This window comes from Hemibagrus wyckioides, unplaced genomic scaffold (assembly GCF_019097595.1).
Source record: "Hemibagrus wyckioides isolate EC202008001 unplaced genomic scaffold, SWU_Hwy_1.0 Contig10, whole genome shotgun sequence".
Classification (NCBI taxonomy): Eukaryota; Metazoa; Chordata; class Actinopteri; order Siluriformes; family Bagridae; genus Hemibagrus; species Hemibagrus wyckioides.
The window spans coordinates 360,539-504,717 of NW_026690770.1; the positions used below are offsets into that span (position 1 = coordinate 360,539).

Below are 144,179 nucleotides of genomic sequence, written 5' to 3' on the forward strand. Positions count from 1 at the left end.
TATCCATGGTCTCTGCTATTTGTGTCCCTAAATTAGTGTTAGAGTGAATGAGTACAAAGGTTACTGTGAAGACAGAAGAGAGAAAGGAGAAATGTGAAAAGAACTCCACACAAATCTCATGCTTACTCTCCCCATCTGGGAAGCATCCGATCTTGAATGGGAAAAAACATGTATTGTGGAGCTGCATCTGTAATATGTATATAAAATGGGACATTGATATATTACAGAAAGTATTCAAAACCGTTCGTTTCCTTGTTTTTTTGATAGGTTACACCCTTATTCTGAAATTAAATAAATTCTCCAAAAAACACCATAACAAAAAGTATAGTTTTTCACATACTGTATGAGTGTAACTTATAAGTATATGTTTTGTAACTGTTTCACATTTCTCTTCATTCCTCCTCCCAGTCCCTGCTATGTACAAACATCCCACTGTGTTATTAGGGGTTACAACCGGCCAGATGATGAGCAGTGCCTTGTTTCCTCCAGAGGTATGAATATCAGTACCTATAAATGTCATCTACACCTCTATTAGTTCATTAGTAGCTGCTGAGAATATGCTCCTTGTAAGGTTGTGACTGAAATGTTGTGCGGTCTGTGTCTTATTATTTTGCATGTTTATATTTGCAGCCTGGCTAGCTAAGCATTTAACTCACTGGTTCGTGTGAGTTTTCCTTCACATCAGGACAATTGTATATAAAGACAAATAGGGTTATGACCAACTGATCCATTTTAATTTTTATAGACCTAAATGCAAAATGTTTACTATTTTTTTAAACTGGTTGCCTACAAGCTATATGGTTGATATGAGGTGTGATATGATGTGTTGTGTGAGTGACTTTCCTGTTCCCAGTATCTTAAACTCTGAAGGTGAATAAAGTGTTGTTGTTGCTTGTAGATTGAACTAAATGTAAAAGAAGACATGATAGAAGACTGGTGATAAACCAAGCTAAACATGTGGTGCTAAAAATATAGCTTAGGTACATGTGATTTCCACTGATCACACTTGAGATTTTTCTAAAACATCATTAACAGTCATAGCAAAAACACGTCATAGCTTGTAGCCCTAAGAGGCAAGATTCTGCTGAGGCACAGATCTGAGTATTTTCATCATCTTTGAAGGTCCCTGTGACTTAAATACACAAACCTAAACAAAGCACAGGGGACACCTATTAGACATAATGACAGAGACTGGACACCAACAAAAAGGCAGTGGGGGTCTCTAGTGGCCAGAAAACAGTCCACAACCCTGACAGGAAACCAGTAGATATCAGTTTATATTCCTTTTTCATTATAAAATGGACATAATAAAGTCATAATGGACAAATCATTGTGTATAAATTACACCAAAATATGGATTTTAATTAAAACACTTAAGAGAAACATTATTACAGACTTTTGCATAACATCTGGATAGACTTTTATTTGATAATTATGTGCAGTATTGACATTAAAATTTATACTTGATTTGGATTGGTCAGAAGGTGTTCAGCATGGTCCTGATAACAGTTCAGGTTTCAAATCAAATCTCTCTTTTTTAAGAATGTCTTCTTTCTGATTATTGTTTCTCTAAAAACAGTTAAATCAAAGTATTTGGCAAACTCCAATCATTTAACCCTCCTGTTAACTTCGGGTCAATTTGACCAGCTGTAAAAAGTACTCAAAAATGAGGTATAATTTTATATAAATGAGATTTATAATACCAAATATTTAAAAAAAAGTGCAAAATATATGTTAATGTGTTGGAAACAACCTTTATCTGAAAGTACTTCAAGAATTTGATCTAGATGGGATTTTTGTGGAAGATTCGAAAAGTTGGGAAATGAGTTTTTAACAAAGTTTTGGAACTGAAAATATCTAAAAACATGAATGGAAGGGGGAATTTTTGTGTTAGAAAAGCTAGGAAAAATATTATCAATGTAGATATCATTGACAGAGCAAGAAGTATTTCTTACATATAGAAAATTAAGTAATAAATACAAAGACTAGTCTTACTTGAACTACATAATTATTTTTATTAGGTAGATCAGGCTGAATATTTTTATTAGAGCAGACTGGTTAAAAATAATTTTAAAAATAATAGTAATAATAATATAGTCACCTTTAGAAAATGTGGATTCAAACACATTTCTTATTCTTCTTTAAGCAGAAGCGTTCCTTCCGCCCATGGCTACAGGGGTGGCGGTTGACCACGGGGCCTTAAGCCGAGACCATTCAAGGTCAGTGACCTGCCGTGAGCCAAGGCCGAGCTCCCTCCTTCCTTTGGAACGGTTAGATGTCTCCTGTAGAGCTGGTGAAGTGGAAGGCGTGTTAGTCACACGGCAGACCATTTGTAGTGCCCGTGCCAGGCTTCCTCCTTGTCTGGCCGAATGACTCGGTCAACTTCTTACCACGCACGCGTAACCCCACCGGCGCCCTCAGGTAGCGTGGGATTTGAGTGGTGTAAGGCAACCATGCCTTCTGTCTATGCCCTTAAGGAAAAAGCTCTACCGCTTTCAAAAGAAGTTTGCCTCTCCGGTCTGGACGTGGTGCGCAGTCGTGCCGACAAAAACCTGATCACTCACACGTACGGGAGAGCCCTGGCAGAGGTGCCGAAATAGCTCAGTTGGGAGAGCGTTAGACTGAAGATCTAAAGGTCCCTGGTTCAATCCCGGGTTTCGGCAGCTGGAGGCAGTGTAGTCAACCAGCGCAGTTCTGCAACTTATGCCTCAGACTTGAAAACAGCAAAACGTGGAAATAGTGCAGGATAAAGGTGTGAAAGCCCCCTGGTCTGAGACGAGAGCAAAAAAACTAGGATGCTACAGAACTCTTAGGTTCTCGTTGAATGCTTAGCCTGCACCCTTCAGTTTACGTGACCGCATGCCTCAATACCTGCCTACAAATCATTGAAAGGTAGCCTCCTAGCCTGCATGCCATTAGAAAACCCCTGCTTTTGACAAGGCTCCTTGGAAGCGCTGCCACCTGACGAGGTGGCTGAGAGGTTAAGGCGATGGACTGCTAATCCGTTGTGCTCTGCATGTGTGGGTTCCAGTCCCACCCTTGTCGTCCGTGTGCTTCCTCTTTACTGCTATGTGCCACACAGCGGCAACTGAATGCTCCCCCAGACAGTCGTGCAGCGTGAAAACAACAGTGATCCGACTACTTTGAAAATCGTGCAGTGTGAACTTGGCATAAGTGTTTCACAACCTTGGGCTGCATTCCCATGCTGGTTGGACACACATGCTGTAAGTTCATATGAACAAGCCACTTCAACAGGAGGTGGAGGATATGGACAGCCAATCCACATTTCAACTCTTTGGAGGTGTGGGTTCAAATCCCACCGCTGCCAGGGTGGCCTTTTGTTCTTAATATTCTCCTAGTGCATGTTCCCGCTCAGTGCTTAATTAGTAAATGAATAATTTCCGGAACAAAACCAGCAGTCTCTCGCCGCTGTGACAAAACGGTGGTAGCACAATTATAAAGATTATAAAGATTCGTTGCTGAATGGTCTCATGTATTATCCTGTTCCATATCCATGCCAATCGTGAATTTAAAAAAATAAATTCTCTCTCTCTCTCTCTCTCTCTCTCTCTCTCTCTCTCTCTCTCTCTATATATATATATATATATATATATATATATATATATATATATATATATATATATATATATACACTATATTGCCAAAAGTATTCGCTCACCTGCCTTGACTCGCATATGAACTTAAGTGACATCCCATTCCTAATCCATAGGGTTCAATATGACGTCGGTCCACCCTTTGCAGCTATAACAGCTTCAGCTCTTCTGGGAAGGCTGTCCACAAGGTTTAGGAGTGTGTTTATGGGAATTTTTGACCATTCTTCCAGAAGCGCATTTGTGAGGTCACACACTGATGTTGGACGAGAAGGCCTGGCTCTCAGTCTCCGCTCTAATTCATCCCAAAGGTGTTCTATCGGGTTGAGGTCAGGACTCTGTGCAGGCCAGTCAAGTTCATCCACACCAGACTCTGTCATCCATGTCTTTATGGACCTTGCTTTATGCACTGGTGCACAGTCATGTTGGAAGAGGAAGGGGCCAGCTCCAAACTGTTCCCACAAAGTTGGGAGCATGGAATTGTCCAAAATGTCTTGGTATGCTGAAGCATTCAGAGTTCCTTTCACTGGAACTAAGGGGCCAAGCCCAGCTCCTGAGAAACAACCCCACACCATAATCCCCCCTCCACCAAACTTTACACTTGGCACAATGCAGTCAGACAAGTACCGTTCTCCTGACAACCGCCAAACCCAGACTCGTCCATCAGATTGCCAGATGAAGAAGCGCGATTCGTCACTCCAGAGAACGCGTCTCCACTGCGCTAGAGTCCAGTGGCGGCGTGCTTTACACCACTGCATCCGACGCTTTTCATTGCACTTAGTGATGTATGGCTTGGATGCAGCTGCTCGGCCATGGAAACCCATTCCATGAAGCTCTCTGCGCACTGTTCTTGAGCTAATCTGAAGGCCACATGAAGTTTGGAGGTCTGTAGCGATTGACTGCAGAAAGTTGGCAACCTCTTCGCACTATGTGCCTCAGCATCCTCTGACCCCGCTCCGTCAGTTTACGTAGCCTACCACTTCGTGGCTGAGTTGCTGTCCTTCCCAAACACTTCCACGTTCTTATAATACAGCTGACAGTTGACTGTGGAATATTTAGGAGCGAGGAAATTTCACGACTGGATTTGTTGCACAGGTGGCATCCTATCACAGTTCCACGCTGGAATTCACTGAGCTCCTGAGAGCGACCCATTCTTTCACAAATGTTTGTAAAAACAGTCTGCATGCCTAGGTGCTTGATTTTATACACCTGTGGCCATGGAAGTGACTGGAACACCTGATTCTGATTATTTGGATGGGTGAGCGAATACTTTTGGCAATATAGTGTATATATATATATCTCTATCTCTCTCTCTCTCTCTCTCTCTCTCTCATATATATATATATATATAATGAGTAAAACCATCATGGCTTCTCTATTGTTAGCAAAACATCTTGAGGCACCTCATCCTCTGCAACCCCGCAACCATTTAAGGGCAGTTGTGGTAAAGAGAACTTTAAATATCTCTTATGAATTTAATATTAATTTCAAATTTCCTAAATGTTGATATTTTGCTTTATGATTTGTTTCATTGTAGACAATCAGCAAGTGTGAAAAAAAGCTTTAGTAAAGGTTAGGGTGACAAAGTTCAGGGAAAAATTCTACAGAAACCCAGAACTGCTGGAGGAGTACAGAAGAGGGAGGTTAGGAGAGAGAGAGAGAGGTTAGGTTTGGAGATGTTACAGCAGGTGTAATTAGCAATAAACACCCTACAGTGTTAGGAAATGTACATGAGAGTACACACACACACACACACACACACACAACCCTTTAGCCACTACTATAACAGGACTTTGGTGCTGGACTGAGTGGACTGTTCATACTGGGGGAAATTCCCGCCACACTAAAGCATGGAGGTCGTGTGATTCTTAAAGTGACAGCAGCCTAATAAATTTGCTGCACAATTTTGTTATAATTTAGTAATTTAATTACATAATAAATAAACAGTTATTTGTTCTTCTGTTAGTAATTTGTTTGTTTTTTTTATTTTCTTTTTTACTTTACTTTTCAATTCATTTCAAAGACTAAAATTAAGCTCTACCCCACCCCACAACTTCAGGACCAGTATAGAACACACACACACACACACACTCTCACACACACACACACACACACACACACACACACAGAGTAAGCATCAAGTCTATACTATATGATGATGTATACATAAAATGTTTTTTCCCCATGTTATGAGACTAATTTAATGTAATGCTTTCTTTCCGCTTCCAGGAATCAAAAACGAAAACAAACTGGAAAAATAAAGAAAACTGAAGAGCTGACTAAGAAGCAACATGAAAAGAAAAAAAGACAGTGGTCAGTTATTTTTTAGTGCCATGGTAAAATGCTTCATGTTTTTTAGGTAAACGTTGAAATGTTGTCCTGTTTATTCCTGTTTTAATGTTTTTCTTATACAAGGTATAAGAAAAAGTATACAAGGCTCAGTATAAATCTCAGACTAGTATACTTATTATCATTACCCAAATAATTAACCTCATTACTGAAACCTATATATCATTACTGAAACTCATGATTATTAGATGTTAATTTAATTAATAGAGATATAGTACTTTGATTTTAAATGCATGTGCAGAATCTTAAAATGATGTTCTCTCAGGTTTGTCACGTCATTTTGAAAAAATGTCAGGTGTCTTCAAAATATAAAGAAAAAATGTTTGTAAATTGTGGACGGTGTTGCGGTAATGAGAGAAATCAGTCAAAATTTAAAAAACTGTTAAATTAAAAATAAATATTATTTCAGAACTTGAAGTAACTGTGCATGACTATTAATAATCCATTTTTAAAACTGTGAAAATGTATTTGCTTTTCTATCAGTGTTAATGTTTTCACAGTGTTGCAGTAATGAGATTTTTTAGGACTTATTTTGGAAATTATGTTCAAAAAGGTGTTAAATGGTAAGTAAAAGTTTTTAAATTAATGTTCACAAACACTCCAGACTTTGTTGCTAATGTCTAAAAAAAAAAAAAGTTAATTTAAGCATTTTTAAAATTTTCATGTTTGAAATTTTTAAAACCAAGATTTCATGAGAATCACCCAGATATGTGTGTAAATGTTTGTAGAGGAAGTGTTGGAGTATGCTGTAAAAACATCGATTTTAAAGTACTATCCGCTGTCGTCTGCACTCTGCATGCTAATCTTTGTTTTAAAATTGTTCTTCTGATGTCTGAAGGTCCAGAGAGTGCTGAGGGTAAACCCATGGGCTTGGAATCGAAGTACAAGTGGGTTTTTAGAACAGAATGCACTCTTTATATGAGGTGTCTGCTAAGACCTATATTTTGTAAAGGTGTATGATGTATTCTGTGTGTGTGTGTGTGTGTGTGTATGATGTATTCTGTGTGTGTGTGTGTGTGTGTGTGTGCTTGATGTATTCTGTGTGTGTGTGTGTGTGTGTGTGTGTATGATGTATTCTGTGTGTGTGTGTGTGTGTGTGTGTGTATGATGTATTCTGTGTGTGTGTGTGTGTTAGGCACCTGTTGGAGCTGTTAAGGAGGACAGCGGTTCACGGTGAGAGTAACTCTTTGCATATCATCGGTCCATGTGGATCTGTTAAAAACATGGTACGAAGCTGTCTGTGTGCTACTTCTATTAGGTTAGGATACACACATGTACTTTACACTAAGCTGTTGTGTGTGTGTGTGTGTGTGTGTGTGTGTAGCTGCTACGTTGTGCTCTGAGAGAGCTGCTGGACTTGCAGGAGGTGAAGATGAATGTCCTGCAGGTTCACCTGAGCAGTGAGTGTTGTGTAAAAGAGCGTGTGTTTAAAAGAGGCTGCTGGTTTAAGTCACGGCTCCGTTCATGGCCGCGTGTCTCGTGCAGGTCTGCTGCAGATGGACGACCGGATCGCTCTGAGAGAGATCACACGCCAGCTTCAACTGGAGAACGTCGTAGGAGACAAAGTGTTGGTGAGTGTGTTCCAGTATTCCTGGAATTCTCGAGTCGTGTATACAGCTGGGACGTTACAGGAGCGGCAACATCACATGATTCAAAAGAAGTGAATGTGAGAGAAACTTGGGAGTGATATTACTGTAACTGATAACCCAGTCTGTCTGTCTGTCAGCCTGCCTGCCTACCTACCTGTCTGTCTGTCTTCTTGCCTGCCTGTCTGTCTGTGCACCTGTCTGTCTGTCTGTCTGCCTACCTACCTACCTACCTGTCTTTCTTCCTGTCTGTCTTCCTGCCTGCCTACCTGTTTGTCTGTCTGTCTTCCTGTCTGCCTGTCTGTGCACCTGCCTGTCTGTCTTTCTGTCTGTCTTCCTGCCTGCCTTCCTGTCTGTCTGCCTGCCTGTCTTCCTGTCTGTCTGCCTACCTGTCTGTCTTTCTGTCTGTCTGCCTACCTGTCTGTCTATCTTCCTGCCTGTCTGTCTGTCTGCCATTACCTGTTTGCCTGTCTTCCTGCCTGTCTTCCTTCCTTTCTTTCTTCCTGCCTGTCTGCCTTCTTGCCTGCCTGTCTTCCTGCCTGCCTCCCTGCCTGCCTGTCTGTGCACCTGTCTGTCTGCCTGCCTACCTACCTACCTGTTTGTCTGTCTTCTTGCCTGCCTGCCTGTCTGTGCACCTGTCTGTCTGCCTGCCTATCTGTCTGTTTCTCTGTTTGTCTGCCTGCCTACCTCTCTGCCTACCTGCCTGCCCACATGCTTGCCTATCTGACTGCCCGTCTATCTGCCTGTCTACCTGGCTGTCTTCCTCCCTGTCTGTCTGTCTGCAGGTGATAAAAGCAGCAGTCAGCCAGTGTTCTTCATCCTGGAAGAGTTTGATCTGTTTGCTCATCATAAGAACCAGACGCTGCTGTACAACCTGCTGGATGTTTCTCAGTCTGCTCAGGCTCCTGTAGCTGTGGTGGGACTCACCTGCAGACTAGTATGTACACACACACACACACACACACACACACTTAATATACCTGTCACCAAAAAACGCCGCATGTTTATAAAATCTCTGTATTTTTTTCCTGTTTGTTTATTGCAGGACGTTCTTGAGCTCTTGGAAAAGTGTGTGAAGTCTCGTTTTTCCCACAGACAGATTCACCTGTTGAGTTCTCTGACTTTCCGTCAGTATCGAGACGCCTTTCGGTCCGAGCTCACGCTGCAGGATGACTTCCCCGACAGCAAGTTCTCTCAGGAGTGGAACCTCTGTGTCTCGGTACGACACACCGCATCACGAACCTGAACTGAAGTGTTACACTGCTCACATGTGAACATACACACTGCTGGAGGAAGCTCACGTGTTTTCCTCGATTGTACATAGCACGTGTTCTCTCTCCTCGTCTTCCTCACCACTGATGATGATGATGATGATGAGGGAGTAATTATAATGATCCAATTCTAACCATGACCACCATGATTTGACCAAGCATGACCAATTAGAGTAAAATAAAAATATCTAAAGGCTTTATATATATATATATATATATACAGGTGCAAAGTTGATTTATTTCAGTAATTCAATTTAACAAGTGAAACTGCTGTATTATATAGAGCCATTACACACAGACTGATATATCTCAAGTGTTTATTTCTTTTAATTTGGACGATTATGGCTTACAGCTAATGAAAACCCAAACTTCAGTATCTCAGAAAATTTAAATATTGTGAAAAAGTTCAATATTGGAGACTCATGGTGTCGCACTCTAATCAGCTAATTAACTTAAAATACCTGCAAAGGTTTCCTGAGCCTTTAAATGTCTCTCAGTCTGGTCCAGTAGGCTACACAGTCATGGGGAAGACTGCTGACTTGACAGACATCCAGAAGACGGTCATTGAGACCCTGCACATGGAGGGTAAGACACAAAAGGTCATTGCTGAAGAAGCTGGATGTTCACAGAGTGCTGTGTCCAAGCACGTTAATGAAATTTTAATGGAAAGAAAGTGTGATAGAAAAGGTGCAGAAACAACAGGGATAACCGCAGCCTTGAGAGGATTGTGAAACGAAGCCCCTTCAAGAATCTGGGGAGATTCACAAGGAGTGGACTGCAGGTGGAGTCAGTCGCATTCCTTGTGTCAAGCCAGTCCTGAACCAGAGACGATATCAGAGGTGTCTTACCTGGGCTAAGGACAAAAAGGACTGGACTGTTGCTCTGTGGGCCAAAGTCCTCTTTTCAGATGAAAATAAATTTTCCATTTCATTTGGAAATCAAGATCCCAGACTTTGAAGGAAGAGAGGAGAGGCAAAAATCCAAAGTTGCTTGAGGTCCAGGGTAAAGTTTGGGGAGTGGTTTGGGGAGCCGTATCATCTGCTGGTGTTGGTCCACTGTGTTTTATCAGGTCCACAGTCATCTACCAGGAGGTTTTAGAGCACTTCATGCTTCATTCTGCTGACCAGCTTTATGGAGATGCTGATTTCATTTTCCAGCAGGACTTGGCACCTGCCCACACTGCCAAAAGTACTAATATCTGGTTTAAGGAGCATGGTGTCCATGTGCTTGATTGGCCAGCAAACCCTGTGAAATCCCATAGAAATCCCATAGAGAATCAGTGGGGTACTGTGAAGAGGAAGATGCGAGACACCAGACCCAACAACGCAGAAGAGCTGAAGGACGCTATCAGAGTAACCTGGGCTTCCATAACACCTCAGCAGTGCCACAGACTGACCGTCTCCATGCCACGCCGCATTGCTGCAGTAATTCATGCAAAGGGAACTCCGACCAAGTATTGAGTGCTGTACATGTTCATACTTTTCAGTAGTCCAACATTTCTGTGTTGAAAATCATTTTTTTAATTAGCTTTTTATTGGTGTAATATTCTAGTATTCTGAATTTTGGGTTTTCATTAGATGCAAGCCATAATCATCAAAATTAAAAAAATTAAACACTTAAAATATATAAAAATATATCAGTCTGTGTGTAATGAATCTGTATACTATAGAGTTTCACTTGTTGAATTGAATTACTGAAATAAATCAACTTTTCGATGATATTCTAATTTATTCAAATACACCTGTGTATATATGGTGGGGGGACAAAATCTCTGCTGCCCTCTAGTGGACAACTCTGAACATAACCATGACGACCACGATTTGACCAAGCAGGAGTAAAATAAAAATATATAAAGGCTAAAAATATACATTATAGAAATATAACATACATATAATAATAAAAATGCTTTTATTACAAAAGTACAGCTTTTGTATAAATATATAATCACTGCCCGATGCCTGTGGGTCATTATACACAGAATCGAACTGAGCAATTATTTTCTTTACCCGTGTCACGAAAACTGAAGGACGTCATAGTACGGGTTTTTAAACTGTGGTCAGCCCTGAATAGGGGACAATGTCATTTATTTGTTGCTGCTGTTTCTTCTTCTTCTGGTGTCCTTATCCATGAGAGACAGAGAGAGAGAAAGAGAGAGACTTTGACTTTTACAATCCTTTTATTTACACATAAGTCACATAATATGTGGTAAAATCAGGGTGACTCAGTAATTCAATAAATACATTTTAAAATATTTCAATAAATTAAGTTAAGACACATCAGTGAATGGTGGATTTAGTTTAGCTCTGGTGCAAAGCAGGGTTTCTCTTCTGCTACAGAGCACAGAGCATTAGCATGACACCACACTGTCTCAAACATCTTCACATCATTCATCTTTCTGTAGAAATTAAAATCAATTAAAATTCTTGATTTAACAAGTCTGAGGAAAATTCTCTTTGCATCAGTCTGTGTTTTGTGCAAACACAGGTATATCGCCATTTTGCCTGACCAAATATAAAATTGATCAACTGGCATTTGAAACTGTTCCTCCTGACGTACTTAAAACATACTGAGAGAGAGACAGAGAAAAAGATCTTTATGTGGTGGGTATGAGAACCCTGATTTGGCTGATGTGATAATTATAGCATCATTACAAATAATACAGTCTATCTGTGTAAACTGTGTGTGACGGATAAAAAGTGCAGCTTTGTTCCAGAGCTACAGTATCCTATAGTAATGTTGTAAATGCTTGATTCTGATTGGTCAGATTCATTCGTTAATAAAAAGGGTGTGGCTGGTGATATGTTGAAGCTTTTCATGAGGAAATGTGTAATATATTTGGAAGGAGTCTCCAGTTTTAGTGTTTTTCTAATAAGGTTTGTTTGTGTTATTTTCAGTAACAGGATACGTTTTAGATTTTGGTCTAAAACTTTAAGAGCAAAAAATCAAGAGTTTGGTGAGATCATGATCCTTTATAACTGGAATAATGTGGATAATTTGCTTCGGTGATGTTCCACGATATTGGATGCAACTCAACAACAAAAGATGTTCATTAATTAGTAAAAAATTCTACACCAATTACCCATAACATCATGACCACCTGCCTAATATTGTTTTGGTCATCCTTTTGCTGCCAAAACAGCCCTGACCTGTCAAGGCATGGACTCTGCTAGATCCCTGAAGGTGTGCTGTGGTATCTGGCACCAAGATGTTAGCAGCAGATCCTTTAAAGGAGAAGTTCACTTCCAGAACAAAAATCTACTGATAATTTCCTCACCCCCTGGTCATCCAAGATGTTCATGTCTTTCTTTCTTCATTAAAGAAATGATGTTTTTTTAAGAAAACATTTCAGATTTTTCTCCATATAGTGACCTTCAATGGTGTCCTGGAGTTTGACCTTCCAAAATGCAGTTTAAATGAAGCTTGAAAGAGTAGTGTTTACGTTAGGTTAATATCTATGCATTGAAAATATAGTCAGTGAATGTTTTTTGGGGATTAATTGCAGCTCAGCCTCTTTCCTGTCCAGGCCTATACAGTGTTTCTATATTAATATTAAAAGCCATTTTGAATTGGATTCATTATTGGGGTTTGGAACTTAACTGTTTAATGGTAACTGCTTACATGATGTCATGAGGTCATGTGACCAACTGGCATCATGTAGAATTCTGAATTCTGTTCTGAACATCACCTGATGACGTACATAGCAACCATCCTCAGACCACCTTTAGCTATCGACAGAGAAACAGTGCCCCTTGTGTAACAGCGATTTTACACCATTTAGCAGTATTTTTACAGCATTTAGCAGCGGTTTCACTGAGTTTAGCAGCATTTTACACCATTTAGCAGCATTTCACCACTTTTAACTGTTTTATACAATGGCTGCACTGTTTGTGAAAGATCTTCACCCTGAAGTATCAGAGGTGATACTTTCTAATAGATTTAGACCTGCAGGACACGTCCAATCTGTCCACATTTGCAGGGACAGGAAGACCGGCTCTCCTCTCGGATACGCGTACGTCAACTTTCGCTATCGAGATGACGGTAAAACAAACCTTTTCTTTTTTCTACACTGTTTCTTACCTGTTTTTGCAGCAGATTTAAGGCTACATGTGTAACTTCTGTAGTATTTTATAGTTTTACTATATGGATATGGTCATGTTTTAAATGGTACTAAAAAGATATGAAAAGATATTTGGATGAGTTATATATAGACTATAATAGACTTTAATTAAAAATGAATGGTTTATTTCTGTTCCCTCAGCTGAGAGAGCCATTGACATGTTCAGTTTTGAAATCCTCCTGGGGAGACCCATGCGTGTCATGTGGTCAAACTGGGAACCCACCGCCAAGCCCATCAAGGGAGGGAACATATTCATCAGGAACCTTGATTGGTCCATTGACTGCACCTCCCTGTTTGACACTTTCTCTGTGTTCGGGAGGATCGTGTCATGCAAGGTTCGAGCTTTGAGCTGTTATATATGAATATATATATCTGAATAGCTGAATATCTGTGTTTCATGATTAGTGTGTTGTTGTGTGTTGACACGCTGTGTTTCTCCTGAAGGTTGTGGAATCAAAAGGTTATGGGTACGTTCAGTACGAGTCAGCGGAGGCGGCGGAACGGCTGAACGGAAAACTCCCGAACGACCGCCAAGTGTAAGTCACATGTAAATTAGTGTCTTTTTACCAGCCAGGGTTCAAATGTCAGGATTTTTTAAACTTTTTTAAACATTCCTTTTTAAACTAATTGCATTGAACTCTTTATATTGTCGAAACAGAGATTTGTTTGGTCTTATGAGGGTATTTCAGTCAGCATCTGGTGGTAATTTTGCTGTCGAGGACATAACTTTTAACAGCAGGGTTTAGGAGCCCAAGGTGGAGGCACGCAGGGCCGAGGAGCCCAAGGTGGAGGCACACAAGGCTGAGGAGCCCAAGGTCGAGGCACACAAGGCTGAGGAGCCCAAGGTCGAGGCACGCAGGGCCGAGGAGCCCAAGGTGGAGGCACACAAGGCTGAGGAGCCCAAGGTCGAGGCACACAAGGCTGAGGAGCCCAAGGTCGAGGCACGCAGGGCCGAGGAGCCCAAGGTGGAGGCACACAAGGCTGAGGAGCCCAAGGTCGAGGCACGCAAATTTATCAAGAAGATTGACCACACCATCCACAGAAAGTGCCTGCGTAGAGCCCCACCATTACTGTACAATGTACCACCAAAACTGCGCCAACCAGTGCTGCCTCCCTGGTTCGAAAGGAGCACCCTTAAGACACCTTGCACAAAGGACACTGTCCAAAGCACCAAGGCATCTGCCTCAGAGGACATCAGCCAGATTGTCTACTCTGCTGCCTCACAGATGGTCCAAGCCGCTGGATCCCCTGCCCCAGTAAACAATGTGGAAGCTGTTGAAACTGCTGGCCCAGAGAACTCTGAGGAATCTGTTGAGACAGCTGCCTCAGAGGGATCTGTGGAAGCTATGAAGACAGTGGCCTCAGATGACAGGGTGGAAGCAGTAGAAGCAACTGCACCAGTGGAAGCTACTGAGACAGCTGCCCCAGAGCTGTCTCAGAAATCAGAGTTCCGGCTCCACTTCAGGTCCAAAACACAACAAAAAGCACACACACACAACAATAACAATATTCTGCATGCTTAATATTACATGCTAAAGATAGTGTATGAAGGATTATGGTCTAATCTAATTGTGTGATTATTATATTGTTATTAATAATAATAATAATAATAATAATAATATCCTGTGTTCCCAGGATGTACCTAAATTTCCACCACCCCAGAAGAGGCTGACGATGTATATGTTAGAGTTAGCAGATTTAGATGACCAGATCACGATGGCCTGTGAATTTCACACACACACACACACACATCCGGCTCGTATACACTCCTGCTCTCCAGCTTAGCATTTTATTCCACTTTTATCATCACATGTCCACTGAAAACATCTACAAACTCGTGCTTTCAACTGCATTTGTTTTTAGTACTTGATATCAGTTCATAGAGAGTCTGAGCCCCACCACCCATGCTACCTGATCAGATGCCTCTGTTTCTGTTCTCTCTCACTCTTTCACACACCTCACACACTTTCTCTCTCTCTTTGCAGATGATTACTTGCTTCCACTGGTAGCAGAAATCCACCCTGCTGATGCAAAACAAATCACTCTGATGCTTGTGCAAGGAGAAAACAATTTCAAGATCATGAACATGATTAGTGATCCCGAGCACTTGCAAGCCAAGGTAAGTGTACACACACACACACACACACACACACAGTCAAGAAATAGACATTCAAGCAACATGGCAAGTGTTTCATATCAGATTCGTAAATATCTTTAACATGTTAGCTTTGGTCATTTGGAAAACAAAGCCCCACCCACTACTCCCTCAGTCCTCATGTGTGTGTGTGTGTGTGTGTGTGTGTGTGTGTGTACGTTTGTAGGTGGATAAAATGGACACCTTACTGCGGGCAAGAGAAGCTGGTGTGAAGTTGGTGAGGATCTTTAATTAAAATTTCTGATATTGATTCATATTTAAATGGATCATTACAAAGGCGGACAGACAGACAGATACTAGTGAGTATAGATGGTGACATAATGAAGTTAGTGCCTCCACAGGAGCAGTCTGACACTTTCACGGTTGGCAAAAGGCAAGCTGTCAAGAACAAAGACAACAAATCACCTAAATTTATTGTAACTGCAGGTATAAATGAACTGCAACACTCAGGGTTTCATAAGATCATACCTTGTTCATGGGTACTATAGCCATCCTCACTTCTGATGCTGTGAGTGGATGGAGAAATGGCTTTGAAAAACCCATCAATCTCACTATTCCTATTGTGGAGAGGCTGTTTTTTGTGATGCAGGACATCACAGTCTCCACAGAACCACTCATCAGGAAGACACTCTCTGCACCTACGGAGGAAATCCAAAATTAAGTAATGAATTTGTTGTTAACTGAAAGACTTTAAGTTTTTGTTTTATCGGCATCATAGTCAACAACAAATCCGAAATGTCCCCACACCACAGATTTGACTAATATCTCCTGCCATTAGCACTTCTTAAGCCAGCATTTTCAGAAGCTCTACACAAAGTATTATTTAGAGTCATGACATACCGAGTCTCTCCATTGTATTTACTATTAATTCACAAGTATGACCCTTGCTGAGTTTGTTCTCGATTCTGCTCTGTGGTTTTGTGTCCTTGTACCGTTTCTGCACTGACTGTCTTTGCTAAATTTTTTGATTACTCTGCCTGTTTATTTTGACTCAGATTTTTGCCTACTGATGTGGATTTAATAAACTACCACTTATGGATTCTACACCTTCTGCCTGTAGGAGTTCATCACAATTAGATAGATAGACACAGTTTTCCACACGTTCAGACAAAGCTTTCATGTCGAAACATGGGTGCAGATTCCATAGAAAGAAATTACATATTTTTGTGTCTTCATTGGTAGGAGTTTAAAATTCAATTCAACTTTTTTCTGCAAAAAAGCAGAAAAACATCACAAATTTTGACATTTGACATTTTTGGCCACAACAATCACAAAAAAACTTTGTGAAGGCCTGAAAGAACTGAATATTTAAGTGACATGTAAGTTGACATCTGTAAACAGGATGCATTTGACCATAGGGTCAGATTTTGGACAAGCCTGACCTCAGTAGACGTGTTATTTAATAAAGTAACAATAATGACCAATATTTCATTTCAAATTGTTTATTTCATTTATTCAGCAAATGAGTTTATGCTAAGATTTAAAGCTGAAGATGATCGAGTTTTTGTTATTAAGATTGTTTTAGATTTCTGACAAAACTAGCATGCTACTGGTCAATTAGAGAAATTATTCTCAGATTTTTAAAGACATCATTTGAAGAATATTTCCTGAAGCCTTAGCAATCCTGAGCAGCAGGTAAGTAAAACATTGCCAGTGAGATTGTGTCTGGATGAAGCAGAGCAGTTAATGCTAGAATCCCTGCAACAGCAGGAGCTTTGTTCTTTATGTAACTTACATTTACATCTTGATCCTCTTAATAGAAAGAAGTTTTCACTCTGTGGTGTTAATTTGTTGTTGTCTTTTTGAAAATTTTCCTCACAGACTTTCTTTCATGAATATAAACCCCCATTAATTCCTATTATTACTATTCTATATTTAAGGTATAATTAATACCTTAAATATTTTTATTTAGATTTTTTAGAATGTTAGATTTATTAGATTATAAGATTCAAACACTCTTATGTCATAAATAAATAAATGTACACAAAAGGTTCTTTTTAAATTTTAATTAAAATGCCAATCATAATATGAAATTATTATTGGAGGGTGTGGGGCTTATTCATTCCTTTTATTGTTTTTTTTCTTAATCTTGCTGATGTTTTTGCATGATTGCAAAATATCATCTTCAGGGTTTCCTAAAAGAGAAGTGCAGGAGAAAATGACGTCTGTCCACAGCTGGATGTTGCACTTCCACATCAGATCCGGATGGGGCTCCAACTTCTGGCTTGGTGTCTGTATCACAGACGTTATTTCATCTGTTCTCCCTGATCACAGGTGGTGTTGCTGTCTATCTAGCAATAGCCTCTTGTGGAAATTTGGGGCAGAAGTGTAATGCCTACCTCAGGAACGAAGTTCTTCATTAGGCAGGGAGGCAACATGGGCTGGCAGAATTTCTGAGGAATATAAAACTGCATCCTCTGCATTCTCTGACAAGCAAGGAAACCATGACCTCATTCACGGAGCCGAACCCCCCAGAGCGGCCGTTCTCTATCATCACCTTTATGTTTTTGATTATTCCAAATTGCACAAAGAACAAGCGCGGACCCTCATAACCCAGGTTCTCATCCACGTTCTTAATGTAGAGATTCAGACCCTGGAGCAGAAGAGGCAGAGTTAGCATTCCTTTTGTGTGTGTGTGTACACATGTGTTTACCTGCTCAGTCTTCTGACTGAGCCCAGTCTGCCTCTCTACACTTGTCTGCCCCTCTACACTTGTCTCACTTTGCAGTTGTTTAACAGTTTTTCATTTAGCTGCTTGATGGCCATCTCCGCTGCCTCCACCTACTCATCCTGGGTGTCGTCCAGCACAGTGCCATGCGTGTGTCCATCTAGTGAGATAAAAATCACTGAAAAGAAGTTGGACTACTGATCGGAAGGTTGTGAGTTCAAATCCCAGGTCCATGAAGCTGCTACTCATGAACCCCTGAGCAAGGCCCTTAACCCTCAATTTCTCAGTTGTCTAAAATGAGATAAAATGTTGCTCTGGATAAGGGCATCTGCCAAATGCCAGAAATGTAAATGAAAATATCTGAAACCTCCCTCTTCTCTCCTCACAATAATCTCGTGTCACAATATTCAAAACTCATGTCACTAAGACCTATCGTAAACATCCATCCATCCATTTTCTAAACCTGCTTTATTCTTAATTGGGGTCACGGGGATCTGCTGGAGCCTATCTTAGCACACATTGAAAGGCAGGGGTAGACCCTGGACAGGTCACCAGTCCATCACAGGGCCACATATAGACAGACAACCACACACACTCACACCTACTGTATGAGGATTTAAGAATTACCTAATTACTCCTATTTAGAATTACCAGTCAGCCTATTGTACATGTGTTTAGACTGTCATTGGTCTAGGAGTATGATTCTCGCTTCATTGCGAGAGGTCCCAGGCTCAGATCCCGGATGAGCCCCCAATTTCATGTTACACCCCGTCTAGGGAAAAGGCGAAACAAGAAAGAGTCGATGACACAGGACAGTGTGGAAAAAAGGCATTAAAGTGGCATTTTAATGAAAACCTAGGGGTTTAGAGTACTACGGGGGAGTGTAGCTTTGGAAGCCGGCAAGGCCAAAATAACAAACAAAAACCCACAACCGTCCAGGATCTAAATACCCTGCTTCACAAAACAAAAATAAATATAAAAGACAAGTTCCTTCCCTAACTCCCTATCCAAAACAATCAATGAAGGATCCAATAAAGAAAATGGCATAAGTCTCCCTACATCCCCAAAATCCCTTGTAGAACTATGTACAGTATTAAGAACAATTTTACAACAGGGAAATCCAGAGTCAAGGCCTGAAAACAGGCAGCAGGCTGTACTATAAAGAGTTGAGCTAATCACATTAGCAAACAGTCGGTTCCTTACCCTCAAACATTCAAACAAACACACGCTGTCTTAGCATATACCTAGATAGCTATTAGACAAGGCAGGGCAAATACAGAAAGCCAGCACAGGACAGAGCAAACACAGCAAGTGAGCACAAGGCTGAAGAGAGGAAGTGATGAAGGAGACTTCTTATAGGTTGCATGGAGACTGGGGGAACCAATTAGGCTTCTTCCTAGACAGAAGACACAAACAACTTCCCAAACAAAAGAAAACACAGAAGTAATACCAAACAGGACATTATTGGGAGGAAACCAGAGTAAACCCACACAAGCACAGGGAGAACATACAAACTCCACACAGAATGACCCCTGGATCTTCTTGTAGTGAGAAAACAGTGCTAACCACTAGGCCACCGTACTGCCCCCAGTGTAATTTTAAAAACCTTTTTTTAGTGTTTTTTTTACTTTAATTTGAGACTTGAGTACATTTTGGATGGATTCCTCTTTTAGTAAAGATTTTCACATTGACTATAATTTTTAAAGTCTACTTTAAATTATAGTTTTTTAAACTTTTTTTTTTAACTATACTTTTTTTTTAAAAATACGTTCTGACCACATCCTACATATTCCTCAGACTTTACCACTGTATCTGCTGATGCTGATTGGACACTGCAAGGCTCCCAGGCTGAGACCCGCCCAAAGTGACATCATCACCCAGGGTCACGTTTGGCACATGTGTCTGCTGTTGAGACATGGTGCCATTATGCAGGTGCAGCCTGTAGATCTCCCAGTGCTACTGTAAATACACAAAGAACATCAACTGTCAAAATACACTCGTTGTGTGTAGTACCCTATACTACAAATGGGTAGGGTTTCTCTTTGCTCTCAAAACAGCCTTCCATGGTAGATTCTGTTCCATGTTGATGTGACTGCATCATGTAATTCCTGCAGGTCCTTCAGGTGCATGCTGTGAATCTCCTGTTCTACTACATCCAAGTCCACATTCTACTGGATTCAGATCTGGTGACTAAAAACCAATAAAGAACCCTGAACTCATTGCCATGCTCATGAAACCAGTTTGAGACAACTTTAACTTTCTGAGGCTGTGGCATTTAAGCAGCCCAGCAGGCCCAATGTGCCATAAAAACATTTCCCACACCGTTGCACCACCTCCACCAGCCTGGACTGTTTTAAATAGTAGATTATAGAAATGATTTTAAACCTCTCTTTTCTCTCTCTTGAAGTGAACATGATTGCATGTAGCCAGTTCACCTGATTGCATGTTTTGGGGAGCAGGGAGGAGGAAGAAACTGACACAAACATGATCATGTAGATCATGTAGAGTGGGATTACATTTTTTTATGTGCTACAGAAATTTGGTTTTGGCAACACATTCATTTCCTGGATTAAAATTTTATATTCCTTCCCAGTCTCCTCAGTTTGGACAAATGGAGTATCTTCCTCTTATTTCCCCTTGAAACGCGGCACAAGACAGGGCTGCCCACTTTCACCTTTGCTTTTTGCATTGGTAATTGAACCCTTAGCAATTGCCATTCATACTGAACAATTGGGAGAGCTGGTACAGTTCACAAAATCTCAGAATGATTTTGCTCGCTGGTCAGCTCTCCCCATTTCTCTGGCTGGTCGTTTAAACTCAGTAAAGATGAACATTTTGCCTAGATTTCTGTATTTATTTCAGTGTGTTCCAATTTTTATATCTAAAACTTTCTTTAAGACTTTAAAACAACACATCTCATCTTTTATTTGGAACAAATGACCAGCCAGAATCCGTGGGGAAATACTTTTAAAACCAAATTGCCATCTCAAAACTAATTTCCCAACTTTTCGAATCTTCCACAAAAAATCCCATCTAGATCAAATTCTTGAAGTACCTTTAGATAAAGTTTGTTTCCAACACATTAACATATATTTTGCACTTAAAAAAAAAAGTACTTGAGTACTTTTTACAGCGGATCAAATTGACCCGAAGATAACAGGAGGGTTAAATGATTGGAGTTTTTAGAGAAACAATAATCAGAAAGAGGACATTCTTAAAAAAGAGAGATTTGATTTGAAACCTGAACTGTTATCAGGACCATGCTGAACACCTTCTGACCAATCCAAATCAAGTATAAATTTTAATGTCAATACTGCACATAATTATCAAATAAAAGTCTATCCAGCTGTTATGCAAAAGTCTGTAATAATGTTTCTCTTAAGCGTTTTAATTAAAATCCATATTTTGGTGTAATTTATACACATTGATTTGTCCATCATGACTTTTGGAGGCTTTATTATGTCCATTTTATAATGAAACAGCAAAAGACTTTGAAAATCATCTGTCATTTTCTGATCATGATAAATATCAACACAACTAGACTGAAATATACAGGAAAAATATCTACTAGTTTCCTGTCAGGGTTGTGACTTTTTCTGGCCACTAGAGACCCCCACTGCCTTTTTGTTGGTTTTCAGTCTCTGTCATTATGTCTAATAGGTGTCACCTGTGCTTTGTTTAGGTTTGTGTATTTAAGTACAGAGTAATGAGAGTGTTTCTGCATGAGTGTGTGATGCAGAGAGCAGTGTGGTGTCCTTGGCTTATGGCTGCATGTAGCCCTACAGTAGGGTCTGATTGGTTTTCTTTAAAACAATTCTCCAAAGAAGAGTTGACCACATTTTCTCTACAGTGATGTGAAAGACTCCTTGCCAGTTATCATTTATGCTCAATTGCAGTTGTTGCTGCTGAAGGTGGCATAGCCAGTTATTAGTGTGGGGGAAATTACTTTTTTACATAGGCAAACCAGGCAGGTTTGGACAGCTTTTTTCCCTTAAGAAATGATATAATTTAAAAACTGCATTTTGTATTTACTTGGGTTATCCTTGTATAAAAAATAATTTGCTTGATGAGCTGAATCATTTAAGTGTGACAAATGTGGAAAAAAAAATCAGGAAGGAGCAAATTATGGTTCATTGTGACCACCTGCTGAAACAGCCCTGACCTGTCATCCACTGACACCTTTCTATCAGAACCAGCATTAACTTCAGCAAGGTGAGCAACAGTAGCTCGTCTTTGGGATGGGATCAGATGGGCCAGCCTTCGCTCCTCATGTGCATCAATGAGCCTTGGCTGCCCATGACCCTGTCTGTTCCCCACTGTTCCTTCCTTGGACCACTTTAGATACTGACCACTGCAGACCTGGAACACCCCACAAGAGCTGCGGTTTTGGAGATTCTCTGATCCAGTCGTTTAGCTGTCACAATTTGACCCTTGTCAAGTTGCCCAAATGTCTACACTCGCCCATTTTTCTGCATCTAACACATCAACTTTGAGGACAAAATGTTCACTTACTGTCTAATATATATCCCACCCACAAAGAGGTGCCATGATGACAAGATAATCAGTTCAGATAATTATTCACTTCATCTGTCATATATATATATATATATATATATATATACTTTACTATTCAAAACTCATACAATATGTGTGCATGTATAAAAATAAAAACAAGAAAAAAAGCTCAGACATTTAGAAACACCTTTTTTTATTTATATATCTATTCGTCAGTATGAGTGAGGGGAATCACGGAGGTCTGCGCATGCGCTTGTCACGCTGCAGCGTCACGTGATCTAATTTCTGTGGAGTGTTTACTTTTAAATCCTAAAGTGTTGCGGTTCTGAAGGTCGCAAGATTTGGATTATCTTTTGGCATTTTTGCTTCACACCTTTCGGATTTCTCTTTACTCCACTACTGGATTTGACTCCTACACCGACTCTACAGCGCAGCGATGATGAACTTCGGGGGAGGAGCCGAGCCTCAGCACCAGGATGTGGATCCCGAGCCCGGATGGAGCGGACTGTACGACCCCTGGAACGGTGAGTTACTGAGTTTCCTCTTTTTCACTTAAGTATAAAGTCTTTTAAACACCGCCTTATTACAAAAAACCGCAATCAGGAATATCGTTTTATATGATTAGATGGTTTGAGAAATTCTGTTCGGCTAATCTTTATTTGGCTAATCGTTTTACGGACATGATCAGTATGCTAAAGCTAGCGGACAAAGCGGCAGACTCCAGTGAAACGAGCAGGGAAGAAGAAAACAGTGTTCATGTTTTCAGATATGTTAACATCAGCTTTTCATAAAAGTCCCAATGTTTATTTAACGTTTGCTAAAGTTTACTAAGTCAAGTCGAGGAGTGTTAGTAAACATTAGCTAGACGGCTAGTTAGCATGTAGCTAAGTAATTGTTTTTCAGTGTTCATAGTTTGTTTTTTGATGGAGTGAATAGAATGAGTTAAAATGCTTATAATAACATGAAGTAACATATTATTTTAAGGATTTTTCATTGTCCGTGTTTGTCGAGTTGTTAAAGCGGAGAGAGAAAGGGGCTGTGAGGAAAGGCAGCTAGCTGAACAAAACCAATCGGTACAAATAAATGGAGCTAGTGTGGCAATGTAGAGTGCAGCTTAGGCAAAAATATCAAGCTGTTTGTTTCAGTTCTGTTCAGCAAGGCTTTGTTTCTAGCTGTCGTGAATAAAATAGTTAGGAGTAGTGTAATTTATGATAAAGGGCGAATTTTTGAGAGGAGACACGATATTTTTAAGCATTGAAATAAATGCCCAGTGTGACTAACAGTGAAGCCGTGATACTGGAAGAGCCCTGTATAACACCTATAAATGCAGCTTAAATGTAAATACTGAGTTTTTAATGCACTTTTACAGGAAGATTACAGTAATATAACTTGTGTAAATACTTCTTGTTTTGATAGTGAGGCTTTCCTGCTTTATAAAACATACACAGTGCTATTAAAATGAAGGTTTCTGCTTTCTTTTATGAGATGTTAATAGATGTGTTGCATTGTCTGTTCATCTTCTTTGACACAGGGAGTCGGAGGGAGACGTTTGTGTTTCCGCAAGATGAGCTCAACTACAACAGAGAGCTCAGCGATTACGAGGACGATGACAGCCGGCCTGCTCAGCAGAATGAAGCTGGAGATGGTGGTGAATATGAGGTTTCGACGAGGAACCCGTCCCTTGATAGAAGTCCATCCCCACCGATGAGAGGCCTCTCTCCTATATGGAGCCCATCCCCTGTGAGGAGCCCATCCCCTGTCAGGACCCCATCCCCTCTCAGGACCCCACCCCCTGTGAGGAGCCCATCCCCTGTGAGAAATCCATCCCCTGTCAGGACCCCACCCCCTGTGAGGAGCCCATCCCCTGTCAGGATCCCACCCCCTGTGAGGAGACCATCCCCTCTCAGGACCCCATCCCCTGTGAGGAGTCCATCCCTTGTCAGGACCTTACCCTTGACAAGATATCATTTGCTGCCTTATTATGAAATCAGCCTCAACAACATTGTGGATGATAGGGGCTATGTTCCTGCCACAATGATGACTCCTTTCCGACGCGGGGGCATAAGGAGGAGGCGGGACGAAGAGGATGGCTATCAAGAAGCCCCTCTGAGTAGACGGCAGCGTGTGGAACCTGATGGGGATGTGGATTTCATCGGGAGGGATGTCCTAGTCCCCAGTAGGTTTGTAAGGTTTTATGTGAGTGAGATGTAACTTTAAAAAGCTCAGTCTTCACCTCATATTCATCACCTCGTATTCATGATGTAAGGTATGTATCTGTGGTAAGTATGTGTGGTAAGTATTTCACCCCTAGATTTCAGCATTAGTCTTATCCCTAGTATAATCTATAAATGTAAACCATTTTAGTGATATAACTGTGGCATCATTGAAGTAGTCATGGCATCTAGTTAAAATAAAATGTCTGCTGGTTTTTGTATTTTTCATATGTATTTTGATTTTGTTAAATGTTTAGAATTTTTAGATTATTAATGTTGTTTTTTATTGTTCTGTTGTTAATTTGTTGTTAAATTATACATTGCTGTAAATATGTAAATATTACATTTTTAAGATTAAGATCTTTTTAAGTTATACAAATGTAGTGTACTCCCACCCCCCAAACCCCCCTCTCTTCCCCTTCTAAACCCCCTAAACACCCCCACCAGCAAGTTTAGAGATTATTAAGATATTTATACCACAGCGATTTTTTTTGTTTTATTTATTAAACATTAATGTTAAATAAGCATTTCATAAAAAATTGTCACAACACTTTATTAAACGATAATCAGTTTTTAAATTCATTCATAGTCTCTGATTATGTCTGGCATACACGTCCCTGTGAATGCACTTTTATTATGGAAATAATTAATATTAATCTTAACATATAATAAATGCTGCTAAAATAATGCTAAGTAAGGAATCGTACTAAAATATTTTAAAATTATGCACACCTTATTTCAATTAGATTCGGGCATTTCGTTGTGGTATAAAATATATTATCTGTAATAAGTTTATAGTTCATCATTGCTTGTAAATAGTTCTAAATAGTTAATAAATTATTTATTTGTTCAATACTCGTGTCTCAAGTGTCTTCTTTTTTTTTTATAACACGTCATAAGCATTTCTCATTTATTTCTCATATAATTACACTGTAGAAATTCTCCCACAGCTGGAACCTTGGTGTTCAGAAGTAATTACACTGTTTTTCTCTCACAAGCAAATACTTTCTAGCCAACAGTCTAAACCTGTTAAATCTGTATAACATGTTCAAGTTAATTCACAAAGGTGATCAAGTGATTAGTTCATAGATGAGACTTAGGAACTAACGCACCATGAGGAAGAAACTTCAGAGTTCAAAGCAGCATCAGCTCTAAATATGGAGGAAAAGCTGTCAGAGAGATGCTGTGGTCAGATAGACACCAGGGTTTGGATAACAAGTTTGCATTTCCTTACAACTCTTAATAATTATCCACAACACTTCTTTTTTTCTTTCACACAGATTTTGTTTTACATTATGCGTTATTTTTATTTTAGATTATGCATTATTAAAAACAAACTGGTCCATCTGTGGTGAAAAACACTGGTAGCTGTGGTTGCTAGAACTTTCCAAAAATGATTGTTACTGTTTATATATATATATATATATACAGTATATCACTCATGGGATCAATAAAGTCTATCTATCTATCTATCTATCTATCTATCTATCTATCTATCTATCTATCTATCTATCTATCTATCTATCTATCGTGTTTCTATTCTCTTGTGTCATTATCCTTTTATTATTATAAAAGTTCAATAAACAGGTTCAGCAAAAGAAAAAAAACAACAGAAAATGACTGAAATAAAGGAATGAAAGTTACATAGTGTTATTGGAATCTCCTTCAGTATATGTTAAACATTCTCCTTACAGAAAGTTTCAGCATTACAGTAGTTCTATTTATTATTAATAAATTATATTATAAATATATAAATAATATAAATATTATTATTAGTATTTCTTTACATCACTGCATTTAAAAAGTATAAATTTTAATGTCAATACTGCACATAATTCTCAAATAAAAGTCTATCCAGCTGTTATGCAGAAGTCTGTAATAATGTTTCTCTTAAGCGTTTTAATTAAAATCTATATTTTGGTGTGATTTATACACATGGGTTTGTACATCATGACTATTGGACGCTTTATTATGTCCATTTTATGATGAAACAGCAAAAGAGTTTGAAAATCATTTGTCATTTTCTGATCATGATAAATATCAACACAACTAGACTGAAATATACAGGAAAAATATCTACTAGTTTCCTGTCAGGGTTGTGGACTGTTTTCTGGCCACTAGAGACCCCCACTGCCTTTTTGTTGGTTTCCAGTCTGTCATTATGTCTAATAGGTGTCACCTGTGCTTTGTTTAGGTTTGTGTATTTAAGTCACGTGCTTGATTCACAAGTAAGGGATGAATAATTATTTCAATTAATGGCTCTATAATTTATCGCTTGTTATAATACTACTTCAAAACAGATCAAATAAATAAATAATACAATGCAGATATTATATTTCTCTGATCCACCAGTGTGTCTCCACATCCTTATTCGACAAAAAAAAAGGCCATTATATATTTACACCACACTGTCTGGGAGCCAAAGTCAAAACATTGCATGCAAAGGACTGGCTTACATGGAAATCTGGTGACCAGCTAGAAGGGAAGATGCTTCCCTTCTTCATAATCTTCATGAATGTGTCCTTTGAGTGGTACAAATCATGGACTGGCTGCGTTCATGTTCTATTCAATTCAATTCAATTCATTTTTTTTTGTATAGCACTTTTAACAATGAACATTGTCTCAAAGCAGATTTACAGAACATAAGAAACAAAAAACATAGTGTAAAAAGTCCTAGATGTTAGACAAAATCATCCCTAGTGAGTAAGCCTGTGGAGACATGTGGCAAGGAAAAACTCCCTTAGATGGTATGAGGAAGAAACCTTGGGAGGAACCAGACTCTAAAGGGAACCCATCCTCATTTGGATGACACCGGAGAGTGTGATTATAAATTATTCTAATCACCGAAGAGTGTGATATGAACAATGTCCTTTCTGCAGTTATGTACAGTCTACAGTGTGATGTAGAATGTTAGTGTGTGTATTAATTAGGAGGTTGTTGTCGTCCTCAAAGTCCACATAGGGCTGGCAGCATTGCTTTGATATACCCAAATCCTCACGAAGCAGAATCCAGCTGAGGTTGGTCCATCTCTGGATGCCTCATGATCCTCGCAGGGTTGGCCTCTGTCTACTGGAGCTGGCACAATCTCCAGATGCCTTTAGCATTCATAATATTAGCAGGACTAGATGATAATGTGCATTTGATCAGATGTACTGGAGTACAAGGTTATTGGGTGTGTTATGTGTATGCCAGGCTAAAGAGATACGTCTTTAATCTACTTTTAAATTGTGAGAATGTGTCTGAGCCCAAAATTTGGGCGCTGAATACGAAAACGCTCTACCTTCTTTTGTAGACTTTAATATTCTGGGAACTACCAGAAGTCCCGAGTTTTGTGATCTTGAAGAGCGTGGTGGATTGTAGCGTGTCAGAAGACTGGTTAGATACGTGGGAGCTAAATCATTTAGAGCCTTGTATGTAAGTAGTACTAGTTTGTAATCAATTCTAGACTTAACAGGTAGCCAGTGCAGGGATAATAATATTGGGGTTTTATGATCATATTTTCTTGATCTGGTAAGAACTCTGGCAGCTGCATTCTTCAAACTTGTTTATTGAAGATGCAGGACAACCACCTAGTAATGCATTACAATAGTCCAGTCTGGAGGTCATGAATGCATGAACTAGCTTTTCTGCATCAGATACAGATAAAATGTTCCTAAGCTTGACAATATTTCTAAGGGGGAAGGCTGTTTTAGTAATAGTGGAAATATGATTTCAAAGGACAAGTTGCTGTCTAATATTACACCCAGGTCTCTCACTGCCGAGCTAGCCATAACAGTACATCCTTCTAAATGCAAGCTAAATTCTAATGGAGGGTAATGTAACTTCAAACAGGCTTCTTCAAGGTGAGTTGTTTTATTATGGTTTGACATAATAGGCTTGCTTAGTCATATCCATGGTCTCTGCTATTTGTGTCCCTAAATTAGTGTTAGAGTGAATGAGTACAAAGGTTACTGTGAAGACAGAAGAGAGAAAGGAGAAATGTGAAAAGAACTCCACACAAATCTCATGCTTACTCTCCCCATCTGGGAAGCATCCAATCTTGAATGGGCAAAAACATGTATTGTGGAGCTGCATCTGTAATATGTATATAAAATGGGACATTGATATATTGTAGAAAGTATTCAAAACCGTTCGTTTCCTTGTTTTTTAATAGGTTACACCCTTATTCTGAAATTAAATAAATTCTCCAAAAAACACCATAACAAAAAGTATAGTTTTTCACATACTGTATGAGTGTAACTTATAAGTATATGTTTTGTAACTGTTTCACATTTCTCTTCATTCCTCCTCCCAGTCCCTGCTATGTACAAACATCCCACTGTGTTATTAGGGGTCACAACCGGCCAGATGATGAGCAGTGCCTTGTTTCCTCCAGAGGTATGAATATCAGTACCTATAAATGTCATCTACACCTCTATTAGTTCATTAGTAGCTGCTGAGAATATGCTCCTTGTAAGGTTGTGACTGAAATGTTGTGCGGTCTGTGTCTTATTATTTTGCATGTTTATATTTGCAGCCTGGCTAGCTAAGCATTTAACTCACTGGTTCGTGTGAGTTTTCCTTCACATCAGGACAATTGTATATAAAGAGTTCCCAGTATCTTAAACTCTAAAGGTGAATAGAGTGTTGTTGTTGCTTGTAGATTGAACTAAATGTAAAAGAAGACATGATAGAAGACTGGTGATAAACCAAGCTAAACATTAGTTGATGAATGGATGAATAGCTTGTAGCTGCCTTTAGCACTATAGGTGTTCAGAGTACTGTGACATTTGCATGAAAGTAATATAATAAAAAAAATTTATAAAATCATATCCATTTCATTTCATCGCTTTTCATCAAATGGTTGTTTTAGTGCAATGAATAAAGCAGACATGTACACTAATACATTTACATATATACATGTGACTTAATTGTTATGTATAAAGTGAATGAATGAATGAATGAATGAACTAATTTCTTTAGCTTCCTGTTAAACTCATCTGTATCATAAATGGCATGTGGAATAAACAGTGACTTTTCTGCCTGATGCATTGTTCAGACTCGGTGGAATTTGATGCCCATCATTGTGTTGTGGCCTCGAGTGTCAAGTTTTAAATGGTGATTGGATGTTGGAGGATTATTGAGCATTCTGCAGCTGTCAGTGACTGTCTTACCATTATAATGAAAAGGTACAGTGAATTCAGAAAGTAAACAGACCCCTTGATTTTTCACTCATTTTATAACATTCATACTCTAAAATGGATTGAACTCAAACAGGTTTTCATAAGGTTTTGGAATAACACATTTAAGTAGGTAAGTTAATTAAAGAAAGTTAATTATCTGTGGTGCTAAAATTATAGCTTAGGTACATGTGATTTCCACTGATCACACTTGAGATTTTTCTAAAACATCATTAACAGTCATAACAAAAACACATCATAGCTTGTAGACCTAAGAGGCAAGATTCTGCTGAGGCACAGATCTGAGTATTTTCATCATCTTTGAAGGTCCCTGTGACTTAAATACACAAACCTAAACAAAGCACAGGGGACACCTATTAGACATAATGACAGAGACTGGACACCAACAAAAAGGCAGTGGGGGTCTCTAGTGGCCAGAAAACAGTCCACAACCCTGACAGGAAACCAGTAGATATCTTACCTGTATATTTCAGTCTAGTTGTGTTGATATTTAACATGATCAGAAAATGACAGATGATTTTCAAAGTCTTTTGCTGTTTCATTATAAAATGGACATAATAAAGCCTCCAAAAGTCATGATGGACAAATCAATGTGTATAAATTACACCACAATATGGATTTTAATTAAAACGCTTAAGAGAAACATTATTACAGATTTTTGCATAACAGCTGGATAGACTTTTATTTGATAATTATGTGCAGTATTGACATTAAAATTTATACTTGATTTGGGTTGGTCAGAAGGTGTTCAGCATGGCCCTGATAACAGTTCAGGTTTCAAATCAAATCTCTCTTTTTTAAGAATGTCTTCTTTCTGATTATTGTTTCTCTAAAAACAGTTAAATCAAAGTATTTGGCAAACTCCAATCATTTAACCCTCCTGTTATCTAAGGGGTCAATTTGACCAGCTGTAAAAAGTACTCAAAAATGAGGTCTAATTGTATATAAATGAGATTTATAATACCAAATATTAAAAAAAAGTGCAAAATATATGTTAATGTGTTGGAAACAACCTTTATCTAAAGGTACTTCAGGAATTTGATCTAGATGGGATTTTTGTGGAAGATTCGAAAAGTTGGGAAATGAGTCTTTAACAAAGTTTTGGAACTGAAAATATCTAAAAACATGAATGGAAGGGGGAATTTTTGTGTCAGAAAAGCTAGGAAAAATATTATCAATGTAGATATCACTGACAACTGTACAAATAATTGCCGGACAATGGAATTACTGTTAGGAAAACGTGAGATGGCAGTAAGAGGACCACACAGTAGTGCAGCTGGTCAGGATGGTGAGACTGGGGAGCAAGAACCCTCTTCAGTACTGACTCAATCTGGGACCCAATCACAGAGTCCAAAATGACTCTGAAACCAGAGATGTGTTGGTTTGAAGTCTTAAAGATATAAAAAAAATTGGAACACACTGAAATAAATACAGAAATCTAGGCAAAATGTTCATCTTTACTGAGTTTAAACAACCAGCCAGAGAAATGGGGAGAGCTGACCAGCGAGCAAAATCATTCTGAGATTTTGTGAACTGTACCAGCTCTCCCAATTGTTCAGTATGAATGGCAATTGCTAAGGGTTCAATTACCAATGCAAAAAGCAAAGGTGAAAGCTGGGGGCAGTACGGTGGCCTAGTGGTTAGCACTGTTACCTCACAACAAGAAGATCCTGGATTCACATCCTGGGTTTAAACAGGCAGGGGTCATTCTGTGTGGAGTTTGCATGTTCTCCCTGTGCTTGTGTGGGTTTACTCTGGTTTCCTCCTTACTCTTGGTATTACTTCTGTGTTTTCTTTTGTTTGTGGAGATGTTTGTGTCTTCTGTCTAGGAAGAAGCCTAATTGGTTCCCCCAGTCTACTTGGTGCCACGCCCTGCCTGGTCAGCTGACTCCATGCAACCTATAAGAAGACTCCTTCATCACTTCCTGCCTTCAGCCTTGTGCTCACTTGAAAGCCCTTTACCCCTTAACTGCTCAGCTGTGTAAATGTGAGTTGCTCTGGATAAAAGTATCTGATAAATCTTGTAAATGTAAATGCTACTGTTTGTTTGCAGTCAAATAAATCTGTAGATGCCCTAGTTAACACGATACTTATGTAGCAGTTCCAATCAGTACAATGAAGTACATCTTGCTTTCTGCTGGACAGGACCACACTCTAACCTCTGTCATGCGTGGCCTTAAAGGGTAATTAGTGTGAGGTTGGGGCTGTGGGATGGCCCAGTTGGCAGTAAGACTGTTTTGATGCTCCCTAGGAACGTGCACAGGTCCTGTTTGGACCTAAGAGGGCATTGATATATTCTATAGCTCGGCACGCTCTGTCTTGGGCTGACTGCGGCCCTTGGCTGAGGGTGTGTCACCATTTGTTCATGACCTCATTTTATTACCGTGATATTCTTTGTTTTGTCCTAGAAGTTCTTTCTGTTCCGTTTGGACAACATGTGCTGAACACAGACACTCAGTGACAGTCTTCTGTATCTTAGATAGGCCTTGTCGTAGTAAACTCGCAAAATTTCCAGTGAACACGTCAACCACCACGTCTGATTCTGCTGACGTCTTTTGTTTACCTATAGATAATAATGAAGATTATACCTTTCTTCTGTATAAATACTCCCTGTTCATCTCATTAAATTTCAAAGAGTTCTGCTATTTAATCACTGTCTCTGCGTAGTTCTTTAGCATCTCTTCCCTGAATTCAGCGCGACTCAGGAATTTTCTCAGAGTGAACACAAAAATTCTAACACTAGATTTCCATGTTCTCCATGTATTTTGTTAATCATGTTCTATTTGTCCCATGTGTTGTGTTAGTTTTGTTTGATTCATGTTAATAAAGCAACGCTTTAATTGTTCAGCATGTGGGTCTGTTACACTGTGTGCGGGAGTTCGCGACTATCACAGAGATCTGGGTTTGGTCCCCGCTTCCAGTGAAGTCTCCCGATTATTACACACAAACTTAGTTAAATGAATGTGATTTCTATTTCTATGCTCTGTTGCAATCATATGCACATGTTATACATGATCACACTGTAACACACACTGCACTGTTATACATGATCACACTGTAACACACACTGCACTGTTATACATGATCACACTGTAACACACACTGCACTGTTATACATGATCACACTGTAACACACACTGCACTGTTATACATGATCACACTGTAACACACACTGCACTGTTATACATGATCACACTGTAACACACACTGCACTGTTATACATGATCACACTGTAACACACACTGCACTGTTATACATGATCACACTAACACACACTGCACTGTTATACATGATCACACTAACACACACTGCACTGTTATACATGATCACACTGTAACACACACTGCACTGTTATACATGATCACACTGTAACACACTGCACTGTTATACATGATCACACTGTAACACACACTGCACTGTTATACATGATCACACTGTAACACACACTGCACTGTTATACATGATCACACTGTAACACACACTGCACTGTTATACATGATCACACTGTAACACACACTGCACTGTTATACATGATCACACTAACACACACTGCACTGTTATACATGATCACACTAACACACACTGCACTGTTATACATGATCACACTGTAACACACACTGCACTGTTATACATGATCACACTGTAACACACTGCACTGTTATACATGATCACACTGTAACACACTGCACTGTTATACATGATCACACTAACACACACTGCACTGTTATACATGATCACACTAACACACTGCACTGTTATACATGATCACACTGTAACACACACTGCACTGTTATACATGATCACACTGTAACACACACTGCACTGTTATACATGATCACACTGTAACACACACTGCACTGTTATACATGATCACACTGTAACACACACTGCACTGTTATACATGATCACACTGTAACACACACTGCACTGTTATACATGATCACACTGTGACACACACTGCACTGTTATACATGATCACACTGTAACACACACTGCACTGTTATACATGATCACACTGTAACACACACTGCACTGTTATACATGATCACACTGTAACACACACTGCACTGTTATACATGATCACACTGTAACACACACTGCACTGTTATACATGATCACACTGTAATATACTGTGCCATGTCTACTGTGTATACTCTATAATAATGTATCATATGTCATTACCATACTGTTTATCCAAGTATATGTTTAGATTGCAATTTAGACTGTACAGGCTGATTACAGACTATATATAGAAGTATTTAAATTTGTACATTACATATTCTACTGCAATGTCTGGAGCTGTACTCAAGAATTTCACTCACTTCTACATGTGTGGATTGTGATGTGACAATAAAGTGATTTGATCTGATCTGAGTTAAAACTACAGACAGCTGTTTACAGACACCAAACTCCTGAAATATCACCTGTGTGCTGTTTATTTTGTGGGCATGTACTCCAATAATACAGCATAAATATTTTAGTTTGTAGTGTTTCAATTAGAACTCCATCACCATATCATACAAAAATATTAATGAACATAATTTATTTAGAGTAAGCGCTCTGTGTGCTGCCATTGTCCAGTATAAAGTCCACTATGATTAACTCATGTTAATAATAAGAATATGAACAATAAAATAATTACAACACAGGACAGCTGTTCTAACTGTTAGATAAGCTTTATTTCAACTCCACTGATCAAAATGTTTGCTTACAGTTGCCCTTTAGTCCTACTGCCAACACGATTTTTCCATTTTCAGACAGTTCACATTTATCTATGACAAGAAGCAAGATATGCCACAAATGATCTAAAAGCACACCATCAGACTGAGCTTTGTCCAGCAACTTCCATGTACATTAGTGTCTTAAAAATCAATTTTAGACACAGCAGTATGTCAGAGCTTGAGATGCATTTCCTCAAAACACCTGGAATCAGTTATAAATGTTGCCTGCACAGACAAAACAAGGACATTTTAAGACACATTGAGGCCATTTCTGTCAAAAATGAACACACTTAAATTAATACACTAGCCTTCAAAATAAGGGATGTACAAAACAGAAAAGAAATATATAAAAGGTGGACACCTTATAGCCTTGCTAAGGCCATAATATATATAGTGGGGTCCAAATGCCATTTTTTTTTATTTAATACATTAATTTGTTTTACAGATTATATTATTTGACAACAACCTGAAGTCAAATCTTTGAAATTTATGCTTTCTGAGTTTCTAGCATTTAGCATGTTGCCTTTTTTGCTTTAAATGAGTGTGTGCATGTGAGCTGCATGGACACCACAAGTTTATGCAAAACCTTACAAGTCATTTTAGATCAAATGCATCAGTGTGTCACTTGAACACATGCTTCAGTAAAAAAGATCAGACATGAGGAAAATCTGACCTTTAAATAGACACCTAGAAAGAGTACAGAATCTTAAATTAACTATTGTTTACTTTCTATATTTTAAATAGGAAAAAGTGCAGTTGAAGAAAAATCCCAGATTATTAATGTGGTCCCAGAATTTGTTGTTTTACCCGAGTTGGTTTCTTCAAGTCTTTTGTTTTGCGGTGATTGAATGAATCTGACATTTGACAAATTCAGACTTTCAGCATGTGAAATGTTAATAAACAAAAAAACCTGTGAGGGTGGACTAATGTAAATTTTGTTTGTCCAAAATTAAGAGATGACTAGAGCACAAGCCTCCATTTAAGAATATTGAGGATTAATATTATTATAATTATTATATATATTATAAAATTGTCGTCTAGATACTTGTCATGAAAACCAGTCGGGAGTTTGTGAGAATGATGTCTAATGTCACGCGCTTTGGTGCCTTTTTGTAACATTGCTAATGAATAAATAGCATATTTTATACGCCAATCGCGTTAGCAGCTAATCGCTAATGCTAATCGCTAGCTTGGTCTGTGCCATTACTAAGCCTGTGATTGGCACAAATAATTGATAAGTGGTATTGGAAAAAGAATTGGTTTTGAATTAAAATGAATTAACCACAACTTATTGGAAGCCGTACGAGATATTGGGCTACTTTTCTTGCCGAAAGCCCGGTGAGTGTATAGCATGTTCACCTTTAGCTCGTAGCTGTGGCTAATATGCTAACAAGAAATGACACCACACTTGATATTGTTGTCTAGATACTTGTCATGAAAACCAGTCGGGAGTTTGTGAGAATGATGTCTAATGTCACGCGCTTTGATGCCTTTTTGTAACATTGCTAATGAATAAATGACATATTCTACGCGCCAATCGCGTTAGCTCTAGCAGCTAATGCTAATCGCTAATGCCAATAGCTAGCTTGGTCCTGCTGACTGAAACTTTCTGTTGGTGTTGACTTGTTAGTTCAATTATTATCTTGATGTGTGGTTTGCGGGCATTCCAGTTTCGGGGTGCAGCTAAATATATATATATTTTTCTTTTTTTACTTTTGGGTACTGATGGACAGACAAGCAGAGAGTCGAACTGCTTCTTCTTCTCTTGTTTAATGGTGAATAACTCCTTAGGATCATTATCGCCACCTACTGTACTGGATGTGAAGTAAGTTGACATAGGTGATGAGTCTGAAATTTGAGAAGGGGATATTTTGGTGGATGTTCCGTTTTCCTTCCAATCTATGGCGCACTCAGTTCACATGCTCATGCTAGCGCTGCGTGTTTAGCTCCTCTAACACTCACCATTAGCTCTTCATGCCCCAGATTAGGTAGAATACATATATATAGGTAGGTAGATAGGTAGAATATATATATATAGTGCTTAATTTGTAATTGAATAATTTCCGGAACAAAACCAGCAGTCTCTCACCGCTGTGACCGACACCAACCACACAACTTAAGTTTTCCCGGAACATGACGTCACTAAACTGTGGTAGCGCAATTATAAACATTAACTTCTTCTTTCGGCTTTACCCTTCAGGGGTCGCCACAGCGAATCATCTCTCTCCACCTATCCCTATCTTCTGCATCCTCAACACTTACACCCACTAGCTTCATATCCTCATTTATTACATCCATATACCTCCTCTTTGGCCTTCCTCTTTTCCTCCTGCCTGGCAGCGCCATGTCCAACATTCTCCTACCAATATACTCACTCTCCCTCCTCTGGACATGTCCAAACCATCTTAACCTGGCCTCTCTAACTTTGTCCCCCAAACGTCCAACATGAGCTGTCCCTCTGATGTACTCATTCCTAATCCTGTCCAACTTTGTCACTCCCAAAGAGCATGAAGCCATACTGCTGCTCACAAATTTCCACTACCTTCCTTAACCTAGCTTCCACTACTCTTTCCCATAGATCCTTGTATGGCTCATCAACTTTATCCCCCTATAGTTGCTGCAACTCTGCACATCATCCTTATTCTTAAAGATCGGCACTAATACCCTTCTCCATTCCTCAGGCATCTTCTCACTCTCTAAAACCCTGTTAAACAACAGTAACAAAGTTAAAATTCCACTGCTGCCTCTCCTAGACACTTCTAGACCTCCACCGGAATGTCGTCAGGACCAACTGCCTTTCCACTTTTCATCCTCTTCAAAGCATTCCTGACTGCATCCTTTCTAATCTTATCTACTTTCTGTTACACAGAGTTCACCCCTTCAACTCTTTGTTCCCTCTCATTTTCCTTATTCATCAGTTCTTCAAAGTACTCCTTCCATCTCCTCCGTACACTCTCCTCACTTGTGAGCACCTTTCCATCTCTATCCTTAATAACTCTAACTTGCTGCACATCCTCCCCATCTCGAATCCTCTGCCTAGCTAACCTGTACAAGTCCTTCTCTCCATCTCTAGTGTCTAACCTAGTGTACAACTCGTCATACGCCTTCTGCTTGGCCTTAAACACCTCCCTCTTCACTTTGCGCTGTAACTCCTTGTATTCCTGTCTATTCTCTTCAGTCCTGTCCATGTCCCACTTCTTCTTGGCTAACCTCTTCCTCTGAATACTATCCTGAACTTCCTCATTCCACCACCAAGTCTCCTTATCTTCCTTCCTCCTTCCAGATGACACACCCAGCACCTTTCTTCCTGTCTCCCTGATCACTTCTGCTGTAGTTTCCCAGTCATCTGGCAGCACTACCTGACCACCCAGAGCCTGCCTCAACTTCTGTCTAAATTCCTCACAACATTCCTCCTTTTTCAGCTTCCACCACTTGGTTTTCTTCTCTGTCTCTATCTTTGACCTCTTCTTACAGACCTTCAAAGTCGTCCTACACACCACCATCCTATGCTGTCTGGCTACACTCTCTCCCACTACCACTTTACAGTCACTAATCTCTTTCAGATTGCCTCTTCTACATAGGATGTAGTCTACCTGTGTGCTCCTACCTCCACTCCTGTAAGTCACTCTATGCTCCTCCCTCTTCTGAAAATAAGTGTTAACCACAGCCATGTCCATCCTCCTAGCAAAGTCCACTACCATCTGTCCTCCAAGGTTCCTTTCCTTAACTCCAAACTTGCCCATCACCTCCTCATCACCTGTGTTCCCCTCACCAACATGTCCATTAAAATCTGCTCCTATCACCACTCTCTCACCCGTGGGAATAGTCTCTATCACCTCATCTAATTCACTCCAGAATCTCTCTTTCTCCTCTAACTCACAACCTACCTGTGGGGCATAACCACTAACAACATTCAGCATCACCCCTTCAATCTCTAACTTCAGACTCATCACCCTGTCTGACACTCTCTTCACCTCCAGAACATTCCTCACAAACTCCTCCTTCAGGATCACACCTACCCCATTTCTCTTACTATCCATACCATAAAATCCTGCTCCTATACTACGAGCCTTGCTACCCTTCCACCTGGTCTCCTGTACACACAGTATATCCACCTTCCTTCTGTCCATCATATCAGCCAGATCTCTACCTTTCCCTGTCATAGTGCCAACATTCAGAGTTCCTAATCTCAGTCCTACACTCTTACCTTTCCTCTTCTCTCTCTGTCTGCACACTCTCCTCCCTCCTCTACTTCTTCGACCAACAGTAGCCCAATTTCCACCAGCACCCTGTAGGTCAATGGCGCTGATGGCGGTCGTTGTTAACCTGGTTTTACACTAAATCATACTTTGCCTTGTGATTCTCCAGCTAGAGCGCTAACAGACTTTAGCCAATTTTTACCGATTTAAATGACACTGTAATAGTTGGACTAATCATATCTACAGCTTATCATATTCTCAAGCTCTAGAGAACCTGTCTATTTGTTGTAATTATTACAAAATTAATTGGTAAATATAATATAAATATAATGTTTAGCCTAATGTTAGTTAAGCTGCTAGCGAACTTGGCTGTTGGTTTAAATGACACTAAAATCCTGAACCGAGTTGATGAGCTTGAACAAGGAGAATTTCATTTATTTCTACAATATAATATTCATTATTAAAAAGTGAAAAATTAAAAAGTCTAATCAGTAGACTACTGATTAATCAGCTCTCCTAAAGAGCTTGGTTACAGGTGTATGTTATCTACCTAGAGAACTTCACTAATCATTTTATTTACACAATATCATAGTGAGTATAAAGCTAGTTAGCTTGATGAACTCAGTTTTAATAATTACACAGTATAATATTTGTATAGATTTGGGTGGTGGACAGGGGCAGGAGGTTTTAGAGAGTTACATCTCTTCTTTCTTAGCTGCCATCTTTCAGAAAGAGGGGTGACTGACATCGGCCTGAAGGTGCCCGCTCTCCGTGAGGCATTCGCTGTGAGTAAAACCTTTCTTCAGCTGCTGTTATTGCGCAGGTAAAGTCCACTCTTCTTTAATGTATATTGTGTGCTGTCTTATATTCAGACTCTGCTTGCCAGCATCCACAACCAGGACTTCTTGTTCGTGGTGGGAAAAAGGATTGTCATGCGACTGGCAGCAGCTAACAACCAGGTGACTTCAGAATGATGAAAGACTGTTTGATTTTTGTGATGAAAATCCTTTCAGTTACTCAGTCATAGCCAAAGTTAGTTACAGAGATTTTTTTGTTTGTTTGAACAGGATGTAGTTGGTGTGCTGTTGGCCTACGAGGCCCTGATTCGATTCCTGAGGACGTCTTCCAATCAGGAATCGATTAAAGCAGACCTCAGCTCCTGTGTAAGCTAACAAACGCCTGTGTGAAATGGCAGATGTTTAAACATAACAGATTTTGCTAATAAAGAAAACAGGAGTCCAATATGTAAAGCTAATTTATTTTTGTAATTTTTCTGCTCTGTGCAGGATCACCACTACAACTTCCTGGATGTTTTTTATGAGCTGATTCTCTTCGGCTGCTTTATAAATGGCTCAAAACCTCAGCCAGTAAGTGTCTTATCAGGAGATTTCTAGGCAATGTTTGAGTTTCAGAACATGGTCTATTTGATCCCCTTTTCCTTTTTCCATATTTTTAAAACCTGATAAGACATGGCATTAATGAAGCTTGTCTTTCTTTCCAAAAGTTTAAGGGAGGATTCTTGGAGCGCCTGCTTGCGCTCTTCAGCATGTGGGACGTGGACGTGTGGGAGCCTGCAGCAGAGCTGTACTTCACAGTGCTTATTGTAAGTGTTGAATATCTTCTGATGCCACGATACACAAATTCTCGGGATTGTATCTTAAACTCAGTGACACTATGTTGGATGTGTGTGTCATTTGTCAATAGGATTACCTTACAGAGCTTGTTGAAGTACTGTTCACTCAGCCTCTGGAGCTGACCAGTGACCCAGCAGCCTTAGCCACCACAGTTCAGCGACTCCTCAAGCTGCACGTCCAGCTGATGATGGACATTTTGGAGGAGCTCTGAGCAATGTCTTTCCCCTTACCCACTTCATCTTTTCTTCCACTTCATTTCATGTTCTTTTCTCTCACTTCTTTTTCCTACATTGCTCAGACTCCACATGTAAGTATGAATTAATTTTATTTCTATTTTTGATTAAATTAATATTTTAAAAATCTCTTCTCCTTTTTTACAGGTTTGTACAGTGAACCCCAGGACCTGAAGAAGGGCTTAGCCCTTAAGATCATTCTTCCCTTATTAATCTATCCCTTTTTAATCAGTCCCTCTGTTCCTATCCCTCTCCCCCTATTCCCATAAGTTATTATTATAGATAATATATAGATAAATAGAATTGTTTATGAATAAACTTATTTGTATAATGATTATATACTTTACCATTTTATGATATTACCTTCATCTCGATTTATCACTTCAATGTGGAGATCCTTTCTTTTCTGCCATTGTGTTTCTGTCTTTCTGTTATATACGTAATGTCATATACACATATGCTATAATGTTATTTGTTATTTTTCCACGTTTTAGTAAACCATTTAAAAGTTGTGAAATTCTTTAAAAATGATCTGTATATGAGTGAAACATTCTGTTTGTGTTTAAAGGAAAATTTTATACATATACTGATGACTAAAAATAATCAGAATGAGGCTCTAATAGGAACAAATATAAATATTTATTTAAGTAATCATAGTAATGTAAATAATAGGATAAAGCCTTCAACCCTCCCTTTGCTTAGTGCCAAGCTGTTCCCCACCCCTTCTACATGAGGTATCATGCTGACCAGAGTAGGGGTCAGTCTACTGATCATGATTTTTGACTCAGTGGTAAACACAAGTCTCTTTCTGTTCCCATCCTTTCCTGTCTTCTCTACAGCCATGTAAGTTAAATGCTCTATCTCTCTCTCACTCTCCCTCATTGCCAAAGCAGAAAAATATATACTACAAAGTATAATTCATCACCTGCTACATTAATCACACAAAATACATTGAAATGTGAATTAAATTAAATTATAGGTTTGTGTGATTTTGTGTTCAAAATGTTTGACATTGATTTTCACAGATCTAATTGGTACTGCAGCCGCACCCTCATTGCCTGACACCCCAACTTCCTGGCCTGCCCTTTAGATACACCTCTACTGTTTAGTTTGTGTAATACTTTATAATCTGTGTAATACTCTGTAATCTGTACAGATTGATTAGTTGGCATGTCATGCTAAGGAGGAGTCTTCATCTTACAGTGCAGTCCAAACCCTGAAGAAATAAAACCAGGGGCAACAATCACTTCTGTATTATGTGGAAGAAACTCTTACTCAGATCATAAAAAGGAAATGTTTGTGACATGTAATCCATGTAAGTATCCATGTTTAACGTAATGGATATTCTCCAGCCAGCAGTTACTGCTCATTGAAATTAAAACAGAATCCGGAGTGGGTGGAATAATCAACCCATTTGCTCATATTTCTTAAACCACATCCATAACCAAACCAATAATTCCATCTAAAACTCTATCTATCCATCTATCTATCCATCCATCCATCTATCTATCCATCTATCCATCCATCTATCTATCCATCTATCTCCAAGTAGCTATCTTATTCCTTAGAATTCACCTCATCTAAAGGCAAAAGAAAAGTAATTCCCAAATGAATTGTGTATCTGTAAAAAGGTATAAGTCTTTCCTTTCCCTTTCTATACATCTCATACTAAATTAACTTAAAAGCTCTCAGATAAACACTTTTTCACTTTCTGCAATTTTCATTACAGCAGGTCTGAGGTCTTGAGGAACCATCCCACCCCCGTACCACAGTGTTGCTGTAATTATAAAAAATCTAATAATGTTTTCTATTACATTTTCTTCACTTTCAAGGGCATTTGCTCACAGCAAATGTATCCCCAAATCAAACTTAAATATAGTGCTTGGCTTCAACAGCTTTACTTTTGGCAGCAGAACGTCCAGCTGAACGATGATGGTCCATTTAACAAGCATACCTGAATGCAACATGTCTTCTAGTCTTTCAGCAGGAACTGAATTGTTAACTTTAGTAGTTGTGAATGTTGCAACCTTAAAATATACAAGCCTGACATTAAAATAAATAATGAGTTCATTAAAATAAAAGTAAAAAATGATCAGGCAGTTACAGAACCATATGTGTTTAACCCTCAGACAGATATTATGGACTCATTACATTGAGAAGGATACCAAAGAGCTGTACCACTCCCTCACTCATGCTGTTTAGGAGCCAAGGGAAGCACCAATTCTGTTTTTGGTGCTAGCCATGGACCTGATGCAGCAAACCCTTTTTGCTTTAGAAAGAGCTGAGTCCGGACTAAAATATGTTGCAGAGCTCCAAATCATGTCCCTGGTCTCCAGGGTGACACTATATGAGCTGACACAAAGTCATACTTGCAAGACCCAAAGGTTAAGGATGAAGTCCTGTTAGAGAAAGTGACTGAACACAGTAAAACACACAAGCATGATACACTGATGGACAAGGTGGACCAAGGCATCAAAGCTATATCTATCTATATCTATCTCTCATCTATCTCTCTCTCTCTCTCTCATTATATATATATATATATATATGATATGCTATGGTGCTATGTGGTAAGGTGCTATGTGGTATAGAAGTGTACTATAGTGTTATATAGTATAGTGTAGTATAGTGTGGTAAAGTATAGCGTAGAATATTATATCGTAATATAGTGCAGTATCTATTTTATTTTATTTTATTCATATTTTATATTTATAAACAAGATCTGCTATGAACCCTCTGGTTTTGGTAGAAGTAAATGTTGCTGAGACAAAAGTGTTCAGCAATGATAGATTAAAATGCTTAAAAAAACGATTAAAAAAGTTTTCATCATTATTATTTAAGTATAGTTTAGTGTTATATTGTATTGTAGTGTAGCAGTGAAGTATAGTATACTTTAATACAGTATAATAGTGGGTGTAGTATGGAATAGTGTAGTATGGTATTTTGACATAGTGTTCTAGTATATTTCTGAAATATTTATTATGCGTTAAAAGTCATTGTATATTTCTTTTATTGCTAAATTGATCTTAATTCATTTTATTTCGGCTTTGTGTATATGTTTGATTGGGGGACTACAGTAATGCTGATAAAGAAACCGCCTGCTGTAACACAAAAATTCCCTTATGGGATCAATAAAGTCCGTCCGTCCGTCTATCCATCCATCCATCTATACTCACACGAGTATCTGTCTGTCTATCCATCTATCCTCACTAGTATCTGTCCGTCTATCCGTCTATCCTCACTAGTATATTTTTATTTTATTTTTATTAGATTATAAGATTTATTAGATGATTATAGTAGTAGATTTAAATGTTCTTGGAAATAAATAAACATACACAAAGTTGATTTTGAAAATTTAATGAAAATACAAATGAGGTAAAATAAAATCAGGTCTAATATTATTTACAATAATGTCAGTGTAAGTGATTATTATTTACAATAATGTCAGTGAATAATGAAGTGAATTACAATAAAGGTTTAATATTAAGAATAAGAATAAGAATAATACGAATAAGAATTAAAAATATAATAATAACAATAATATAACAATATAACAATAAGAAGAGGAATAAAAAAATAACAATAATAGTAATAATAAAAAGAAGAAGAATGATGGGGTTTATAAATTCTTCCTCTTATTCTTCTTCTTTCTCTTCCGGTTTCCATCTCTAAAAGTCCTCTTGAAGACAGAAGTCAGAAATTCATTTTATTTCCTGTGTTCACTGTGATGTGATGTAATGATCCATTTAAATATGAATCAATATCAGAAACATAATCATACACTATCTTTAACATGTAATATTTAGCATGCAGAATATTGTTATTGTTGTGTGTTTGCTTTTTGTTGTGTTTCGGACCTGAAGTGGAGCTGGAACTCTGATTTCTGAGACACTTGTGTCAACAGCTGTGTCCTTACGGACAGCTGTCTCCACGGCTTCCAGAGTTTCCTCTGGGGCAGCTGTCTCAGTAGCTTCCACCCTGTCATCTGAGGCCGTTGTCTCCACTGCTTCCACATGTCCCTCTGAGACCGGTGTCTCCACTACTTCCACAGTTTCCACCGAGGAAGCTGTCTCCACAGCTTCCACAGTTCCCTCTGAGGCAGCTGTCTTCACAGCTTCCTCAGAGTCCTCTGGGCCAGCTGTTTGAACAGCTTCCACATTGTCTACTGGGGCAGGGGACTCGGCGGGACGGACATTCTGTGAGGCAGCAGTGTTGACAATGTCCTCTGAGGCAGATGCCTCGGCGGTTTGGACAGTGTCCTTTGCACAAGGTGTCTCAACAGCCGGGGTGCTCCTTTCAAACCAGGGAGGCAGCACTGGTTGGAGCAGTTTTGGTGGTACATTGTGCAGTGTTGCACAATGCTCGGTGCTCTCTGCAGGCACTTTCTGTGGATGGTGTGGCCAATCTTCTTGATAAATTTTCTATTGCCCTGGTGTTGGGAACTGGGGCGTGCCTCCACTTTGGGCTCCTCTGCCTTGCGTGCCTCCACCTTGGGCTCCTCGGCCCTGTGTACCTCCACCTTGGGTTCCTCGGCCCTGCGCACCTCCACCTTGCGCTCCTCCCAAGACCTGAAGTACTCGATGGTGCTGTAACACAACAGAGAAGCTGCACTTAGAATCTAAACCCTGCTGTTAAAAGTTATGTCCTCAGCAGCGGAATTACCACCTGATGTTGACTGAAATACCCTCATAAGACCAAACATATCTCTGTTTCGACAATATAAAGAGTTCAATGCAATTAGTTTAAAAAGGAATGTAAAAAATCCTGATATTTGAACCCTGGCTGGTAAAAAGACACTAATTTACACGTGACTTACACTTGCCGGTCGTTCAGGAGTTTTCCGTTCAGCCGTTCGATGGCCAGCGCCGCCGCCTCCGCTGACTCGTACTGAACGTACCCGAAACCTTTTGATTCCACAACCTTCAGGAGAAACACAGCGTGTCAACACACAACACCACACTAATCATGAAACACAGATATTCAGCTATTCATATATATATATATTCATATATAACAGCTCAAAGCTCGAACCTTGCATGACACGATCCTCCCGAACACAGAGAAAGTGTCAAACAGGGAGGTGCAGTCAATGGACCAATCAAGGTTCCTGATGAATATGTTCCCTCCCTTGATGGGCTTGGCGGTGGGTTCCCAGTTAGACCACATGACACGCATGGGTCTCTCCAGGAGGAGTTCAAAATTGAACATATCGATGGCTCTCTCAGCTGAGGGAACAGAAATAAACCATTCATTTTTAATTAAAGTCTATTATAGTCTATATATAACTCATCCAAATATCTTTTCATATCTTTTTAGTACCATTTAAAACATGACCATATCCATATAGTAAAACTATAAAATACTACAGAAGTTACACATGTAGCCTTAAATCTGCTGCAAAAACAGGTAAGAAACAGTGTAGAAAAAAGAAAAGGTTTGTTTTACCGTCATCTCGATAGCGAAAGTTGACGTACGCGTATCCGAGAGGAGAGCCGGTCTTCCTGTCCCTGCAAATGTGGACAGATTGGACGTGTCCTGCAGGTCTAAATCTATTAGAAAGTATCACCTCTGATACTTCAGGGTGAAGATCTTTCACAAACAGTGCAGCCATTGTATAAAACAGTTAAAAGTGGTGAAATGCTGCTAAACGCTGTAAAATGCTGCTAAATGGTGTAAAATCGCTGCTACACAAGGGGCACTGTTTCTCTGTCGATAGCTAAAGGTGGTCTGAGGATGGTTGCTATGTACGTCATCAGGTGATGTTCAGAACAGAATTCGGAATTCTACATGATGCCAGTTGGTCACATGACCTCATGACATCATGTAAGCAGTTAACATTAAGCAGTTAAGTTCCAAACCCCAATAATGAATCCAATTCAAAATGGCTTTTAATATTAATATAGAAACACTGTATATATATATATATATATATATATATATATATATATATATATATATATATATATATATATATATATATATATATATATATAGAGAGAGAGAGAGAGAGAGAGAGAGAGAGAGAGATTTATTTTATTTTTTTAAATTCATGATTGGCATGGATATGGAACAGGATAATACATGAGACCATTCAGCAACGAATCTTTATAATCTTTATAATTGCGCTACCACCGTTTTGTCACAGCGGCGAGAGACTGCTGGTTTTGTTCCGGAAATTATTCATTTACTAATTAAGCACTGAGCGGGAACATGCACTAGGAGAATATTAAGAACAAAAGGCCACCCTGGCAGCAGTGGGATTTGAACCCACGCCTCCAAAGAGTTGAAATGTGGATTGGCTGTCCATATCCTCCACCTCCTGTTGAAGTGGCTTGTTCATATGAACTTACAGCATGTGTGTCCAACCAGCATGGGAATGCAGCCCAAGGTTGTGGAACACTTATGCCGAGTTCACACTGCACGATTTTCAAAGTAGTCGGATCACTGTTGTTTTCACGCTGCACGACTGTCTGGGGGAGCATTCAGTTGCTGCTGTGTGGCACACAGCGGTAAATGGGAAGCACACGCACGACAAGGGTGGGACTCGACCCCACGCGTGCAGAGCACAACAGATTAGCAGTCCATCGCCTTAACCTCTCAGCCACCTCATCAGGTGGCAGCGCTTCCAAGGAGCCTTGTCAAAAGCAGGGGTTTTCTAATGGCATGCAGGCTAGGAGGCTACCTTGCCAATGATTTGTAGGCAGGTATTGAGGCATGCGGTCACGTAAACTGAAGGGTGCAGGCTAAGCGTTCAACAAGAACCTAAGAGTTCTGTAGCATCCTAGTTTTTTGCTCTCGCCTCAGACCAGGGGGCTTTCAGACCTTTATCCTGCGCTATTTCCACGTTTTGCTGTTTTCAAGTCTGAGGCATAAGTTGCAGAACTGTGCTGGGGGACTACACTACCTCCAGCTGCCGAAACCCGGGATTGAACCAGGGACCTTTAGATCTTCAGTCTAACGCTCTCCCAACTGAGCTATTTCGGCACCTCTGCCAGGGCTCTCTCGTATGTGTGAGTGAGCAGGTTTTTGTCGGCACGACTGCGCACCACATCCAGACCGGAGAGGCAAACTTCTTCAGAAAGCGGTAGAGCTTTTTCCTTAAGGGCATAGACAGAAGGCATGGTTGCCTTACACCATTCAAATCCCACGCTACCTGAGGGCGCCGGTGGGGTTACGCGTGCGTGGTAAGAAGATGACCAAGTCATTCGGCCAGACAAGGAGGAAGCCTGGCACGGGCACTACAAATGATCTGCCGTGCGACTAACACGCCTTCCGCTTCACCAGCTCTACAGGAGACATCTAACCATTCCCAAGGAAGGAGGGAGCTCGGCCTTGGCTCGCGGCCGGTCACTGACCTTGAATGGTCTCGGCTTAAGGCCCCGTGGTCAACCGCCACCCCTGTAGCCATGGGCGGAAGGAACGCTTCTGCTTAAAGAAGAATAAGAAATGTGTTTGAATCCACATTTTCTAAAGGTGGCTATATTATTATTACTATTATTTTTTAAATTATTTTTTAACCAGTCTGCTCTGATAAAAATATTCAGCCTGATCTACCTAATAAAAATAATTATGTAGTTCAAGTAAGACTAGTCTTTGTATTTATTACTTAATTTTCTATATGTAAGAAATACTTCTTGCTCTAAATTTCTGCATTTCCTTAGTCATTGTTTTGGGTTTGCTCTACTTAACTTTGAGAGTTTTAAAAGTGTATTTTTATTGAAACTTAAACCTAATTTTTTTTAAAGCTTCCATATTACTTAACTTTGAGTGGACCCTACTTTGTTTTTCTAAATGTACTAGTCACATTTGAAAGTTACATTTACTCCCATTTTCTGGTCAGGAACTAGGCATTTCCTATGCATTACAGGTAAAATATGAATTGTGTAATTATGCATTTTGAAATGCAACTTCACCCAGCACAAGAATAAAAGGAAGGAGATTTTTTATTATATGCACACACTCATGAACAGTCAGTTCTTCCAAAATGCACTTGGTCCTGAATTTACACAACATGAAATAAAGTAAATACCAGATTTAACAAAACAACAACCACAGAGTAGTGCGACATGCATTGGGAGAACCTGAGAAAATGCTGTTTAACATGAACAACTGTAAAACAGGGAGCTTACTGTGACTACCTTCACTGCCATCTGTATGGCTTTTAGGTTTGCAAGCTGACCTTGAGACTATGTACCTTAGAGGAAATGTTTTGTTCACATCCTGATTTTAGCACAGGGTTCTCAATCGTGGAGATCAAGGACCCCTGCCCTGCCCACTACAGATGACATAAACCAGGAGTCTTCAGTGAATCAGAAGCATGAAGACACCATCTGAGTCTCACTTCCACCATGAGAGTGAAGTGGGGAAAGACAACGTGAACAGGTATACAGAGCACTGATTAAATACAGTATATATTTATGACCCAGGTTTAGGATCTAGATGATAATATGTGTGGATGGGAGTATTCTACCTAATCTGGGGCATGAAGAGCTAATTGTGAGTGTTAGAGGAGCTAAACACGCAGCGCTAGCATGAGCATGTGAACTGAGTGCGCCATAGATTGGAAGGAAAACGGAACATCCACCAAAATATCCCCTTCTCAAATTTCAGACTCATCACCTATGTCAACTTACTTCACATCCAGTACAGTAGGTGGCGATAATGATCCTAAGGAGTTATTCACCATTAAACAAGAAGAAGAAGAAGCAGCTCGACTCTCTGCTTGTCCGTCCATCAGTACCCAAAAGTAAAAAAAGAAAAATATATATATTTAGCTGCACCCCGAAACTGGAATGCCCGCAAACCACACATCAAGATAATAATTGAACTAACAAGTCAACACCAACAGAAAGTTTCAGTCAGCAGGACCAAGCTAGCCATTGGCATTAGCGATTAGCATTAGCTGCTAGAGCTAACGCGATTGGCGCATAGAATATGTCATTTATTCATTAGCAATATTACAAAAAGGCATCAAAGCGCGTGACATTAGACATCATTCTCACAAACTCCCGACTGGTTTTCATGACAAGTATCTAGACAACAATATCAAGTGTGGTGTCATTTCTTGTTAGCATATTAGCCACAGCTACGAGCTAAAGGTGAACATGCTATACACTCACCGGGCTTTCGGCAAGAAAAGTAGCCCAGTATCTCGTACGGCTTCCAATAAGTTGTGGTTAATTCATTTTAATTCAAAACCAATTCTTTATCCAATACCACTTATCAATTATTTGTACCAATCACAGGCTTAGTAATGGCACAGACCAAGCTAGCGATTAGCATTAGCGATTAGCTGCTAACGCGATTGGCGTATAAAATATGCCATTTATTCATTAGCAATGTTACAAAAAGGCACCAAAGCGCGTGACATTAGACATCATTCTCACAAACTCCCGACTGGTTTTCATGACAAGTATCTAGACGACAATTTTATAATATATATAATAATTATAATAATATTAATCCTCAATATTCTTGAATGGAGGCTTGTGCTCTAGTCATCTCTTAATTTTGCAAATTTATCAAAATTTGCATTAGTCCACCCTCACAGGTTTTTTTTTTAACATTTCACATGCTGAAAGTCTGAATTTGTCAAATGTCAGATTCATTCAATCACCGCAAAACAAAAGACTTGAAGAAACCAACTCGGGTAAAACAACAAATTCTGTGACCACATTAATAATCTGGGATTTTTCTTCAACTGCATTTTTTCCTATTTAAAATATAGAAAGTAAACAGTAGTTAATTTAAGATTCTGTACTCTTTCTAGGTGTCTATTTAAAGGTCAGATTTTCCTCATGTCTGATCTTTTTTACTGAAGCATGTGTTCAAGTGACACACTGATGCATTTGATCTAAAATGACTTGTAAGGTTTTGCATAAACTTGTGGTGTCCATGCAGCTCACATGCACACACTCATTTAAAGCAAAAAAGGCAACATGCTAAATGCTAGAAACTCAGAAAGCATAAATTTCAAAGATTTGACTTCAAGTTGTTGTCAAATAATATAATCTGTAAAACAAATTAATGTATTAAATAAAAAAAATGGCATTTGGACCCCACTATATATATTATGGCCTTAGCAAGGCTATAAAGTGTCCACCTTTTATATATTTCTTTTCTGTTTTGTACATCCCTTATTTTGAAGGCTAGTGTATTAATTTAAGTGTGTTCATTTTTGACAGAAATGGCCTCAATGTGTCTTAAAATGTCCTTGTTTTGTCTGTGCAGGCAACATTTATAACTGATTCCAGGTGTTTTGAGGAAATGCATCTCAAGCTCTGACATACTGCTGTGGCTAAAATTGATTTTTAAGACACTAATGTACATGGAAGTTGCTGGACAAAGCTCAGTCTGATGGTGTGCTTTTAGATCATTTGTGGCATATCTTGCTTCTTGTCATAGATAAATGTGAACTGTCTGAAAATGGAAAAATCGTGTTGGCAGTAGGACTAAAAGGCAACTGTAAGCAAACATTTTGATCAGTGGAGTTGAAATAAAGCTTATCTAACAGTTAGAACAGCTGTCCTGTGTTGTAATTATTTTATTGTTCATATTCTTATTATTAACATGAGTTAATCATAGTGGACTTTATACTGGACAATGGCAGCACACAGAGCGCTTACTCTAAATAAATTATGTTCATTATTATTTTTGTATGATATGGTGATGGAGTTCTAATTGAAACACTACAAACTAAAATATTTATGCTGTATTATTGGAGTACATGCCCACAAAATAAACAGCACACAGGTGATATTTCAGGAGTTTGGTGTCTGTAAACAGCTGTCTGTAGTTTTAACTCAGATCAGATCAAATCACTTTATTGTCACATCACCATCCACACATGTAGAAGTGAGTGAAATTCTTGAGTACAGCTCCAGACATTGCAGTAGAATATGTAATGTACAAATTTAAATACTTCTATATATAGTCTGTAATCAGCCTGTACAGTCTAAATTGCAATCTAAACATATACTTGGATAAACAGTATGGTAATGACATATGATACATTATTATAGAGTATACACAGTAGACATGGCACAGTATATTACAGTGTGATCATGTATAACAGTGCAGTGTGTGTTACAGTGTGATCATCTATAACAGTGCAGTGTGTGTTAGTGTGATCATGTATAACAGTGCAGTGTGTGTTACAGTGTGATCATGTATAACAGTGCAGTGTGTGTTACAGTGTGATCATGTATAACAGTGCAGTGTGTGTTACAGTGTGATCATGTATAACAGTGCAGTGTGTCACAGTGTGATCATGTATAACAGTGCAGTGTGTGTTACAGTGTGATCATGTATAACAGTGCAGTGTGTGTTAGTGTGATCATGTATAACAGTGCAGTGTGTGTTACAGTGTGATCATGTATAACAGTGCAGTGTGTGTTAGTGTGATCATGTATAACAGTGCAGTGTGTGTTACAGTGTGATCATCTATAACAGTGCAGTGTGTGTTAGTGTGATCATGTATAACAGTGCAGTGTGTGTTACAGTGTGATCATGTATAACAGTGCAGTGTGTGTTACAGTGTGATCATGTATAACAGTGCAGTGTGTGTTACAGTGTGATCATGTATAACAGTGCAGTGTGTGTTACAGTGTGATCATGTATAACAGTGCAGTGTGTGTTACAGTGTGATCATGTATAACAGTGCAGTGTGTGTTAGTGTGATCATGTATAACAGTGCAGTGTGTGTTACAGTGTGATCATGTATAACAGTGCAGTGTGTGTTAGTGTGATCATGTATAACAGTGCAGTGTGTGTTACAGTGTGATCATGTATAACAGTGCAGTGTGTTACAGTGTGATCATGTATAACAGTGCAGTGTGTGTTACAGTGTGATCATGTATAACAGTGCAGTGTGTGTTACAGTGTGATCATGTATAACAGTGCAGTATGTGTTACAGTGTGATCATGTATAACAGTGCAGTGTGTGTTACAGTGTGATCATGTATAACAGTGCAGTGTGTGTTAGTGTGTGATCATGTATAACAGTGCAGTGTGTTACAGTGTGATCATGTATAACAGTGCAGTGTGTGTTACAGTGTGATCATGTATAACAGTGCAGTGTGTGTTAGTGTGTGATCATGTATAACAGTGCAGTGTGTTAGTGTGATCATGTATAACAGTGCAGTGTGTGTTAGTGTGATCATGTATAACAGTGCAGTGTGTGTTACAGTGTGATCATGTATAACAGTGCAGTGTGTGTTACAGTGTGATCATGTATAACAGTGCAGTGTGTGTTAGTGTGTGATCATGTATAACAGTGCAGTGTGTTACAGTGTGATCATGTATAACAGTGCAGTGTGTGTTAGTGTGTGATCATGTATAACAGTGCAGTGTGTTAGTGTGATCATGTATAACAGTGCAGTGTGTGTTAGTGTGATCATGTATAACAGTGCAGTGTGTGTTACAGTGTGATCATGTATAACAGTGCAGTGTGTGTTAGTGTGATCATGTATAACAGTGCAGTGTGTTACAGTGTGATCATGTATAACAGTGCAGTGTGTGTTACAGTGTGATCATGTATAACGGTGCAGTGTGTTACAGTGTGATCATGTATAACAGTGCAGTGTGTTACAGTGTGATCATGTATAACAGTGCAGTGTGTGTTAGTGTGATCATGTATAACAGTGCAGTGTGTGTTACAGTGTGATCATGTATAACAGTGCAGTGTGTGTTAGTGTGATCATGTATAACAGTGCAGTGTGTGTTACAGTGTGATCATGTATAACAGTGCAGTGTGTGTTACAGTGTGATCATGTATAACTGTGCAGTGTGTTACAGTGTGATCATGTATAACAGTGCAGTGTGTGTTACAGTGTGATCATGTATAACAGTGCAGTGTGTGTTACAGTGTGATCATGTATAACTGTGCAGTGTGTGTTACAGTGTGATCATGTATAACAGTGCAGTGTGTTACATTGTGATCATGTATAACAGTGCAGTGTGTGTTAGTGTGATCATGTATAACAGTGCAGTGTGTTACAGTGTGATCATGTATAACAGTGCAGTGTGTGTTACAGTGTGATCATGTATAACAGTGCAGTGTGTTACAGTGTGATCATGTATAACAGTGCAGTGTGTGTTACAGTGTGATCATGTATAACAGTGCAGTGTGTGTTAGTGTGATCATGTATAACAGTGCAGTGTGTTACATTGTGATCATGTATAACAGTGCAGTGTGTGTTAGTGTGATCATGTATAACAGTGCAGTGTGTGTCACAGTGTGATCATGTATAACAGTGCAGTGTGTGTTACAGTGTGATCATGTATAACAGTGCAGTGTGTTACATTGTGATCATGTATAACAGTGCAGTGTGTGTTAGTGTGATCATGTATAACAGTGCAGTGTGTTACAGTGTGATCATGTATAACAGTGCAGTGTGTGTTACAGTGTGATCATGTATAACAGTGCAGTGTGTGTTAGTGTGATCATGTATAACAGTGCAGTGTGTGTTACAGTGTGATCATGTATAACAGTGCAGTGTGTGTTACAGTGTGATCATGTATAACAGTGCAGTGTGTGTTACAGTGTGATCATGTATAACAGTGCAGTGTGTGTTACAGTGTGATCATGTATAACAGTGCAGTGTGTGTTACAGTGTGATCATGTATAACAGTGCAGTGTGTGTTACAGTGTGATCATGTATAACTGTGCAGTGTGTTACAGTGTGATCATGTATAACAGTGCAGTGTGTGTTAGTGTGATCATGTATAACAGTGCAGTGTGTGTTACAGTGTGATCATGTATAACAGTGCAGTGTGTGTTACAGTGTGATCATGTATAACTGTGCAGTGTGTTACAGTGTGATCATGTATAACAGTGCAGTGTGTGTTACAGTGTGATCATGTATAACAGTGCAGTGTGTGTTACAGTGTGATCATGTATAACAGTGCAGTGTGTGTTACAGTGTGATCATGTATAACAGTGCAGTGTGTTACATTGTGATCATGTATAACAGTGCAGTGTGTGTTAGTGTGATCATGTATAACAGTGCAGTGTGTGTCACAGTGTGATCATGTATAACAGTGCAGTGTGTGTTACAGTGTGATCATGTATAACAGTGCAGTGTGTTACATTGTGATCATGTATAACAGTGCAGTGTGTGTTAGTGTGATCATGTATAACAGTGCAGTGTGTTACAGTGTGATCATGTATAACAGTGCAGTGTGTGTTACAGTGTGATCATGTATAACAGTGCAGTGTGTGTTAGTGTGATCATGTATAACAGTGCAGTGTGTGTTACAGTGTGATCATGTATAACAGTGCAGTGTGTGTTACAGTGTGATCATGTATAACAGTGCAGTGTGTGTTACAGTGTGATCATGTATAACAGTGCAGTGTGTGTTACAGTGTGATCATGTATAACAGTGCAGTGTGTTACAGTGTGATCATGTATAACAGTGCAGTGTGTGTCACAGTGTGATCATGTATAACAGTGCAGTGTGTGTTACAGTGTGATCATGTATAACAGTGCAGTGTGTTACATTGTGATCATGTATAACAGTGCAGTGTGTGTTAGTGTGATCATGTATAACAGTGCAGTGTGTTACAGTGTGATCATGTATAACAGTGCAGTGTGTGTTACAGTGTGATCATGTATAACAGTGCAGTGTGTGTTAGTGTGATCATGTATAACAGTGCAGTGTGTGTTACAGTGTGATCATGTATAACAGTGCAGTGTGTGTTACAGTGTGATCATGTATAACAGTGCAGTGTGTGTTACAGTGTGATCATGTATAACAGTGCAGTGTGTGTTACAGTGTGATCATGTATAACAGTGCAGTGTGTGTTACAGTGTGATCATGTATAACAGTGCAGTGTGTGTTACAGTGTGATCATGTATAACTGTGCAGTGTGTTACAGTGTGATCATGTATAACAGTGCAGTGTGTGTTAGTGTGATCATGTATAACAGTGCAGTGTGTGTTACAGTGTGATCATGTATAACAGTGCAGTGTGTGTTACAGTGTGATCATGTATAACTGTGCAGTGTGTTACAGTGTGATCATGTATAACAGTGCAGTGTGTGTTACAGTGTGATCATGTATAACAGTGCAGTGTGTGTTACAGTGTGATCATGTATAACTGTGCAGTGTGTGTTACAGTGTGATCATGTATAACAGTGCAGTGTGTTACATTGTGATCATGTATAACAGTGCAGTGTGTGTTAGTGTGATCATGTATAACAGTGCAGTGTGTGTCACAGTGTGATCATGTATAACAGTGCAGTGTGTGTTACAGTGTGATCATGTATAACAGTGCAGTGTGTTACATTGTGATCATGTATAACAGTGCAGTGTGTGTTAGTGTGATCATGTATAACAGTGCAGTGTGTTACAGTGTGATCATGTATAACAGTGCAGTGTGTGTTACAGTGTGATCATGTATAACAGTGCAGTGTGTGTTAGTGTGATCATGTATAACAGTGCAGTGTGTGTTACAGTGTGATCATGTATAACAGTGCAGTGTGTGTTACAGTGTGATCATGTATAACAGTGCAGTGTGTGTTACAGTGTGATCATGTATAACAGTGCAGTGTGTGTTACAGTGTGATCATGTATAACAGTGCAGTGTGTGTTACAGTGTGATCATGTATAACAGTGCAGTGTGTGTTACAGTGTGATCATGTATAACAGTGCAGTGTGTTAGTGTGATCATGTATAACAGTGCAGTGTGTGTTACAGTGTGATCATGTATAACAGTGCAGTGTGTTAGTGTGATCATGTATAACAGTGCAGTGTGTTACAGTGTGATCATGTATAACAGTGCAGTGTGTGTTACAGTGTGATCATGTATAACAGTGCAGTGTGTGTTACAGTGTGATCATGTATAACAGTGCAGTGTGTGTTACAGTGTGATCATGTATAACAGTGCAGTGTGTTACAGTGTGATCATGTATAACAGTGCAGTGTGTTACAGTGTGATCATGTATAACAGTGCAGTGTGTGTTACAGTGTGATCATGTATAACAGTGCAGTGTGTGTTACAGTGTGATCATGTATAACAGTGCAGTGTGTGTTACAGTGTGATCATGTATAACAGTGCAGTGTGTGTTACAGTGTGATCATGTATAACAGTGCAGTGTGTGTTAGTGTGATCATGTATAACAGTGCAGTGTGTGTTACAGTGTGATCATGTATAACAGTGCAGTGTGTGTTACAGTGTGATCATGTATAACAGTGCAGTGTGTGTTAGTGTGATCATGTATAACAGTGCAGTGTGTGTTAGTGTGATCATGTATAACAGTGCAGTGTGTGTTAGTGTGATCATGTATAACAGTGCAGTGTGTGTTACAGTGTGATCATGTATAACAGTGCAGTGTGTGTTACAGTGTGATCATGTATAACAGTGCAGTGTGTGTTACAGTGTGATCATGTATAACAGTGCAGTGTGTGTTACAGTGTGATCATGTATAACAGTGCAGTGTGTGTTACAGTGTGATCATGTATAACAGTGCAGTGTGTGTTAGTGTGATCATGTATAACAGTGCAGTGTGTGTTAGTGTGATCATGTATAACAGTGCAGTGTGTGTTACAGTGTGATCATGTATAACAGTGCAGTGTGTGTTAGTGTGATCATGTATAACAGTGCAGTGTGTGTTAGTGTGATCATGTATAACAGTGCAGTGTGTGTTACAGTGTGATCATGTATAACAGTGCAGTGTGTGTTACAGTGTGATCATGTATAACAGTGCAGTGTGTGTTACAGTGTGATCATGTATAACAGTGCAGTGTGTGTTAGTGTGATCATGTATAACAGTGCAGTGTGTGTTACAGTGTGATCATGTATAACAGTGCAGTGTGTGTTTCAGTGTGATCATGTATAACAGTGCAGTGTGTGTTACAGTGTGATCATGTATAACAGTGCAGTGTGTGTTACAGTGTGATCATGTATAACAGTGCAGTGTGTGTTACAGTGTGATCATGTATAACAGTGCAGTGTGTGTTACAGTGTGATCATGTATAACAGTGCAGTGTGTGTTACAGTGTGATCATGTATAACAGTGCAGTGTGTGTTACAGTGTGATCATGTATAACAGTGCAGTGTGTGTTACAGTGTGATCATGTATAACAGTGCAGTGTGTGTTACAGTGTGATCATGTATAACAGTGCACAGGTATAAATGTGATTCACAGGATGAATGTCATGTCATATGCACAGACAGTGTACAATGCACAGTGTGTTCACAGCCTGTGCATATGATTGCAACAGAGCATAGAAATAGAAATCACATTCATTTAACTAAGTTTGTGTGTAATAATCGGGAGACTTCACTGGAAGCGGGGACCAAACCCAGATCTCTGTGGTAGTCGCGAACTCCTGCACACAGTGTAACAGACCCACATGCTGAACAATTAAAGCGTTGCTTTATTAACATGAATCAAACGAAACCAACACAAGACACGGGACAAATAGAACATGATTAACAAAATACAAGGAGAACATGGAAACCTAGTTTTAGAATTTTTGTGTTCACTCTGAGAAAATTCCTGAGTCGCGCTGAATTCAGGGAAGAGATGCTAAAGAACTACGCAGAAACAGTGATTAAATAGCAGAACTTTTCGAAATTTAATGAGATGAACAGGGAGTATTTATACAGAAGAAAGGTATAATCTTCATTATTATCTATAGGTAAACAAAAGACGTCAGCAGAATCAGACGTGGTGGTTGACCTGTTCACTGGCAATTTTGCGAGTTTACTACGACAAGGCCTATCTAAGATACAGAAGACTGTCACTGAGTGTCTGTGTTCAGCACATGTTGTCCAAACAGAACAGAAAGAACTTCTAGGACAAAACAAAGAATATCACGGTAATAAGATGAGGTCATGAACAAATGGTGACACACCCTCAGCCAAGGGCCACAGTCAGCCCAAGACAGAGCGTGCCGAGATACAGAATATATCAATGCCCTCTTAGGTCCAAACAGGACCTGTGCACGTTCCTAGGGAGCATCAAAACAGTCTTACTGCCAACTGGGCCATCCCACAGCCCCAACCTCACACTAATTACCCTTTAAGGCCACGCATGACAGAGGTTAGAGTGTGGTCCTGTCCAGCAGAAAGCAAGATGTACTTCATTGTACTGATTGGAACTGCTACATAAGTATCGTGTTAACTAGGGCATCTACAGATTTATTTGACTGCAAACAAACAGTAGCATTTACATTTACTAGATTTATCAGATACTTTTATCCAGAGCAACTCACATTTACACAGCTGAGCAGTTAAGGGGTAAAGGGCTTTCAAGTGAGCAAAAGGGTGAAGCAAGTGAGCACAAGGCTGAAGGCAGGAAGTGATGAAGGAGTCTTCTTATAGGTTGCATGGAGTCAGCTGACCAGGCTGGCACCAAGTAGACTGGGGGAACCAATTAGGCTTCTTCCTAGACAGAAGACACAAACATCTCCACAAACAAAAGAAAACACAGACGTAATACCAAGAGTAGGGAGGAAACCAGAGTAAACCCACACAAGCACAGGGAGAACATGCAAACTCCACACAGAATGACCCCTGCCTGTTTAAACCCAGGATCTTCTTGTTGTGAGGTAACAGTGCTAACCACTAGGCCACCGTACTGCCCCCAGCTTTCACCTTTGCTTTTTGCATTGGTAATTGAACCCTTAGCAATTGCCATTCATACTGAACAATTGGGAGAGCTGGTACAGTTCACAAAATCTCAGAATGATTTTGCTCGCTGGTCAGCTCTCCCCATTTCTCTGGCTGGTTGTTTAAACTCAGTAAAGATGAACATTTTGCTGATATTTCTGTATTTATTTCAGTGTGTTCCAATTTTTATATCTAAAACTTTCTTTAAGACTTCAAACCAACACATCTCATCTTTTATTTGGAACAAATGACCAGCCAGAATCCCCAGGGAAATACTTTAAAAACCAAACTGCCCTTCAAAATTTCTTATTTTACAACTGGGCGACAAATATACAATCTACACTGTTCTGGTTTCAGAGTCATTTCGGACTCTGTGATTGGGTCCCAGATTGAGTCAGTGTTGAAGAGGGTTCTTGCTCCCCAGTCTCACCATCCTGACCAGCTGCACTACTGTGTGGTCCTCTTACTGCCATCTCACGTGTTCCTAACAGTAATTCCATTGTCCGGCAATTATTTGTACAATTGTCAATGATATCTACATTGATAATATTTTTCCTAGCTTTTCTAACACAAAAATTCCCCCTTCCATTCATGTTTTTAGATATTTTCAGTTCCAAAACTTTGTTAAAAACTCATTTCCCAACTTTTCGGATCTTCCACAAAAATCCCATCTAGATCAAATTCTTGAAGTACTTTCAGATAAAGGTTGTTTCCAACACATTAACATATATTTTGCACTTTTTTTTAATATTTGGTATTATAAATCTCATTTATATAAAATTATACCTCATTTTTGAGTACTTTTTACAGCGGGTCAAATTGACCCAAAGATAACAGGAGGGTTAAATGATTGGAGTTTGCCATATACTTTGATTTAACTGTTTTTAGAGAAACAATAATCAGAAAGAAGACATTCTTAAAAAAGAGAGATTTGATTTGAAACCTGAACTGCTATCAGGACCATGCTGAACACCTTCTGACCAATCCAAATCAAGTATAAATTTTAATGTCAATACTGCACATAATTATCAAATAAAAGTCTATCCAGCTGTTATGCAAAAGTCTGTAATAATGTTTCTCTTAAGCGTTTTAATTAAAATCCATATTGTGGTGTAATTTATACACATTGATTTGTCCATCATGACTTTTGGAGGCTTTATTATGTCCATTTTATGATGAAAAATGAATATAAACTGATATCTACTGGTTTCCTGTCAGGGTTGTGGACTGTTTTCTGGCCACTAGAGGCCCCCACTGCCTTTTTGTTGGTGTCCAGTCTCTGTCATTATGTCTAACAGGTGTCCCCTGTGCTTTGTTTAGGTTTGTGTATTTAAGTCACAGGGACCTTCAAAGATGATGAAAATACTCAGATCTGTGTCTCAGCAGAATCTTGCCTCTTAGGGCTACAAGCTATGACGTGTTTTTGCTATGACTGTTAATGATGTTTTAGAAAAATCTCAAGTGAGATCAGTGGAAATCACATGTACCTAAGCTATATTTTTAGCACCACATGTTTAGCTTGGTTTATCACCAGTCTTCTATCATGTCTTCTTTTACATTTAGTTCAATCTACAAGCAACAACAACACTTTATTCACCTTCAGAGTTTAAGATACTGGGAACAAGAAAGTCACTCACACAACACATCATATCACACCTCATATCAACCATATAGCTTGTAGGCAACCAGTTTAAAAAAATAGTAAACATTTTGCATTTAGGTCTATAAAAATTAAAATGGATCAGTTGGTCATAACCCTATTTGTCTTTATATACAATTGTCCTGATGTGAAGGAAAACTCACACGAACCAGTGAGTTAAATGCTTAGCTAGCCAGGCTGCAAATATAAACATGCAAAATAATAAGACACAGACCGCACAACATTTCAGTCACAACCTTACAAGGAGCATATTCTCAGCAGCTACTAATGAACTAATAGAGGTGTAGATGACATTTATAGGTACTGATATTCATACCTCTGGAGGAAACAAGGCACTGCTCATCATCTGGCCGGTTGTGACCCCTAATAACACAGTGGGATGTTTGTACATAGCAGGGACTGGGAGGAGGAATGAAGAGAAATGTGAAACAGTTACAAAACATATACTTATAAGTTACACTCATACAGTATGTGAAAAACTATACTTTTTGTTATGGTGTTTTTTGGAGAATTTATTTAATTTCAGAATAAGGGTGTAACCTATTAAAAAACAAGGAAACGAACGGTTTTGAATACTTTCTACAATATATCAATGTCCCATTTTATATACATATTACAGATGCAGCTCCACAATACATGTTTTTTCCCATTCAAGATTGGATGCTTCCCAGATGGGGAGAGTAAGCATGAGATTTGTGTGGAGTTCTTTTCACATTTCTCCTTTCTCTCTTCTGTCTTCACAGTAACCTTTGTACTCATTCACTCTAACACTAATTTAGGGACACAAATAGCAGAGACCATGGATATGACTAAGCAAGCCTATTATGTCAAACCATAATAAAACAACTCACCTTGAAGAAGCCTGTTTGAAGTTACATTACCCTCCATTAGAATTTAGCTTGCATTTAGAAGGATGTACTGTTATGGCTAGCTCGGCAGTGAAAGACCTGGGTGTAATATTAGACAGTTAGACAGCAACTTGTCCTTTGAAATCATATTTCCACTATTACTAAAACAGCCTTCCACCTTAGAAATATTGTCAAGCTTAGGAACATTTTGTCTGTATCTGATGCAGAAAAGCTAGTTCATGCATTCATGACCTCCAGACTGGACTATTGTAATGCATTACTAGGTGGTTGTCCTGCATCTTCAATAAACAAGTTTGAAGAATGCAGCTGCCAGAGTTCTTACCAGATCAAGAAAATATGATCATAAAACCCCAATATTATTATCCCTGCACTGGCTACCTGTTAAGTCTAGAATTGATTACAAACTAGCACTACTTACATACAAGGCTCTAAATGGTTTAGCTCCCACGTATCTAACCAGTCTTCTGACATGCTACAATCCACCACGCTCTTCAAGATCACAAAACTCTGGACTTCTGGTAGTTCCCAGAATATTAAAGTCTACAAAAGAAGGTAGAGCATTTTCGTATTCAGCTCCCAAATTTTGGAGTAGTCTTCCTGACAGTGTTTGGGGCTCAGACACATTCTCCCAATTTAAAAGTAGATTAAAGACATATCTCTTTAGCCTGGCATACACATAACACACCCAATAACCTTGTACTCCAGTACATCTGATCAAATGCACATTATCATCTAGTCCTGCTAATATTACGAATGCTAATTCCTTTCCACCTGTTCCTTTTTTTACCCATCCCGAGGCATCTGGAGATTGTGCCAGCTCCAGTAGACAGAGGCCAACCCTGCGAGGATCCTGAGGCATCCAGAGATGGACCAACCTCAGCTGGATTCTGCTTCGTGAGGATTTGGGTATATCAAAGCAACGCTGCCAGCCCTATGTGGACTTTGAGGACGACAACAACCTCCTAATTAATACACACACTAACATTCTACATCACACTGTAGACTGTACATAACTGCAGAAAGGACATTGTTCATATCACACTCTTCGGTGATTAGAATAATTTATAATCACACTCTCCGGTGTCACTTAAATGAGGATGGGTTCCCTTTAGAGTCTGGTTCCTCCCAAGGTTTCTTCCTCATACCATCTAAGGGAGTTTTTCCTTGCCACATGTCTCCACAGTCTTACTCACTAGGGATGATTTTGTCTAACATCTAGGACTTTTTACACTATGTTTTTTGTTTCTTATGTTCTGTAAATCTGCTTTGAGACAATGTTCATTGTTAAAAGTGCTATACAAAAAAAATGAATTGCATTGAACTGAATAGAATATGAACGCAGCCAGTCCATGATTTGTACCACTCAAAGGACACATTCATGAAGATTATGAAGAAGGGAAGCATCTTCCCTTCTAGCTGGTCACCAGATTTCCATGTAAGCCAGTCCTTTGCATGCAATGTTTTGACTTTGGCTCCCAGACAGTGTGGTGTAAATATATAATGGCCTTTTTTCTTGTCAAATAAGGATGTGGAGACACACTGGTGGATCAGAGAAATATAATATCTGCATTGTATTATTTATTTATTTATTTGATCTGTTTTGAAGTAGTATTATAACAAGCGATAAATTATAGAGCCATTATTTGAAATAATTATTCCTCCCTTACTTGTGAATCAAGCACGTGACTTAAATACACAAACCTAAACAAAGCACAGGTGACACCTATTAGACATAATGACAGACTGGAAACCAACAAAAAGGCAGTGGGGGTCTCTAGTGGCCAGAAAACAGTCCACAACCCTGACAGGAAACCAGTAGATATCTTACCTGTATATTTCAGTCTAGTTGTGTTGATATTTATCATGATCAGAAAATGACAAATGATTTTCAAACTCTTTTGCTGTTTCATCATAAAATGGACATAATAAAGCGTCCAATAGTCATGATGTACAAACCCATGTGTATAAATCACACCAAAATATTAAAACGCTTAAGAGAAACATTATTACAGACTTCTGCATAACAGCTGGATAGACTTTTATTTGAGAATTATGTGCAGTATTGACATTAAAATTTATACTTTTTAAATGCAGTGATGTAAAGAAATACTGAATACATAGAACTACTGTAATGCTGAAACTTTCTGTAAGGAGAATGTTTAACATATACTGAAGGAGATTCCAATAACACTATGTAACTTTCATTCCTTTATTTCAGTCATTTTCTGTTTTTTTTTTCTTTTGCTGAACCTGTTTATTGAACTTTTATAATAATAAAAGAATAATGATACAAGAGAATAGAAACACGATAGATAGATAGATAGATAGATAGATAGATAGATAGATAGATAGATAGATAGATAGATAGATAGACTTTATTGATCCCATGAGTGATATACTGTATATATATATATAAACAGTAACAATAATTTTTGGAAAGTTCTAGCAACCACAGCTACCAGTGTTTTTCACCACAGATGGACCAGTTTGTTTTTAATAATGCATAATCTAAAATAAAAATAACGCATAATGTAAAACAAAATCTGTGTGAAAGAAAAAAAGAAGTGTTGTGGATAATTATTAAGAGTTGTAAGGAAATGCAAACTTGTTATCCAAACCCTGGTGTCTATCTGACCACAGCATCTCTCTGACAGCTTTTCCTCCATATTTAGAGCTGATGCTGCTTTGAACTCTGAAGTTTCTTCCTCATGGTGCGTTAGTTCCTAAGTCTCATCTATGAACTAATCACTTGATCACCTTTGTGAATTAACTTGAACATGTACAATTAAAATCATATCTTGTGCTTCACTTGTTATCAGTTTATTTGACATTACAACAACACCAGATCATTAGTTATACAGATTTAACAGGTTTAGACTGTTGGCTAGAAAGTATTTGCTTGTGAGAGAAAAACAGTGTAATTACTTCTGAACACCAAGGTTCCAGCTGATGGAGAATTTCTACAGTGTAATTATATGAGAAATAAATGAGAAATGCTTATGATGTGTTATAAAAAAAAGAAGACACTTGAGACAAGAGTATTGAACAAATAAATAATTTATTAACTATTTAGAACTATTTACAAGCAATGATGAACTATAAACTTATTACAGATAATATATTTTATACCACAACGAAATGCCCGAATCTAATTGAAATAAGGTGTGCATAATTTTAAAATATTTTAGTACGATTCCTTACTTAGCATTATTTTAGCAGCATTTATTATATGTTAAGATTAATATTAATTATTTCCATAATAAAAGTGCATTCACAGGGACGTGTATGCCAGACATAATCAGAGACTATGAATGAATTTAAAAACTGATTATCGTTTAATAAAGTGTTGTGACAATTTTTTATGAAATGCTTATTTAACATTAATGTTTAATAAATAAAACAAAAACAAATCACTGTGGTATAAATATCTTAATAATCTCTAAACTTGCTGGTGGGGGTGTTTAGGGGGTTTAGAAGGGGAAGAGAGGGGGGTTTGGGGGGTGGGAGTACACTACATTTGTATAACTTAAAAAAATCTTAATCTTAAAAATGTAATATTTACAGCAATGCATAATTTAACAACAAATTAACAACAGAACAATAAAAAACAACATTAATAATCTAAAAATTCTAAACATTTAACAAAATCAAAATACATATGAAAAATACAAAAACCAGCAGACATTTTATTTTAACTAGATGCCATGACTACTTCAATGATGCCACAGTTATATCATTAAAATGGTTTACATTTATAGATTATACTAGGGATAAGACTAATGCTGAAATCTAGGGGTGAAATACTTACCACACATACTTACCACAGATACATACCTTACATCATGAATACGAGGTGATGAATATGAGGTGAAGACTGAGCTTTTTAAAGTTACATCTCACTCACATAAAACCTTACAAACCTACTGGGGACTAGGACATCCCTCCCGATGAAATCCACATCCCCATCAGGTTCCACACGCTGCCGTCTACTCAGAGGGGCTTCTTGATAGCCATCCTCTTCGTCCCGCCTCCTCCTTATGCCCCGGCGTCGGAAAGGAGTCATCATTGTGGCAGGAACATAGCCCCTATCATCCACAATGTTGTTGAGGCTGATTTCATAATAAGGCAGCAAATGATATCTTGTCAAGGGTAAGGTCCTGACAAGGGATGGGGTCCTGAGAGGGGATGGTCTCCTCACAGGGGATGGGGTCCTGACAGGGGATGGTCTCCTCACAGGGGGTGGGGTCCTGACAGGGGATGGTCTCCTCACAGGGGGTGGGGTCCTCACAGGGGATGGGCTCCTCACAGGGGGTGGGGTCCTGACAGGGGATGGGCTCCTCACAGGGGATGGGCTCCTCACAGGGGATGGATTTCTCACAGGGGATGGGGTCGTGAGAGGGGATGGGCTCCTGACAGGGGATGGGGTCCTGAGAGGGGATGGGCTCCTCACAGGGGATGGGGTCCTCACAGGGGGTGGGGTCCATATAGGAGAGAGGCCTCTCATCGGTGGGGATGGACTTCTATCAATGGACGGGTTCCTCGTCGAAACCTCATATTCACCACCATCTCCAGCTTCATTCTGCTGAGCAGGCCGGCTGTCATCGTCCTCGTAATCGCTGAGCTCTCTGTTGTAGTTGAGCTCATCTTGCGGAAACACAAACGTCTCCCTCCGACTCCCTGTGTCAAAGAAGATGAACAGACAATGCAACACATCTATTAACATCTCATAAAAGAAAGCAGAAACCTTCATTTTAATAGCACTGTGTATGTTTTATAAAGCAGGAAAGCCTCACTATCAAAACAAGAAGTATTTACACAAGTTATATTACTGTAATCTTCCTGTAAAAGTGCATTAAAAACTCAGTATTTACATTTAAGCTGCATTTATAGGTGTTATACAGGGCTCTTCCAGTATCACGGCTTCACTGTTAGTCACACTGGGCATTTATTTCAATGCTTAAAAATATCGTGTCTCCTCTCAAAAATTCGCCCTTTATCATAAATTACACTACTCCTAACTATTTTATTCACGACAGCTAGAAACAAAGCCTTGCTGAACAGAACTGAAACAAACAGCTTGATATTTTTGCCTAAGCTGCACTCTACATTGCCACACTAGCTCCATTTATTTGTACCGATTGGTTTTGTTCAGCTAGCTGCCTTTCCTCACAGCCCCTTTCTCTCTCCGCTTTAACAACTCGACAAACACGGACAATGAAAAATCCTTAAAATAATATGTTACTTCATGTTATTATAAGCATTTTAACTCATTCTATTCACTCCATCAAAAAAAAAAATATGAACACTGAAAAACAATTACTTAGCTACATGCTAACTAGCCGTCTAGCTAATCTTTGCTAACTCTCCTCGGCTTGACTTAGTAAACTTTAGCAAACGTTAAATAAACATTGGGACTTTTATGAAAAGCTGATGTTAACATATCTGAAAACATGAACACTGTTTTCTTCTTCCCTGCTCGTTTCACTGGAGTCTGCCGCTTTGTCCGCTAGCTTTAGCATACTGATCATGTCCGTAAAACGATTAGCCAAATAAAGATTAGCCGAACAGAATTTCTCAAACCATCTAATCATATAAAACGATATTCCTGATTGCGGTTTTTTGTAATAAGGCGGTGTTTAAAAGACTTTATACTTAAGTGAAAAAGAGGAAACTCAGTAACTCACCGTTCCAGGGGTCGTACAGTCCGCTCCATCCGGGCTCGGGATCCACATCCTGGTGCTGAGGCTCGGCTCCTCCCCCGAAGTTCATCATCGCTGCGCTGTAGAGTCGGTGTAGGAGTCAAATCCAGTAGTGGAGTAAAGAGAAATCCGAAAGGTGTGAAGCAAAAATGCCAAAAGATAATCCAAATCTTGCGACCTTCAGAACCGCAACACTTTAGGATTTAAAAGTAAACACTCCACAGAAACTAGATCACGTGACGCTGCAGCGTGACAAGCGCATGCGCAGACCTCCGTGATTCCCCTCACTCATACTGACGAATAGATATATAAATAAAAAAGGTCTGTTTCTAAATGTCTGAGCTTTTTTTCTTGTTTTTATTTTTACACATGCACACATATTGTATGGGTTTTGAATAGTAAAGTATATATATATATATATATATATATATATATATACACATAAACTGATATATGCCATAACATTATGACCACTTGCCTAATATTGTGTTGGTCTCCCTTTTGCTGCCAAATCTGCCCTGCAGCCCTGCTCCATAGAGGTGTGGTCTCCTCTAGATACCTATATGTATGTAATTAATTAATTAATATATATATATATATATATATATATATATATATATATATATATATATATATATATATATATATATGACAGATGAAGTGAATAATTATCTGAACTGATTATCTTGTCATCATGGCACCTCTTTGTGGGTGGGATATATATTAGACAGTAAGTGAACATTTTGTACTCAAAGTTGATGTGTTAGATGCAGAAAAATGGGCGAGTGTAGACATTTGGGCAACTTGACAAGGGCCAAATTGTGACAGCTAAACGACTGGATCAGAGAATCTCCAAAATCGCAGCTCTTGTGGGGTGTTCCAGGTCTGCAGTGGTCAGTATCTAAAGTGGTCCAAGGAAGGAACAGTGGGGAACCGACAGGGTCATGGGCAGCCAAGGCTCATTGATTCACATGAGGAGCGAAGGCTGGCCCATCTGATCCGATCCCAAAGACGAGCTACTGTTGCTCACCTTGCTGAAGTTAATGCTGGTTCTGATAGAAAGGTGTCAGTGGATGACGGGTCAGGGCTGTTTCAGCAGGTGGTCACAATGAACCAAAATTTGCTCCTTCCTGATTTTTTTTTCCACATGTCACACTTAAATGATTCAGCTCATCAAGCCAATTATTTTTTATACAAGGATAACCCAAGTAAATACAAAATGCAGTTTTTAAATTATATCATTTCTTAAGGGAAAAAAGCTGTCCAAACCTGCCTGGTTTGCCTATGTAAAAAAGTAATTTCCCCCACACTAATAACTGGCTATGCCACCTTCAGCAGCAACAACTGCAATCGAGCATAAATGATAACTGGCAAGGAGTCTTTCACATCACTGTAGAGAAAATTTGGTCAACTCTTCTTTGGAGAATTGTTTTAAAGAAAACCAATCAGACCCTACTGTAGGTCTACATGCAGCCATAAGCCAAGGATGCCACACTGCTCTCTGCATCACACACTCATGCAGAAACACTCTCATTACTCTGTACTTAAATACACAAACCTAAACAAAGCACAGGTGACACCTATTAGACATAATGACAGAGACTGGAAACCAACAAAAAGGCAGTGGGGGTCTCTAGTGGCCAGAAAAAGTCACAACCCTGACAGGAAACCAGTAGATATTTTTCCTGTATATTTCAGTCTAGTTGTGTTTATATTTATCATGATCAGAAAATGACAGATGATTTTCAAAGTCTTTTGCTGTTTCATTATAAAATGGCCATAATAAAGCCTCCAAAAGTCATGATGGACAAATCAATGTGTATAAATTACACCAAAATATGGATTTTAATTAAAAAGCTTAAGAGAAACATTATTACAGACTTTTGCATAACAGCTGGATAGACTTTTATTTGATAATTATGTGCAGTATTGACATTAAAATTTATACTTGATTTGGATTGGTCAGAAGGTGTTCAGCATGGCCCTGATAGCAGCTCAGGTTTCAAATCAATTCTCTCTTTTTTAAGAATGTCCTCTTTCTGATTATTGTTTCTCTAAAAACTCCAATCATTTAACCCTCCTGTTATCTTCGGGTCAATTTGACCCGCTGTAAAAAGTACTCAAGTACTTTTTTTTTTAAGTGCAAAATATATGTTAATGTGTTGGAAACAAACTTTATCTAAAGGTACTTCAAGAATTTGATCTAGATGGGATTTTTTGTGGAAGATTCGAAAAGTTGGGAAATTAGTTTTGAGATAGCAATTTGGTTTTAAAAGTATTTCCCCGCGGATTCTGGCTGGTCATTTGTTCCAAATAAAAGATGAGATGTGTTGTTTTAAAGTCTTAAAGAAAGTATTAGATATAAAAATTGGAACACACTGAAATAAATACAGAAATCTAGGCAAAATGTTCATCTTTACTGAGTTTAAACGACCAGCCAGAGAAATGGGGAGAGCTGACCAGCGAGCAAAATCATTCTGAGATTTTGTGAACTGTACCAGCTCTCCCAATTGTTCAGTATGAATGGCAATTGCTAAGGGTTCAATTACCAATGCAAAAAGCAAAGGTGAAAGTGGGCAGCCCTGTCTTGTGCCGCGTTTCAAGGGGAAATAAGAGGAAGATACTCCATTTGTCCAAACTGAGGAGACTGGGAAGGAATATAAAATTTTAATCCAGGAAATGAATGTGTTGCCAAAACCAAATTTCTGTAGCACATAAAAAAATGTAATCCCATTCTACATGATTTACATGATCATGTTTGTTTCAGTTTCTTCCTCCTCCCTGCTCCCCAAAACATGCAATCAGGTGAACTGGCTACATGCAATCATGTTCACTTCAAGAGAGAAAAGAGAGGTTTAAAATCATTTCTATAATCTACTATTTAAAACAGTCCAGGCTGGTGGAGGTGGTGCAACGGTGTGGGAAATGTTTTTATGGCACATTGGGCCTGCTGGGCTGCTTAAATACCACAGCCTCAGAAAGTTAAAGTTGTCTCAAACTGGTTTCATGAGCATGGCAATGAGTTCAGGGTTCTTTATTGGTCTTTAGTCACCAGATCTGAATCCAGTAGAATGTGGACTTGGATGTAGTAGAACAGGAGATTCACAGCATGCACCTGAAGGACCTGCAGGAATTACATGATGCAGTCACATCAACATGGAACAGAATCTACCATGGAAGGCTGTTTTGAGAGCAAAGAGAAACCCTACCCATTTGTAGTATAGGGTACTACACACAACGAGTGTATTTTGACAGTTGATGTTCTTTGTGTATTTACAGTAGCACTGGGAGATCTACAGGCTGCACCTGCATAATGGCACCGTGTCTCAACAGCAGACACATGTGCCAAACGTGACCCTGGGTGATGATGTCACTTTGGGCGGGTCTCAGCCTGGGAGCCTTGCAGTGTCCAATCAGCATCAGCAGATACAGTGGTAAAGTCTGAGGAATATGTAGGATGTGGTCAGAACGTATTTTTTTAAAAAAAGTATAGTTAAAAAAAAAAGTTTAAAAAACTATAATTTAAAGTAGACTTTAAAAATTATAGTCAATGTGAAAATCTTTACTAAAAGAGGAATCCATCCAAAATGTACTCAAGTCTCAAATTAAAGTAAAAAAAAAACACTAAAAAAAGGTTTTAAAATTACACTGGGGGCAGTACGGTGGCCTAGTGGTTAGCACTGTTTTCTCACTACAAGAAGATCCAGGGGTCATTCTGTGTGGAGTTTGCATGTTCTCCCTGTGCTTGTGTGGGTTTACTCTGGTTTCCTCCCAATAATGTCCTGTTTGGTATTACTTCTGTGTTTTCTTTTGTTTGGGAAGTTGTTTGTGTCTTCTGTCTAGGAAGAAGCCTAATTGGTTCCCCCAGTGTCCATGCAACCTATAAGAAGTCTCCTTCATCACTTCCTCTCTTCAGCCTTGTGCTCACTTGCTGTGTTTGCTCTGTCCTGTGCTGGCTTTCTGTATTTGCCCTGCCTTGTCTAATAGCTATCTAGGTATATGCTAAGACAGCGTGTGTTTGTTTGAATGTTTGAGGGTAAGGAACCGACTGTTTGCTAATGTGATTAGCTCAACTCTTTATAGTACGGCCTGCTGCCTGTTTTCAGGCCTTGACTCTGGATTTCCCTGTTGTAAAATTGTTCTTAATACTGTACATAGTTCTACAAGGGATTTTGGGGATGTAGGGAGACTTATGCCATTTTCTTTATTGGATCCTTCATTGATTGTTTTGGATAGGGAGTTAGGGAAGGAACTTGTCTTTTATATTTATTTTTGTTTTGTGAAGCAGGGTATTTAGATCCTGGACGGTTGTGGGTTTTTGTTTGTTATTTTGGCCTTGCCGGCTTCCGAAGCTACACTCCCCCGTAGTACTCTAAACCCCTAGGTTTTCATTAAAATGCCACTTTAATGCCTTTTTTCCACACTGTCCTGTGTCATCGACTCTTTCTTGTTTCGCCTTTTCCCTAGACGGGGTGTAACATGAAATTGGGGGCTCATCCGGGATCTGAGCCTGGGACCTCTCGCAATGAAGCGAGAATCATACTCCTAGACCAATGACAGTCTAATCACATGTACAATAGGCTGACTGGTAATTCTAAATAGGAGTAATTAGGTAATTCTTAAATCCTCATACAGTAGGTGTGAGTGTGTGTGGTTGTCTGTCTATATGTGGCCCTGCGATGGACTGGTGACCTGTCCAGGGTCTACCCCTGCCTTTCAATGTGTGCTAAGATAGGCTCCAGCAGATCCCCGTGACCCCAATTAAGAATAAAGCAGGTTTAGAAAATGGATGGATGGATGTTTACGATAGGTCTTAGTGACATGAGTTTTGAATATTGTGACACGAGATTATTGTGAGGAGAGAAGAGGGAGGTTTCAGATATTTTCATTTACATTTCTGGCATTTGGCAGATGCCCTTATCCAGAGCAACATTTTATCTCATTTTAGACAACTGAGAAATTGAGGGTTAAGGGCCTTGCTCAGGGGTTCATGAGTAGCAGCTTCATGGACCTGGGATTTGAACTCACAACCTTCCGACCAGTAGTCCAACTTCTTTTCAGTGATTTTTATCTCACTAGATGGACACACGCATGGCACTGTGCTGGACGACACCCAGGATGAGTAGGCGGAGGCAGCGGAGATGGCCATCAAGCAGCTAAATGAAAAACTGTTAAACAACTGCAAAGTGTAAGCCATGTGTAAAATTGTATGTTTTTACCAGCCAGGGTTAAAGTGTCAGGTTTTTTTGTGCTTTAACTAATTGCATTTGATGTTTATTGAACTCCATATACTGTTGAAACAGAGGGTTCTGTTTGATTTTATGAGAGCGTTTCAGTCAAATTCCTGGTGTAATTTTGCTGGCAAAGATGTCATTCTAACAGCAGGGTTTAGATAAAGACTCTAAGAGCAACGTTTGTTGTGTTACAGCACCATAGAGCACTTCAAATCCTTCAATCATCGTGAGGCAGAGGTGCACAAGAAGCTGGATGTGGGATAAGGGCAGACAAGTGTAGAGAGGCAGACTGGGCTCAGTCAGAAGACTGAGCAGGTAAACACATGTGTACACACACACACAAAAGGAATGCTAACTCTGCCTCTTCTGCTCCAGGGTCTGAATCTCTACGTTAAGAACGTGGATGAGAACCTGGGTTATGAGGGTCCGCGCTTGTTCTTTGTGCAGTTTGGAATAATCAAAAACATAAAGGTGATGATAGAGAACGGCCGCTCTAGGGGGTTCGGCTCCGTGAATGAGGTCATGGTTTCCTTGCTTGTCAGAGAATGCAGAGGATGCAGTTTTATATTCCTCAGAAACTCTGCCAGCCCATGTTGCCTCCCTGCCTAATGAAGAACTTCGTTCCTGAGGTAGGCATTACACTTCTGCCCCAAATTTATGAAACCCTGAGTGTTGCAGTTCATTTATACCTGCAGTTACAATAAATTTAGGTGATTTGTTGTCTTTGTTCTTGACAGCTTGCCTTTTGCCAACCGTGAAAGTGTCAGACTGCTCCTGTGGAGGCACTAACTTCATTATGTCACCATCTATCCTCACTAGTATCTGTCTGTCTGTCCGCCTTTGTAATGATCCATTTAAATATGAATCAATATCAGAAATTTTAATTAAAGATCCTCACCAGCTTGACACCAGCTTCTCTTGCCCGCAGTAAGGTGTCCATTTTATCCACCTACAAACGTACACACACACACACACACACACACATGAGGACTGAGGGAGTAGTGGGTGGGGCTTTGTTTTCCAAATGACCAAAGCTAACATGTCAAAGATATTTACGAATCTGATATGAAACACTTGCCATGTTGCTTGAATGTATATTTCTTGACTGTGTGTGTGTGTGTGTGTGTGTGTGTGTGTGTGTACACTTACCTTGGCTTGCAAGTGCTCGGGATCACTAATCATGTTCATGATCTTGAAATTGTTTTCTCCTTGCACAAGCATCAGAGTGATTTGTTTTGCATCAGCAGGGTGGATTTCTGCTACCAGTGGAAGCAAGTAATCATCTGCAAAGAGAGAGAGAAAGTGTGTGAGGTGTGTGAAAGAGCGAGAGAGAACAGAAACAGAGGCATCTGATCAGGTAGCATGGGTGGTGGGGCTCAGACTCTCTATGAACTGATATCAAGTACTAAAAACAAATGCAGTTGAAAGCAGGAGTTTGTAGATGTTTTCAGTGGACATGTGATGATAAAAGTGGAATAAAATGCTAAGCTGGAGAGCAGGAGTGTATACGAGCCGGATGTGTGTGTGTGTGTGTGTGTGTGTGTGAAATTCACAGGCCATCGTGATCTGGTCATCTAAATCTGCTAACTCTAACATATAGATCGTCAGCCTCTTCTGGGGTGGTGGAAATTTAGGTACATCCTGGGAACACAGGATATTATTATTATTATTATTATTAATAATAATAATAATAATAATAATATTACTACACAATATAATAATCACACAATTAGATTAGTACCATAATCCTTCATACACTATCTTTAGCATGTAATATTAAGCATGCAGAATATTGTTATTGTTGTGTGTGTGTGCTTTTTGTTGTGTTTTGGACCTGAAGTGGAGCCGGAACTCTGATTTCTGAGACAGCTTCCAGAGTTTCCTCTGGGGCAGCTGTCTCAGTAGCTTCCACTGGTGCAGTTGCTTCTACTGCTTCCACCCTGTCATCTGAGGCCACTGTCTTCACTGCTTCCACAGATCCCTCTGAGGCAGCTGTCTCAACAGATTCCTCAGAGTTCTCTGGGCCAGCAGTTTCAACAGCTTCCACATTGTTTACTGGGGCAGGGGATCCAGCGGCTTGGACCATCTGTGAGGCAGCAGTGTAGACAATCTGGCTGATGTCCTCTGAGGCAGATGCCTTGGTGCTTTGGACAGTGTCCTTTGTGCAAGGTGTCTTAAGGGTGCTCCTTTCGAACCAGGGAGGCAGCACTGGTTGGCGCAGTTTTGGTGGTACATTGTACAGTAATGGTGGGGCTCTACGCAGGCACTTTCTGTGGATGGTGTGGTCAATCTTCTTGATAAATTTGCGTGCCTCGACCTTGGGCTCCTCAGCCTTGTGTGCCTCCACCTTGGGCTCCTCGGCCCTGCGTGCCTCGACCTTGGGCTCCTCAGCCTTGTGTGCCTCGACCTTGGGCTCCTCAGCCTTGTGTGCCTCCACCTTGGGCTCCTCGGCCCTGCGTGCCTCGACCTTGGGCTCCTCAGCCTTGTGTGCCTCGACCTTGGGCTCCTCAGCCTTGTGTGCCTCCACCTTGGGCTCCTCGGCCCTGCGTGCCTCCACCTTGGGCTCCTCGGCCCTGCACACCTCCACCTTGGGCTCCTCCCAAGACCTGAAGTACTCGATGGTGCTGTAACACAACAGAGAAGCTGCACTTAGAATCTAAACCCTGCTGTTAAAAGTTATGTCCTCGACAGCAAAATTACCACCAGATGTTGACTGAAATACCCTCATAAGACCAAACAAATCTCTGTTTCGACAATATAAAGAGTTCAATGCAATTAGTTTAAAAAGGAATGTAAAAAATCCTGACATTTGAACCCTGGCTGGTAAAAAGACACTAATTTACATGTGACTTACACTTGGCGGTCGTTCAGGAGTTTTCCGTTCAGCCGTTCCGCCGCCTCCGCTGACTCGTACTGAACGTACCCATAACCTTTTGATTCCACAACCTGCAGGAGAAACACAGCGTGTCAACACACAACAACACACTAATCATGAAACTCAGATATTCAGCTATTCATATATATATATTCATATATAACAGCTCAAAGCTCGAACCTTGCATGACACGATCCTCCCGAACACAGAGAAAGTGTCAAACAGGGAGGTGCAGTCAATGGACCAATCAAGGTTCCTGATGAATATGTTCCCTCCCTTGATGGGCTTGGCGGTGGGTTCCCAGTTAGACCACATGACACGCATGGGTCTCTCCAGGAGGATTTCAAAATTGAACATATCGATGGCTCTCTCAGCTGAGGGAACAGAAATAAACCATTCATTTTTAATTAAAGTCTATTATAGTCTATATATAACTCATCCAAATATCTTTTCATATCTTTTTAGTACCATTTAAAACATGACCATATCCATATAGTAAAACTATAAAATACTACAGAAGTTACACATGTAGCCTTAAATCTGCTGCAAAAACAGGTAAGAAACAGTGTAGAAAAAAGAAAAGGTTTGTTTTACCGTCATCTCGATAGCAAAAGTTGACATACGCGTATCCAAGAGGATACGGTCTTCCTGTCCCTGCAAATGTGGACAGATTGGACGTGTCCTGCAGGTCTAAATCTATTAGAAAGTATCACCTCTGATACTTCAGGGTGAAGATCTTTCACAAACAGTGCAGCCATTGTATGAAACAGTTAAAAGTGGTGAAATGCTGCTAAACGCTGTAAAATACTGCTAAACTCAGTGAAACCGCTGCTAAATGCTGTAAAAATGCTGCTAAATGGTGTAAAATCGCTGCTACACAAGGGGCACTGTTTCTCTGTCAATAGCTAAAGGTGGTCTGAGGATGGTTGCTATGTATGTCGTCAGGTGATGTTCAGAACAGAATTCAGAATTCTACATGATGCCAGTTGGTCACATGACCTCATGACATCATGTAAGCAGTTAACATTAAACAGTTAAGTTCCAAACCCCAATAATGAATCCAATTCAAAATGGCTTTTAATATTAATATAGAAACACTGTATAGGCCTGGACAGGAAAGAGGCTGAGCTGCAATTAATCCCCAAAAAACATTCACTGACTATATTTTCAATGCATAGATATTAACCTAACGTAAACACTACTCTTTCAAGCTGCATTTAAACTGCATTTTGGAAGGTCAAACTCCAGGACACCATTGAAGGTCACTATATGGAGAAAAATCTGAAATCTTTTCTTAAAAAAACATCATTTCTTTAATGAAGAAAGAAAGACATGAACATCTTGGATGACCAGGGGGTGAGGAAATTATCAGTAGATTTTTGTTCTGGAAGTGAACTTCTCCTTTAAAGGATCTGCTGCTAACATCTTGGTGCCAGATACCACAGCACACCTTCAGGGATCTAGTAGAGTCCATGCCTTGACGGGTCAGGGCTGTTTTGGCAGCAAAAGGATGACCAAAACAATATTAGGCAGGTGGTCATGATGTTATGGGTAATTGGTGTAGATTTTTTTACTAATTAATGAACATCTTTTGTTGTTGAGTTGCATCCAATATCGTGGAACATCACCGAAGCAAATTATCCACATTATTCCAGTTATAAAGGATCATGATCTCACCAAACTCTTGATTTTTTGCTCTTAAAGTTTTAGACCAAAATCTAAAACATATCCTGTTACTGAAAATAATACAAACAAACCTTATTAGAAAAACACTAAAACTGGAGACTCCTTCCAAATATATTACACATTTCCTCATGAAAAGCTTCAACATATCACCAGCCACACCCTTTTTATTAACGAATGAATCTGACCAATCAGAATCAAGCATTTACAACATTACTATAGGATACTGTAGCTCTGGAACAAAGCTGCACTTTTTATCCGTCACACACAGTTTACACAGATAGACTGTATTATTTGTAATGATGCTATAATTATCACATCAGCCAAATCAGGGTTCTCATACCCACCACATAAAGATCTTTTTCTCTGTCTCTCTCTCAGTATGTTTTAAGTACGTCAGGAGGAACAGTTTCAAATGATCAATTTTATATTTGGTCAGGCAAAAATGGCGATATACCTGTGTTTGCACAAAACACAGACTGATGCAAAGAGAATTTTCCTCAGACTTGTTAAATCAAGAATTTTAATTGATTTTAATTTCTACAGAAAGATGAATGATGTGAAGATGTTTGAGACAGTGTGGTGTCATGCTAATGCTCTGTGCTCTGTAGCAGAAGAGAAACCCTGCTTTGCACCAGAGCTAAACTAAATCCACCATTCACTGATGTGTCTTAACTTAATTTATTGAAATATTTTAAAATGTATTTATTGAATTACTGAGTCACCCTGATTTTACCACATATTATGTGACTTATGTGTAAATAAAAGGATTGTAAAAGTCAAAGTCTCTCTCTTTCTCTCTCTCTGTCTCTCATGGATAAGGACACCAGAAGAAGAAGAAACAGCAGCAACAAATAAATGACATTGTCCCCTATTCAGGGCTGACCACAGTTTAAAAACCCGTACTATGACGTCCTTCAGTTTTCGTGACACGGGTAAAGAAAATAATTGCTCAGTTCGATTCTGTGTATAATGACCCACAGGCATCGGGCAGTGATTATATATTTATACAAAAGCTGTACTTTTGTAATAAAAAGCATTTTTATTATTATATGTATGTTATATTTCTATAATGTATATTTTTAGCCTTTATATATTTTTATTTTACTCCTGCTTGGTCAAATCGTGGTCGTCATGGATATGTTCAGAGTTGTCCACTAGAGGGCAGCAGAGATTTTGTCCCCCCCACCATATATACACAGGTGTATCTGAATAAATTAGAATATCATCGAAAAGTTGCTTTATTTCAGTAATTCAATTCAACAAGTGAAACTCTATATTATATAGATTCATTACACACAGACTGATATATTTTTTATATATTTTAAGTGTTTAATTTTTTTAAATTTTGATGATTATGGCTTGCATCTAATGAAAACCCAAAATTCAGAAAACTAGAATATTACACCAATAAAAAGCTAATTAAAAAAATGATTTTCAACACAGAAATGTTGGACTACTGAAAAGTATGAACATGTACAGCACTCAATACTTGGTCGGAGTTCCCTTTGCATGAATTACTGCAGCAATGCGGCGTGGCATGGAGACGGTCAGTCTGTGGCACTGCTGAGGTGTTATGGAAGCCCAGGTTGCTCTGATAGCGTCCTTCAGCTCTTCTGCGTTGTTGGGTCTGGTGTCTCGCATCTTCCTCTTCACAGTACCCCATTGATTCTCTATGGGATTTCTATGGGATTTCACAGGGTTTGCTGGCCAATCAAGCACATGGACACCATGCTCCTTAAACCAGATATTAGTACTTTTGGCAGTGTGGGCAGGTGCCAAGTCCTGCTGGAAAATGAAATCAGCATCTCCATAAAGCTGGTCAGCAGAATGAAGCATGAAGTGCTCTAAAACCTCCTGGTAGATGACTGTGGACCTGATAAAACACAGTGGACCAACACCAGCAGATGATACGGCTCCCCAAACCACTCCCCAAACTTTACACTGGACCTCAAGCAACTTTGGATTTTTTGCCTCTCCTCTCTTCCTTCAAAGTCTGGGATCTTGATTTCCAAATGAAATGGAAAATTTATTTTCATCTGAAAAGAGGACTTTGGCCCACAGAGCAACAGTCCAGTCCTTTTTGTCCTTAGCCCAGGTAAGACACCTCTGATATCGTCTCTGGTTCAGGACTGGCTTGACACAAGGAATGCGACTGACTCCAGCTGCAGTCCACTCCTTGTGAATCTCCCCCAGATTCTTGAAGGGGCTTCGTTTCACAATCCTCTCAAGGCTGCGGTTATCCCTGTTGTTTCTGCACCTTTTCTATCACACTTTCTTTCCATTAAAATTTTATTAACGTGCTTGGACACAGCACTCTGTGAACATCCAGCTTCTTCAGCAATGACCTTTTGTGTCTTACCCTCCATGTGCAGGGTCTCAATGACCGTCTTCTGGATGTCTGTCAAGTCAGCAGTCTTCCCCATGACTGTGTAGCCTACTGGACCAGACTGAGAGACATTTAAAGGCTCAGGAAACCTTTGCAGGTATTTTAAGTTAATTAGCTGATTAGAGTGCGACACCATGAGTCTCCAATATTGAACTTTTTCACAATATTTAAATTTTCTGAGATACTGAAGTTTGGGTTTTCATTAGCTGTAAGCCATAATCGTCCAAATTAAAAGAAATAAACACTTGAGATATATCAGTCTGTGTGTAATGGCTCTATATAATACAGCAGTTTCACTTGTTGAATTGAATTACTGAAATAAATCAACTTTGCACCTGTATATATATATATATATATATATATATATATATATATATATATATATATATATATTAAGCCATTAGATATTTTTATTTTACTCTAATTGGTCATGCTTGGTCAAATCATGGTTGTCATGGTTAGAATTGGATCATTATAATTACTCCCTCATCATCATCATCATCATCAGTGGTGAGGAAGACGAGGAGAGAGAACACGTGCTATGTACAATCGAGGAAAACACGTGAGCTTCCTCCAGCAGTGTGTATGTTCACATGTGAGCAGTGTAACACTTCAGTTCAGGTTCGTGATGCGGTGTGTCGTACCGAGACGCAGAGGTTCCACTCTTGAGAGAACTTGCTGTCGGGGAAGTCATCCTGCAGCGTGAGCTCGGACCGAAAGGCGTCTCGATACTGACGGAAAGTCAGAGAACTCAACAGGTGACTCTGTCTGTGGGAAAAACGAGACTTCTCACACTTTTCCAAGAGCTCAAGAACGTCCTGGAATAAACAAACAGGAAAAAAATACAGAGATTTTATAAACATGCAGCGTTTTTTGGTGACAGGTATATTAAGTGTGTGTGTGTGTGTGTGTGTGTGTGTGTGTGTGTACATACTAGTCTGCAGGTGAGTCCCACCACAGCTACAGGAGCCTGAGCAGACTGAGAAACATCCAGCAGGTTGTACAGCAGCGTCTGGTTCTTATGATGAGCAAACAGATCAAACTCTTCCAGGATGAAGAACACTGGCTGACTGCTGCTTTTATCACCTGCAGACAGACAGACAGGGAGGAAGACAGACATGTAGACAGGCAGATAGACGGGCAGTCAGATAGGCAGGCATGTGGGCAGGCGGGTAGGCAGAGAGGTAGGCAGGCAGACAAACAGAGAAACAGACAGATAGGTAGGCATACAGACAGCCAGGTAGTCAGACAGACAGGCAGACAGGTAGGAAGACAGACAGACAGACAGGTAGGCAAACAGGAAGACAGGCAGGCAAGAAGGCAGACAGGAGGGAAGATAGACAGACAGGTGGGCAGACAGACAGGCAGGCAGGAAGACAGACAGAAAAACAGTTAGACAGGCAGGTGCACAGACAGGCAGACAGGAAGACAGACAGACAAACAGGTAGGCAGGCAGGAAGACAGACAGAAAGGAAGACAGCCAAGAAGGAAGACAGACAGACAGACAGACAGGTAGGCAGGCAGGCAGGCAGGCAGGCAGACAGACAGGTGCACAGACAGGCAGGCAGGCAAGAAGACAGACAAACAGGTAGGTAGGTAGGCAGGCAGACAGACAGGTGCACAGACAGGCAGGCAGGGAAGAAGACAGACAGGCAGGTAGGCAGGCAGGAAGACAGGCAGGCAAGAAGGCAGACAGGCAGGAAGAAAGAAAGGAAGGAAGACAGGCAGGAAGACAGGCAAACAGGTAATGGCAGACAGACAGACAGGCAGGAAGATAGACAGACAGGTAGGCAGACAGGCAGACAGACAGGAAGACAGGCAGGAAGATAGACAGACAGGTAGGCAGACAGGCAGACAGACAGGAAGACAGGCAGGCAGACAGACAGGAAGGCAGGCAGGAAGACAGACAGAAAGACAGACAGGCAGGTGCACGGACAGGCAGACAGGAAGACAGACAGACAAACAGGTAGGCAGGCAGGAAGACAGACAGGAAGAAAGACAGGCAGGCAAGAAGACAGACAGACAGGCAGGCAAGAAGACAGACAGACAGGTAGGTAGGCAGGCAGGCTGACAGACAGGAAGAAAGACAGGTAGGTAGGTAGGTAGACAGACAGACAGACAGACAGGTGCACAGACAGACAGACTGGGTTATCAGTTACAGTAATATCACTCCCAAGTTTCTCTCACATTCACTTCTTTTGAATCATGTGATGTTGCCGCTCCTGTAACGTCCCAGCTGTATACACGACTCGAGAATTCCAGGAATACTGGAACACACTCACCAACACTTTGTCTCCTACGACGTTCTCCAGTTGAAGCTGGCGTGTGATCTCTCTCAGAGCGATCCGGTCGTCCATCTGCAGCAGACCTGCACGAGACACGCGGCCATGAACGGAGCCGTGACTTAAACCAGCAGCCTCTTTTAAACACACGCTCTTTTACACAACACTCACTGCTCAGGTGAACCTGCAGGACATTCATCTTCACCTCCTGCAAGTCCAGCAGCTCTCTCAGAGCACAACGTAGCAGCTACACACACACACACACACACACACACACACACATACACACACACACACACAACAGCTTAGTGTAAAGTACATGTGTGTATCCTAACCTAATAGAAGTAGCACACAGACAGCTTCGTACCATGGTTTTAACAGATCCACATGGACCGATGATATGCAAAGAGTTACTCTCACCGTGAACCGCTGTCCTCCTTAACAGCTCCAACAGGTGCCTAACACACACACACACAGAATACATCATACACACACACACACACACACACAGAATACATCATACACCTTTACAAAATATAGGTCTTAGCAGACACCTCATATAAAGAGTGCATTCTGTTCTAAAAACCCACTTGTACTTCGATTCCAAGCCCATGGGTTTACCCTCAGCACTCTCTGGACCTTCAGACATCAGAAGAACAATTTTAAAACAAAGATTAGCATGCAGAGTGCAGACGACAGCGGATAGTACTTTAAAATCGATGTTTTTACAGCATACTCCAACACTTCCTCTACAAACATTTACACACATATCTGGGTGATTCTCACGAAATCTTGGTTTTAAAAATTTCAAACATGAAAATTTTAAAAATGCTTAAATTAACTTTTTTTTTTTAGACATTAGCAACAAAGTCTGGAGTGTTTGTGAACATTAATTTAAAAACTTTTACTTACCATTTAACACCTTTTTGAACATAATTTCCAAAATAAGTCCTAAAAAATCTCATTACTGCAACACTGTGAAAACATTAACACTGATAGAAAAGCAAATACATTTTCACAGTTTTAAAAATGGATTATTAATAGTCATGCACAGTTACTTCAAGTTCTGAAATAATATTTATTTTTAATTTAACAGTTTTTTAAATTTTGACTGATTTCTCTCATTACCGCAACACCGTCCACAATTTACAAACATTTTTTCTTTATATTTTGAAGAAACCTGACATTTTTTCAGAATGACGTGACAAACCTGAGAGAACATCATTTTAAGATTCTGCACATGCATTTAACATCAAAGTACTATATCTCTATTAATTAAATTAACATCTAATAATCATGAGTTTCAGTAATGATATATAGGTTTCAGTAATGAGGTTAATTATTTGGGTAATGATAATAAGTATACTAGTCTGAGATTTATACTGAGCCTTGTATACTTTTTCTTATACCTTGTATAAGAAAAACATTAAAACAGGAATAAACAGGACAACATTTCAACGTTTACCTAAAAAACATGAAGCATTTTACCATGGCACTAAAAAATAACTGACCACTGTCTTTTTTTCTTTTCATGTTGCTTCTTAGTCAGCTCTTCAGTTTTCTTTATTTTTCCAGTTTGTTTTCGTTTTTGATTCCTGGAAGCGGAAAGAAAGCATTACATTAAATTAGTCTCATAACATGGGGAAAAACATTTTATGTATACATCATCATATAGTATAGAATTGATGCTTACTCTGTGTGTGTGTGTGTGTGTGAGTGTGTGTGTGTGTGTGTGTGTGTGTGTGTGTGTGTGTTCTATACTGGGCCTGAAGTTGTGGGGTGGGGTAGAGCTTAATTTTAGTCTTTGAAATGAATTGAAAAGTAAAGTAAAAAAGAAAATAAAAAAAACAAACAAATTACTAACAGAAGAACAAATAACTGTTTATTTATTATGTAATTAAATTACTAAATTATAACAAAATTGTGCAGCAAATTTATTAGGCTGCTGTCACTTTAAGAATCACACGACCTCCATGCCTTAGTGTGGCGGGAATTTCCCCCAGTATGAACAGTCCACTCAGTCCAGCACCAAAGTCCTGTTATAGTAGTGGCTAAAGGGTTGTGTGTGTGTGTGTGTGTGTGTGTATACTCTCATGTACATTTCCTAACACTGTAGGGTGTTTATTGCTAATTACACCTGCTGTAACATCTCCAAACCTAACCTCTCTCTCTCTCTCTCTCTCTCCTAACCTCCCTCTTCTGTACTCCTCCAGCAGTTCTGGGTTTCTGTAGAATTTTTCCCTGAACTTTGTCACCCTAACCTTTGCTAAAGCTTTTTTTCACACTTGCTGATTGTCTACAATGAAACAAATCATAAAGCAAAATATCAACATTTAGGAAATTTGAAATTAATATTAAATTCATAAGAGATATTTAAAGTTCTCTTTACCACAACTGCCCTTAAATGGTTGCGGTGTTGCAGAGGATGAGGTGCCTCAAGATGTTTTGCTAACAATAGAGAAGCCATGATGGTTTTACTCATTATATATATATACATATATATATATATATATATATATAGAGAGAGAGAGAGAGAGAGAGAGAGAGAGAGAGAGAGAGAGAGAATTTATTTTTTTAAATTCATGATTGGCATGGATATGGAACAGAATAATATAATACATGAGACCATTCAGCAACGAATCTTTATAATCTTTATAATTGCGCTACCACCGTTTTGTCACAGCGGCGAGAGACTGCTAGTTTTGTTCCGGAAATTATTCATTTACTAATTAAGCACTGAGCGGGAACATGCACTAGGAGAATATTTAGAACAAAAGGCCACCCTGGCAGCGGTGGGATTTGAACCCACGCCTCCAAAGAGTTGAAATGTGGATTGGCTGTCCATATCCTCCACCTCCTGTTGAGGTGGCTTGTTCATATGAACTTACAGCTTACAGGATTAGCAGTCCATCGCCTTAACCTCTCGGCCACCTCGTCAGGGGGCAACGCTTCCAAGGAGCCTTGTCAAAAGCAGGGGTTTTCTAATGGCGTGCAGGCTAGGAGGCTACCTTTCAATGATTTGTAGGCAGGTATTGAGGCATGCGGTCACGTAAACTGAAGGGTGCAGGCTAAGCATTCAACGAGAACCTAAGAGTTCTGTAGCATCCTAGTTTTTTTGCTCTCGTCTCAGACCAGGGGGCTTTCAGACCTTTATCCTGCACCATTTCCACGTTTTGCTGTTTTCAAGTCTGAGGCATAAGTTGCAGAACTGCGCAGGTTGACTACACTGCCTCCAGCTGCCGAAACCCGGGATTGAACCAGGGACCTTTAGATCTTCAGTCTAACGCTCTCCCAACTGAGCTATTTCGGCACCTCTACCAGGCCTCTCCTGTATGTGTGAGTGATCAGGTTTTTGTCGGCACGACTGCGCACCACGTCCAGACCGGCGAGGCAAACTTCTTCAGAAAGCGGTAGAGCTTTTTCCTTAAGGGCATAGACAGAAGGTCCTGTCCAGCAGAAAGCAAGATGTACTTCATTGTACTGATTGGAACTGCTACATAAGTATCGTGTTAACTAGGGCATCTACAGATTTATTTGACTGCAAACAAACAGTAGCATTTACATTTACAAGATTTATCAGATACTTTTATCCAGAGCAACTCACATTTACACAGCTGAGCAGTTAAGGGGTAAAGGGCTTTCAAGTGAGCAAAAGGGTGAAGCAAGTGAGCACAAGGCTGAAGGCAGGAAGTGATGAAGGAGTCTTCTTATAGGTTGCATGGAGTCAGCTGACCAGGCAGGGCATGGCACCAAGTAGACTGGGGGAACCAAATAGGCTTCTTCCTAGACAGAAGACACAAACATCTCCACAAACAAAAGAAAACACAGAAGTAATACCAAGAGTAGGGAGGAAACCAGAGTAAACCCACACTAGCACAGGGAGAACATGCAAACTCCACACAGAATGACCCCTGCCTGTTTAAACCCAGGATGTGAATCCAGGATCTTCTTGTTGTGAGGTAACAGTGCTAACCACTAGGCCACCGTACTGCCCCCAGCTTTCACCTTTGCTTTTTGCATTGGTAATTGAACCCTTAGCAATTGCCATTCATACTGAACAATTGGGAGAGCTGGTACAGTTCACAAAATCTCAGAATGATTTTGCTCGCTGGTCAGCTCTCCCCATTTCTCTGGCTGGTTGTTTAAACTCAGTAAAGATGAACATTTTGCCTAGATTTCTGTATTTATTTCAGTGTGTTCCAATTTTTATATCTAAAACTTTCTATCTAAGACTTCAAACCAACACATCTCATCTTTTATTTGGAACAAATGATCAGCCAGAATCCCCAGGGAAATACTTTAAAAACCAAACTGCCCTTCAAAATTTCTTATTTTACAACTGGGCGACAAATATACAATCTACACTGTTCTGGTTTCAGAGTCATTTCAGACTCTGTGATTGGGTCCCAGATTGAGTCAGTGTTGAAGAGGGTTCTTGCTCCCCAGTCTCACCATCCTGACCAGCTGCACTACTGTGTGGTCCTCTTACTGCCATCTCACGTTTTCCTAACAGTAATTCCATTGTCCGGCAATTATTTGTACAATTGTCAATGATATCTACATTGATATTATTTTTCCTAGCTTTTCTAACACAAAAATTCCCCCTTCCGTTCATGTTTTTAGATATTTTCAGTTCCAAAACTTTGTTAAAAACTCATTTCCCAACTTTTCGAATCTTCCACAAAAATCCCATCTAGATCAAATTCTTGAAGTACCTTCAGATAAAGGTTGTTTCCAACACATTAACATATATTTTGCACTTTTTTTTAAATATTTGGTATTATAAATCTCATTTATATAAAATTATACCTCATTTTTGAGTACTTTTTACAGCGGGTCAAATTGACCTGAAGATAACAGGAGGGTTAAATGATTGGAGTTTGCCAAATACTTTGATTTAACTGTTTTTAGAGAAACAATAATCAGAAAGAGGACATTCTTAAAAAAGAGAGATTTGATTTGAAACCTGAACTGCTATCAGGGCCATGCTGAACACCTTCTGACCAATCCAAATCAAGTATAAATTTTAATGTCAATACTGCACATAATTATCAAATAAAAGTCTATCTAGCTGTTATGCAAAAGTCTGTAATAATGTTTCTCTTGAGCGTTTTAATTAAAATCCATATTGTGGTGTAATTTATACACATTGATTTGTCCATTATGACTTTTGGACGCTTTATTATGTCCATTTTATGATGAAAAAGGAATATAAACTGATATCTACTGGTTTCCTGTCAGGGTTGTGGACTGTTTTCTGGCCACTAGAGACCCCCACTGCCTTTTTGTTGGTTTCCAGTCTCTGTCATTATGTCTAATAGGTGTCCCCTGTGCTTTGTTTAGGTTTGTGTATTTAAGTCACAGGGCCCTTCAAAGATGATGAAAATACTCAGATCTGTGTCTCAGCAGATCAGAGAAAATCAGTGAGATCAGTGGAAATCACATGTACCTAAGCTATATTTTTAACACCACATGTTTAGCTTGGTTTATCACCAGTCTTCTATCATGTCTTCTTTTACATTTAGTTCAATCTACAAGCAACAACAACAACACTTTATTCACCCTTAGAGTTTAAGATACTGGGAACTCTTTATATACAATTGTCCTGATGTGAAGGAAAACTCACACGAACCAGTGAGTTAAATGCTTAGCTAGCCAGGCTGCAAATATAAACATGCAAAATAATAAGACACAGACCGCACAACATTTCAGTCACAACCTTACAAGCAGCATATTCTCAGCAGCTACTAATGAACTAAGAGGTGTAGATGACATTTATAGGTACTGATATTCATACCTCTGGAGGAAACAAGGCACTGCTCATCATCTGGCCGGTTGTAACCCCTAATAACACAGTGGGATGTTTGTACATAGCAGGGACTGGGAGGAGGAATGAAGAGAAATGTGAAACAGTTACAAAACATATACTTATAAGTTACACTCATACAGTATGTGAAAAACTATACTTTTTGTTATGGTGTTTTTTGGAGAATTTATTTAATTTCAGAATAAGGGTGTAACCTATTAAAAAACAAGGAAACAAACGGTTTTGAATACTTTCTACAATATATCAATGTCCCATTTTATATACATATTACAGATGCAGCTCCACAATACATGTTTTTTCCCATTCAAGATCGGATGCTTCCCAGATGGGGAGAGTAAGCATGAGATTTGTGTGGAGTTCTTTTCACATTTCTCCTTTCTCTCTTCTGTCTTCACAGTAACCTTTGCACTCATTCACTCTAACACTAATTTAGGGACACAAATAGCAGAGACCATGGATATGACTAAGCAAGCCTATTATGTCAAACCATAATAAAACAACTCACCTTGAAGAAGCCTGTTTGAAGTTACATTACCCTCCATTAGAATTTAGCTTGCATTTAGAAGGATGTACTGTTATGGCTAGCTCAGCAGTGAGAGACCTGGGCGTAATATTAGACAGCAACTTGTCCTTTGAAATCATATTTCCACTATTACTAAAACAGCCTTCCACCTTAGAAATATTGTCAAGCTTAGGAACATTTTATCTGTATCTGATGCAGAAAAGCTAGTTCATGCATTCATGACCTCCAGACTGGACTATTGTAATGCATTACTAGGTGGTTGTCCTGCATCTTCAATAAACAAGTTTGAAGAATGCAGCTGCCAGAGTTCTTACCAGATCAAGAAAATATGATCATAAAACCCCAATATTATTATCCCTGCACTGGCTACCTGTTAAGTCTAGAATTGATTACAAACTAGCACTACTTACATACAAGGCTCTAAATGGTTTAGCTCCCACGTATCTAACCAGTCTTCTGACATGCTACAATCCACCACGCTCTTCAAGATCACAAAACTCTGGACTTCTGGTAGTTCCCAGAATATTAAAATCTACAAAAGAAGGTAGAGCATTTTCGTATTCAGCTCCCAAATTTTGGAGTAGTCTTCCTGACAGTGTTTGGGGCTCAGACACATTCTCCCAATTTAAAAGTAGATTAAAGACATATCTCTTTAGCCTGGCATACACATAACACACCCAATAACCTTGTACTCCAGTACATCTGATCAAATGCACATTATCATCTAGTCCTGCTAATATTACGAATGCTAATTCCTTTCCACATGTTCCTTTTTTTACCCATCCCGAGGCGATTGTGCCAGCTCCAGTAGACAGAGGCCAACCCTGCGAGGATCCTGAACCTCAGCTGGATTCTGCTTCGTGAGGATTTGGGTATATCAAAGCAACGCTGCCAGCCCTATGTGGACTTTGAGGACGACAACAACCTCCTAATTAATACACACTAACATTCTACATCACACTGTAGACTGTACATAACTGCAGAAAGGACATTGTTCATATCACACTCTTCGGTGATTAGAATAATTTATAATCACACTCTCCGGTGTCACCCAAATGAAGATGGGTTCCCTTTAGAGTCTGGTTCCTCCCAAGGTTTCTTCCTCATACCATCTAAGGGAGTTTTTCCTTGCCACATGTCTCCACAGTCTTACTCACTAGGGATGATTTTGTCTAACATCTAGGACTTTTTACACTATGTTTTTTGTTTCTTATGTTCTGTAAATCTGCTTTGAGACAATGTTCATTGTTAAAAGTGCTATACAAAAAAAAATTTAATTGAATTGAACTGAATAGAATATGAACGCAGCCAGTCCATGATTTGTACCACTCAAAGGACACATTCATGAAGATTATGAAGAAGGGAAGCATCTTCCCTTCTAACTGGTCACCAGATTTCCATGTAAGCCAGTCCTTTGCATGCAATGTTTTGACTTTGGCTCCCAGACAGTGTGGTGTAAATATATAATGGCCTTTTTTCTTGTCAAATAAGGATGTGGAGACACACTGGTGGATCAGAGAAATATAATATCTGCATTGTATTATTTATTTATTTATTTGATGTGTTTTGAAGTAGTATTATAACAAGCGATAAATTATAGAGCCATTATTTGAAATAATTATTCATCCCTTACTTGTGAATCAAGCACGTGACTTAAATACACAAACCTAAACAAAGCACAAGTGACACCTATTAGACATAATGACAGACTGGAAACCAACAAAAAGGCAGTGGGGGTCTCTAGTGGCCAGAAAACAGTCCACAACCCTGACAGGAAACCAGTAGATACACTATATTGCCAAAAGTATTTGCTCACCTGCCTTGACTCGCATATGAACTTAAGTGACATCCCATTCCTAATCCATAGGGTTCAATATGACGTCGGTCCACCCTTTGCAGCTATAACAGCTTCAGCTCTTCTGGGAAGGCTGTCCACAAGGTTTAGGAGTGTGTTTATGGGAATTTTTTACCATTCTTCCAGAAGCGCATTTGTGAGGTCACACACTGATGTTGGACGCGAAGGCCTGGCTCTCAGTCTCTGCTCTAATTCATCCCAAAGGTGTTCTATCGGGTTGAGGTCAGGACTCTGTGCAGGCCAGTCAAGTTCATCCACACCAGACTCTGTCATCCATGTCTTTATGGACCTTGCTTTGTGCACTGGTGCACAGTCATGTTGGAAGAGGAAGGGGCCAGCTCCAAACTGTTCCCACAAAGTTGGGAGCATGGAATTGTCCAAAATGTCTTGGTATGCTGAAGCATTCAGAGTTCCTTTCACTGGAACTAAGGGGCCAAGCCCAGCTCCTGAAAAACAACCCCACACCATAATCCCCCCTCCACCAAACTTTACACTTGGCATAATGCAGTCAGACAAGTACCGTTCTCCTGGCAACCGCCAAACCCAGACTCGTCCATCAGATTGCCAGATGGAGAAGCGCGATTCGTCACTCCAGAGAACGTGTCTCCACTGCTCTAGAGTCCAGTGGCGGCATGCTTTACACCACTGCATCCGACGCTTTGCATTGCACTAGGTGATGCATGGCTTGGATGCAGCTGCTCGGCCATGGAAACCCATTCCATGAAGCTCTCTGCGCACTGTTCTTGAGCTAATCTGAAGGCCACATGAAGTTTGGAGGTCTGTAGCGATTGACTCTGCAGAAAGTTGGCAACCTCTTTGCACTATGTGCCTCAGCATCCGCTGACCCCGCTCCGTCAGTTTACGTGGCCTACCACTTCGTGGCTGAGTTGCTGTCGTTCCCAAACACTTCCACGTTTTTATAATACAGCTGACAGTTGACTGTGGAATATTTAGGAGCGAGGAAATTTCACGACTGGATTTGTTGCACAGGTGGCATCCTATCACAGTTCCACGCTGGAATTCACTGAGCTCCTGAGAGCGACCCATTCTTTCACAAATGGTTATAAAAACAGTCTGCATGCCTAGGTGCTTGACTTTATACACCTGTGGCCATGGAAGTGACTGGAACACCTGATTCTGATTATTTGGATGGGTGAGCGAATACTTTTGGCAATATAGTGTATATATACATACAGTATCTCACAGTACACCCCTCACATTGTTGTAAATATTTTATTATATCTTTTCATGTGACAACACTGAAGTAATGCCACTCTGCTACAGTGTAAAGTAGTGAGTGTACAGCCTGTATAACAGTGTAAATTTGCTGTCCCCTCAAAATAACTCAACACACAGCCATTAATGTCTAAACTGCTGGCAACAAAAGTGAGTACACCCCTAAGTGGTGTAAGAAAAATAAAATGATGAGGGCATTGAAGATCTTAACGTAGAATTTTATTGCAGCATCGCAGTGACAAAATACATAAGGTACTTTGGGTTCATCGGAGTCAAAAAGAACGCAGGACAAATCCTGCTATAACCTTTTATACAGTGTTTCCCGTGTGTAATTTAAATGAGTTTCACTTTAAATGTAAATTAGTGTAAGAACTGAGTATTCCCCAAATGGCTGGATGATACTGTCGTCTAGCCGGATGTCCTTATATGGTCATCAAAGATAACCAAATAGATAAACTGATTTGAATCAAAGATATTTCTATATGATATGTAAGCCTTTTTGGGAATGAGCTCTTTCAGATGTGTACTGTGGAGTGGAATCTGGGTTGAGGCAGTCTGTAGTTTCTTACAGTCCCCCCTTTGATGCTTTTGGCCCTGAAGCATCACAACACTTCCTTTACACAGATTACACCTCCCATTTCGGGCAGGTGCCCAGTGGCGGTGAAGCCCTGCAGTGGGTTATCCTCCTTCGGCCCTCAGAGAATCTTACCCGTCATCGAAACTTCACCTCATGCACACTGGTTATGGCTCCATTCCACTAGGCAAACTTATCATAATGTTTCTTTTTAAGAACCAAACATTTAGAACACTTAATCCAATCAATTATTAGTCTGGGAGCGGCAGCAAGACATCAAGAACCGTCCCTGAACAAAGGGTATACGTGACCGTGATTACCATTTAGTATCGCCCGACCATTTGGGACATTTGGGACACTTAGAACAATACCTAGCCAAGGTATACGTGACCGTGATTTAATATAACATTTACATCTTAGAATAAAAAAAAACACAAAAAGAACAGGAGCAAGGCTCCATAGTCCTTATGGATGGCCATACAGCAGATATTATGTTTAAAAAACAAATGATTATAAAATAATAATAATAATAATAATAATAATAATAATAATAATAATACAGTGGAACCTCGACATAAAAATCCCGTCTTCAAATTTTCTCCTTAAGAATTGAAATTTTGGAAGAAATTAGCATCGGCATATGAAGCATTTTCAACATACGAACGAACCGAACGCCGGCTAAGTTGTAGATTTTTGGGAGGCTGGAACGGATTATCTACATTTACATTATTTCTGAATTAAATTTGTATGCCGAGGTTCCACTGTTGTAGTAATAATAATAAAAATGAATGAAAAAACATTAACTTAAACAAAACTGGCAAGTCCCTTAAAGGTTAAAGGTTGTCCCACTTTAGACCTGGGTGTCTGACCCATGGTGGGATTGACCACTCGTCACAGAATGGACTGTGCAAAAGAATCTGTTTCTTTTTAAACAATTTGGTGCCTTTCGTGGTTGAAAGGAGGTTCATCAAAACTACCTACCTTCCTTCTTACCCACCTAACTGCATACTGACCACCACATTCTGCCACACCCACCTGCACCACCAGGCCTCATACACCCACCGGCCCCAGTCAGCCCAGCCCACGCAGCTACCCCAATAGGCTTCCCCTCCCGCCCACCCCGTCAGCCTGTAACACGCAGCCCTGCCCTACCCCACCTGCTCCGAAACACAGCCCACTCCATCGCCCGCCTCCTGGCCACTGTACGACACCACCGCCCACCCTCTCCAGACCGATCAAGCGTGCCCGCCCTCCGGTGGGCCCCGCCTGTCACGCACACTACGTTCCCTGCCCCTCCACCTACCTAAACATGACCACCCCCTCCCGGCCTACCCAGTCCCGCCCAGTCTACTGCACCCTCTCACCCCGCTGAATCCACCGACCTGAACACACACCTAACTAGGAACTAGAGCTGCACGATTACTCCTTAACAAACGGCCATCACGATTCCACACCATCTTAATCCTACTTTACTACAGTTCAGCTAAATCTATTTTCATGGAAATGAGAGAAGTGTAACGAGGAGAGAGGAGCGTTCCCAAGTATCGTCTATTTTTTCGGTTTTAAACTAGATTACGCTGCATTACAAGCAATGTTTAGTCACGGTTTCTACACTAAAGGGTAACACCACCAACCTGTTTAATCACCTGAAACATTACAGACCACACTAACGTTAATAAAAGCGACGTTATTCAGCGCAGGGGAGCGTCAATAAATGACTAACTGAATGACACTAAACCGATGCTGTTACAAACCTTCACACTGTCTTTCACATGTGAGTAAAAATTATGATTTAAAATCTATTTTGATTAAAATAATGTCTAATTTAATTTACTAAAAGGCTTAAAAATAAGATAAAATAATACAATAAACATAAAATGATTAAAACTAATAAGATAAAAATAAGATTATTATTTTATTATTCTTATTACAGATTATTAAGATGATTTTACTTTTTATAAGTAATAAATTCTATTTAAATAATTAAAATAAATTCATTAATATTAATTATTTGTGTTTTTTTAATAAATTCTATTCATTACTACAAAAGTGAAATAAGAAGCGCCTCTTCATATTACATTTTGAGGGCTTCTTCTATTTTATATGAATATCTTTATGACAAAATTGAGATTTTTATTTATTTCTCATGAAAAACCTGGTAGTCATTTGTTTATATTTGTTTAAATTTAATTAAAGCCAAGAGCATTTTTTCTGTTTTGTTTACGTTTGGTAATTTAAGGTGCAGGGTTTCTAAACCACTAAAAGTTCAAAGAAATAGAAAAGCGTGATTTATATTCTAAAAAAACGTTTTATTTATTCATAAAAATATTTTTAAAATTACGATGTATTTCTCATTTGGTCCAGAATCGTGCAGCTCTACTTCACACCTAAACACCTGAAACTCAACCTACTGACCTGAACAACTGCCCACCAACCTGCTCACTGACAGACCACCTACACACACCTACTGACCTGAACAACTGTCCACCAACCTGCTCACTGACAGACCACCTACACACACATACTGACCTGCACAACTGTCCACCTACCTGCTCACTGACAGACCACCTACACACACATACTGACCTGCACAACTGTCCACCTACCTGCTCACTGACAGACCACCTACACACACATACTGACCTGCACAACTGTCCACCTACCTGCTCACTGACAGACCACCTACACACATATACTGACCTACACAACTGTCCACCTACCTGCTCACTAACAGACCACTTACACACACATACTAACCTACACACCTGCTCATCTACACACAAATACCCCACCTACACAAATATCTACCAATCTACACCCCACCTACACAAATATCTACCAATCTACACCCCACCTAATCATGCCTACACAGTTGTGTATGCACGCACCCACCTACACAAATCTCTACCCATCTACACCCCACCTACACAAATCTCTACCCATCTACACCCCACCTACACAAATCTCTACCCATCTACACCCAACCTACACAAATCTCTACCCATCTACACCCCACCTACACAAATCTCTACCCATCTACACCCAACCTACACAAATCTCTACCCATCTACACCCCACCTACACAAATCTCTACCCATCTACACCCCACCTACACAAATCTCTACCCATCTACACCCAACCTACACAAATCTCTACCCATCTACACCCCACCTACACAAATCTCTACCCATCTACACCCCACCTACACAAATCTCTACCCATCTACACCCCACCTACACAAATCTCTACCCATCTACACCCCACCTACACAAATCTCTACCCATCTACACCCCACCTACACAAATCTCTACCCATCTACACCCAACCTACACAAATCTCTACCTATCTACACCCCACCTACACAAATCTCTACCTATCTACACCCCACCTGTACAAATATCTCCCTAGCAGGGATAACTAGCATGCACAGGTCTGGTGAGCGGTGAGCAGAGGCCGCCGGGCTAGGTAGGCAGGCGGGGCGGGCCGGACGGGCCAGGCAGGGCCAGGGCAGACTACGTGGACAGGCAGAGCAGGGCAGGTCGGGGGGGGTTAGCCATATGGGGCAAGCTGTGTGAGCTGGGCTGAGTGGGGCAGGCTGGGTGATGCAGGCCGGGTGATGCAGGTAAGGTGAGGCAGCATAAGTGATGTGAAGTACGCTAGCTGAGGCGTGATAGGATAGGAACGGTAGGAATAAACTTACATATTAGAATTGTTTTGATTATTCTCAACAATTTTGATCTGAACTTCAGTTCTCAGTTCAAAGAACTCAATATCCAATGTCAGGTGATGTACACGTGATGTCAGGTGTAATAATAATAATGTAAATATTATAGACATCACTTTTCATAATACATAATGTTTAGTCTGTGTACTTGCCAGTGATGTTTTATAGTAAAAAAAAAAAAAACCTTAACATTTATGACTGCATTAATAACTATAGCACTGATAACAAAATCTTATCAAATAAAATCTAAATGTAAAGGTGATGAGGAGAGTTTACAAACTATACTGAAACTCTAATATCACAAAATCTCCTCAGATAAAATCTAAATGAACAGTCTGTACAGGTGATGAGGAGAGTAATGGGCTTTGGTTTTGCCTGAGTGATGAACTTCATCCATCTACATCTGGAGAGCAGACCATCACGCTCACCAGGACAGAACCACAGGCCAATGGTGATTCAACATCTGGAGGACAGACCATCAGGTTCCCCAGGACAGAACCACAGGCCACTGGACATTGATGAATCATCATCATCTGGAGGGCTGACCATCAGGTTCCCCAGAACAGAACCACTGGCCACTGGTGAATCATCATTCATTCGTTTATCTGCCTTACGGACTCCAGTGTAGACCGACACACACACATACAGTAATTCAGTTAGTAATCCATCCTGTCTCAATGTTGCTCTGAATATGAACATCTGGAGTAAATATAAGAGTCTGAATAGAAAATGATACGAATCCTTCACTAGCTACTCGGCAGTGTAGATACCTTGCTAAGTGATTTAGAAATGTTAACAATAGTCTGTGAGGATTGTAATGTACTGTGAACTGAAGGGTCGAACTCCAGATGTTGCTCAGATTTAAAGCTGGACTCTTTCTGTTCATCAGAAGGGCTACAATGTTCTGTATTGTCTGGCAGCAGCTGGCGAAGTTTCATCAACCACTTGGGTTCTTCTGCTTTCTGCCTTCGCAGCACCTTCTCAGAGAGCTAACAAGACACAAGATTTCCCCTGGAGTCAAAGTGAGGGAGAAGAAGAGGAAGATATGTTGTGATCATGGCTGGAAGGAGCTAAAAGGACAGTGAGGTTGTGGAGCTCAGGATGTTCAGTGTGTTTTAGCTTCACTGCATGAATAACGTTCATCTTCTTCTTCTACAGTATGAGGCACAAAAACCTTAACGTGTTTTCTCATCACCTTCGTTGCAATAATCTTCACTGAAATTCTACAAATCTGCACAACAGCAGAATTTTATAGAACAGGACTCTCCAACCTGTTTTCCTTTAAGACCTACTTTGACTAAATGGATAATGTTTTCATTTAGATCATTAAATTAGAGTTTTAAACACTTGTCAGTTTGAAGACACAAAAAAAATCTCTCTTAACTCAGTCTGAAAGTGTGAACCGTCTCCAAAGTAGAAACATGTCCTAACACGCCCTCAGTCACATGACGTCAGTCACACGCCCTCAGTCACATGTCCTAACACGCCCTCAGTCACATGTCCTAACACGCCCTCAGTCACATGATGTCAGTCACACGCCCTCAGTCACATGCCCTAACACGCCCTCAGTCACATGTCCTAACACGCCCTCAGTCACACGCCCTCAGTCACATGTCCTAACACGCCCTCAGTCACATGTCCTAACACGCCCTCAGTCACATGACGTCAGTCACACGCCCTCAGTCACATGTCCTAACACGCCCTCAGTCACATGACGTCAGTCACACGCAGTCAGTCACATGACCTCAGTCACAGCTGGTAAATAACACCTGAATAGCAGTGAATAAACCCCTAACTAGACACTAATAATCAATTAACTAATTATTAACTAATAATCGCTGCTATTAAAACTGATCAGAACTAAAGGTTGTGAAGTCTAAATGTACAAACTACAACAACATGACAGAAGTACACCCAATCAATACAGGAGCTTTCTGAACTAATAGATTTGATCAGATCATTAATCTCCAGCTTTTTTGGACAAACTCTTGCTAAAGGTCATGCATGTGCACACCGGACACGGAACGTGCTTTTGCAGCTCACGGTCTCGTGCTCGTGCCACTGTCCGGTCAGTAACCCCTCTGTCAGAAATACACCGTCTTTCTCATGGCATATGCAGGACTAAAACCCTACATGGGGAGCAGAAGCACGGTCTTGGTGCCGAACGAGAATCAGGGATCGATCCACTAACATTAGTGTCTGTCACAGTATCTTTAGGAAGCAGAAATCTGTACATTTCTAGTGCACAAGGCGCAGTCTCTGCTACTAGCTCGTGTGTAGCTAGCCTGAACTAGCTAATGTTAGCTAAATTAGTATTAGGGAGAAACTACGTGTTAAAAGGACGATAATAAAAAAGGAGAACTAGAACAAAAACCTTAACGTGTTTTCTCATCACCTTTGTTGCCATCATCTTCACTGAACTGCTACAAATCTACACAACAACAGCAGAACTTTATAGAACAGGACTCTCCAACCTGTTTTCCTTTAAGAGCTACTTTGACTAAATGGATAATGTTTTCGTTTAGATCATTAAATTAGAGTTTTAAACACTTGTCAGTTTGAAGACACAAAAAATCTCTCTTACCTCAGTCTGAAAGTGTGAACCGTCTCCAAAGTAGAAATGATCAACCCTTCAGCAGTCCCACGTCACTGTTCTGATTCTGTAATGTCAGAACATTTCCATGGTAACCAGGGGCGTGGCTAGGGCTAATCCTTATCAATAGGGCTCGAGACCGGAAAGAGTTTAATCCAGCCCTGAATGTTTTATATAGCGTCAAATCCGCGCCATAAATATCGTACTCGTAAAAATAAATAAAACACGTGAATCACAAGGATGCTAGTTTGTTCTTTCCAGCATGCTAGTGTTTGTTATTCCAAAAATCACGCGTAGAGTTTTATGCAGATTATATTATGCAGATTGATGCAGATAGATATGATATCTGCATCTGATTATACATGATACATGATATCTGCATATGATTATATTATGCAGATTGATGCAGATAGATATGATGCAGATTATATTATGCAGATTATATTATATATACCCATCTACACCCCACCTACACAAATCTCTACCCATCTACACCCCACCTACACAAATCTCTACCCATCTACACCCCACCTACACAAATCTCTACCCATCTACACCCCACCTACACAAATCTCTACCCATCTACACCCCACCTACACAAATCTCTACCCATCTACACCCCACCTACACAAATCTCTACCCATCTACACCCCACCTACACAAATCTCTACCCATCTACACCCAACCTACACAAATCTCTACCCATCTACACCCAACCTACACAAATCTCTACCCATCTACACCCAACCTACACAAATCTCTACCCATCTACACCCAACCTACACAAATCTCTACCCATCTACACCCAACCTACACAAATCTCTACCTATCTACACCCCACCTGTACAAATATCTCCCTAGCAGGGATAACTAGCATGCACAGGTCTGGTGAGCGGTGAGCAGAGGCCGCCGGGCTAGGTAGGCAGGCGGGGCGGGCCGGACGGGCCAGGCAGGGCCAGGGCAGACTACGTGGACAGGCAGAGCAGGGCAGGTCGGGGGGGGTTAGCCATATGGGGCAAGCTGTGTGAGCTGGGCTGAGTGGGGCAGGCTGGGTGATGCAGGCCGGGTGATGCAGGTAAGGTGAGGCAGAATAAGTGATGTGAAGTACGCTAGCTGAGGCGTGATAGGATAGGAACGGTAGGAATAAACTTACATATTAGAATTGTTTTGATTATTCTCAACAATTTTGATCTGAACTTCAGTTCTCAGTTCAAAGAACTCAATATCCAATGTCAGGTGATGTACACGTGATGTCAGGTGTAATAATAATAATGTAAATATTATAGACATCACTTTTCATAATACATAATGTTTAGTCTGTGTACTTGCCAGTGATGTTTTATAGTAAAAAAAAAAAAAACCTTAACATTTATGACTGCATTAATAACTATAGCACTGATAACAAAATCTTATCAAATAAAATCTAAATGTAAAGGTGATGAGGAGAGTTTACAAACTATACTGAAACTCTAATATCACAAAATCTCCTCAGATAAAATCTAAATGAACAGTCTGTACAGGTGATGAGGAGAGTAATGGGCTTTGGTTTTGCCTGAGTGATGAACTTCATCCATCTACATCTGGAGAGCAGACCATCACGCTCACCAGGACAGAACCACAGGCCAATGGTGATTCAACATCTGGAGGACAGACCATCAGGTTCCCCAGGACAGAACCACAGGCCACTGGACATTGATGAATCATCATCTGGAGGGCTGACCATCAGGTTCCCCAGAACAGAACCACTGGCCACTGGTGAATCATCATTCATTCGTTTATCTGCCTTACGGACTCCAGTGTAGACCGACACACACACATACAGTAATTCAGTTAGTAATCCATCCTGTCTCAATGTTGCTCTGAATATGAACATCTGGAGTAAATATAAGAGTCTGAATAGAAAATGATACGAATCCTTCACTAGCTACTCGGCAGTGTAGATACCTTGCTAAGTGATTTAGAAATGTTAACAATAGTCTGTGAGGATTGTAACGTACTGTGAACTGAAGGGTCGAACTCCAGATGTTGCTCAGATTTAAAGCTGGACTCTTTCTGTTCATCAGAAGGGCTACAATGTTCTGTATTGTCTGGCAGCAGCTGGCGAAGTTTCATCAACCACTTGGGTTCTTCTGCTTTCTGCCTTCGCAGCACCTTCTCAGAGAGCTAACAAGACACAAGATTTCCCCTGGAGTCAAAGTGAGCGAGAAGAAGAGGAAGATATGTTGTGATCATGGCTGGAAGGAGCTAAAAGGACAGTGAGGTTGTGGAGCTCAGGATGTTCAGTGTGTTTTAGCTTCACTGCATGAATAACGTTCATCTTCTTCTTCTACAGTATGAGGCACAAAAAACTCAACGTGTTTTCTCATCACCTTCGTTGCAATAATCTTCACTGAACTTCTACAAATCTGCACAACAGCAGAATTTTATAGAACAGGACTCTCCAACCTGTTTTCCTTTAAGACCTACTTTGACTAAATGGATAATGTTTTCATTTAGATCATTAAATTAGAGTTTTAAACACTTGTCAGTTTGAAGACACAAAAAAAATCTCTCTTAACTCAGTCTGAAAGTGTGAACCGTCTCCAAAGTAGAAACATGTCCTAACACGCCCTCAGTCACATGACGTCAGTCACATGCCCTAACATGTCCTCAGTCACATGTCCTAACACGCCCTCAGTCACATGACGTCAGTCACACGCCCTCAGTCACATGTCCTAACACGCCCTCAGTCACATGTCCTAACACGCCCTCAGTCACATGACGTCAGTCACACGCCGTCAGTCACATGACCTCAGTCACAGCTGGTAAATAACACCTGAATAGCAGTGAATAAACCCCTAACTAGACACTAATAATCAATTAAGTAATTATTAACTAATAATCGCTGCTATTAAAACTGATCAGAACTAAAGGTTGTGAAGTCTAAATGTACAAACTACAACAACATGACAGAAGTACACCCAATCAATACAGGAGCTTTCTGAACTAATAGATTTGATCAGATCATTAATCTCCAGCTTTTTTGGACAAACTCTTGCTAAAGGTCATGCATGTGCACACCGGACACGGCACGTGCTTTTGCAGCTCACGGTCTCGTGCTCGTGCCGCTGTCCGGTCAGTAACCCCTCTGTCAGAAATACACCGTCTTTCTCATGGCATATGCAGGACTAAAACCCTACATGGGGAGCAGAAGCACGGTCTTGGTGCCGGACGAGAATCAGGGATCGATCCACTAACATTAGTGTCTGTCACAGTATCTTTAGGAAGCAGAAATCTGTACATTTCTAGTGCACAAGGCGCAGTCTCTGCTACTAGCTCGTGTGTAGCTAGCCTGAACTAGCTAATGTTAGCTAAATTAGTATTAGGGAGAAACTACGTGTTAAAAGGACGATAATAAAAAAGGAGAACTAGAACAAAAACCTTAACGTGTTTTCTCATCACCTTTGTTGCCATCATCTTCACTGAACTGCTACAAATCTACACAACAACAGCAGAACTTTATAGAACAGGACTCTCCAACCTGTTTTCCTTTAAGAGCTACTTTGACTAAATGGATAATGTTTTCATTTAGATCATTAAATTAGAGTTTTAAACACTTGTCAGTTTGAAGACACAAAAAATCTCTCTTACCTCAGTCTGAAAGTGTGAACCGTCTCCAAAGTAGAAATGATCAACCCTTCAGCAGTCCCACGTCACTGTTCTGATTCTGTAACGTCAGAACATTTCCATGGTAACCAGGGGCGTGGCTAGGGCTAATCCTTATCAATAGGGCTCGAGACCGGAAAGAGTTTAATCCAGCCCTGAATGTTTTATATAGCGTCAAATCCGCGCCATAAATATCGTACTCGTAAAAATAAATAAAACACGTGAATCACAAGGATGCTAGTTTGTTCTTTCCAGCATGCTAGTGTTTGTTATTCCAAAAATCACGCGTAGAGTTTTATGCAGATTAGGGGGCGGGATAAAAGTCCCCATTGGTCCACTGCTCAACCTACTGCCCTATCACAGCCTATCAGTAAAGTGACGTCGCTGACACGCTACTCTGCCGGTTAGTGTTTGAACCTGTCTTAATCAAGTGAGAAGATTTAATTAATCCGTTTCTTAAATGTGTGTCTATTGTAGTATCGTGTCAAACTTCCTGTTATTATGCTAAAGAGTATTTTAATGAACTGGACAAGTGTATCATTGTACAATCATTAGCATCATAGCATAACATTATTGTTGCTCAAACAGTAGAGTAGTGCGCTAACAGCACTAAGCTCATGTGTTCAGTTTCATCATGATGAAATGTAGAGCTTTAAAGTAATGTCATTCACTTTGTGTTTACTCTGATCTCTGTATTAACCCAGACTCTTAATCAGAGTCCTGTATCATCATGTCCACAGGTTCAGGTCAGCCAGATACAGGGTCAAATACAGGCTCAGGTCAGTCGGATACAGGGTCAGATACAGGCTCGGGTCAGTCAGATACAGGGTCAGATACAGGTTCAGGTCAGTCAGATACAGGGTCAGATACAGGCTCAGGTCAGTCAGATACAGGGTCAGATACAGCTTCAGGTCAGTCGGATACAGGGTCAGATACAGGTTCAGGTCAGTCAGATACAGGGTCAGATACAGGCTCAGGTCAGTCAGATACAGGGTCAGATACAGGCTCAGATCAGTCAGATACAGGGTCAGATACAGGTTCAGGTCAGTCAGATACAGGGTCAGATACAGGCTCAGGTCAGTCGGATACAGGGTCAGATACAGGCTCAGATCAGTCAGATACAGGGTCAGATACAGGTTCAGGTCAGTCAGATACAGGGTCAGATACAGGCTCAGGTCAGTCAGATACAGGGTCAGATACAGGCTCAGGTCAGTCAGATACAGGGTCAGATATAGGCTCAGGTCAATCAGATACAGGGTCAGATACAGGCTCAGGTCAATCAGATACAGGCTCAGATACAGGCTCAGGTCAATCAGATATAGGCTCAGGTCAATCAGATACAGGCTCAGATACAGGTTCAGGTCAGTCAGATACAGGGTCAGATACAGGCTCAGGTCAGTCAGATACAGCGTTAGATACAGGCTCAGGTCAGTCAGATACAGCGTCAGATACACGCTCAGGTCAGTCAGATACAGCGTCAGATACACGCTCAGGTCAGTCAGATACAGGGTCAGATACAGGCTCAGGTCAGTCAGATACAGGGTCAGTTACAGGCTCAGGTCAGTCAGATACAGGGTCAGATACAGGCTCAGGTCAGTCAGATACAGGGTCAGTTACAGGCTCAGGTCAGTCAGATACAGGGTCAGATACAGGCTCAGGTCAGTTAGATACAGGGTCAGATACAGGCTCAGATCAGTCAGATACAGGCTCAGGTCAGTCAGATACAGGGTCAGATACAGGCTCAGGTCAGTCAGATACAGGGTCAGATATAGGCTCAGGTCAATCAGATACAGGGTCAGATACAGGCTCAGGTCAATCAGATACAGGCTCAGATACAGGCTCAGGTCAATCAGATATAGGCTCAGGTCAATCAGATACAGGCTCAGATACAGGTTCAGGTCAGTCAGATACAGGCTCAGATCAGTCAGATATAGGGTCAGGTCAATCAGATACAGGCTCAGGTCAGTCAGATACAGCGTCAGATACAGGCTCAGGTCAGTCAGATACAGGCTCAGGTCAGTCAGATACAGCGTCAGATACACGCTCAGGTCAGTCAGATACAGCGTCAGATACACGCTCACGTCAGTCAGATACAGGATCAGATACAGGCTGAGGTCAGTCAGATACAGGGTCTGGTCAGTCAGATTCAGGCTCAGATACAGGGTCAGGTCAGTCAGATACAGGGTCAGGTCAGTCAGATTCAGGGTCAGGGGCTGCAGGATCAGAGACGGACACATGCACTAATCAGGACATGGCCATTCCAGAAACCAGGAAAGATAAAAGCTTTAGTCTGAATGTTCAGGGCTGCCATTACAGCAGTGTTCTTGCTTTTACAAGATCTACATGTTTGATATATAAAATACAGTTGTTGGTTTGTTTTTTTTTGCATAATGTTTTTAAAGTATTTGACTCTGCACTTCTGTTTCTGCCCATTGCAGTAGTTTTATCATTTATAATAAGTTTTTTTAAGTTTTTGTAATTCTGTGTCAAGGGCTGTTACTGCTAGTTCTGTCCTATGTTGAAAAAAAGAAAGAAAGAAAATAAAGTTTTATTAAAGCGGTGAGTGTTACTGTTTCATATTAAGGCCAGAGAGAGAGAGAGAGAGAGAGAGAGAGAGAGCTGTTTATTCATATTAACAATGGCTTCTTGTCAGAGTCAAGCTCAAAACAACTCTTTAAATTAGAAATGATTTCTAGACTCTTTATTTATGTCTGTGTGTTAGAGACAGATCAACATCATTATGGAGTTGCATGCCACCATAAAAGCTGCAGAAGGATTTAGGGTTAAATGCATTGCAAAATGATGCTATAAATGTAATTAAAACTTTTTTAAAAATTTTTTCCACAATTTGCTGCACATAGTTTAAAACTAATAAATACAGATCTCTTCCAAAGTCTCAGGATGGGGAGTTTGGGTCAGTGTGTGTCCTAAACTGTGCCTGTGGTCACAGCATCCACTCAGTCTCTGTAAGCACAACCCCAGCACTCTGCTCCTCTAGAAAGCACCATGTCCTCCACACCTACACAAAACAACTGGGGTCATTTAACAACCATTTTAGACATATTATACCTGATTCCTTGGACAATAAGGGCATCTAACTAACGTATACATTGATATGGATTACATGTAGCTGTGTGGAATCGCCCATCTTCTCACTTGCTTAAGACTAGCGATGTGTCGTTCATTTTGAACGAATCTTTCCCATGACTCGAGAACATCGAGTCGTCTCGGGGAGTGATTTGTTCATTTTGTGTTCACCGCGCATGCGCAACATCGCATAAGATCAGTAAACAGAAAAGATTAGTTCACCTTTCGAGTCTTCGGGTTCGAGTCTTTCGTTTTTGTACCGTGACATGACCGCTTTATTGGATACAGAAATGAGTTCATTCTCAACCGTCCTTACAGTTTTTTTACTTTTACTTTCATGTGATGCATTATAGCTTTTTATTTCCTACAGACTATAAATGTGTGAATATCTGTCATTATGGTTCTTTTCCATAACACTAAATGTTTTAATAAAGAGTTGGTTAATGCTTTAAACTTCATTAGGGAAAATCATTCTTTCTTTCTTTCTTTCTTTCTTTCTTTCTTTCTTTCTTTCTTTCTTTCTTTCTTTCTTTCTTTCTTTCTTTCTTTCTTTCTTTCTCTTGTTTATCTACTTACTTTTTATTTTATTTTATTCATCAACTTACTGTTTATTTATTCTTTGTATTATTTATCTGAATAAACATCAGCTAACCCTGCAGTGTAGAAAATAGAAATGTATAAATTCATGCATAAATCTGAGTGTTGTTTTTAATCCATATGCAGTTATTTAATAATATAGATTGCCTGTGTAACCTACACCTTTGTAACATAGCATATTATAACAATGTACAGACTCTTGAATTGTTGTTTATTGTTTATTTTTATTCATAAAGATTTATAGCAAAGGAAATAACTATCCCAAAATGAATTTAAATAAAATCAGTGAAAACTCAAGCAAACTATAACGCCACAGAGCCTAATAGTCATTACCATTTAACTTTTCGCAATATAAAGCCTAAAACAATATTGAACAACAAATTGGGCTTTTAAATTATTTAGAGATTGTCTGTGTAACATACACACTCTTGAATTATTACAAAACTGGAAGCTTGGAAAACTGGAAATTGAAGCTTTTCTGCTGCTGTCCCAGGTGGTAAATTCATGTCACAGCCAATTTAAATTTATTAAAACGTTTGTCAGGAACGGGGTTCGAATCCCACTCAGTGCAAATGAATGAAATTTTTTAACTGAGTGAAAATTGCTGCAATGCTACAAAAAAATGCTGCATATGGCTTTGTGAACTATAAGCACAAAGACAGCATGCAGTTCATGAAAGAGTTTATGTAAACATACATTTATGAATAATATATAATGAATTCTGTAAATAGAGACACAACAACAAAGAAATCAGTGTTTATCAATCAATTTATTTATTTGACATTTTTAACACTAAAGAGCAATCGAAACAAAAGTCACAAAAAATGTGAAAAAACACACACCAGAGACTGCACACACACATATATACATATTATTGCAAACTTTAAACACTAATTAATTTAACACACATTAAAATAAAGACAAAATATATACAAAATATATCTAAAAATAAATACAAATTCTATCTGAAAATATATAGAAAAGTCTGTGTACACTACCAGTCAAAAGTTTGGACACACCTTTTAATTCAATGTTTTTTGTTTAGGGATTTATTTTCTACATCCTAGAACAATACTGGAGATTTCAAAACTATGAAATAACACACATGGACTTAAGTAATCCATATGTAACGACAACAAAAAACAGTCAGTTGTTATTTTAAGACACGAAGGTCAGTTGTTCTGGAATAGTTCTTGCAAGAACAGTATTGTCAAGTGCATTTGCAAAACCCATCAAGCACCATGATGAAACTGGCTCACATGAAGACCATCCCAGTAAAGCAAGACCAAAACTTACCTCTGCTGCAGAGGAGAAGTTCATTTAGAGTGACCAGCCTCAGAAATCACCAATTAACAGCACCTCAGATTAGAGCCGTTATGAAGGCTTTACAGAGCATCAGTAGCAGACATGTCTCAATAGCAACTGTTCAAAGGACATTATTGTGGATTTCGGCCACCTTCAGCATTGTTTTACAATGTAGAAAGAAATAAACATCAAGAAAGACCATGGAATTAGAAGGAGTGTCCAAACTTTTGACTGGTAGTGTATATGTGGACTGTTCGGACCCTGCTTTAGTTCCATCTTACAAAACCTACACGGGCGTCCGACATGGTCAAAAGTCAAAGAAGCTTTATTACCATATATAGCTGATGCAGTACACGGTGAAATGAAACAACGTTCCTCCTGAACCAGAGGTCCTATACTACAAGTATACAACTATACTACAAGGTGCATTCTTTAGAAACTAAACATACAACATAAGTGCACAGGATGACAAGACAAGACAGTGCAGACAAACAAGACACATAACGCTGACGCAAAAGAATAGTGTTTGACTGTGAGTGCAAAGAGATACAAATATTAAAGTGACGTGTACATGTGAACAAGAAATATGTGTGTGTGTGTGTGCTGTTCAACAGTCTGGTTGTGTGGGTCTGAATGCTTCAGTACCTCTTTCCGGATGGCAGAAGGGTGAAGAGTGTGTGTGAGGGGTGTGTGGGGTCGTCCACAATGCTGTTTGCTTTACGGATGCAGCATGTGGAGTACATGTCCATAATAGAGGGAAGAGAGACGCTGATGATCTTGTCAGCTGATGGTGAGCTTCAGGCCTCTTACGTTTCTGCAGTCTTTTCTCCTCCACCTGTTGCTTGGTAGATGCAAGTTCTCTCTGAAAGAACTCAGGTGGTATGGAGAGGGGAGCAGAAGGCACTGCAAGATACGAAATCTTGTCAGGCATTTGTGTATAAGAATATAAAAGGTTTTAAATACTCCATTCTTACATTACCTTTTACTTTTAACTTTAGTGATTAATGCACAACAGATGAGATGAGATGAGATGAGATGAGATGAGATGAGATTATTTGTGTGTATTATGATGACAGGCTTTTCCCTTCAGGGGTCGCCACAGCCAATCATCTCTCTCCACCTATCCCTATCTTCTGCATCCCCAACACTTGCACCCACTAGCTTCATATCCTCATTTATTACATCCATATACCTCCTCTTTGGCCTTCCTCTTTTCCTCCTGCCTGGCAGCTCCATGTCCAACATTCTCCTACCAATATACTCACTCTCCCTCCTCTGAACATGTCCAAACCATCTTAATCTGTCCTCACTAACTTTGTCCCCCAAACCTCCAACATGAGCTGTCCCTCTGATGTACTCATTCCTAATCCTGTCCAACCTTGTCACTCCCAAAGAGAACCTCAACATCTTCAGCTCTGCTACCTCCAGCTCTGACTCCTGTCTCTGTCTCAGTGATACTGTCTCTAAACCGTACAGCATGGCCGGTCTCATCACTGTCCTCTACACCTTCCCCTTGATTCTTGCTGAAATTTTTCTATCACACAGAACTCCCAACACCTTTCTCCACCCATTCCAACCTGCCTGCACTCGCTTCTTTACCTCTATCCCACACTCTCCATTACTCTGGACTGTTGACCCCAAGTACCTAAACTCCTGTACCTTCTTCACCTCTTCACCCTGTAATCTTACTGTTCCACTTCCCTCCCTTTCATTCACACACATGTACTCAGTCTTACTACGACCAAGTTTCATTCCTCTTCTCTCCAGCGCAAACCTCCACCTCTCCAGGTTTTCCTCCACCTGCTCCCTGCTCTCACTAGAGATCACAATGTCATCTGCAAACATCATTGTCCAAGGAGACTCCCGTCTGACCTCCTCTGATAACTGGTCCATCACCATAGCAAACAGGAAGGGGCTCAGAGCCGATCCCTGATGCAGTCCCACCTCCACTTTGAAATCCTCTGTCTGCCCTACAGCACACCTCACCACTGTCCTGCTCCTCTCATACATGTCCTGCACCACTCTGACATACTTCTCTGCTACTCCTGACTTCCTCATACAGTACCACAGCTCTTCTCTTGGCACCCTGTCATACGCTTTCTCCAAGTCTACAAACACACAGTGCAACTCTCTCTGACCATCCCTATACTTCTCCATCAACATTCTCAGAGCAAAAATTGCATCTGTTGTGCTCTTTCTGGGCATGAAGCCATACTGCTGCTCACAAATTTCCACTACCTTCCTTAACCTAGATTCCACTACTCTTTCCCATAGCTTCATTGTATGGCTCATCAACTTTATCCCCCTATAGTTGCTGCAACTCTGCACGTCACCCTTATTCTTAAAGATCGGCATTAATACACTAATAACTTTCTGAGGCTGTGGCATTTAAGCAGCCCAGCAGGCCCAATGTGCCATAAAAACATTTCCCACACCGTTGCACCACCTCCACCAGCCTGGACTGTTTTAAATAGTAGATTATAGAAATGATTTTAAACCTCTCTTTTCTCTCTCTTGAAGTGAACATGATTGCATGTAGCCAGTTCACCTGATTGCATGTTTTGGGGAGCAGGGAGGAGGAAGAAACTGACACAAACATGATCATGTAGATCATGTAGAATGGGATTACATTTTTTTATGTGCTACAGAAATTTGGTTTTGGCAACACATTCATTTCCTGGATTAAAATTTTATATTCCTTCCCAGTCTCCTCAGTTTGGACAAATGGAGTATCTTCCTCTTATTTCCCCTTGAAACGTGGCACAAGACAGGGCTGCCCACTTTCACCTTTGCTTTTTGCATTGGTAATTGAACCCTTAGCAATTGCCATTCATACTGAACAATTGGGAGAGCTGGTACAGTTCACAAAATCTCAGAATGATTTTGCTCGCTGGTCAGCTCTCCCCATTTCTCTGGCTGATCGTTTAAACTCAGTAAAGATGAACATTTTGCCTAGATTTCTGTATTTATTTTAGTGTGTTCCAATTTTTATATCTAAAACTTTCTTTAAGACTTTAAAACAACACATCTCATCTTTTATTTGGAACAAATGACCAGCCAGAATCTGCGGGGAAATACTTTTAAAACCAAATTGCCATCTCATGTTTTCCTAACAGTAATTCCATTGTCCGGCAATTATTTGTACAGTTGTTAATTATATCTACATTGATAATATTTTTCCTAGCTTTTCTAACACAAAAATTCCCCTTTCCGTTCATGTTTTCAGATATTTTCAGTTCCAAAACTTTGTTAAAAACTAATTTCCCAACTTTTCGAATCTTCCGCAAAAAATCCCATCTAGATCAAATTCTTGAAGTACCTTTAGATAAAGGTTGTTTCCAACACATTAACATATATTTTGCACTTAAAAAAAAAAAAGTACTTGAGTACTTTTTACAGCGGATCAAATTGACCCGAAGATAACAGGAGGGTTAAATGATTGGAGTTTTTAGAGAAACAATAATCAGAAAGAGGTCATTCTTAAAAAAGAGAGATTTGATTTGAAACCTGAACTGTTATCAGGGCCATGCTGAACACCTTCTGACCAATCCAAATCAAGTATAAATTTTAATGTCAATACTGCACATAATTATCAAATAAAAGTCTATCCAGCTGTTATGCAAAAGTCTGTAATAATGTTTCTCTTAAGCGTTTTAATTAAAATCCATATTTTGGTGTAATTTATACACATTGATTTGTCCATCATGACTATTGGACGCTTTATTATGTCCATTTTATAATGAAACAGCAAAAGACTTTGAAAATCATCTGTCATTTTCTGATCATGTTAAATATCAACACAACTAGACTGAAATATACAGGTAAGATATCTACTGGTTTCCTGTCAGGGTTGTGACTTTTTCTGGCCACTAGAGACCCCCACTGCCTTTTTGTTGGTTTTCAGTCTCTGTCATTATGTCTAATAGGTGTCACCTGTGCTTTGTTTAGGTTTGTGTATTTAAGTACAGAGTAATGAGAGTGTTTCTGTATGAGTGTGTGATGCAGAGAGCAGTATGGCGTCCTTAGCTTATGGCTGCATGTAGACATACAGTAGGGTCTGATTTTTTTTTTTTTTATTAAAAAAGATTCTCCAAAGAAGAGTTGACCAAATTTTCTCTACAGTGATGTGAAAGACTCCTTGCCAGTTATTATTTATGCTTGATTGCAGTTGTTGCTGCTGAAGGTGGCATAGCCAGTTATTAGTGTGGGGGAAATTACTTTTTTACATAGGCAAACCAGGCAGGTTTGGACAGCTTTTTTCCCTTAAGAAATGATATAATTTAAAAACTGCATTTTGTATTTACTTGGGTTATCCTTGTATAAAAAATAATTTGCTTGATGAGCTGAATCATTTAAGTGTGACAAATGTGGAAAAAAAATTAGGAAGGAGCAAATTATGGTTCATTGTGACCACCTGCTGAAACAGCCCTGACCCGTTATCCACTGACACCTTTCTATCAGAACCAGCATTAACTTCAGCAAGGTGAGCAACAGTAGCTTGTCTTTGGGATCAGATCAGATGGGCCAGCCTTTGTTCCTCATGTGCATCAATGAGCCTTGGCTGCCCATGACCCTGTCGGTTCCCCACTGTTCCTTCCTTGGACCACTTTAGATACTGACCACTGCAGACCTGGAACACCCCACAAGAGCTGCGGTTTTGGGGATTCTCTGATCGTCGTTTAGCTGTCACAATTTGGCCCTTGTCAAGTCGCCCAAATGCGTACACTCGCCCATTTTTCTGCATCTAATACATCAACTTTGAGGACAAAATGTTCACTTACTGTCTAATATATATCCCACCCACAAAGAGGTGCCATGATAAGATAATCAGTTCAGATAATTATTCACTTCATCTGTCATATTATATATATTATGTATGTATATGTATTAATTACATACATATAGGGATCGAGTGGAGACCACACCTCTATGGAGCAGGGCTGCAGGGCAGATTTGGCAGCAAAAGGGGGACCAACACAATATTAGGCAAGTGGTCATAATGTTATGGCATATATCAGTTTATGTATGTGTGTATATATATATATATATATATATATATATTTTACTATTCAAAACTCAATGTGTGCATGTGTAAAAATAAAAACAAGAAAAAAAAGCTCAGACATTTAGAAACACCTTTTTTTATTTATATATCTATTCGTCAGTATGAGTGAGGGGAATCACGGAGGTCTGCGCATGCGCTTGTCACGCTGCAGCGTCACGTGATCTAGTTTCTGTGGAGTGTTTACTTTTAAATCCTAAAGTGTTGCGGTTCTGAAGGTCGCAAGATTTGGATTATCTTTTGGCATTTTCGCTACACACCTTTCGGATTTCTCTTTACTCCACTACTGGATTTGACTCCTACACCGACTCTACAGCGCAGCGATGATGAACTTCGCGGGAGGAGCCGAGCCTCAGCACCAGGATGTGGATCCCGAGCCCGGATGGAGCGGACTGTACGACCCCTGGAACGGTGAGTTACTGAGTTTCCTCTTTTTCACTTAAGTATAAAGTCTTTTAAACACCGCCTTATTACAAAAAACCGCAATCAGGAATATCGTTTTATATGATTAGATGGTTTGAGAAATTCTGTTCGGCTAATCTTTATTTGGCTAATCGCTCTACGGACACGATCAGTATGCTAAAGCTAGCGGACAAAGCGGCAGACTCCAGTGAAACGAGCAGGGAAGAAGAAAACAGTGTTCATGTTTTCAGATATGTTAACATCAGCTTTTCATAAAAGTCCCAATGTTTACTTAACGTTTGCTAAAGTTTACTAAGTCAAGCCGAGGAGAGTTAGCAAAGATTAGCTAGACGGCTAGTTAGCATGTAGCTAAGTAATTGTTTTTCAGTGTTCATAGTTTGTTTTTTTGATGGAGTGAATAGAATGAGTTAAAATGCTTATAATAACATGAAGTAACATATTATTTTAAGGATTTTTCATTGTCCGTGTTTGTCGAGTTGTTAAAGCGGAGAGAGAAAGGGGCTGTGAGGAAAGGCAGCTAGCTGAACAAAACCAATCGGTACAAATAAATGGAGCTAGTGTGGCAATGTAGAGTGCAGCTTAGGCAAAAATATCAAGCTGTTTGTTTCAGTTCTGTTCAGCAAGGCTTTGTTTCTAGCTGTCGTGAATAAAATAGTTAGGAGTAGTGTAATTTATGATAAAGGGCGAATTTTTGAGAGGAGACACGATATTTTTAAGCATTGAAATAAATGCCCAGTGTGACTAACAGTGAAGCCGTGATACTGGAAGAGCCCTGTATAACACCTATAAATGCAGCTTAAATGTAAATACTGAGTTTTTAATGCACTTTTACAGGAAGATTACAGTAATATAACTTGTGTAAATACTTCTTGTTTTCATAGTGAGGCTTTGCTGCTTTATAAAACATACACAGTGCTATTAAAATGAAGGTTTCTGCTCTCTTTTATGAGATGTTAATAGATGTGTTGCATTGTCTGTTCATCTTCTTTGACACAGGGAGTCGGAGGGAGACGTTTGTGTTTCCGCAAGATGAGCTCAACTACAACAGAGAGCTCAGCGATTACGAGGATGATGACAGCCGGCCTGCTCAGCAGAATGAAGCTGGAGATGGTGGTGCATATGAGGTTTCGACGAGGAACCCGTCCACTGATAGAAGTCCATCCCCACCGATGAGAGGCCTCTCTCCTATATGGACCCCACCCCCTGTGAGGAGCCCATCCCCTGTCAGGAGCCCATCCCCTGTCAGGACCCCATCCCCTGTGAGGAGCCCATCCCCTCTCAGGACCCCACCCCCTGTGAGGAGCCCACCCCCTGTCAGGAGCCCATCCCCTGTCAGGAGCCCACCCCCTGTGAGGAGCCCATCCCATCTCACGACCCCATCCCCTGTGAGAAATCCATCCCTTGTCAGGACCCCACCCCCTGTGAGGAGCCCATCCCCTGTCAGGACCCCACCCCCTGTGAGGAGCCCATCCCCTGTCAGGACCCCACCCCCTGTGAGGAGCCCATCCCCTGTCAGGATCCCACCCCCTGTGAGGAGCCCATCCCCTGTGAGGAGACCATCCCCTCTCAGGACCCCATCCCTTGTCAGGACCTTACCCTTGACAAGATATCATTTGCTGCCTTATTATGAAATCAGCCTCAACAACATTGTGGATGATAGGGGCTATGTTCCTGCCACAATGATGACTCCTTTCCGACGCCGGGGCATAAGGAGGAGGCGGGACGAAGAGGATGGCTATCAAGAAGCCCCTCTGAGTAGACGGCAGCGTGTGGAACCTGATGGGGATGTGGATTTCATCGGGAGGGATGTCCTAGTCCCCAGTAGGTTTGTAAGGTTTTATGTGAGTGAGATGTAACTTTAAAAAGCTCAGTCTTCACCTCATATTCATCACCTCGTATTCATGATGTAAGGTATGTATCTGTGGTAAGTATGTGTGGTAAGTATTTCACCCCTAGATTTCAGCATTAGTCTTATCCCTAGTATAATCTATAAATGTAAACCATTTTAATGATATAACTGTGGCATCATTGAAGTAGTCATGGCATCTAGTTAAAATAAAATGTCTGCTGGTTTTTGTATTTTTCATATGTATTTTGATTTTGTTAAATGTTTAGAATTTTTAGATTATTAATGTTGTTTTTTTATTGTTCTGTTGTTAATTTGGTGTTAAATTATGCATTGCTGTAAATATGTAAATATTACATTTTTAAGATTAAGATTTTTTTAAGTTATACAAATGTAGTGTACTCCCACCCCCCAAACCCCCCTCTCTTCCCCTTCTAAACCCCCTAAACACCCCCACCAGCAAGTTTAGAGATTATTAAGATATTTATACCACAGCGATTTGTTTTTGTTTTATTTATTAAACATTAATGTTAAATAAGCATTTCATAAAAAATTGTCAGAACACTTTATTAAACGATAATCAGTTTTTAAATTCATTCATAGTCTCTGATTATGTCTGGCATACACGTCCCTGTGAATGCACTTTTATTATTGAAATAATTAATATTAATCTTAACATATAATAAATGCTGCTAAAATAATGCTAAGTAAGGAATCATACTAAAATATTTTAAAATTATGCACACCTTATTTCAATTAGATTCGGGCATTTCGTTGTGGTATAAAACATATTATCTGTAATAAGTTTATAGTTCATCATTGCTTGTAAATAGTTCTAAATAGTTAATAAATTATTTATTTGTTCAATACTCGTGTCTCAAGTGTCTTCTTTTTTTTTTCTAACACGTCATAAGCATTTCTCATTTATTTCTCATATAATTACACTGTAGAAATTCTCCCTCAGCTGGAACCTTGGTGTTCAGAAGTAATTACACTGTTTTTCTCTCACAAGCAAATACTTTCTAGCCAACAGTCTAAACCTGTTAAATCTGTATAACTAATGATCTGGTGTTGTTGTAATGTCAAATAAACTGATAACAAGTGAAGCACAAGATATGATTTTAATTGTACATGTTCAAGTTAATTCACAAAGGTGATCAAGTGATTAGTTCATAGATGAGACTTAGGAACTAACGCACCATGAGGAAGAAACTTCAGAGTTCAAAGCAGCATCAGCTCTAAATATGGAGGAAAAGCTGTCAGAGAGATGCTGTGGTCAGATAGACACCAGGGTTTGGATAACAAGTTTGCATTTCCTTACAACTCTTAATAATTATCCACAACACTTCTTTTTTTCTTTCACACAGATTTTGTTTTACATTATGCATTATTTTTATTTTAGATTATGCATTATTAAAAACAAACTGGTCCATCTGTGGTGAAAAACACTGGTAGCTGTGGTTGCTAGAACTTTCCAAAAATGATTGTTACTGTTTATATATATATATATACAGTATATCACTCATGGGATCAATAAAGTCTGTCTATCTATCTATCTATCTATCTATCTATCTATCTATCTATCTATCTATCTATCTATCTATCTATCTATCTATGTATCGTGTTTCTATTCTCTTGTATCATTATTCTTTTATTATTATAAAAGTTCAATAAACAGGTTCAGCAAAAGAAAAAAAAACAGAAAATGACTGAAATAAAGGAATGAAAGTTACATAGTGTTATTGGAATCTCCTTCAGTATATGTTAAACATTCTCCTTACAGAAAGTTTCAGCATTACAGTAGTTTTATTTATTCAGTATTTCTTTACATCACTGCATTTAAAAAGTATAAATTTTAATGTCAATACTGCACATAATTCTCAAATAAAAGTCTATCCAGCTGTTATGCAAAAGTCTGTAATGTTTCTCTTAAGCATTTTAATTAAAATCTATATTTTGGTGTGATTTATACACATGGGTTTGTACATCATGACTATTGGACGCTTTATTATGTCCATTTTATGATGAAACAGCAAAAGAGTTTGAAAATCATCTGTCATTTTCTGATCATGATAAATATCAACACAACTAGACTGAAATATACAGGTAAGATATCTACTGGTTTCCTGTCAGGGTTGTGGACTGTTTTCTGGCCACTAGAGACCCCCACTGCCTTTTTGTTGGTTTCCAGTCTGTCATTATGTCTAATAGGTGTCACCTGTGCTTTGTTTAGGTTTGTGTATTTAAGTCACGTGCTTGATTCACAAGTAAGGGATGAATAATTATTTCAAATAATGGCTCTATAATTTATCGCTTGTTATAATACTACTTCAAAACAGATCAAATAAATAAATAATACAATGCAGATATTATATTTCTCTGATCCACCAGTGTGTCTCCACATCCTTATTTGACAAGAAAAAAGGCCATTATATATTTACACCACACTGTCTGCGAGCCAAAGTCAAAACATTGCATGCAAAGGACTGGCTTACATGGAAATCTGGTGACCAGCTAGAAGGGAAGATGCTTCCCTTCTTCATAATCTTCATGAATGTGTCCTTTGAGTGGTACAAATCATGGACTGGCTGCGTTCATATTCTATTCAGTTCAATTCAATTCATTTTTTTGTATAGCACTTTTAACAATGAACATTGTCTCAAAGCAGATTTACAGAACATAAGAAACAAAAAACATAGTGTAAAAAGTCCTAGATGTTAGACAAAATCATCCCTAGTGAGTAAGCCTGTGGAGACATGTGGCAAGGAAAAACTCCCTTAGATGGTATGAGGAAGAAACCTTGGGAGGAACCAGACTCTAAAGGGAACCCATCCTCATTTGAATGACACCGGAGAGTGTGATTATAAATTATTCTAATCACCGAAGAGTGTGATATGAACAATGTCCTTTCTGCAGTTATGTACAGTCTACAGTGTGATGTAGAATGTTAGTGTGTGTATTAATTAGGAGGTTGTTGTCGTCCTCAAAGTCCACATAGGGCTGGCAGCGTTGCTTTGATATACCCAAATCCTCACGAAGCAGAATCCAGCTGAGGTTGGTCCATCTCTGGATGCCTCAGGATCCTCGCAGGGTTGGCCTCTGTCTACTGGAGCTGGCACAATCTCCAGATGCCTCGGGATGGGAAAAAAAAGGAACAGGTGGATAGGAATTAGCATTCGTAATATTAGCAGGACTAGATGATAATGTGCATTTGATCAGATGTACTGGAGTACAAGGTTATTGGGTGTGTTATGTGTATGCCAGGCTAAAGAGATATGTCTTTAATCTACTTTTAAATTGGGAGAATGTGTCTGAGCCCCAAACACTGTCAGGAAGACTACTCCAAAATTTGGGAGCTGAATATGAAAACGCTCTACCTTCTTTTGTAGACTTTAATATTCTGGGAACTACCAGAAGTCCAGAGTTTTGTGATCTTGAAGAGCGTGGTGGATTGTAGCATGTCAGAAGACTGGTTAGATACATGGGAGCTAAACCATTTAGAGCCTTGTATGTAAGTAGTACTAGTTTGTAATCAATTCTAGACTTAAAAGGTAGCCAGTGCAGGGATAATAATATTGGGGTTTTATGATCATATTTTCTTGATCTGGTAAGAACTCTGGCAGCTGCATTCTTCAAACTTGTTTATTGAAAATGCAGGACAACCACCTAGTAATGCATTACAATAGTCCAGTCTGGAGGTCATGAATGCATGAACTAGCTTTTCTGCATCAGATACAGATAAAATGTTCCTAAGCTTGACAATATTTCTAAGGTGGAAGGCTGTTTTAGTAATAGTGGAAATATGATTTTCAAAGGACAAGTTGCTGTCTAATATTACACCCAGGTCTTTCACTGCTGAGCTAGCCATAACAGTACATCCTTCTAAATGCAAGCTAAATTCTAATGGAGGGTAATGTAACTTCAAACAGGCTTCTTCAAGGTGAGTTGTTTTATTATGGTTTGACATAATAGGCTTGCTTAGTCATATCCATGGTCTCTGCTATTTGTGTCTCTAAATTAGTGTTAGAGTGAATGAGTACAAAGGTTACTGTGAAGACAGAAGAGAGAAAGGAGAAATGTGAAAAGAACTCCGCACAAATCTCATGCTTACTCTCCCCATCTGGGAAGCATCCAATCTTGAATGGGAAAAAACATGTATTGTGGAGCTGCATCTGTAATATGTATATAAAATGGGACATTGATATATTGTAGAAAGTATTCAAAACCGTTTGTTTCCTTGTTTTTTGATAGGTTACTCCCTTATTCTGAAATTAAATAAATTCTCCAAAAAACACCATAACAAAAAGTATAGTTTTTCACATACTGTATGAGTGTAACTTATAAGTATATGTTTTGTAACTGTTTCACGTTTCTCTTCATTCCTCCTCCCAGTCCCTGCTATGTACAAACATCCCACTGTGTTATTAGGGGTTACAACCGGCCAGATGATGAGCAGTGCCTTGTTTCCTCCAGAGGTATGAATATCAGTACCTATAAATGTCATCTACACCTCTATTAGTTCATTAGTAGCTGCTGAGAATATGCTCCTTGTAAGGTTGTGACTGAAATGTTGTGCGGTCTGTGTCTTATTATTTTGCATGTTTATATTTGCAGCCTGGCTAGCTAAGCATTTAACTCACTGGTTCGTGTGAGTTTTCCTTCACATCAGGAGAATTGTATATAAAGACAAATAGGGTTATGACCAACTGATCCATTTTAATTTTTATAGAACTAAATGCAAAATGTTTACTATTTTTTTAAACTGGTTGCCTACAAGCTATATGGTTGATATGAGGTGTGAAATGATGTGTTGTGTGAGTGACTTTCCTGTTCCCAGTATCTTAAATTCTGAAAGTGAATAAAGTGTTGTTGTTGCTTGTAGATTGAACTAAATGTAAAAGAAGACATGATAGAAGACTGGTGATAAACCAAGCTAAACATGTGGTGCTAAAAATATAGCTTAGGTACATGTGATTTCCACTGATCACACTTGAGATTTTTCTAAAACATCATTAACAGTCATAGCAAAAACACGTCATAGCTTGTAGACCTAAGAGGCAAGATTCTGCTGAGGCACAGATCTGAGTATTTTCATCATCTTTGAAGGTCCCTGTGACTTAAATACACAAACCTAAACAAAGCACAGGGGACACCTATTAGACATAATGACAGAGACTGGACACCAACAAAAAGGCAGTGGGGGCCTCTAGTGGCCAGAAAACAGTCCACAACCCTGACAGGAAACCAGTAGATAGCAGTTTATATTCATTTTTCATCATAAAATGGACATAATAAAGCGTCCAAAAGTCATGATGGACAAATCAATGTGTATAAATTACACCACAATATGGATTTTAATTAAAACGCTTAAGAGAAACATTATTACAGACTTTTGCATAACAGCTGGATAGACTTTTATTTGATAATTATGTGCAGTATTGACATTAAAATTTATACTTGATTTGGATTGGTCAGAAGGTGTTCAGCATGGCCCTGATAACAGTTCAGGTTTCAAATCAAATCTCTCTTTTTTAAGAATGTCTTCTTTCTGATTATTGTTTCTCTAAAAACAGTTAAATCAAAGTATATGGCAAACTCCAATCATTTAACCCTCCTGTTATCTTTGGGTCAATTTGACCCGCTGTAAAAAGTACTCAAAAATGAGGTATAATTTTATATAAATGAGATTTATAATACCAAATATTAAAAAAAAAGTGCAAAATATATGTTAATGTGTTGGAAACAACCTTTATCTGAAAGTACTTCAAGAATTTGATCTAGATGGGATTTTTGTGGAAGATCCGAAAAGTTGGGAAATGAGTTTTTAACAAAGTTTTGGAACTGAAAATATCTAAAAACATGAATGGAAGGGGGAATTTTTCTGTTAGAAAAGCTAGGAAAAATATTATCAATGTAGATATCATTGACGACTGTAGAAATAATTGCTGGACAATGGAATTACTGTTAGGAAAACGTGAGATGGCAGTAAGAGGACCACACAGTAGTGCAGCTGGTCAGGATGGTGAGACTGGGGAGCAAGAACCCTCTTCAACACTGACTCAATCTGGGACCCAATCACAGAGTCCGAAATGACTCTGAAACCAGAACAGTGTAGATTGTATATTTGTCGCCCAGTTGTAAAATAAGAAATTTTGAAGGGCAGTTTGGTTTTTAAAGTATTTCCCTGGGGATTCTGGCTGGTCATTTGTTCCAAATAAAAGATGAGATGTGTTGGTTTGAAGTCTTAAAGAAAGTTTTAGATATAAAAATTGGAACACACTGAAATAAATACAGAAATCTAGGCAAAATGTTCATCTTTACTGAGTTTAAACAACCAGCCAGAGAAATGGGGAGAGCTGACCAGCGAGCAAAATCATTCTGAGATTTTGTGAACTGTACCAGCTCTCCCAATTGTTCAGTATGAATGGCAATTGCTAAGGGTTCAATTACCAATGCAAAAAGCAAAGGTGAAAGCTGGGGGCAGTATGGTGGCCTAGTGGTTAGCACTGTTACCTCACAACAAGAAGATCCTGGATTCACATCCTGGGTTTAAACAGGCAGGGGTCATTCTGTGTGGAGTTTGCATGTTCTCCCTGTGCTAGTGTGGGTTTACTCTGGTTTCCTCCCTACTCTTGGTATTACTTCTGTGTTTTCTTTTGTTTGTGGAGATGTTTGTGTCTTCTGTCTAGGAAGAAGCCTAATTGGTTCCCCCAGTCTACTTGGTGCCACGCCCTGCCTGGTCAGCTGACTCCATGCAACCTATAAGAAGACTCCTTCATCACTTCCTGCCTTCAGCCTTGTGCTCACTTGCTTCACCCTTGTGCTCACTTGAAAGCCCTTTACCCCTTAACTGCTCAGCTGTGTAAATGTGAGTTGCTCTGGATAAAAGTATCTGATAAATCTTGTAAATGTAAATGCTACTGTTTGTTTGCAGTCAAATAAATCTGTAGATGCCCTAGTTAACACGATACTTATGTAGCAGTTCCAATCAGTACAATGAAGTACATCTTGCTTTCTGCTGGACAGGACCACACTCTAACCTCTGTCATGTGTGGCCTTAAAGGGTAATTAGTGTGAGGTTGGGGCTGTGGGATGGCCCAGTTGGCAGTAAGACTGTTTTGATGCTCCCTAGGAACGTGCACAGGTCCTGTTTGGACCTAAGAGGGCATTGATATATTCTGTATCTCGGCACGCTCTGTCTTGGGCTGACTGCGGCCCTTGGCTGAGGGTGTGTCACCATTTGTTCATGACCTCATCTTATTACCGTGATATTCTTTGTTTTGTCCTAGAAGTTCTTTCTGTTCTGTTTGGACAACATGTGCTGAACACAGACACTCAGTGACAGTCTTCTGTATCTTAGATAGGCCTTGTTGTAGTAAACTCGCAAAATTGCCAGTGAACACGTCAACCACCACGTCTGATTCTGCTGACGTCTTTTGTTTAGCTATAGATAATAATGAAGATTATACCTTTCTTCTGTATAAATACTCCCTGTTCATCTCATTAAATTTCGAAGAGTTCTGCTATTTAATCACTGTTTCTGCATAGTTCTTTAGCGTCTCTTCCCTGAATTTAGCGCGACTCAGGAATTTTCTCAGAGTGAACACAAAAATTCTAAAACTAGGTTTCCATGTTCTCCTTGTATTTTGTTAATCATGTTCTATTTGTCCCGTGTCTTGTGTTGGTTTCGTTTGATTCATGTTAATAAAGCAACGCTTTAATTGTTCAGCATGTGGGTCTGTTACACTGTGTGCAGGAGTTCGCGACTACCACAGAGATCTGGGTTTGGTCCCCGCTTCCAGTGAAGTCTCCCGATTATTACACACAATGTTAGTTAAATGAATGTGATTTCTACTTCTATGCTCTGTTGCAATCATATGCACAGGCTGTGAACACACTGTGCATTGTACACTGTCTGTGCATATGACATGACATTCATCCTGTGAATCACATTTATACCTGTGCACTGTTATACATGATCACACTGTAACACACACTGCACTGTTATACATGATCACACTGTAACACACACTGCACTGTTATACATGATCACACTGTAACACACACTGCACTGTTATACATGATCACACTGTAACACACACTGCACTGTTATACATGATCACACTAACACACACTGCACTGTTATACATGATCACACTGTAACACACACTGCACTGTTATACATGATCACACTGTAACACACACTGCACTGTTATACATGATCACACTGTAACACACACTGCACTGTTATACATGATCACACTGTAACACACTGCACTGTTATACATGATCACACTGTAACACACACTGCACTGTTATACATGATCACACTGTAACACACACTGCACTGTTATACATGATCACACTGTAACACACTGCACTGTTATACATGATCACACTGTAATATACTGTGCCATGTCTACTGTGTATACTCTATAATAATGTATCATATGTCATTACCATACTGTTTATCCAAGTATATGTTTAGATTGCAATTTAGACTGTACAGGCTGATTACAGACTATATATAGAAGTATTTAAATTTGTACATTACATATTCTACTGCAATGTCTGGAGCTGTACTCAAGAATTTCACTCACTTCTACATGTGTGGATGGTGATGTGACAATAAAGTGATTTGATCTGATCTGAGTTAAAACTACAGACAGCTGTTTACAGACACCAAACTCCTGAAATATCACCTGTGTGCTGTTTATTTTGTGGGCATGTACTCCAATAATACAGCATAAATATTTTAGTTTGTAGTGTTTCAATTAGAACTCCATCACCATATCATACAAAAATATTAATAAACATAATTTATTTAGAGTAAGCGCTCTGTGTGCTGCCATTGTCCAGTATAAAGTCCACTATGATTAACTCATGTTAATAATAAGAATATGAACAATAAAATAATTACAACACAGGACAGCTGTTCTAACTGTTAGATAAGCTTTATTTCAACTCCACTGATCAAAATGTTTGCTTACAGTTGCCTTTTAGTCCTACTGCCAACACGATTTTTCCATTTTCAGACAGTTCACATTTATCTATGACAAGAAGCAAGATATGCCACAAATGATCTAAAAGCACACCATCAGACTGAGCTTTGTCCAGCAACTTCCATGTACATTAGTGTCTTAAAAATCAATTTTAGCCACAGCAGTATGTCAGAGCTTGAGATGCATTTCCTCAAAACACCTGGAATCAGTTATAAATGTTGCCTGCACAGACAAAACAAGGACATTTTAAGACACATTGAGGCCATTTCTGTCAAAAATGAACACACTTAAATTAATACACTAGCCTTCAAAATAAGGGATGTACAAAACAGAAAAGAAATATATAAAAGGTGGACACTTTATAGCCTTGCTAAAGCCATAATAATATATATAGTGGGGTCCAAATGTCTGAGACCACTAGTAAAAATGCTTCTTTTTTGCATTTTTTTTCTAATTTAATACATTAATTTGTATTACACATTTATATTATTTGACAACAATTTGAAGTCAAATCTTTGAAATTTATGCAAGATGCCTTTCTGAGTTTCTAGCATTTAGCATGTTGCCTTTTTTGCTTTAAATGAGTGTGTGCATGTGAGCTGCATGGACACCACAAGTTTATGCAAAACCTTACAAGTCATTTTAGATCAAATGCATCAGTGTGTCACTTGAACACATGCTTCAGTAAAAAAGATCAGACATGAGGAAAATCTGACCTTTAAATAGACACCTAGAAAGAGTACAGAATCTTAAATTAACTACTGTTTACTTTCTATATTTTAAATAGGAAAAAATGCAGTTGAAGAAAAATCCCAGATTATTAATGTGGTCCCAGAATTTGTTGTTTTACCCGAGTTGGTTTCTTCAAGTCTTTTGTTTTGCGGTGATTGAATGAATCTGACATTTGACAAATTCAGACTTTCAGCATGTGAAATGTTAATAAACAAAAAACCTGTGAGGGTGGACTAATGCAAATTTTGTTTGTCCAAAATTAAGAGATGACTAGAGCACAAGCCTCCATTCAAGAATATTGAGGATTAATATTATTATAATTATTATATATATTATAAAATTGTCGTCTAGATACTTGTCATGAAAACCAGTCGGGAGTTTGTGAGAATGATGTCTAATGTCACGCGCTTTGGTGCCTTTTTGTAACATTGCTAATGAATAAATGGCATATTTCATACGCCAATCGCGTTAGCAGCTAATCGCTAATGCTAATCGCTAGCTTGGTCTGTGCCATTACTAAGCCTGTGATTGGCACAAATAATTGATAAGTGGTATTGGAAAAAGAAGCCGTACGAGATATTGGGCTACTTTTCTTGCCGAAAGCCCGGTGAGTGTATAGCATGTTCACCTTTAGCTCGTAGCTGTGGCTAATATGCTAACAAGAAATGACACCACACTTGATATTGTTGTCTAGATACTTGTCATGAAAACCAGTCGGGAGTTTGTGAGAATGATGTCTAATGTCACGCGCTTTGGTGCCTTTTTGTAATATTGCTAATGAATAAATGACATATTCTACGCGCCAATCGCGTTAGCTCTAGCAGCTAATGCTAATCGCTAATGCCAATAGCTAGCTTGGTCCTGCTGACTGAAACTTTCTGTTGGTGTTGACTTGTTAGTTCAATTATTATCTTGATGTGTGGTTTTCGGGCATTCCAGTTTCGGGGTGAAGCTAAATATATATATTTTTCTTTTTTTACTTTTGGGTACTGATGGACGGACAAGCAGAGAGTCGAGCTGCTTCTTCTTCTTCTTGTTTAATGGCGAATAACTCCTTAGGATCATTATCGCCACCTACTGTACTGGATGTGAAGTAAGTTTACATAGGTGATGAGTCTGAAATTTGAGAAGGGGATATTTTGGTGGATGTTCCGTTTTCCTTCCAATCTATGGCGCACTCAGTTCACATGCTCATGCTAGCGCTGCGTGTTTAGCTCCTCTAACACTCACAATTAGCTCTTCATGCCCCAGATTAGGTAGAATACTCCCATCCACACATATTATCATCTAGATCCTAAACCTGGGTCATAAATATATACTGTATTTAATCAGTGCTCTGTATACCTGTTCACGTTGTCTTTCCCCACTTCACTCTCATGGTGGAAGTGAGACTCAGATGGTGTCTTCATGCTTCTGATTCACTGAAGACTCCTGGTTTATGTCATCTGTAGTGGGCAGGGCAGGGGTCCTTGATCTCCACGATTGAGAACCCTGTGCTAAAATCAGGATGTGAACAAAACATTTGCTCTAAGGTACATAGTCTCAAGGTCAGCTTGCAAACCTAAAAGCCATACAGATGTCAGTGAAGGTAGTCACAGTAAGCTCCCTGTTTTACAGTTGTTCATGTTAAACAGCATTTTCTCAGGTTCTCCCAATGCATGTCGCACTACTCTGTGGTTGTTGTTTTGTTAAATCTGGTATTTACTTTATTTCATGTTGTGTAAATTCAGGACCAAGTGCATTTTGGAAGAACTGACTGTTCATGAGTGTGTGCATATAATAAAAAATCTCCTTCCTTTTATTCTTGTGCTGGGTGAAGTTGCATTTCAAAATGCATAATTACACAATTCATATTTTACCTGTAATGCATAGGAAATGCCTAGTTCCTGACCAGAAAATGGGAGTAAATGTAACTTTCAAATGTGACTAGTACATTTAGAAAAACAAAGTAGGGTCCACTCAAAGTTAAGTAATATGGAAGCTTTAAAAAAAATTAGGTTTAAGTTTCAATAAAAATACACTTTTAAAACTCTCAAAGTTAAGTAGAGCAAACCCAAAACAATGACTAAGGAAATGCAGAAATTAAGAGCAAGAAGTATTTCTTACATATAGAAAATTAAGTAATAAATACAAAGACTAGTCTTACTTGAACTACATAATTATTTTTATTAGGTAGATCAGGCTGAATATTTTTATCAGAGCAGACTGGTTAAAAAATAATTTTAAAAATAATAGTAATAATAATATAGTCACCTTTAGAAAATGTGGATTCAAACACATTTCTTATTCTTCTTTAAGCAGAAGCGTTCCTTCCGCCCATGGCTACAGGGGTGGCGGTTGACCACGGGGCCTTAAGCCGAGACCATTCAAGGTCAGTGACCTGCCGCGAGCCAAGGCCGAGCTTCCTCCTTCCTTGGGAATGGTTAGATGTCTCCTGTAGAGCTGGTGAAGCGGAAGGCGTGTTAGTCGCACGGCAGACCATTTGTAGTGCCCGTGCCAGGCTTCCTCCTTGTCTGGCCGAATGACTCGGTCATCTTCTTACCACACACGCGTAACCCCACCGGCGCCCTCAGGTAGCGTGGGATTTGAGTGGTGTAAGGCAACCATGCCTTCTGTCTATGCCCTTAAGGAAAAAGCTCTACCGCTTTCTGAAGAAGTTTGCCTCACTGGTCTGGACGTGGTGCGCAGTCGTGCCGACAAAAACCTGATCACTCACACGTACGGGAGAGGCCTGGTAGAGGTGCCGAAATAGCTCAGTTGGGAGAGCGTTAGACTGAAGATCTAAAGGTCCCTGGTTCGATCCCGGGTTTCGGCAGCTGGAGGCAGTGTAGTCAACCTGCGCAGTTCTGCAACTTATGCCTCAGACTTGAAAACAGCAAAACGTGGAAATGGTGCAGGATAAAGGTCTGAAAGCCCCCTGGTCTGAGACGAGAGCGAAAAAACTAGGATGCTACAGAACTCTTAGGTTCTCGTTGAATGCTTAGCCTGCACCCTTCAGTTTACGTGACCGCATGCCTCAATACCTGCATACAAATCATTGGCAAGGTAGCCTCCTAGCCTGCACGCCATTAGAAAACCCCTGCTTTTGACAAGGCTCCTTGGAAGCGCTGCCACCCGACGAGGTGGCCGAGAGGTTAAGGCGATGGACTGCTAATCCTTTGTGCTCTGCACGCGTGGGTTCCAGTCCCACCCTTGTCGTGCGTGTGCTTCCTCTTTACCGCTATGCGCCACACAGCAGCAACTGAATGCTCCCCCAGACAGTCGTGCAGCGTGAAAACAACAGTGATCCGACTACTTTGAAAATCGTGCAGTGTGAACTCGGCATAAGTGTTTCACAACCTTGGGCTGCATTCCCATGCTGGTTGGACACACATGCTGTAAGTTCATATGAATAAGCCGCCTCAACAGGAGGTGGAGGATATGGACAGCCAATCCACATTTCAACTCTTTGGAGGTGTGGGTTCAAATCCCACCGCTGCCAGGGTGGCCTTTTGTTCTTAATATTCTCCTAGTGCATGTTCCCGCTCAGTGCTTATTTAGTAAATGAATAATTTCCGGAACAAAACTAGCAGTCTCTCGCCGCTGTGACAAAACGGTGGTAGCACAATTATAAAGATTATAAAGATTTGTTGCTGAATGGTCTCATGTATTATTCTGTTCCATATCCATGCCAATCATGAATTTAAAAAAATAAATTCTCTCTCTCTCTCTCTCTCTCTCTCTCTCTCTCTCTCTCTCTCTCTCTCTCTCTATATATATATATATATATATATATATATATATATATATATATATATATATATATATATATAATGAGTAAAACCATCATGGCTTCTCTATTGTTAGCAAAACATCTTGAGGCACCTCATCCTCCGCAACACACCATTCTCATACGCCGCAACCATTTAAGGCCAGTTGTGGTAAAGAGAACTTTAAATATCTCTTATGAATTTAATATTAATTTCAAATTTCCTAAATATTGATATTTTGCTTTATGATTTGTTTCATTGTAGACAATCAGCAAGTGTGAAAAAAAGCTTTAGCAAAGGTTAGGGTGACAAATTTCAGGGAAAAATTCTACAGAAACCCAGAACTGCTGGAGGAGTACAGAAGAGGGAGGTTAGGAGAGAGAGAGAGAGGTTAGGTTTGGAGATGTTACAGCAGGTGTAATTAGCAATAAACACCCTACAGTGTTAGGAAATGTACATGAGAGTATACACACACACACACACACACACACACACACAACCCTTTAGCCACTACTATAACAGGACTTTGGTGCTGGACTGAGTGGACTGTTCATACTGGGGGAAATTCCCGCCACACTAAGGCATGGAGGTCGTGTGATTCTTAAAGTGACAGCAGCCTAATAAATTTGCTGCACAATTTTGTTATAATTTAGTAATTTAATTACATAATAAATAAACAGTTATTTGTTCTTCTGTTAGTAATTTGTTTGTTTTTTTATTTTCTTTTTTACTTTACTTTTCAATTCATTTCAAAGACTAAAATTAAGCTCTACCCCACCCCACAACTTCAGGCCCAGTATAGAACACACACACACACACACACACACACTCACACACACACACACACACACACACACACACACACACACACAGAGTAAGCATCAATTCTATACTATATGATGATGTATACATAAAATGTTTTTCCCCCATGTTATGAGACTAATTTAATGTAATGCTTTCTTTCCGCTTCCAGGAATCAAAAACGAAAACAAACTGGAAAAATAAAGAAAACTGAAGAGCTGACTAAGAAGCAACATGAAAAGAAAAAAAGACAGTGGTCAGTTATTTTTTAGTGCCATGGTAAAATGCTTCATGTTTTTTAGGTAAACGTTGAAATGTTGTCCTGTTTATTCCTGTTTTAATGTTTTTCTTATACAAGGTATAAGAAAAAGTATACAAGGCTCAGTATAAATCTCAGACTAGTATACTTATTATCATTACCCAAATAATTAACCTCATTACTGAAACCTATATATCATTACTGAAACTCATGATTATTAGATGTTAATTTAATTAATAGAGATATAGTACTTTGATGTTAAATGCATGTGCAGAATCTTAAAATGATGTTCTCTCAGGTTTGTCACGTCATTCTGAAAAAATGTCAGGTTTCTTCAAAATATAAAGAAAAAATATTTGTAAATTGTGGACGGTGTTGCGGTAATGAGAGAAATCAGTCAAAATTTAAAAAACTGTTAAATTAAAAATAAATATTATTTCAGAACTTGAAGTAACTGTGCATGACTATTAATAATCCATTTTTAAAACTGTGAAAATGTATTTGCTTTTCTATCAGTGTTAATGTTTTCACAGTGTTGCAGTAATGAGATTTTTTAGGACTTTTGGAAATTATGTTCAAAAAGGTGTTAAATGGTAAGTAAAAGTTTTTAAATTAATGTTCACAAACACTCCAGACTTTGTTGCTAATGTCTAAAAAAAAAAGTTAATTTAAGCATTTTTAAAATTTTCATGTTTGAAATTTTTAAAACCAAGATTTCGTGAGAATCACCCAGATATGTGTGTAAATGTTTGTAGAGGAAGTGCTGGAGTATGCTGTAAAAACATCGATTTTAAAGTACTATCCGCTGTCGTCTGCACTCTGCATGCTAATCTTTGTTTTAAAATTGTTCTTCTGATGTCTGAAGGTCCAGAGAGTGCTGAGGGTAAACCCATGGGCTTGGAATCGAAGTACAAGTGGGTTTTTAGAACAGAATGCACTCTTTATATGAGGTGTCTGCTAAGACCTATATTTTGTAAAGGTGTATGATGTATTCTGTGTGTGTGTGTGTGTGTGTGTGTGTATGATGTATTCTGTGTGTGTGTGTGTGTGTGTGTGTGTATGATGTATTCTGTGTGTGTGTGTGTGTGTGTGTGTATGATGTATTCTGTGTGTGTGTGTGTGTGTGTGTGTGTGTATGATGTATTCTGTGTGTGTGTGTGTGTGTGTGTGTGTATGATGTATTCTGTGTGTGTGTGTGTGTGTATGATGTATTCTGTGTGTGTGTGTGTGTTAGGCACCTGTTGGAGCTGTTAAGGAGGACAGCGGTTCACGGTGAGAGTAACTCTTTGCATATCATCGGTCCATGTGGATCTGTTAAAACCATGGTACGAAGATGTCTGTGTACTACTTCTGTTAGGTTAGGATACACACATGTACTTTACACTAAGCTGTTGTGTGTGTGTGTGTGTGTGTGTGTGTGTGTGTGTGTAGCTGCTACGTTGTGCTCTGAGAGAGCTGCTGGACTTGCAGGAGGTGAAGATGAATGTCCTGCAGGTTCACCTGAGCAGTGAGTGTTGTGTAAAAGAGCGTGTGTTTAAAAGAGGCTGCTGGTTTAAGTCACGGCTCCGTTCATGGCCGCGTGTCTCGTGCAGGTCTGCTGCAGATGGACGACCGGATCGCTCTGAGAGAGATCACACGCCAGCTTCAACTGGAGAACGTCGTAGGAGACAAAGTGTTGGTGTGTGTGTTCCAGTATTCCTGGAATTCTCGAGTCGTGTATACAGCTGGGACGTTACAGGAGCGGCAACATCACATGATTCAAAAGAAGTGAATGTGAGAGAAACTTGGGAGTGATATTACTGTAACTGATAACCCAGTCTGTCTGTCTGTCAGCCTGCCTGCCTACCTACCTGTCTGTCTGTCTTCTTGCCTGCCTGTCTGTCTGTGCACCTGTCTGTCTGTCTGTCTGTCTGCCTACCTACCTACCTACCTGTCTTTCTTCCTGTCTGTCTTCCTGCCTGCCTACCTGTTTGTCTGTCTGTCTTCCTGTCTGCCTGTCTATGCACCTGCCTGTCTGTCTTTCTGTCTGTCTTCCTGCCTGCCTTCCTGTCTGTCTGCCTGCCTGTCTTCCTGTCTGTCTGCCTGTCTGCCTACCTGTCTGTCTATCTTCCTGCCTGTCTGTCTGTCTGCCATTACCTGTTTGCCTGTCTTCCTGCCTGTCTTCCTTCCTTTCTTTCTTCCTGCCTGTCTGCCTTCTTGCCTGTCTGTCTTCCTGCCTGCCTACCTGCCTGTCTGTCTTCTTCCCTGCCTGCCTGTCTGTGCAGCTGTCTGTCTGCCTGCCTACCTACCTACCTGTTTGTCTGTCTTCTTGCCTGCCTGCCTGTCTGTCTGTGCACCTGTCTGTCTGCCTGCCTGCCTGCCTACCTGTCTGTTTGTCTGTCTGTCTTCCTTCTTGGCTGTCTTCCTTTCTGTCTGTCTTCCTGCCTGCCTACCTGTTTGTCTGTCTGTCTTCCTGTCTGCCTGTCTGTGCACCTGCCTGTCTAACTGTTTTTCTGTCTGTCTTCCTGCCTGCCTGCCTGTCTGTCTGCCCACCTGTCTGTCTATCTTCCCTCCTGTCTGCCTTCTTGCCTGCCTGTCTTCCTGTTTGCCTACCTGTCTGTCTGTCTGTCTTCCTACCTGTCTGCCTGTGTGTCTGACTACCTGGCTGTCTGTATGCCTACCTATCTGTCTGTTTCTCTGTTTGTCTGCCTGCCTACCTCTCTGCCTACCTGCCTGCCCACATGCCTGCCTATCTGACTGCCCGTCTATCTGCCCGTCTACCTGTCTGTCTTCCTCCCTGTCTGTCTGTCTGCAGGTGATAAAAGCAGCAGTCAGCCAGTGTTCTTCATCCTGGAAGAGTTTGATCTGTTTGCTCATCATAAGAACCAGACGCTGCTGTACAACCTGCTGGATGTTTCTCAGTCTGCTCAGGCTCCTGTAGCTGTGGTGGGACTCACCTGCAGACTAGTATGTACACACACACACACACACACACTTAATATACCTGTCACCAAAAAACGCCGCATGTTTATAAAATCTCTGTATTTTTTTCCTGTTTGTTTATTCCAGGACGTTCTTGAGCTCTTGGAAAAGTGTGTGAAGTCTCGTTTTTCCCACAGACAGAGTCACCTGTTGAGTTCTCTGACTTTCCGTCAGTATCGAGACGCCTTTCGGTCCGAGCTCACGCTGCAGGATGACTTCCCCGACAGCAAGTTCTCTCAGGAGTGGAACCTCTGCGTCTCGGTACGACACACCGCATCACGAACCTGAACTGAAGTGTTACACTGCTCACATGTGAACATACACACTGCTGGAGGAAGCTCACGTGTTTTCCTCGATTGTACATAGCACGTGTTCTCTCTCCTCGTCTTCCTCACCACTGATGATGATGATGATGATGAGGGAGTAATTATAATGATCCAATTCTAACCATGACAACCATGATTTGACCAAGCATGACCAATTAGAGTAAAATAAAAATATCTAAAGGCTTAATATATATATATATATATATATATACAGGTGCAAAGTTGATTTATTTCAGTAATTCAATTCAACAAGTGAAACTGCTGTATTATATAGAGCCATTACACACAGACTGATATATCTCAAGTGTTTATTTCTTTTAATTTGGACGATTATGGCTTACAGCTAATGAAAACCCAAACTTCAGTATCTCAGAAAATTTAAATATTGTGAAAAAGTTCAATATTGGAGACTCATGGTGTCGCACTCTAATCAGCTAATTAACTTAAAATACCTGCAAAGGTTTCCTGAGCCTTTAAATGTCTCTCAGTCTGGTCCAGTAGGCTACACAGTCATGGGGAAGACTGCTGACTTGACAGACATCCAGAAGACGGTCATTGAGACCCTGCACATGGAGGGTAAGACACAAAAGGTCATTGCTGAAGAAGCTGGATGTTCACAGAGTGCTGTGTCCAAGCACGTTAATGAAATTTTAATGGAAAGAAAGTGTGATAGAAAAGGTGCAGAAACAACAGGGATAACCGCAGCCTTGAGAGGATTGTGAAACGAAGCCCCTTCAAGAATCTGGGGGAGATTCACAAGGAGTGGACTGCAGCTGGAGTCAGTCGCATTCCTTGTGTCAAGCCAGTCCTGAACCAGAGACGATATCAGAGGTGTCTTACCTGGGCTAAGGACAAAAAGGACTGGACTGTTGCTCTGTGGGCCAAAGTCCTCTTTTCAGATGAAAATAAATTTTCCATTTCATTTGGAAATCAAGATCCCAGAGTTTGAAGGAAGAGAGGAGGGGCAAAAAATCCAAAGTTGCTTGAGGTCCAGTGTAAAGTTTGGGGAGTGGTTTGGGGAGCCGTATAATCTGCTGGTGTTGGTCCACTGTGTTTTATCAGGTCCACAGTCATCTACCAGGAGGTTTTAGAGCACTTCATGCTTCATTCTGCTGACCAGCTTTATGGAGATGCTGATTTCATTTTCCAGCAGGACTTGGCACCTGCCCACACTGCCAAAAGTACTAATATCTGGTTTAAGGACCATGGTGTCCATGTGCTTGATTGGCCAGCAAACCCTGTGAAATCCCATAGAAATCCCATAGAGAATCAGTGGGATACTGTGAAGAGGAAGATGCGAGACACCAGACCCAACAACGCAGAAGAGCTGAAGGACGCTATCAGAGCAACCTGGGCTTCCATAACACCTCAGCAGTGCCACAGACTGACCGTCTCCATGCCACGCCGCATTGCTGCAGTAATTCATGCAAAGGGAACTCCGACCAAGTATTGAGTGCTGTACATGTTCATACTTTTCAGTAGTCCAACATTTCTGTGTTGAAAATCATTTTTTTAATTAGCTTTTTATTGGTGTAATATTCTAGTTTTCTGAATTTTGGGTTTTCATTAGATGCAAGCCATAATCATCAAAATTAAAAAAAATTAAACACTTAAAATATATAAAAAATATATCAGTCTGTGTGTAATGAATCTATATAATATAGAGTTTCACTTGTTGAATTGAATTACTGAAATAAAGCAACTTTTCGATGATATTCTAATTTATTCAAATACACCTGTGTATATATGGTGGGGGGGGGGAACAAAATCTCTGCTGCCCTCTAGTGGACAACTCTGAACATAACCATGACGACCACGATTTGACCAAGCAGGAGTAAAATAAAAATATATAAAGGCTAAAAATATACATTATAGAAATATAACATACATATAATAATAAAAATGCTTTTTATTACAAAAGTACAGCTTTTGTATAAATATATAATCACTGCCCGATGCCTGTGGGTCATTATACACAGAATCGAACTGAGCAATTATTTTCTTTACCCGTGTCACGAAAACTGAAGGACGTCATAGTACGGGTTTTTAAACTGTGGTCAGCCCTGAATAGGGGACAATGTCATTTATTTGTTGCTGCTGTTTCTTCTTCTTCTGGTGTCCTTATCCATGAGAGACAGAGAGAGAGAAAGAGAGAGACTTTGACTTTTACAATCCTTTTATTTACACATAAGTCACATAATATGTGGTAAAATCAGGGTGACTCAGTAATTCAATAAATACATTTTAAAATATTTCAATAAATTAAGTTAAGACACATCAGTGAATGGTGGATTTAGTTTAGCTCTGGTGCAAAGCAGGGTTTCTCTTCTGCTACAGAGCACAGAGCATTAGCATGACACCACACTGTCTCAAACATCTTCACATCATTCATCTTTCTGTAGAAATTAAAATCAATTAAAATTCTTGATTTAACAAGTCTGAGGAAAATTCTCTTTGCATCAGTCTGTGTTTTGTGCAAACACAGGTATATCGCCATTTTTGCCTGACCAAATATAAAATTGATCATTTGAAACTGTTCCTCCTGACGTACTTAAAACATACTGAGAGAGAGACAGAGAAAAAGATCTTTATGTGGTGGGTATGAGAACCCTGATTTGGCTGATGTGATAATTATAGCATCATTACAAATAATACAGTCTATCTGTGTAAACTGTGTGTGACGGATAAAAAGTGCAGCTTTGTTCCAGAGCTACAGTATCCTATAGTAATGTTGTAAATGCTTGATTCTGATTGGTCAGATTCATTCGTTAATAAAAAGGGTGTGGCTGGTGATATGTTGAAGCTTTTCATGAGGAAATGTGTAATATATTTGGAAGGAGTCTCCAGTTTTAGTGTTTTTCTAATAAGGTTTGTTTGTGTTATTTTCAGTAACAGGATATGTTTTAGATTTTGGTCTAAAACTTTAAGAGCAAAAAATCAAGAGTTTGGTGAGATCATGATCCTTTATAACTGGAATAATGTGGATAATTTGCTTTGGTGATGTTCCACGATATTGGATGCAACTCAACAACAAAAGATGTTCATTAATTAGTAAAACATTCTACACCAATTACCCATAACATTATGACCACCTGCCTAATATTGTTTTGGTCATCCTTTTGCTGCCAAAACAGCCCTGACCCGTCAAGGCATGGACTCTACTAGATCCCTGAAGGTGTGCTGTGGTATCTGGCACCAAGATGTTAGCAGCAGATCCTTTAAAGGAGAAGTTCACTTCCAGAACAAAAATCTACTGATAATTTCCTCACCCCCTGGTCATCCAAGATGTTCATGTCTTTCTTTCTTCATTAAAGAAATGATGTTTTTTTAAGAAAACATTTCAGATTTTTCTCCATATAGTGACCTTCAATAGTGTCCTGGAGTTTGACCTTCCAAAATGCAGTTTAAATGAAGCTTGAAAGAGTAGTGTTTACGTTAGGTTAATATCTATGCATTGAAAATATAGTCAGTGAATGTTTTTTGGGGATTAATTGCAGCTCAGCCTCTTTCCTGTCCAGGCCTATACAGTGTTTCTATATTAATATTAAAAGCCATTTTGAATTGGATTCATTATTGGGGTTTGGAACTTAACTGTTTAATGTTAACTGCTTACATGATGTCATGAGGTCATGTGACCAATTGGCATCATGTAGAATTCTGAATTCTGTTCAGAACATCACCTGACGACGTACATAGCAACCATCCTCAGACCACCTTTAGCTATCGACAGAGAAACAGTGCCCCTTGTGTAGCAGCGATTTTACACCATTTAGCAGTATTTTTACAGCATTTAGCAGCGGTTTCACTGAGTTTAGCAGTATTTTACAGCGTTTAGCAGCATTTCACCACTTTTAACTGTTTTATACAATGGCTGCACTGTTTGTGAAAGATCTTCACCCTGAAGTATCAGAGGTGATACTTTCTAATAGATTTAGACCTGCAGGACACGTCCAATCTGTCCACATTTGCAGGGACAGGAAGACCGGCTCTCCTCTCGGATACGCGTATGTCAACTTTCGCTATCGAGATGACGGTAAAACAAACCTTTTCTTTTTTCTACACTGTTTCTTACCTGTTTTTGCAGCAGATTTAAGGCTACATGTGTAACTTCTGTAGTATTTTATAGTTTTACTATATGGATATGGTCATGTTTTAAATGGTACTAAAAAGATATGAAAAGATATTTGGATGAGTTATATATAGACTATAATAGACTTTAATTAAAAATGAATGGTTTATTTCTGTTCCCTCAGCTGAGAGAGCCATCGATATGTTCAATTTTGAAATCCTCCTGGAGAGACCCATGCGTGTCATGTGGTCAAACTGGGAACCCACCGCCAAGCCCATCAAGGGAGGGAACATATTCATCAGGAACCTTGATTGGTCCATTGACTGCACCTCCCTGTTTGACACTTTCTCTGTGTTCGGGAGGATCGTGTCATGCAAGGTTCGAGCTTTGAGCTGTTATATATGAATATATATATCTGAATAGCTGAATATCTGTGTTTCATGATTAGTGTGTTGTTGTGTGTTGACACGCTGTGTTTCTCCTGAAGGTTGTGGAATCAAAAGGTTATGGGTACGTTCAGTACGAGTCAGCGGAGGCGGCGGAACGGCTGAACGGAAAACTCCTGAACGACCGCCAAGTGTAAGTCACATGTAAATTAGTGTCTTTTTACCAGCCAGGGTTCAAATGTCAGGATTTTTTACATTCTTTTTTAAACTAATTGCATTGAACTCTTTATATTGTCGAAACAGAGATATGTTTGGTCTTATGAGGGTATTTCAGTCAACATCTGGTGGTAATTTTGCTGTCGAGGACATAACTTTTAACAGCAGGGTTTAGATTCTAAGTGCAGCTTCTCTGTTGTGTTACAGCACCATCGAGTACTTCAGGTCTTGGGAGGAGCCCAAGGTGGAGGTGTGCAGGGCCGAGGAGCCCAAGGTGGAGGCGCGCAGGGCCGAGGAGCCCAAGGTGGAGGCACACAAGGCTGAGGAGCCCAAGGTCGAGGCACGCAAATTTATCAAGAAGATTGACCACACCATCCACAGAAAGTGCCTGCGTAGAGCCCCACCATTACTGTACAACGTACCACCAAAACTGCGCCAACCAGTGCTGCCTCCCTGGTTCGAAAGGAGCACCCTTAAGACACCTTGCACAAAGGACACTGTCCAAAGCACCAAGGCATCTGCCTCAGAGGACATCAGCCAGATTGTCTACACTGCTGCCTCACAGATGGTCCAAGCCGCTGGATCCCCTGCCCCAGTAAACAATGTGGAAGCTGTTGAAACTGCTGGCCCAGAGAACTCTGAGGAATCTGTTGAGACAGCTGCCTCAGAGGGATCTGTGGAAGCAGTGAAGACAGTGGCCTCAGATGACAGGGTGGAAGCAGTAGAAGCAACTGCACCAGTGGAAGCTACTGAGACAGCTGCCCCAGAGGAAACTCTGGAAGCTGTCTCAGAAATCAGAGTTCCGGCTCCACTTCAGGTCCAAAACACAACAAAAAGCACCCACACACACACAACAATAACAATATTCTGCATGCTTAATATTACATGCTAAAGATAGTGTATGAAGGATTATGGTACTAATCTAATTGTGTGATAATAATATTACTACACAATATAATTATTATTATTATTATTATTATTATTATTATTATTATTATTATTATTATTATTATTAATAATAATAATAATAATAATAATAATAATATCCTGTGTTCCCAGGATGTACCTAAATTTCCACCACCCCAGAAGAGGCTGACGATCTATATGTTAGAGTCAGCAGATTTAGATGACCAGATCACGATGGCCTGTGAATTTCACACACACACACACACACACACACACACACACACACATCCGGCTCGTATACACTCCTGCTCTCCAGCTTAGCATTTTATTCCACTTTTATCATCACATGTCCACTGAAAACATCTACAAACTCCTGCTTTCAACTGCATTTGTTTTTAGTACTTGATATCAGTTCATAGAGAGTCTGAGCCCCACCACCCATGCTACCTGATCAGATGCCTCTGTTTCTGTTCTCTCTCACTCTTTCACACACCTCACACACTTTCTCTCTCTCTTTGCAGATGATTACTTGCTTCCACTGGTAGCAGAAATCCACCCTGCTGATGCAAAACAAATCACTCTGATGCTTGTGCAAGGAGAAAACAATTTCAAGATCATGAACATGATTAGTGATCCCGAGCACTTGCAAGCCAAGGTAAGCCACACACACACACACACACACACACACACACACACACAGTCAAGAAATATACATTCAAGCAACATGGCAAGTGTTTCATATCAGATTCGTAAATATCTTTGACATGTTAGCTTTGGTCATTTGGAAAACAAAGCCCCACCCACTACTCCCTCAGTCCTCATGTGTGTGTGTGTGTGTGTGTGTGTACGTTTGTAGGTGGATAAAATGGACACCTTACTGCGGGCAAGAGAAGCTGGTGTCAAGCTGGTGAGGATCTTTAATTAAAATTTCTGATATTGATTCATATTTAAATGGATCATTACAAAGGCGGACAGACAGACAGATACTAGTGAGTATAGATGGTGACATAATGAAGTTAGTGCCTCCACAGGAGCAGTCTGACACTTTCACGGTTGGCAAAAGGCAAGCTGTCAAGAACAAAGACAACAAATCACCTAAATTTATTGTAACTGCAGGTATAAATGAACTGCAACACTCAGGGTTTCATAAATTTGGGGCAGAAGTGTAATGCCTACCTCAGGAACGAAGTTCTTCATTAGGCAGGGAGGCAACATGGGCTGGCAGAGTTTCTGAGGAATATAAAACTGCATCCTCTGCATTCTCTGACAAGCAAGGAAACCATGACCTCATTCACGGAGCCGAACCCCCTAGAGCGGCCGTTCTCTATCATCACCTTTATGTTTTTGATTATTCCAAACTGCACAAAGAACAAGCGCGGACCCTCATAACCCAGGTTCTCATCCACGTTCTTAACGTAGAGATTCAGACCCTGGAGCAGAAGAGGCAGAGTTAGCATTCCTTTTGTGTGTGTGTGTACACATGTGTTTACCTGCTCAGTCTTCTGACTGAGCCCAGTCTGCCTCTCTACACTTGTCTGCCCTTATCCCACATCCAGCTTCTTGTGCACCTCTGCCTCACGATGATTGAAGGATTTGAAGTGCTCTATGGTGCTGTAACACAACAAACGTTGCTCTTAGAGTCTTTATCTAAACCCTGCTGTTAGAATGACATCTTTGCCAGCAAAATTACACCAGGAATTTGACTGAAACGCTCTCATAAAATCAAACAGAACCCTCTGTTTCAACAGTATATGGAGTTCAATAAACATCAAATGCAATTAGTTAAAGCACAAAAAAACTTGACACTTTAACCCTGGCTGGTAAAAACATACAATTTTACACATGGCTTACACTTTGCAGTTGTTTAACAGTTTTTCATTTAGCTGCTTGATGGCCATCTCCGCTGCCTCCACCTACTCATCCTGGGTGTCGTCCAGCACAGTGCCATGCGTGTGTCCATCTAGTGAGATAAAAATCACTGAAAAGAAGACTACTGATCGGAAGGTTGTGAGTTCAAATCCCAGGTCCATGAAGCTGCTACTCATGAACCCCTGAGCAAGGCCCTTAACCCTCAATTTCTCAGTTGTCTAAAATGAGATAAAATGTTGCTCTGGATAAGGGCATCTGCCAAATGCCAGAAATGTAAATGAAAATATCTGAAACCTCCCTCTTCTCTCCTCACAATAATCTCGTGTCACAATATTCAAAACTCATGTCACTAAGACCTATCGTAAACATCCATCCATCCATTTTCTAAACCTGCTTTATTCTTAATTGGGGTCACGGGGATCTGCTGGAGCCTATCTTAGCACACATTGAAAGGCAGGGGTAGACCCTGGACAGGTCACCAGTCCATCGCAGGGCCACATATAGACAGGCAACCACACACACTCACACCTACTGTATGAGGATTTAAGAATTTTATTTTAAGTATTTTTATTTTATTTTATTTTATTTAAGTATTTTTTGTGTAAATACTTCTTGTTTTCATAGTGAGGCTTTCCTGCTTTATAAAACATACACAGTGCTATTAAAATGAAGGTTTCTGCTTTCTTTTATGAGATGTTAATAGATGTGTTGCATTGTCTGTTCATCTTCTTTGACACAGGGAGTCGGAGGGAGACGTTTGTGTTTCCGCAAGATGAGCTCAACTACAACAGAGAGCTCAGCGATTACGAGGACGATGACAGCCGGCCTGCTCAGCAGAATGAAGCTGGAGATGGTGGTGAATATGAGGTTTCGACGAGGAACCCGTCCATTGATAGAAGTCCATCCCCACCGATGAGAGGCCTCTCTCCTATATGGACCCCACCCCCTGTGAGGACCCCATCCCCTGTCAGGACCCCATCCCCTGTGAGGAACCCATCCCCTCTCAGGACCCCATCCCCTGTGAGGAGCCCACCCCCTGTCAGGAGCCCACCCCCTGTGAGGAGCCCATCCCATCTCACGACCCCATACCCTGTGAGAAATCCATCCCTTGTCAGGACCCCACCCCCTGTGAGGACCCCACCCCCTGTGAGGACCCCACCCCCTGTGAGGAGACCATCCCCTCTCAGGACCCCACCCCCTGTGAGGAGCCCATCCCCTGTCAGGAGCCCATCCCCTCTCAGGATCCCACCCCCTGTGAGGAGCCCATCCCCTGTGAGGAGACCATCCCCTCTCAGGACCCCATCCCTTGTCAGGACCTTACCCTTGACAAGATATCATTTGCTGCCTTATTATGAAATCAGCCTCAACAACATTGTGGATGATAGGGGCTATGTTCCTGCCACAATGATGACTCCTTTCCGACGCCGGGGCATAAGGAGGAGGCGGGACGAAGAGGATGGCTATCAAGAAGCCCCTCTGAGTAGACGGCAGCGTGTGGAACCTGATGGGGATGTGGATTTCATCGGGAGGGATGTCCTAGTCCCCAGTAGGTTTGTAAGGTTTTATGTGAGTGAGATGTAACTTTAAAAAGCTCAGTCTTCACCTCATATTCATCACCTCGTATTCATGATGTAAGGTATGTATCTGTGGTAAGTATGTGTGGTAAGTATTTCACCCCTAGATTTCAGCATTAGTCTTATCCCTAGTATAATCTATAAATGTAAACCATTTTAATGATATAACTGAAGTAGTCATGGCATCTAGTTAAAATAAAATGTCTGCTGGTTTTTGTATTTTTCATATGTATTTTGATTTTGTTAAATGTTTAGAATTTTTAGATTATTAATATTGTTTTTTTATTGTTCTGTTGTTAATTTGTTGTTAAATTATGCATTGCTGTAAATATGTAAATATTACATTTTTAAGATTAAGATTTTTTTAAGTTATACAAATGTAGTGTACTCCCACCCCCCAAACCCTCCTCTCTTCCCCTTCTAAACCCCCTAAACACCCCCACCAGCAAGTTTAGAGATTATTAAGATATTTATACCACAGCGATTTGTTTTTGTTTTATTTATTAAACATTAATGTTAAATAAGCATTTCATAAAAAATTGTCACAACACTTTATTAAACGATAATCAGTTTTTAAATTCATTCATAGTCTCTGATTATGTCTGGCATACACGTCCCTGTGAATGCACTTTTATTATGGAAATAATTAATATTAATCTTAACATATAATGAATGCTGCTAAAATAATGCTAAGTAAGGAATCATACATACAAACATTTTAAAATTATGCACACCTTATTTCAATTAGATTCGGGCATTTCGTTGTGGTATAAAATATATTATCTGTAATAAGTTTATAGTTCATCATTGCTTGTAAATAGTTCTAAATAGTTAATAAATTATTTATTTGTTCAGTACTCGTGTCTCAAGTGTCTTCTTTTTTTTATAACACGTCATAAGCATTTCTCATTTATTTCTCATATAATTACACTGTAGAAATTCTCCATCAGCTGGAACCTTGGTGTTCAGAAGTAATTACACTGTTTTTCTCTCACAAGCAAATACTTTCTAGCCAACAGTCTAAACCTGTTAAATCTGTATAACTAATGATCTGGTGTTGTTGTAATGTCAAATAAACTGATAACAAGTGAAGCACAAGATATAATTTTAATTGTACATGTTCAAGTTAATTCACAAAGGTGATCAAGTGATTAGTTCATAGATGAGACTTAGGAACTAACGCACCATGAGGAAGAAACTTCAGAGTTCAAAGCAGCATCAGCTCTAAATATGGAGGAAAAGCTGTCAGAGAGATGCTGTGGTCAGATAGACACCAGGGTTTGGATAACAAGTTTGCATTTCCTTACAACTCTTAATAATTATCCACAACACTTCTTTTTTTCTTTCACACAGATTTTGTTTTACATTATGCGTTATTTTTATTTTAGATTATGCATTATTAAAAACAAACTGGTCCATCTGTGGTGAAAAACACTGGTAGCTGTGGTTGCTAGAACTTTCCAAAAATGATTGTTACTGTTTATATATATATATATACAGTATATCACTCATGGGATCAATAAAATCTATCTATCTATCTATCTATCTATCTATCTATCTATCTATCTATCTATCTATCTATCTATCTATCTATCTATCTGTCTGTCTGTCTGTCTGTCTGTCTGTCTGTCTGTCTGTCTGTCTGTCTATCTATCTATCTGTCTATCGTGTTTCTATTCTCTTGTATCATTATTCTTTTCATTATTATAAAAGTTCAATAAACAGGTTCAGCAAAAGAAAAAAAAAAACAGAAAATGACTGAAATAAAGGAATGAAAGTTACATAGTGTTATTGGAATCTCCTTCAGTATATGTTAAACATTCTCCTTACAGAAAGTTTCAGCATTACAGTAGTTCTATGTACTCAGTATTTCTTTACATCACTGCATTTAAACATTACATTATATCACTGCATTTAAAAAGTATAAATTTTAATGTCAATACTACACATAATTCTCAAATAAAAGTCTATCCAGCTGTTATGCAGAAGTCTGTAATAATGTTTCTCTTAAGCGTTTTAATTAAAATCTATAGTTTGGTGTGATTTATACACATGGGTTTGTACATCATGACTTGGACGCTTTATTATGTCCATTTTATGATGAAACAGCAAAAGAATTTGAAAATCATCTGTCATTTTCTGATCATGATAAATATCAACACAACTAGACTGAAATATACAGGTAAGATATCTACTGGTTTCCTGTCAGGGTTGTGGACTGTTTTCTGGTCACTAGAGGCCCCCACTGCCTTTTTGTTGGTTTCCAGTCTCTGTCATTATGTCTAATAGGTGTCCCCTGTGCTTTGTTTAGGTTTGTGTATTTAAGTCACAGGGACCTTCAAAGATGATGAAAATACTCAGATCTTTTGTCTCAGCAGAATCTTGCCTCTTAGGTCTACAAGGTTTTTTTTTGCTATGACTGTTAATGATGTTTTAGAAAAATCTCAAGTGTGATCAGTGGAAATCACATGTACCTAAGCTATAATTTTAGCACCACAGATAATTAACTTTCTTTAATTAACTTACCTACTTAAATGTGTTATTCCAAAACCTTATGAAAACCTGTTTATGAGTTCAATCCATTTTAGAGTATGACTGTAACGTTCTAAAATGAGTGAAAAATCAAGGGGTCTGTTTACTTTCTGAATGCACTGTACCTTTTCATTATAATGGTAAGACAGTCATTGACAGCTGCAGAATGCTCAATAATCCTCCAACATCCAATCACCATTTAAAACTTGACACTCGAGGCCACAACACAATGATGGGCATCAAATTCCACCCAGTCTGAACAATGCATCAGGCAGAAAAGTCACTGTTTATTCCACATGCCATTTATGATACAGATGAGTTTAACAGGAAGATAAAGAAATTAGTTCATTCATTCATTCATGAAATACTGATACACTCTGTACTTAAAAAAATCACATAAGAATTTGTTTGCATTTTGCACCATGACACTGATAGTCCAATTGACAACCATTGATATATTTTAATACTTTTCAGGTAAAAGTTCTGACATCTGATCTAAAAATTAGAAATTAGCAATTAGGATCATTAGTATCATATTTGTCTTCAGAGTAATCAACTGATCATTTTTTGAATATGACCAATATCCTGACTTTAGACATAACAATTAAGTCACATGTATATATGTAAATGTATTAGTGTACATGTCTGCTTTGTTCATTGCACTAAAACAACCATTTGATGAAACGTGATGAAATGAAATGGATATGATTTTATACATTTTTTTTATTATATTACTTTC

At 39.7% G+C, this 144,179-nt stretch overlaps 5 protein-coding genes and 4 non-coding genes across 9 annotated transcripts; 5 read left to right on the forward strand and 4 right to left on the reverse strand.

Moving 5' to 3' along the window:
- Window positions 1–2,590: 2,590 nt before the first annotated feature.
- Window positions 2,591–2,663, forward strand: trnaf-gaa (transfer RNA phenylalanine (anticodon GAA)). The gene has a single exon. It is a non-coding gene; the product is annotated as a tRNA-Phe (tRNA).
- A 10,026-nt stretch (window positions 2,664–12,689) lies between these two features.
- On the forward strand, window positions 12,690–13,474 carry LOC131349729 (polyadenylate-binding protein 1A-like). Its single transcript, XM_058385304.1, has 3 exons — window positions 12,690–12,855; window positions 13,076–13,269; window positions 13,379–13,474. The coding sequence occupies exons 1-3, from the start codon at window positions 12,690–12,692 to the stop codon at window positions 13,472–13,474; spliced, it is 456 nt and encodes a 151-aa protein (XP_058241287.1).
- Window positions 13,475–36,135: 22,661 nt separating this feature from the next.
- Window positions 36,136–40,786, forward strand: LOC131349731 (uncharacterized). The gene is made up of 7 exons (XM_058385305.1): window positions 36,136–36,211; window positions 39,301–39,370; window positions 39,458–39,544; window positions 39,653–39,748; window positions 39,872–39,952; window positions 40,090–40,188; window positions 40,290–40,786. Exons 1-7 carry the CDS (start codon window positions 36,159–36,161, stop codon window positions 40,428–40,430), a joined length of 627 nt encoding a protein of 208 aa, XP_058241288.1. The 5' UTR covers window positions 36,136–36,158; the 3' UTR covers window positions 40,431–40,786.
- Window positions 40,787–44,614: 3,828 nt separating this feature from the next.
- LOC131349728 (uncharacterized) lies at window positions 44,615–72,447 on the reverse strand. The gene is made up of 6 exons (XM_058385303.1): window positions 72,330–72,447; window positions 47,808–47,880; window positions 45,898–45,959; window positions 45,484–45,677; window positions 45,269–45,372; window positions 44,615–45,038 (listed from the first exon to the last, which is right to left on the reverse strand). Exons 1-6 carry the CDS (start codon window positions 72,445–72,447, stop codon window positions 44,615–44,617), a joined length of 975 nt encoding a protein of 324 aa, XP_058241286.1.
- Window positions 47,364–47,436, reverse strand: trnaf-gaa (transfer RNA phenylalanine (anticodon GAA)). Its single transcript has one exon. It is a non-coding gene; the product is annotated as a tRNA-Phe (tRNA).
- A 7,457-nt stretch (window positions 72,448–79,904) lies between the features above and the next one.
- Window positions 79,905–83,350, reverse strand: LOC131349734 (origin recognition complex subunit 4-like). The gene is made up of 6 exons (XM_058385309.1): window positions 82,352–83,350; window positions 82,129–82,219; window positions 81,933–82,008; window positions 81,747–81,847; window positions 80,414–80,599; window positions 79,905–80,297 (listed from the first exon to the last, which is right to left on the reverse strand). The coding sequence occupies exons 1-6, from the start codon at window positions 82,528–82,530 to the stop codon at window positions 80,097–80,099; spliced, it is 834 nt and encodes a 277-aa protein (XP_058241292.1). The 5' UTR covers window positions 82,531–83,350; the 3' UTR covers window positions 79,905–80,096.
- Window positions 83,351–84,998: 1,648 nt separating this feature from the next.
- On the reverse strand, window positions 84,999–85,071 carry trnaf-gaa (transfer RNA phenylalanine (anticodon GAA)). Its single transcript has one exon. It is a non-coding gene; the product is annotated as a tRNA-Phe (tRNA).
- A 41,463-nt stretch (window positions 85,072–126,534) lies between these two features.
- On the forward strand, window positions 126,535–126,607 carry trnaf-gaa (transfer RNA phenylalanine (anticodon GAA)). Its single transcript has one exon. It is a non-coding gene; the product is annotated as a tRNA-Phe (tRNA).
- Window positions 126,608–128,977: 2,370 nt separating this feature from the next.
- LOC131349735 (origin recognition complex subunit 4-like) lies at window positions 128,978–132,043 on the forward strand. Its single transcript, XM_058385310.1, has 6 exons — window positions 128,978–129,515; window positions 129,836–129,926; window positions 130,033–130,108; window positions 130,194–130,297; window positions 131,365–131,547; window positions 131,650–132,043. Exons 1-6 carry the CDS (start codon window positions 129,337–129,339, stop codon window positions 131,848–131,850), a joined length of 834 nt encoding a protein of 277 aa, XP_058241293.1. The 5' UTR covers window positions 128,978–129,336; the 3' UTR covers window positions 131,851–132,043.
- The last annotated feature ends 12,136 nt before the right edge of the window (window positions 132,044–144,179 follow it).

Coding starts and splice junctions, on each gene's coding strand:
- LOC131349734 (XM_058385309.1), bottom strand. CDS start 82,530: ATGTGTGTAAATGTTTGTAGAGGAAGTGTTGGAGTATGCTGTAAAAAC. Junction 82,220..82,351: donor GGCTTGGAATCGAAGTACAA/GTGGGTTTTTAG, acceptor TGTGTGTGTTAG/GCACCTGTTGGAGCTGTTAA. Junction 80,600..81,746: donor TGTTGGTGAGTGTGTTCCAG/TATTCCTGGAAT, acceptor CTGCCTGTCTAC/ATGTCTGTCTTCCTCCCTGT.
- LOC131349731 (XM_058385305.1), top strand. CDS start 36,159: ATGGTGAATAACTCCTTAGGATCATTATCGCCACCTACTGTACTGGAT. Junction 36,212..39,300: donor CCTACTGTACTGGATGTGAA/GTAAGTTGACAT, acceptor CTTCTTTCTTAG/CTGCCATCTTTCAGAAAGAG. Junction 39,953..40,089: donor ATGGCTCAAAACCTCAGCCA/GTAAGTGTCTTA, acceptor TCTTTCCAAAAG/TTTAAGGGAGGATTCTTGGA.
- LOC131349728 (XM_058385303.1), bottom strand. CDS start 72,447: ATGGCCATCTCCGCTGCCTCCGCCTACTCATCCTGGGTGTCGTCCAGC. Junction 45,960..47,807: donor TTAAGCCGAGACCATTCAAG/GTCAGTGACCGG, acceptor CCACATTTGCAG/GGACAGGAAGACCGGCTCTC. Junction 45,039..45,268: donor CTCCTGAACGACCGGCAAGT/GTAAGTCACGTG, acceptor GTTGTGTTACAG/CACCATCGAGTACTTCAGGT.
- LOC131349729 (XM_058385304.1), top strand. CDS start 12,690: ATGGCTGCACTGTTTGTGAAAGATCTTCACCCTGAAGTATCAGAGGTG. Junction 12,856..13,075: donor CTTTCGCTATCGAGATGACG/GTAAAACAAACC, acceptor CTGTTCCCTCAG/CTGAGAGAGCCATTGACATG. Junction 13,270..13,378: donor GGAGGATCGTGTCATGCAAG/GTTCGAGCTTTG, acceptor TTTCTCCTGAAG/GTTGTGGAATCAAAAGGTTA.
- LOC131349735 (XM_058385310.1), top strand. CDS start 129,337: ATGTGTGTAAATGTTTGTAGAGGAAGTGCTGGAGTATGCTGTAAAAAC. Junction 129,927..130,032: donor GTGGATCTGTTAAAACCATG/GTACGAAGATGT, acceptor GTGTGTGTGTAG/CTGCTACGTTGTGCTCTGAG. Junction 130,298..131,364: donor TGGTGTGTGTGTTCCAGTAT/TCCTGGAATTCT, acceptor CCCGTCTACCTG/TCTGTCTTCCTCCCTGTCTG.